This window comes from Sorex fumeus, unplaced genomic scaffold, assembly GCF_029834395.1.
Source record: "Sorex fumeus unplaced genomic scaffold, SorFum_2.1 ptg000052l, whole genome shotgun sequence".
NCBI lineage: Eukaryota > Metazoa > Chordata > Mammalia > Eulipotyphla > Soricidae > Sorex > Sorex fumeus.
The window spans coordinates 148,294-288,272 of NW_026606109.1; the positions used below are offsets into that span (position 1 = coordinate 148,294).

Consider the following 139,979-nt stretch of genomic DNA (forward strand, 5'->3'; position numbering starts at 1 on the left):
GGCAAAAAATATGACTGCAAGGGCTGGAGTGATAGCACAGCGGGTAGGGCGCTTGCCTTGCACGCGGCCGACTTGGGTTCTATTCCCAGCATCCCATATGGTCCCCCAAGCACTGCCAGGAGTAATTCCTGAGTGCAGAGCCAGAAGTAACCCCTGAGCATCACTGGGTGTGACCCAAAAACCAAAAAAAAAAAAATGACTGCAGCAGACAAAAGCACACCAAGCATGCCCAAAATGTAAACATCAAAATAATGATTCAGAAAACTCTGACAGACACAAATAAAACAGACAACTGAATTCAGAGAGCCTAACAGACACTTGTACACCCATCTTTCTATCATCATAACTTAGATTATAAGAAACTCAAGGGTCATAAAGTAGATCAAAGGATGAAAGAATATGACTTTACAAAGGAAAGTCAGGGATTCCTCAACTTGTATGACCCTTGTAGCTGTCTTGTGAACAGATAGGAGAAAAAGAGTAAAACATAATCACTGAGTCATGACCAGCAGACTAATCTAGAGTCAGGAAGCAACACAGGAAAATAAAATCACAGGTTATGAGTCAATAAATACTATCTGAATGCAACAGTAACAGTGAAATGGCAAACAACGTGAAAGCACTTCTACTTTGTCTTGGTGTGAACAAATATACCCACCAAAGCTCAGGAAAAGCACCCAAATATGTGCATTAAGTGTTGTGGATGAATACTGTGCCTTCTAAACTGAAAGCATGTACTATGGGCCATTTAGCTATCTCTCTGGACCTTAATTTAATTGATCACTTGACATCCCATTACTCATTTGTTTGCTTGAGCGGGCACCAAGTAATGTCTCCACTCATCCCTGTTGCATCTAGTGTAGCCCAATGGAGTCTGCTCACTCCAGGAACATGAAGAGCCTCAAACCGTTTCTTCAAGGTCTTGACGATGTCTGACCATCTCATAGGTGGGCAGCCATGCGATCTTTTGATGTCCCATGGAATCCAGTCAGTAACGGCTCTAGTCCAGCAGTTGTCTCCAATTCGCATTACGTGTCCAGCCCATCTGATTTTCGATGCCTTGGCAAACGAGACAGTGTCCCTGATTCTCCATCATCAATGGAGGTTGGAACTCCGGATTCCTTCTCTCACTTGAGTGAAGCATGATACTCCAAGCATAGCTCTTTCGATTCCTCTTTGGGAGACCCAAATACAGTTCTCATCCTGTTTTTGTAGGGCCCAGGTCTCTGAGGCGTATGTTAATTCAAGAAGAACAGTGGAATTGAAGAGATGTGCGCGGAGCTGGAAGTTCTTCATCCTCTTAGCTATTTCTTCGATGCTCTTGAAGGCATTCCAAGCTGCTCTCTTCCTCTTGCACAACTCAGGTGCCAGGTCATTCGTCATGTTGACTTCTCGACCTAGGTACACATAACTGTTGCATTCAGAGATATTTGTTCCATTGAGAGTGAATGGAACATCAGGAACGAGGCTGTTTCTCATAAACATTGTCTTCGTGAGATTCAGTGTAGTCCGACCTTTCCACACTCATGGTCCAAGTCAGCCAGCATTTGTGCCGCTTGGCTAATGTTTGGTGTTACCAGAACAATGTCATCAGCGAAGCGGAGGTGGTGTAATTGCCGACCATCTGTCTTCACTCCCATTCCTTCCCATTCCAGTCATTGCATGATGTTCTCCAGGGTGGCATTGAAGAGTTTCGGTGAAATGGTATCACCCTGCCAAACCCCTCTCCTGACATGGATGATCACTTCCTTGTAGAATGGTGAGATCCTGGCAGTGAATCCATAATACAGCTCAAGGAGGAGCCTGATGTATTGAGTATGAACGCCCTGTTTGGCTAGGGTTTCAATGACCGCTTCAGTCTCAACAGAATTAAAGGCCTTCTTTAAATCAATGAACGTTAGACAGAGCAACATCTTGAACTCCCGAGAAACCTCAATGAGCTTGGTTACTGTGTGGATTTGGTTGATCGTGCCGAATCCTTTTCGGAACCTGGCTTGCTCACATGGTTGTCCTTCATCTAGTGTTCTTCCAATCCTATTCAGGATGACTCGAGTGAACAGCTTGTAGATGACAGACAACAGGCAGATCCGGCGATAGTTGCCAATGTCGTGGATGTCTTCTTCTTGTACAGTAGAACAGTCCTGCTGGTTTTCCACTGGGACGGAATCTTGCATTCAAACAGGTAGCATGTAAAGAGCCGAGCCAGTGTATTGATGAGTACTGATGGCAGGTTCTTCGGGTGTTTGGGTCTGACCTTGTATGGGCCGGGTACTGTTCACTTCTTTACCAACAAAATGGTGTGTTGGATTTTGGAAGGGAGAATGTTGGGAACAACATATCCATTCTGCAGAATTTGGTATGTGGGCAGGTGGACGTGGCTATCAAAGAGATCCAAGTAGAAGTCATGGATAACCTTCTCCATTGCCCTTCTGGAAGATGTAATAGATCCATCAGGACAAAAGAGGGCAATCATCTTGGTCTTATAGTTGGTGAAGGACAGGCAGGCATTGCAAATACTTTCACAATCTCAATCCAGGCATTTATTTCATTCTCCATGTGCCTTTTCAAGTCTCACTGCACTGCCCATTCCAGTTTTCCCCTGCCCCTCATTCCCATCTCCTACTGTTCTTCATGTTAGTCTCCCCATGCCCAGTCTCACTGCCTTAATCATTGATCCCATCCCCCGGAGTTCGGGGTATCAAATACACACCAGTGAGATACCACAATCAACATATGTAAAGCCCTTCCTTCTGAGGGAAGCTTCTTCTAAGACAAAGATCTCATCCTGCTAGGAGATCTGCTCAAGGGCAGAACTTCATCTAAGGGGCTCAAGGACAAATTTTCATCTAAGGGCATATTTCTCCTTTCTTTAGTTAATATTCATATAATCATCACAATTCTACTTTATAATATTTGTCATTTTTATGGACACAGTAAGAGATATATTGAGAATAAAGGATAGCTCTCCTGGAGACACCTCACCATAGATCCCAGACTACAGTCCTCAGGCCAGATTAGTCCTTCCTAACCCCAGCAGGGTCCTTGTCCAGTTGTTTTCTCTTTGGGTCACGACAGAATTTGTCCATGACTGTGCTCTTAACTTATTATAAGTTTTATGGCACTTGGTATGTCACATTTGGATGCCAGGATAGCTTACAGCTTACCCTGGGTCCATCCAAGTTCCTTCGTCGGGACCCTGCTATGGGGGTGCTAGGAACTAAGGGCAACTGAGCTTAAGTCAAGTAAATATGACAGATTCCCGGGAGTAAATATTATTTGGAGTCAATTAACTCCCAATTTATAAAAGCACAGCATTAACTGTCTTCCTGTGTCCATACAAAAAGGAAATTGCCCTAAAGTAAATTATGCAAAGAATATAAGGGAAGGAGAAAAGCAATATTTCACTGAGTCGCCCAAGGCACCCAAAGTCATCATCCAGTAAAAATTTAACTTCAGCTGTATCACCCCGTTAAAAATCTTTGAATTCCTGGAGCAGACTATAAACCAAACATAAACCAGGAGTAGCACACCATATTGGACTGGATGTAAAGTAGAAGGCAAGCAATACAAACACAATAAAATACAAACACACAAGGCTTAACCTGTAACAGCATGTTAGTAATCTCTTCTACAAGGGATTAATGGCTCCATGGTGAGATACAATAATATTCACACACTTTATTTTGAGGAAATATTTTTGATAATTTTTAGTGAATTATAACAAGCAATATAAAATAAATTATTCAGGACCTGCTATAGTGGCAGGCTTGAGGGTGGTTGGGAAAATTGGAAATAATGGTGGTGGGAAAGTACAATGACAGTGGAATTGCTGTTGGAATACTGAATGTAATAAATCATGAACAACTTTATAATAATAAATATTTTAAAAGAAAACTAGAAGTTTTTTAAAAAAGAAAACTTTAGTGATATCATAACTGAAAATATGGTGAGAAAAGATGAGCAGGAACTACTTCAAAGGAGAACACATATGGCCAAAAAGCATTTGAAAAAAATGCACTGTATCAATAATTATCAGAGAAATGCAAATCAAAACAACAATCAGATATCATCTCACACCTCAGAGACAAGCACTCATCAAAAAGAACAACATCATCCAGTGTTGGAGAGGATGTGGGAGGAAGGGACATTCATTCACTGCTGAAGGTAATGTCAAATAGTCCAGATTATTTTTTCTTTTGGAGTCCAGATTTTTTGGAAGACAGTGTAAACATTCCTCAAAAAAAAAAAACAGGAATTGAGTTTCCATGTGACCCAGGAATTCTACTGCTGGTAATATATCCCAAGGGCCCCAAAGTGCAATGCAGAAAAGACATCTATAGTCCTATGTTCATTGAAGCACTATACATAATAGCAAAATATAAAAACAACCCAAAATCACACTTATGACCAGATAAAAAAAACTATGGTGCATATACACAATTGAAGACTCCTCAGGCATAAGAATAGATAAAATCATGCAATTTGCTGCAACATGGATGAATCTGGAGAGTATCATGTTGAGTACAATCAGTCAAAAGGCAGGAGTAGACACAGATGATCTCTCTCATATGTGGGATATAAAAAAAAACTTTCTGAAGAAATATCAATTACCAGTGGTAATAGAACTGGTCCTCCGTAGGAAGCCTGACACTGGGGCAGGGGTGTGGAGGATAATTTAGAGAAGGGAACACTCAGACAATGGGAGAGGGAAATGACCCTATATTTAACACTCACCCAATACTTTGCTTCTCTTTTTATCTTGGAGCACAGCAATACTTGTTACCTAAACCCTACATATTCCTAACCCTAGCCCAAATTCTAAGCCTAATCTATATGAAGCCTAATATCTACTGATATTAAAATCTAGCAAATTTCCTAAGTTTAATGTCTCTCTACTCTTAACTTCCATTTTTAAGAAGTTATACAGAAAAAAACTACCATGTACAACCTCCAAAACCCTAAACCTAATCCTTGCCGTAGCCTAATCATGTCAGTATGATATGCCTGACCCTGGCATACTCCTATCAATTACGCCAAATTTATCAATTGTCTGATACTTTGCTTTCCTCTTTATATCTTGTAACACAACAATACTTTCCACCTAAACCTTACACAACCTTAACTCTAGCCCGAAATCTAACCCTAACCCTAACCCATAGAAAGCATGATCTCTACTGATACCCAAAACTATCAAATTGCATAAATGATCTTTCTACATTTAACTTCAACTTTGAAGAATTTTCACTGAAAAACTAACATGTACAACCTCCAGAAACCTAACCCTAACACTTGCCCAACACTAATCTATCACTCTAGTAAGCCTAATCCCATCACTATAATTAGCATAGGTATAAACCTACCAATTAGCCCATATTTAACAATTGCCCATTACTTCACTTCCATTTTTATCTCGCCCACACAGCAGAGCCTGGCAAGCCACCCGTGATGTATTCGATATGCCAAACACAGTAACAACAAAATCTCCAATGGAGACGTTACTGGGCCCGCTCTAGCAAATCGATGAACAACAGGAGGGCCTTTACTTTACTTATTTTATTATTTGCCTTTCCATACTCTATTTAAATTGGTTTTTATTTTATATTTTACCTTCAACATTTCATTTCTCTATGTTATTTTCTATTTATTTTATTTCATTTGGAAAGGCCAGGGCTGTTTGGGCTACACGGGTGGTTCTTCATGGCTACTTTTCTGTATCTGTGCTCAGGGGTGCCTCCAGGGGTTGCTGAGAAGCCCAATGTAGTACCAGTGATCGAACCACAGTCCTGCACAAGTAAGACAAGTGCCTTAACCTCTGCACTAGTTCACTAGGCCCATCTTTTTTTTTTTAACAGTTTCTTAGTTTATTTCATTTTTTTTGGTATTTGATTTTTCAAATGTAGCTCTAATTGTTATTTTATATTACTACATTTGTTTCTTTGATTTATTATTTAATAAGAGTGGACACAGAGTGTACCAGAGACTCAGAAGCTTGAGGACCCTGTGTCATGTCTATGACACAGAGGCAGGAGGCTCAGAGTGAGGAGCACCTGAGGGTAGCAGGAGTGGGCGCCTTCCCACAGGAGGAGGAGGCACAGCTAACAAGGAAAGGAGGGTACTGATACCCACTGAGCTCCAGTCTATACACAGCTGACCCAACACTGGGCAGGTGTGAGTGCCTGGACATCCCAAAATTTTCTCCTGAGGGTCTCAGAGTCACACCTACAAGCAGGCAGTGGGTCCTTTGCCCTATCACAGTCCACCCAGATGGGCTTTAGGCTTTGCCGGTACATAATGGGTGGGTGCCCACTCTTGCACATGTGTCCCAATTTGGAGAGTTCAGAGCTGAATCCCTCCCACCTGATGTCTTGCACCTTCTGTGGCTATCCTGTAGGAGCTTTGTTCAAATGCCAGCCGGGGGTTAGTAACACAGGGCAGCCACCAGGTTGTTGGTTGGGCTGTTCACTTGAGCTCCAGGACTAAAACCCTCCTTACCACCCCAGACTCCCCACCTGCCTCTATGGCAAGCGCCTTCTTTCTTTCTTTCTTTCTCCCCTCATTTTTTCCTTTTCTTCCTTCCTTCCTTCCTTCCTTCCTTCCTTCCTTTCTTTCTTTCCTTTCTTTTTCTTTCTTTCTTTTTTTTCTTTCTCTCTTGTTCTTTCTCTCTCCTTTTGTGCATTATGGTTCACAAGGTACTAAGAGATCATTGTGTTTGTACAGGGCATTCAGTATTTTTATCTGGAAGGCACAGCTGGAGTAGCTTTTTTAACTCGGTGGCAGCTTTGGGGTGCAGACATGACTGCTGAGGCTTCTGGAGGTACAGGGAGGCAGGGGTAGGTAGCCCATCCCAACCCTAAGAAAGCCTAGAGATTTCAGTCACAAAACCCATGTACCCTTAATTAAAAATAATGGTGGTGGGAAGGTGTAATGGTGGTTGGATTGGGGTTGGAATACTAAATGTAATAAATTATCATGAAAACTTTATGGACAAACTGGCAGGCTACCGAATGTAGCCTGCCCACATGGCAGAGTCTGGCAAACTCCCCGTGGCGTACCCAATATGCCAAATACCAGTAACAATGATGGGTCTCATTCTCCTAAAGAGCCTTGAATATAATCTCAGGGCTAGAATGAAGGAGACGTTACTGGGGCCTGCTCAAGGCAATCGATGATTATAAAAATAATTTTTTTAAAAAACACACATACCCAAAATTTCCGCAGATGAATATCTCGGTGAGGTCTGTCTGTCAGGAACTTCAGGGAATCTGAAGTCTGAACTTCATCAAGCTGCTGATGCACTCGCCCCACAGGCCCAGGTTGACCTGCTGATGGTGACGCGCTCTCTAGGCCCCAGTAGCAATGGCTGCAACGGTCCTGGCAGGGACCAGGACCAGGGTCAGAGCTGCGATCATTTGCAGTCTGGGCACTCTGGGTGGGCTGCAGTCATTAGTCCAGCAAAGCCTGACCAGGAGGGGCACACACTCCCATATCCTGGGCCTCTAGACAGTTGGGGCTCAGGAAGGTTTTCCTCTATAATATACTGTGTGTGGTGCAGGCTGGTCCAAGGAAGAAATGACAGCGGGGTCAGCAGCTGAGCCATGGTTACAGCATTGGTTTTTAGTCTTGGCATGGCTCCTGGACCCAGAGGGGTGCCTGGCTGTGACTTCCTGAGGCCACTCAGCCTCCCAAGCCAGTTGCTCAAGGCAAAATCCTGGGGCATCACAATAGTTCCAGGCACCAGGCTGGTCTTAAAAATTACTCTTTTTTAGGAACTGACACATACATTTCTGAAAAATTATGGGGAGTTTCTGTGCTATTGTGCCCTGCAGTTCAGAGTTCTGAGCCACCACAGTTTTACCCATCCCAGCAACTGTATACATCTCACAGATAATTGTTTTTACACCAGGATTTGAACATTTAGTTGTGGTGTGCTGAGAGTTGCCTGGTAATGTGGAACACTGCCAGAAATCACACTCCTGGCCTAACCCATGCAAGGCAGGTGCTCAAGCTCAAGTATGGAGCCACATCTCCAGGCCTCTGTTAGCCAGTGCTTTCATTTTTCATTTCATTTCATCATCCTGTTATTCGTCGATTGCCTCGAGCAGGCCCCAGTAACGTCTCTTTCATCCTAGCCCTGAGATTATATTCAAGGCTCTTTAGGAGGAGACCCATCATTGTTACTGGTATTTGGCATATTTGGTATGCCACGGGGAGTTTGCCAGACTCTGCCCTGTGGGCAGGCTACATTCGATAGCCTGCAAGTTTGTCCTACTTTGGACAAACTTAGCCAGTGCGCTACACATTATTCCACACAGAGGGTGAATGGAAATTGTGCACAAGGAATTTGGTCTCCCTGGATGCCTCTGGAGCTTATCTGATGCTGAAAAAAAACAGAGTTACCCTGTCCTTACTGGACAAGGTCAAGTGCCAAACTTCCTGTGATATTTAGCCAGAAACACATGTGAGCTCTGGTGAAAGCAACAAGATCCCCACCTTACTGAGCCAACCCAGATTGTTCACTCTCAGGATTATTAGCAAATTGAAGTACTACTTGAGTGAGAATGAGGGAGGAACTTGGCAATGAATGTCAAAAAATCTTAAAGTCCAGGTAAATATGAAGAAGAGTAGCTACCCATATCCCACAGCCACCATCAAGTAAACAGCCCAGCTTCATAACTTGGCAACTGATCTCAGAAGAGATTCTTATCACTTATCACTTAACTTCCCGTTAGTTGCTCGAGCGGGCGCCAGTAACGTCTCCATTTGTCCCTGTCGCGTGCTAGTGTAGCCCAATGGCATCTGTTCGCTCCGGGAACATGAAGAGCCTCAAACCGATCATTCATGATCTTGACGAAGAAGTCTGACCATCTGGTAGGTGGGCGGCCACGCGGTCTTTTGACATCCCGTGGAATCCAGTCGGTAACAGCTCTAGTCCAGCGGTTGTCTTTAAATCTCATTACGTGACCAGCCCATCTGATTTTCGACACCTTGGCAAATGAGACAGCATGCCTGATTCTTGATCGTCGACGGATGTCAGAACTCCGGATTCTTTCTCTTATTTGAGTGAAACGTGATATTCCAAGCATAGCTCTTTCTATTCTTCTTTGGGAGACCTGAATAGCGTTCTCATCTTGTTTGCGTAGGGCCCAGGTCTCTGAGGCATATGTTAATGCAGGAAGAACAGTGGAATCAAAGAGATGTGCCCGGAGCCGGAGGTTCTTCGTCCTCTTAGCTATTTCTTCGACGTTCTTGAAGGTGTTCCAAGCCGCTCTCTTCCTCCTGCGCAGCTCGGGTGCCAGGTCATTTGTCATGTTGACTTCTCAACCTAGGTACACATAGCTGTTGCATTCGGAGATGGTCATTCCGTTGAGAGCGAATGGGGCGTCAGGAACGAGGCTGTTTCTCATAAACATTGTCTTCGTAAGTGTGTAAACTCACACAAAATGGGGGGCATGGCACCCACAGCAGCGGTGGCTCTATCTCTCCCGCCACCCGCGTTCGGTAGTCTCACCCTTCTCCCACCCCGGAGAGGTCAATGCCAATGGTCAGGCAGAGGATGGAACGAGGGCCAGGCTGGTAGGTTTTAGTCGTAGTTTATTCTGATTCTCTCTTCATCTGTCTCTGCCCCCATGCTACTTCATACTCTTCTCCATCCTTCATCCTCCTCTTCCTTCTGATCCTCTCTGAACCTCTGCTTCTTCCTTCTGCCCCCAGCCCACTCCTACAGTACAGTTAAATCCTCTCTCCATGAGGAATTGAGGGAACAATTACACATAGGTGCGGTCACAATCAATAGGGGTAGAAATCAATAGGGGTAGAAATCTTAGCCTCAGGGAAGACCGCTCCTAGGACAGATCCTTCCTCAGCAGGAGGACCCACCCTAGAGCATAATCCCATGGGCGTGCCTCTCCTCCCCTTGTCCGACAAGCATACAAGAATATAATATAAATCATTTTGTATGGCTACAGTAAGAAATATCTTAAATTTATAGAATTGCTCTCCTAGGGCTATCTCGATCTCAGACTACGGTGCTCAGGCCAGATAGTCTTTCCCACCCCTAGCAGGATCCTAGTCTTTTCGTTACCTTTGGATCATGACAGCATTTGTCTATGATCAAACTCTTAACTTATAGTTAAGAATCGTGGCACTAAAGGAGAGAGAGAACACAGGGGATTGCCCTGCCACAGAGACAGGGGGGATGGGGGGATGGGGGTGGGAGGGATATTATCCATGGTGGTGGAAAATGGGCACTGGTGGAGGGATGGGTATCTGATCATTGTATAATTGAAACCAAAGCCCAAAAAATTGTAAATCTACAACTTTAAAAAAAAATAATAAAATAAAATAAAGGGAAAAAAGAAAAAAAAAAAAGAATCGTGGCACTTTGGCCTGGCCCATTTCGCTGCCAGGGTAGCTCACCGCTTGCCCTGGGTCCATTCAGTCCCTCATCGGGACCCTGCTTTTGGGGTGTTAGGAACTAAGGGCAACTGAGGCTAAGTCGAGAAAGCAGATGCCCGGGAGTGAATAATATTCAAGGCCAATCAAATCCTAAGTTACAAAGCATAATGTTAACGGTCTTTCTGTATCTATACAAAAAGGATATTACTTTAAAGTAAACTGTTCATAAGGCATAAGGAGAGGAAAAAGGCAATATTTCACTTATACGTATAAAATCATAGATTTCTGGGAAACTGATCTTACAAAGTAACAAAGTCTGATTAAGGAGGAAGCTGATTAACTGGGTGGGAAGGAGAGCATAGGGAAGACTGTTTACATGTTTACATGTAAACACAATGGAAGTGGAAGTGCCTCTGGAGCACTGTGATGGGTGTAACCAGATTAATGGGTGTAACCAGATAAACCTAAGCTTCTTTTTTTTTTTTTTTTAGGTGGCAATTTTTATTTTTATTTATTTTTTTTTAAATTTATTTATTGAATCACTGTGGGAAAGGTTACAAAGCTTTCAGGTTTATGTCTCAGTCATGCAAATATCAAACACATTTCCCTTTACCAATACTTATTTTTTACCATGAAGAACCCCAATAAAACCCCACCCCCCACCCCTCCCCGTCCCTGTGAGGCAGATGAATTCTAGTTAACACTCTATCTGCTTTGATTAGATTCATTGTTTCAATAAAAGATTCACCACTATTATTTATAGTTTACCCCCCCCCAAATCAGACATGCTGAAAAAGCATTGTGAAGTGATTTGCTTTCTACAGCTGGGTTCAAGAATTAAATGTTGGTTTTGGATTTCTGCTCTTTTACCTATTGACCATGGAAGTATTTCTACTGAAAGTCAGATAGTTAAGAAATTGGTTTCTGTGTTCTGGAGTCCTGGCCGTGCTGGAGAGCCGCTCGCGGGGGGCAACCGGTGGCCTCGGTAGGGCGTGAAGGGCGGAGCGAAACGCCCCCCTTCCCATGAGGTTTTAGTCGCCCCCACACTCCCGGCTCATACCTGCTGTCCACAAGGCTCCCATGTGGCCGCCATCTTTCTTTCCAGAGAGGAGAGGGCGAATGGGGCAACACCCTTTCCCCTCCGGCAGACTTGATGGGCTGGATCAACGCATAGTCCGTTCACTTTTCTGCTCCAAGCTGCTGGGTTCTGCATTAAGTCCTTGTGCCCCTGGGGCCGTGGCCGTGCAGGAGAGCCGCTCGTGGGGGGCAACTGGTGACCTCGGTAGGGCGTGAAGGACGGACCAGAACGCCCCCCTTCCCATGAGGTTTTAGTCGCCCCCACACCCCCGGCTCATACCTGCTGTCCACAAGGCTCCCATGCGGCCGCCATCCTTCTTTCCAGAGATGAGAGGGCGAATGGGGCAACACCCTTTCCCCTCTGGGCAGAAATGATTGCCTGGATTAACGGATAGTCCTTTCACTTTTCTGCTCCAAGCTGCTGGGTTCTGCATTAAGCCCTTGTGCTTCTGGGGCTGTGGCCGTGCTGGAGAGCCGCTCGTGGGGGGCAACTGGTGACCTCGGTAGGGCGTGAAGGACGGACCAGAACGCCCCCCTTCCCATGAGGTTTTAGTCGCCCCCACACCCCCGGCTCATACCTGCTGTCCACAAGGCTCCCATGTGGCCGCCATCTTTCTTTCCAGAGGGAGGAGGGCGGAAGGGAGCAACACCCTTTCCTCTCTGGGCAGAAATGATTGCCTGGATTAACGCATAGTCCTTTCACTTTTCTGCTCCAAGCTGCTGGGTTCTGCATTAGGTCATTGTGCTTCTGGGGCTGTGGCCGTGCTGGAGAGCCGCTCGTGGGGGCAACTGGTGGCCTCGGTAGGGCGTGAAGGGCGGACCGAAACGCCCCCCTTCCCATGAAAACCTAAGCTTCTTGTGGAAGGACAAAGCAATGTTACCCTACATCTCCCCCTTTTCTGTTTACAAAACACAAAATTTGAAATAGAAAGAGTAACAATTACAAACACAAAGTCTCATTTGTTGTGGTAAAACTTCAGTCCACCCCTGAACCCAGAGCGGTGCTTGTTGCAAAGTGTAGAGAGTCCTGCACTGTTCAAGGGTGATCAGAGTCATTTAGTAACATGTTGAAGAAATGAAGTGTCTAGATCACAATTTGAAGAGTTGTTTCTGCAACAGCAACAGTAGTGGTCACAGCAATGAGTCCCAGGGTAACAGCTATAGGAGTCTGATGAACTTCAGGGAGCACTGGATCAGGCAGGAAGCACTGGAACAAGGGCATCACAATTTCTGTCAGGAGCTCTTCAGCAGGGGAATGCAGTCATTCTCTGGTCAGGTTCACTGGCAGTCATAGATGTGTAACCTAGCTTATATTTGGAAAAAACACTTTTTTAAAGTTATCAGAGGTTTCAACCATCGAGGTTTGGTACATCTCCACGCCTGTGGGTAGAGAAAGAGGCAGGGGGGAACTCTGACACAGTTATCCTAGAGAGAAATTAAAAGGTGTTCCTATTAAAAGTCATTCTTTTCTCCTTTGAGAGCTGAGACACCTGTGAATTCTAAGGAGAGGGTAAAAGTAAAGAATTGTTAATCCAAAATATGGGGTTCTGGAGTTGCCCAATTCACAACCTGTAAGAGAAGGGAATAAGGAATGATCTTAATTTGATCTCATGATATGTTGAAGGAGCTGGAAGCCTTTGCTGCAGGCCTTCTGATGCTGGCTTCTCTGATTTACCTGTGAATTCCAGCTGAAATCAGCTTTAAATCAGCTTGTCGATGGCTTGGAGCTGGAATTTAGAGAGTTGTAAGACTGCAAAGGTCTGAAAGTTAAAGCAGGCAGATGAATTCGGCTCCTGATGAAATGCAATGGGACCCAAAGTTTCTTGGGGGGTTATCTGTTGAAAGAAAAATATAGCTTCTTCCTCAAATGAGGTGTCTCCCTCATTCTGCCCAGTCTCTGTCAATTTTAATCAAAATAGCAGAATTAGTAGTTTTCTGAGCTTGTGCATCTTCCTGAAAATGCTTTTCAGCTGCTGTATATGATTCCCCTTGAAATAAATTCAAAAATTTTTAAAGAAAACATGTCAAGGACAAGGAGGCAAACGGGGCATACCTCCTTTTTTTTAAAAAAAAAAAACTATGCCCGATTCATAGGTCCAGAAAGACCAGAATAAGATCTGATATCAGTAATAAAAACAGGTTCAGAGCACTTTTGTAAAAAGAGACTGTTGCTGCTGAAGCAATTGTTGAGCTATATTGCAATTTATGTACTTAGAAACTTAGTCACTATACCAGGGAAGAGACCAACAACATAAACTGATTCTGAGATGATATTAGCAGGCCCTGGCACATGGGCGAGTGAAAAACCAATGTGGCAAGTTATAGCCTTCATTGGAAGTTCTTTCCTGATATCAGAAATAATCCACTTCATAACCATAAACACACACACAAGCAGAAATATCCTAGTGACAATGCCTTTTGTCCCTCACCAGACTCAGCGTCTGTAATGGCTGAGTGGGTGAGCACCCAGGAATGAGGGGTCTCTGTGCCTCCTGGGTCAATAAGCAATGACCGAGTGGGAGAATAACCACGTACCCACTGGCCCTGAAGCCGTTTTCCCAGAGGCGGCATCTCATTAACTAGAAGTAGAAGTTCACTTTTCCAAAAATTAAACTGTACCAGCCTGAGTCTTTGAATAACCTTCTTTGGAACTAGCAGTTCACCAGTGGTTCTGATAAAAGACCTGACAGTCAGTTGTCCAGACTGAGTTCCTGGCAGATGTTCTTGGGAACCAAGACTAGAAACTAGAGAAGGCTTTCTCCACCTCTGACCTGACAGAGGGATCTCAGGGTAGCTGAGCCCTTTTACACAAAGTTCTGCTTGGTTTGCCAGTGCAAATTCACCAATAGACACGCTTTGATCCCAAAGTTTCTCAGTTTTGTCCTGGCTCAAAACCTGATGCACGTTAGGTGCAGAACTCAGCTCCGCATGTCCCATACACGGGATAGCTTCTTCCCTGAACTCAACCACTTGTTGGTGAGCCTCTAAATGCTCTGCATGAGGAATGGAGTCAGGGATCGGAGATGCCTTTCCTTGCACTGTCAGGAAGTCTTCCAGACAACCATGAAAACCTGATGTGCTGCTTGTACCGTTTGCTTGAGCAAACTCCCTTTCTACCTGGGGGTTCAAACCTTGTCCCTTTGCACCAGAATTTAATCTGCAGGGACTCTGGGTGAGAGAAATACTAACTGTATCAGAGCAGGGAATATCCAAGGTGGCGCTCCCTGCTGTGGCTGCTTGCAGTGAATCTACTGACTGGAGCTCTGAAGCTCCACACTGGGGAGAAGAGCTGCAGCTGGGAGTGTCCCCTGATTTTACGGGGCCTGGGGCTGGCCCCACTGCAAGTTTCCCGAATTAGGGTCACCAGCTACACCAAGATTGAAGGGGCAATCTCTGGCCCAGTGGTTTCCATTATGGCATCGTGGACAAGGTCCAGGTGGTGGCCTCACAGTTGCACGTTTGGGAGGTGCCCTGCAATCCTTACGGAAGTGGCCTGATTTCCCACAATTAAAACATTTGCCCTGATTTTGTCTCTGTATGGCATAGGCCTCAGCAGCATTAATGCGAGACTGATGTTTGATAGAACCAACATTCCGACATGCCTTCAAGTACCCCATTATGTCCTCCTTCTCCTTAATGGGATGCAGGATGGCCTGACAATCCTCGTTAGCATTTTCAAAGGCCAATTGTTTAGTCAAATGTTCCTGGGTTTCCTTACCCTTAACCTGTCTTTCAATGACTTCCATCAACCTCCCTATGAAATCTGCATATGGTTCTGTGGCACCCTGAACAATCTTTGTATAGCTTCCCTTAAATTCAGCATCTGCATCGATCCTCTCCCAGGCCCACAGGGCGGCATCACGGACATGAGCAAAAACAGCACGAGGCAAGGTGACTTGCTTCTTAGGGTCGTGCCATTTCCCTTCACCTATTAACATCTCGTAAGTCAATTTAATCCCTGAAAATTTTCGTCCAGCATGGCCTAGGCTCTGAAGTTTTGCCTTGGCCTCATCACTGAACCACATCCTCCACTGGATGTACTGAGAAGGGCTTAAGCACGTCTTAGCAACCACATGAAAATCTTGAGGTACCCCGGCGGGAGCGGCGGGGACCTCATGGGAAGGGGGGCTTTGTGGGCCATCCCCCACGCCCCACCGAGGTCGCCAGCTGCCCCCCACGAGCGGCTCTCCGGCACGGCCACGGCCCCGGAGGCACAAGGACTTAGCACAGAGAACCAGCCGCTTGGAGCAGAAAAGCAAATGGACTTGTGTTAAACAGCGCCACCAAGCCTGCCCGGAGGGGAAAAGGCGTTGACCGGCCGCCCGCTCCTCTCTGGAAAGAAAGATGGCGGCCGCACGGGAGCCTTGTGGAAAGCAGGTTTGAGCCGGGCTCGGCGGGAGCGGCGGGGACCTCATGGGAAGGGGGGCTTTGTGGGCCGTCCCCCACGCCCCACCGAGGTCGCCAGCTGCCCCCCACGAGCGGCTCTCCGGCACGGCCACGACTCCAGGGCACAGAAACCAATCTCTTAACTATCTAACTTTTAATAGAAATTCTTCCAGGGTCAATAAGTAAAATTAGCAGAAATTGAGAACCGCACGGCCGCTATTGCGGCCGCGCGACATCATTTTATTCTTAAACCAAGTTGTAGAAAGCAAATCATTTCACAACGCTGTTTCAGCATATCTGATTGTGGGGGGTGAGTCGTAAACTCTAAACAATAATTGTGCATCTTCTATCGAAACAATCTATCTAGTCAAAGTAGATAGAGTATTAACTAGTACTCATCTGCCTCACAAGAATTGGGAGGGGTGGGGGGAGGTGGGGGTCTATTGGGGTTCGGGGTTAAAAATAAGTATTGGTAAAGGGAAATGTGTTTGATATTTACATGACTGAGACCTAAACCCGAAAGCTCTGTAACTTTTCCCACGGTGATTCAATAAATAAATAAATTATAAAAAAAAAAAAAAAAAGAAAATCTTGAGGTACCCAATGAGCCTTATTACTCCAGCCTGTAAGATACTCCTTGCAGTACGGAGATGTAGGTCCGTACAAGGCACAGGCCTTTTTGAAATTACTGAGTGAATCCATTCTTAACCCTTCATAAGATGGAGACTGATTCTCCTCCAGCTGGATGGGAAAAAAGAGACGGAGCTCATGGGGTCTGGGTGGGATTGACCACTTACGGTCGAGAGGTTTCAGCTGTAAGCTTCTATCGGGAGCGTGTCCGGAGCGGCCTGTAGGCCTCTTGGCTGAGCAGCGGCTCCTGTGAGAAGCCTCCTGTACCAAGTCGCTCTCAGACTCAAAATCTGAGGAAGTGGTAGCTGGCTCATCATATGCATCACTTTCCTCTGAAGTACTAGAAGTAGAGTCATACAGAGGAGGTGGAGGTAGAGGTTTCTCTGGCGCGATATCAATAGGGAAAGTTAATTCATTAGTGGCAGAGAGATTTTGGCTCTGAGAACGTGTTTGTACTGGAAACGCCTTGAGCTGATTTCAGGGCTTGGGTATAGGAGCAGTCAAGCATTGAGCATCAGGCTTCTTTCCAGGCTTGGGCATGGGAGGAGCCGAAGGTATGGCTCTCTTGGTAGTAGGAACTTTCTTAATTTCATCCTTGATCTTAAAATCCTCTCTGTTTAACTCCGGAGGAAAGCCTCCCATAGTATATCTAACACCCTCCTCCTCCGAGGTATCTTCCAAAGCCTTAAGAATGGAGTTAACAATTTCCCAAGTTACCCAGAACTGTTTGGGGATCTGAGCCCCTTCTTTAAATTCCTTGAAGACATTATTCTTAATCTTTTCCCAAACCTTAGGCTCCAAAGTACCTTTATCTGGAAACCAAGGATGATATTTATAAACAGTTTTTAGGCAGGACCAGAGTTGGTCCCGAGAGACACGATGTCCAGTTCTCTTTGCAAAATGCTTAATCAATTCAATAAAAAACTGGCCACGTTCACTTTGGCGCGAAACATTTTGAAAGGACTTCACTCGGCACTGTTTTTGTCCCATGTTAGTGGGGAGTACGGCTAGCAGTTTAATTCACCACACCACAAAATCTTAGTTCTTTCACTAAACTTTTAGAGTCGGGGTGTACCGAACGCTATTCTTACCTTTAGTTGCATACCAGTTGGAGGCTCATGCCGGCCCAGGGACGCCAGAGGTGTAAACTCACACAAAATAGGGGGCTCGGCACCCACAGCGGCGGTGGCTCTATCTCTCCCGCCACCCGCGTTCGGTAGTCTCACCCTTCTCCCACCCCGGAGAGGTCAATGCCAATGGTCAGGCAGAGGAAGGAACGAGGGCCAGGCTGGTAGGTATTCGTCGTAGTTTATTCTGATTCTCTCCTCATCTCTCTCTGCTCCCTCTCTCCTTCTCTCTCTGTGCCCCATTCTTCCTCCCCCAGCTACGTTACCCTACAGTAAGATTCAGCTGTAGTCCTACCTTTCCACACTCACGGTCAAAGTCGGCCAGCATTTGTGCCGCTTGGCTGATGTTTGGAGTTATTAAAACAATGTCATCAGCAAAGCGGAGGTGGTGTAGTTGCCGACCATCTATCTTCACTCCCATTCCTTCCCATTCCAGTCGTCGCATGATGTTCTCGAGGGTGGCACTGAAGAGTTTCGGTGAAATGGTATCACCCTGCCAAACCCCTCTCTTGACATCAACGATCACTTCTTTGTAGAATGGTGAGATCCTGGTAGTGAATCCGCAATACAGCTCACGGAGGATCCTGATGTATTGGGCTTGAATGCCCTGATTGGCTAGGGCTTCAATGACCGCTTCAGTCTCAACAGAATCAAAGGCCTTCTTTAAATCAATGAACGTTAAACAGAGCAGCATCTTGAACTCCCGAGAAACCTCAATGAGCTTGGTTATCGTGTGGATATGGTCGATGGTGCTGAATCCTTTGCAGAACTGGCTTGATCGCATGGTTGTCCTTCATCTAGTGTTCTGCCAATCCTATTTAGGATGACTCGAGTGAACAACTTGTAGATGACAGACAATAGGCAGATCGGGCGATAGTTGCCAATGTCATGGATGTCTCCCTTCTTGAACAGTAGTACGGTCCTGCTGGTTTTCCATTGGGATGGAACCTTGCATTCAGGCAGGTAGCGAGTGAAGAGCCGAGCCAGTGTATTGATGAGTACTGACGGCAGGTTCTTCAGGTGTTCAGGTCTGACCTTGTCTGGGCCGGGTGCTGTTTGTTTCTTTACCGATGAAATGGCATGTCGGATTTTGGAAGGGAGAACATTGGGAACGACATATCCATCCTGTGGAATTTGGTATGTCAGCAAGTGGACATGGCTATCGAAGAGATTTGAGTAGAAGTCATGGATAATCTTCTCCATTGCCGTTCTGGAGGATGTGATGGATCCATCAGGACGTCGGAGGGCAGTCATCTTGGTCTTGTAGTTGGCGAAGGACAGGCGGGCGTTACAAATACTTTTCCCGGCTTCTGCTGCATCTACCAGTACTTCTGCTCTTCTCTCTTTGAGGTCTTCCTTGATCGCATCTCTGCACTGCTTTGTGAGCTCGGACGTTAGCTTGCGGTTGCCTGAGGCATGCGCCAAACCACGCTGGCGAATTAGCTCAAGAGTTTTCGAAGATAGGCGACTTTTTGTGGCTATCTCTCTCTTGGCGTTCCTTGCACATTCATGGAGGTGCTGAACCAATCGATCGTAAATGTTGTCAACAATGGCATCTTCCCATGTTGCCGCAATAGTACCAAAAAGTTCCCAGTTGGTGGTCATTCTGGGAGTTCTCTTTTTGAACTTTGCAGCCCTTTCTCCCCGCTCTGTGAAGTAGAATTTTGCACGAAGGAGACGGTGGTCCGATCCCGTTCGAAATTTTGGGACAACAGCGACATCCGTCAGGCAAAACCGTGGATTGAATATGATGTGGTCTATTTCGTTGTGGAATCGTCCACCAGGAGACTCCCATGTCCATTGTTTAAATTCTGCCTTCTGGAACTGTGAGTTACCATGAATGGTCTTGGTCGACATGATGAACTCAGACAGTCTCTCACTCTGTTTGTTTCATTCTAGGCCATGGGTCCCGATGTAAAGTTCTTCAGCTGATCTTCTCGGTCCTATCTTGGCATTAAAATCACCCACAATGATCTTGTAGAAGGTGTAGTCTTCTTTATAGAACTTCTCTAGCTCCATGTAAAACTTCTCGATTTTTCTTTCATCTTAATGAGATATTGGTGCGTAGACAACGAAGATAGAAACTGCAGGCGGTGAGCCACATCTATTCAAATGTAAATGTCCGATTCGGGTTGTTAGGCATTCGAATGAATCAATTCTCTTGGCCAAGTTTGTGTTGACAAGGACACCAACGCCTCCAACACCTCTTATCGCATGTTCCGAGGAACAATTCTTCTCCAGTGTCGAAAACGGCATGGTGAGATTCGTGCCTTCTTGTCTCGGTCAGACCAATGATGTCGTACTTGATCATTCGCGCTTGTACCATCAGGTCCTTGATAGATGTATCTGTTGCTAGCATACGTGCATTGAAAGTACAGACGAACATTTTTGTCTTCCTTCATTGTGGCAGCCTAGGTCGGCCTTGAGATTTTGTCGGCCTCTCCTTTCTCATCCTTCTCAGTGCTGCCATGTTGGTGAAGCCTTCAGGGTCAGGTGAATGAGATTCTAAGAGAAGAGATTCTAAGCCAGTGAAACTTATGAACACACTGATCTTTAGACTGAAAACTCTGGGGCCCCCTCAGGAGGGGGTCAAGTACCCACCCCAAAAAAGCCACAGTAGCCATACCCACACCCCAAAACCACCATGTAAATGGCCAAACTTCACTGTTTCAGGACTCATCTCTGAAGAGGCTCCACGCCAACAAACTTCCAAGAACACAGGTCTTCAGGCTGAAAGCTCGGAGGTCTTTTCAGTGTAGGAGAGGGCAGCCTCTCCCTGCCCCCACCCTCACAAGCCCTAGAAATCACACCCACATCCCACAACCTCTGCCATGTAAATGACCAAGTTCACAGATACAGAACTAATTTTGGAAGGGGTGCCAAACCAAGCCAATGGTACTCACAAGTACACCAGTCTTTGGACTGAAAAGTCTGGGGCCCTCTCAGGAGGGGTGCAAGCTGAAAATCATCTCAATTCTACTATCCTGGAGCATATGGCCACATCTGTGTGCTCTGGGTCACAAAACCTCTAAATTCAACAATATTGACAGTCCAGTAGGAGCACAACAAATTAGATGAGAAAGTTGCATAGAAGACCACTAAGCGGCACTGGAAAGAGAGCACAGCAGGTAGGGTGTTTGCCTTGCACATGGCCAACCCGGGTTTGATTTGCAGCATCCTATATGGTCCCCTGAGCACCGCCAGGAGTAATTCCTGAGTGCAGAGCCAGGAGTAATTCCTGTGAATCACTGGGTGTGACCCAAAAATAAAAAATAAAAAATAAATTTAAAAAAGAAGACCATTAAGCTCAATAAGTGAAAACAATAAGATAGAAGGCTAAATTAGCAACAAAAAACTCAGTAAGTCCTCAGTTGACTTTTTAATGACACCACTGTGAGAGATAACAATTTTCAAAAATTTTTACTGAACTCTTTTTTATAATGCCATTTTCTATTTTGTTATAACAAGCAATATAAAATAGGTTATTTTGTATCTGCCAAGAGAGCAGGCTTCAAAGGTGGGTGGAAAACTGAGAACAATTGTAGAATAACACTGTTTTGTCCTTCTTGCATAGCCTCAGGTAGTTTAGGTTTATTGGGTTGCTCCCATCACAGTGCTCCCATTCCTCTGTGTTTATTTGTAACTTCTTTCTTTGTGCTCTGTTGACTTGTAAACATTGTCTTTTTCTTCTCCTTAAATTCTTTGCATAGTTTATTCAGAGCAATGTCCTTTCTGTATGGACAGAAGAAGATAGTATATGCTATGCTTTTGTAATGTGACTCTCAGTGCTATTTTCCTCCTGGGAATCTGTTCTCTCGACCTAAGCCTCAGCTGTCCTTACTTCCTAGCGTCCCCAAAATCAGGGTCCCAACGAGGGACTCAATTGAACTAGGGCAAGCGGTAAGCTATGTGCTACCCTAGCATCAAGATAGGCCTGGCCAAAGTTCCACAATTCTTTTTTTTTTTTTTAATTTTTATTAGTGAGACACCATGAGGTACAGTTGTAGACTTAAAACTTTTTGTGCTTTTGGAAAACAGTATGGACGATTCTCAAAAAATTAGAAATTGAGCTCCCATTTGACCCAGCAATACCACTCCTGGGAATATATCCCAGAGAGGCAAAAAAGTATAGTCGAAGTGACATCTGCACTTGTTTGTTCATTGCAGCACTCTTTACAATAGCCAGAATCTGGAAAAAACCTGAGTGCCCGAGAACAGATGACTGGTTAAAGAAACTTTGGTACATTTACACAATGGAGTACTATGTAGCTGTTAGAAAAGACAAAGTCATGAAATTTACATACAAGTGGTACTACATGGAAAGTATCATGTTAAGCGAAATGACTCAGAAAGAAAGGGATAGGCATAGAAAGATTGCATTCATCTGGAGAACATAAAATAACAAAATAGGAAACTAACACCCAAGAATGGTGGAGATTAGTACCAGGAATTTTACTCCATGACTTGGAGGCCAACCACACATACTAGGGGAAAAGGGAGCTCAGATAAAGAGGGGAACACCAAATAAAGGTGTTGGGAGGATCTTCCCAGGATGGGAGAAGCATGCTGAAAGTAGACTATAGACCAAACATGATTGCCAATCAATGTTTCTTTTGCAAACCATAACACCCAAAAGGAGAGAGAGAACAGAGGGGAATGCCCTGCCACAGAGGCAGGGTGGGATGGGGGGGATGGGGGGTGGGAGGGATACTGGGATCCGTGGTGGTGGGAAATGGGCACCGGTGAAGGGATGGGTATTTGATCATTGTATAATTGAAATCCAAGCACAAAAATGTGTAAGTCTGCAACTGTACCTCATGATGTCTCACTATTAAAATTTTTTTTAATAAAAAAACAAAAAAAAACAACAACAAAAATTTTTGTGCTTGGGTTTCAGTTAAATCTGGAGCTTATTTGACTCTGGAAATTTTGAGCAGTTTCTGCAGAGGAAGGATAAAGTCAATGGGAAAACTAGAAATCTTAGGAATATTGTTCACAGTGAGACTTCAAGAACAGAATTCCAATTGTTTCTGAACAACAGTTCTTTTAAAAGCATTTTCAATATCTTACCAATACCTTGGGAAGAACAAGTTTTGTGATTGTCTTCATGTACTTGCATCTGACAAGAAAACTCAGGATATTTGCTCCTTCCAGGTACTACAGGATAAGGATGGGTCTTAGTCTAAGGATGAAGAAATACCTAGACATGGACTTGTAGCTTATCTGGTGAATAAAACGTAATACTCAAGGGGGGGAAAATCCTAATATAAGGAAAGATAGTCTGCTGCCAACTCAGGATGAAAATTATATCTTGTCTGAGATGGCAAAAAATGATACCCTGTTCTGAAAGAACACAAATCCCCAAGGACAAAAGCCTTGGCAACTCTCTAGCAAACCCCAGCTAAAGCTAAGACAGCTTGGGAAGAGAGAATCTAAACTCAGTTCTCAAAGCAGCTCTGCAGTCTACATTCTGGAGTCTCCACATTCCAGCTCTGGGCACGTCTTATTTCACTTTATTTTATGGCACTGTAAAATCTTATCACGCCGAAGGTTGTATGTTCACGGGCTCACTGGACGGCACTGTTTCACCGCCTGCGTTCGGTGCTCTTGAGCCACTGTGTGTGGCCTGGATCGGAACGGCTGTTGGCCAAGGGCAGACTGAAGAAAAAACGGGGGCCAGGCCAGTCTATATCAATAGTAGTTTATTCCAATCCTCTTCACTCCTGTCTTTCTCTGCCTCCTTCTCTCCTGGGCCCCAGTCTTGGAAGCTCTCTCCTTCTGGCTCTGACTCTGGATCTCTGGAGCCCGAGCTCTCTCGCTTCTGACTCCCTTTCCGAGCTTACGTCTTAGTTTACATAGCAGTCACATAAGACGGTGACATAAAGGTGGGTTGAATACTGACAAATCAACAAAGAGAGGTAAGACCACTCCTCCAGGAGATTAACTCAAGGATAAAATCTCATCTACAGAGATTACTTCAGATTACTAGGAGATCCACCCAAGGGTGGGATCCCAACAAGGGTGTGTTCTTCCTTCAGTTAGTAATCTACTTAAATAGTTGTAATAAATCTACTTCTAATATTTCTAGCAATGTCATTCTGTATGAGCACAGTAAGAGATATAAATTTAGTTTGGTTCTTCCTGAGAACATCTCACTATACATTTCGCAGTCCTCAGGCCAGGTTAATCTTCCTAGCTCCAGCAGGGTCCTAGTCTCATCGTTACTTACTTTTGGATCATGACAGCATTTGTCCATGATCATGCCCTCAACTTATAGTTGAGTATCGTGGCTCTTTGGCCTGTCCCATTTCGATGCCAGGATAGCTCATTGCTTGCCCTGGGTCCATTCAGTCCCTTGTCGGGACCCTGCTTTTGGGGTGCTAGGAACTAAGGGCAACTGAGTCAAGAAATCAGATGCCCAGGAGTAAATATTATTCGGAGTCAATCAACTCCCAAGTTACAAAGCATAATATTAACTGTCTTCCTGTGTCCACACAGAAAGGACATTGCTTACAGTACAAGTTCAGTGTTCTTAGATGGGTGTGACCTGACAAACCTAAGCTACCTGAGGAAGGACAAAAGAGTGTTATCCTACATGGCACTCCCCTCTGGAAGCACCTGTGCTCTCCTTTATAAACCATTTCCTCTGCTCTGGGCTCAAGCTAAGGAGACCGTTCTGAAGGCAGCCCTACTCCCCATACCAAGACCTACCCTGGTAAGTCACCCAGGGTGATCCCACAGTGGGAGGAGGCACCTAAGTGGGCTCTCAGTAAGCACCATCTACACCCTTGGTTTCTGGACCAGGACCAAGGGCTTACCCAGAGAAACCAAACCCTGGGGGAAGGAAGAGAGAACTCCTGTAGTCAGTTCTTAAGGGAACCACCCTCCTGCCACAACTCCCTGAGGTCTTTTTCTCTCAACTGACGACTCCACTGCCTCTCTCATCAAACTACACTTCCAGTCATCCACTCATCGCTCGGCCTACCCACCCACCTGTCCCTTCCCTGCAGCCGCCGGTGCGCCCGTGGGGTCTGTCTCCGTCAGAGGGCCCCTCGAATGGCCCGCACGCTGCCCTTCCCGGGAGAAGCCCCGATTCGGAAGCCTCCCACGGCAACGGCCTTCCCCCACACTCGCCCACATCCAGGGGGCAAGTCTGGGGACTGAGCCTCGCCCGGACGTGCGCGGCTCCCTTTCCTGGAACTGGCGCCCCTCACCACCTTTCCCTGGTGCTGAGCCCCGCCCAGTCTCTCCTGCCCCGAAGGGGCGCTGGCCCGCGGGAGCTCCCGGGCCCTACTCCCATCTCCAGCGCAGCGGAAGGCGCCACGGTCCTTCTCCAGCCGCGCGAGCAGCGCACCGCCGCGGGCCCCGTGGGAGAAGGTCCGCAAAGGCGGGCGGCCGGCCGGCAGGGGACCCGGTCCCGACCTCGGGCCAGCGCGACGGGCCACTCCCGCACGCAGCAGGTGGCGGCGCCCCCGGGCGCGGAGAGCCGCGAACACCAGCGCCCGCGCGCCCCCGGGAAGCGCGGGGCCCTCCCCGGACAGACGCGGGGGCGGGCGGGGCACCCGGAAACCCCTCCTCGTCCCGCCCCTTCTCCCAAGCCCTCCAACCGCTCGCGGCCGCCGTCCCGCCCCTTCCGGCGCCGACTTCCGCCCGGCCCCGAGCCGCCATGGCCGCGCGTCCCGCCGCGCCGGCCGAGCTGGGCTTCGCGGAGCCGGCCCCGGCGTGGCGGCTGCGCAGCGAGCAGTTTCCCAGCAAGGTGGGGGGGCGGCCGGCGTGGCTGGGCGAGGCCGGGCTGCCGGGGCCCGCGGCGCTGTCGTGCCCGCTGTGCGGCCGCGCGCTCGCCTTCCTGCTGCAGCTCTACGCGCCGCTGCCGGGCCGCGCCGACGCCTTCCACCGCGGGCTCTTCCTCTTCTGCTGCCGCGCGCCGCCCTGCTGCGCCGGCCTGCGAGGTGCGTCGGGGCGCGCCGGCCTCTCCTTTCGCTCTGCCCCCGGGGGTGCCGTCCCCGAAGGCAAAGGCGGACTCGGGCAGGCCTTGCTCTGCTGCCCGTTGAGGCCAGCGTTTGAATCAGCGCGTCGCTCCGCTTAAGGTTTTTACGTGCTTCCAACTTCTCTCAGTTTTCAGGAACCAGCTACCCAGAAAAAACGACTTTTTCTCCTTCGACCCACCTGCCGAGGATCCACCACCGGAGACTGGAGACTCCGTGCGCCTCCAGCTCAAGTCAGGGGCGCACCTCTGCAGGGTCTGTGGGTGTTTAGGCCCCAAAACGTGCTCCAGGTGTCACAGGGCCCATTACTGCAGTAAAGAACATCAGACTCTAGACTGGAAGTTGGGACATAAGCAGCTTTGTGCACAACCAGGTGAGTTGTTTCCAGGGGTGCTGGGTCTCTGGCGCTGGGAAAGCCAGTGCGTGCGCTTGGCTGTCTCGTTGGGGCGCTCTTCTTTCTTTATAAATGTAAGCTCAGTTGTAGGACTTCTGTCCACTTAAGTCTTCACTTTTTTTTTTTGGATAAAAGTGAAATTTGGAAAGGAGAGGTGAGAGGCCTGGTGCTGAAGGTAAGGTAAGCTGTTGGCCTTGCATACAGGATCCCTGTTTGATTCTAGCATCGTAGAAGGTTCCCCAGGCACAGCCAGGATTAGCCACTGAGCATCTCTGGTGTAACCCCTCCGAAAAAGGAGTGGTGAACCCTGGCACTCAGTTATGCCCCAGAGTTGCTTAATATGACACTTTCATTTATGGAGGATAGCTCAAAATGCTGGAAGGACATATATTGAACTACCTGAGAAAACTTACTGTGTGAAAAATGCTTTCTTAAAAATAGGAAGTCATCAGACCATCTCTAAAAGTAAATGATTAGCAGTGATACTAGTTATCTTTTGTGTTTCAGATAATTTCAGCGATACAGTTCCAGACCACAACTTCCTTTTCCCAGAATTTGAAATTTTAATAGAAACAGAAGATGAGATTACTCCTGATATTGTGGAAAAAGAGGACTTGGAGATTATAGGGAGTATGGGTAAGAATTTGGTTTCAGAACTTTGTGAACTGAATAATGCCTAAAAGGACAAGAAGAGGGGTTTCTGATTGGAAGATTCTCTTGAGAGCTACAACCTATCATTCTCAAATGTTGCCTCAGGTAACAATATTCATCCTCTTGCTGCCCTTCCCCACCTCTCTCAGGTATGTCCTGACCTAGAAATGTCAAAGGAACTATGAAATGATCCCTAGGGTAGGCTGTGCAGGGTGCTTGGTAAGTTCATCTGTGCCAACAATTTTTTTTTTCAGGGGGTGAAAGTGTTGACACTCATTTAGAAAGATATGAGGGGAGAGACAGGAAGAAGTGTATGTTCAAGAGAGAACATAGGCTTCTCCAGAGTGGAAACATGCAGTGAAGCATGCAGATAAGCAACCCAGATACATTCAAGGGAGAAATCTGCTTGAAGAGCAAGTGAACATTTTTCCTTTGGGAGGGTAGAGTGGGGCCATACCTGGCGGTACTCAGGGCTTACTCCTTGCTCTGTGCTCAGGGGTCACTCTTGTTGGTGTGGCGGGTGAAAACACGCAGTGCTGGGACCAAGAATCAAACTCAGGTTGGCTGCATATGAGGCAAGCTCCTTACCCGCTTACTATCATCTCCCCACCCTGTGCCAAGATCTTTCTCGGTACGTGAGTGCTGTTTGAAGTATTTTGTAGGAAGCAGAGATCTTTTAGAATTGGTCGTTTATCTAGGCATGATCAGAGGTGAGTACCTCTAATAACTAAATAGCTAAGAGACCCAGGGCTGCTGTTCATAATCATGTAAAATGCTGACAGCACAAACAGCTGAAGCTTTCCCACTTCCAGGGTAGGAGGGATTTTACGATTAGACAGTTGTTTAGTCAAACAGACCCAAGTTTTTTTCTTGGGGTGGGGGGGCGCCCAGTGGTGCTCAAGGCTGTTCTCTTGGTTCTGTACCAAGTGACTTCTGGCAGTGCTCAGGGACCATATGTAGGGTAAGAGATCTGAACCAGGTTCTTAGTGTCCTGTACAATCTGGCTGGCCCCAGGCCAAAGTTTTACATTTTAGAACTAAAGTTTGAATTCATATCTCACTGACTATACAATTTTAGCTCTTTTTTTTTTTCAGGGGTGGGGGGGCATGTGATCATTGGGCCTTATTCCTGGTTGTGCATTAAGATTACTCTTGGTGGGCTTAGGGATGGGCATATGGGATGCCAGAGAATGAACTTGGGTCAGCCACTTGCAATGCAAATACCCTACCTACTGTATTATCAGTCCTGCCCTAGAACATAAGCTTTTACCACAAATTTACATATATTGAATTTAGGCCAGATGTGAGCTTGGAATGTCAGTGTACTGGTTTATAGTTCATACTCAGGATATCAAAATTGTACTTTGATACATTTTATAAAGACCAAAATCCTGTTGGACTGCAGAGCTTCAGGGTAGTTCTATCTAGGAGACGAGTGTGGAGAAGGAAACTGTTGAGGTCCATAGTGCATATAGGACTCAATAAGTGTATCAGATGAGGAAAGAAATGGGTGAGACACAAAGAGATTTGAATTAGAGAACAGTTGGCCTAAAGTCAGCCATCAAAAAAGGGGCATGTGTTGGCTGGGTATCCTAGCATGTACTGACTAAAACAATCCAGAGCACAAATGTTGGGTTTGATTCCATTAATGTTTAACTTTGAAGAGAGGCATATATTGGGAGGCTGGATAGTATAACAATGCTTCAATAAATTACCCAGAAATTCAAAAGGTTATATATATATTTTTTTAATATAGGAGTACTGCTATTCAGCCATTGATAAAGCTGACTGAAAAATTTAAAAGGTTTTAAAGGCTAAGTTTCTACTTCCCTTGTGAATTTTCAAGTCATGGAGATTACTGCTCTTGCCATACTTACTATGTTGATTTTTTAGGTGAGGCGACTGAAGAAGAATTAGAATCCATGGCAAAACATGAATCCAGGGAGGATAAGATTTTCCAGAAGTTTAAAACTAAAATAGCCCTTGAACCGGAACAGGTGAAAAAGAACTTATATATTCTTGTGTTACTTTTCAGGTGATGTTTTAGGGGCATAATTTCTGGGAAGAAACTTTTCATAATAAAGCTAGTTTTCTATCATGAGTTCTTTTACTCAGTCCATTTGGAAAGGTATTTTTAGTAAATAGGAGTGAGTAAATAGCCCTTTTACTATTTCAAACCCTAAAAAGCATGCTGTTGATCAGAGCATTAATTTAATAAAAGATCAAGACATGTGGATTTTTGGTGCTTTTTTGGGTTTGAGAGCCATACCCAAATGCTTGGGAATTATGCAGTGCTCAGGGATAAAACCCAGGTCAGTTACATGCAAGGCAAACACCCTACCTGCTATAGCATCGCTCCCAGGCCCTGAATTAAATGTTTTTTATGATAACGGAATTAAAAACAAAGTACCAATGGCAAAAAAGATTTTTGCCTGTTTTTCCAACAGAGGCCTTTGATTTGTAAAATTGACATAGCATATTAACACAGAGATACTGGCTGTGAACTTTGTTCAAAGACCCAGGTTTAAACCTAGGAGTTCCACCCTTCTGATGTAGTCACATCTTCAGTGTGAAAAGAATAAAGGGTGACTATGAAGATATCAAGGGAGACTGTAGACACTGAGGTGTCCCACAAATATCTGTTCTTTCATTGTTTCCCTTGTCTTTCCTTACCACAAGTTCTTACTCAGAGGAACTGTCACTGAATCAAGTAGAGATCCAGATCCTATTTAGCAAGAAGAAATCTAGGTCCCTATATCTAGGTCTCTAACAGCCTAAAATATGGCTGTTAGAAGTACATATAATTTCAACAAATCTAAGAAAGCTCCTCCATGATAACAGTCTGATAGTAAAGTGTATTAGAACACTTGTGTTTGGTAATTAAAAAAAATAATCTCAGTGCTCAGGGATCACTCCTGCAGTCACTGGGAAAATCAAATGCAGTGCTCAGGACTGAACCACAGTGCCTGCATGTTTTGCATATGCTCTAGCCCACCGAGCATTTTCTCAGGTCCCTAACATTTTTCTCAACTGAGGTTCTCTACATATGTATGAAGGTAAACAGTCTGGGCTGCATTTTTAGATTCAGAACCTACTCATGAGGAGACAGGATCATTGTTAGACCTTTCACATCATATTTAGAAAACTAATTTAAGATGGCACTTGGTATGAAGGGGGTCATAAACACCCTTTCAGATCACTGTTTCAGCACATGCACATGATGTCTCTGAATGACCATCAGGTGACATACCACCACTGGATGTTTACCACCGGGGTGAAACGTTGATGACTTACTTTTATTTTTCTTTTTTGGGTGGGAAGTGTTGGGCCACACCTGACATGGTTGGGGAACCATATGCAGCACTAGGGATTGAAATGGGCCTTAACCACTGTACTCTCTGGTCCTCTGAATTGATTTTAGATTCTTAGATATGGCAGAGGGATCGCCCCCATCTGGATTTCTGGTGAAAATATCCCTCAAGAAAAGGATATCCCTGATTGCCCCTGTGGTGCAAAAAGAATATTTGAATTTCAGGTATGACCCTAAGACCTATTTTAGTCTATGATCACATGGTTTTTTGTTTGTAAACACAAAAAAATCAAAGTAACAGCCCTCTATAGAGACAAATTCTGCATCTACAGATCTAACAGAAAAGACCCCTCTCACCCTTTCTTCTCGCAGGTCATGCCTCAGCTACTCAACTACCTAAAGGCTGACAGGCTGGGTAGAAGTGTTGACTGGGGAGTTCTGGCGGTCTTCACCTGTGCTGAGAGCTGCAGGCTGGGAACTGGCTACATGGAAGAGTTTGTCTGGAAGCAGGACATCACAGATACACCCTAGAGATATCTAATGCTCATCATTCTCAGACCATGCAATTTGATTTCTATGATTTTGTCTAAGTGATAATATCAGAATTACAGGTACAATGATGTTTTAAGTGTCATAATGCCTCAGTTGGACAAAACCATGCTGGAAATAAATATATTTGGCTCATTTAGACCGCAGAGGATGTGTACTCTATGTTAATGTTATAAACCAGGGGAGGAAACCTTTTATCTGTTGGGGGCCATATTGGTATCTTTATAACATTATTCTGGAACCATGAAGTACAGATGGAACATGGGCAGCTGATGGGAGTCCTGTCCATAAGATTTTGTGGGCCTCAAACAGCCCATCAGACTGGACTATCCCCACCCCTATTAGTAACTGGTAAGCACACCAAGAAAGACAAATATCTAAGCTGATGAACTTACCATTACCCATGGTGTTTATAGCATAGTATTTTGTACGGTCAGTGTGCATACACAAATGAATCTGAAAAATACAAAGTGATAATCTGTTAAGGTAGGAGAGACTCAGTGGAATGATCTTGATCTCTGTATACAGCTATAGGAGACCACATGCAGTGCTGGGGGTTGAACCAGAGTTGGCTGTGTGCCTTAACGGCTGCACTCTCTACCAGGCCTCCAAAGCAGAAACTTGAGGCTGACAGGAGGCTGACATTTGAAAGATTGTGCTTTCTGGGAAAAAGAGTATGTAATACTGGAATCTTTCCCGTAAATCTGTTATGATAGAAAATACAAGAAAAGGGCACCTCGGAGATGTCTTTCAAACCGATCTGGCATCGACCTACCAATATTTAGAATTATAATTTCTAATAAAGTAATTCCTCTTCTAGGCATACTTCACTTGATCACTTGACTTCCAGTTAATCATCGATTTGCTCGAGCGGGCACCAGTAACATCTCCATTTGCCCCTGTCATGTGCTAGTGTAGTCCAATGGCATCTGTCTGTTCTAGGAACACTGTCACTGTCACTGTCGTCCCGTTGTTCATCGATTTGCTCGAGCAGGCCCAGTAACGTCTCCATTGGAGATTTTGCTGTTACTGTGTTTGGCATATCGAATACATCACGGGTAGTTTGCCAGGTTCTGCCGTGCGGGCGAGATACTCTCAGTAGCTTGCCGGGCTCTCCGAGAGGGGCAGAAGAATCAAACTCAGGTCGGCCATGTTGGCTGTGTGCAAGGCAAACGCCCTACTGCTACACGAAGAGCCTCAAACCAATCATTCAGGGCCTTGACAAAGAAGTCTGACAGTCTCATAGGTGGGCGGCCATGCAAGTCATACTTACTACAGAAATACCTGCATTTAGATCCACAAATATATGAAGATGTAAATGTATAAAGGTATATAAGATAAATAGGTGACATTGGGTTTCATATCATGGAAATGTTTATGATATACCAACTGGGGAAAAGAAGCTATAAAACTGACCATGTGCTTCAGCATTTTGTCCACAGGAACAAGAGAATTTGTACTTTAAAAGTTCTGGTTACATCCTTGAATCTAACTTAACCTGAGGAAACAGGGAAGGAAGAAAGAACCTTTCCTGTCGGATAAAATTCCTCTGAATTGTTTGAAAGCAAGGTTAAAATAAAAAACATACCCAAACACCAAAGCCTAATCATGTACAAATATTTGCCACATTTTTGTGAGAAAAATCTGTCTCTGTTACAGACACAGTATTTATGGGAAAGGAGGTGCTCAACACATGGAATGCAGCAAATATTTCAGGCGCAAACTTAAATTTTCTAGCAGTTCAATTTCATTGCAACATACAATAAAACAGCAAAACAACCACTGAAACTGTTTCAGGCCTTATATCCAAAATGCAATTTTGATGAACAGATACCTCTAAAGGGCTGAGTCCATGCTTCACATGCAGGCCTGGGTCTGATCCCTGGCAATGGCATGGTTGTGAGTACCACCAGGTATGGCTCAAAAAATAAAAAGCTTAAAATGAACCTTACAAGGTTTCATTTATAACATCAATCTAACATTTTTTATAAACAGCCTTTATTATACAGAGTGCTGTGAAGAAAGAAAAAGTATGTACATTCATTTTCATTAATACATCTATTCTTTCCTGCAATACTGAAAAGGCGGAATGTGTCTGGCACAAAAATAACCCCTAGGAGTTACAAATCAGAAAACAACACTTTTAAAAAAGATTTTTACTTTTCCGGTAGAAATATAAAAACTGGTATATGAGGAAGAAATTAAACAAAATAAGTACAATCAATTGTAGAGGTGTCTTGAACACTTCAAGGTCTGTTCCTTAAACCAACTTGTCAACAGCAGTGTTTAAAACCTAATATAAATAAACGGGCAGTGCTGCCCCAATAGCAGCACAGTCTGAACAACTCAGTGACACTGTGGTGTCCTCACCCTTTCCCAGCATCCCTCGGGGACAAGTGAGGACAGCCCACCTGGTGCTGCACCCCACAACCGAGCTGGGCACCCACAACATCATTTAAATGTACCACAACTGATTAAAACAGGTGGGTGGGAACTGCAGGTGTGTAACAGCCATTACGTTGTCTTCCTGAATCCCTTTAGAATAGGGTAGATGTTTTCAAATGCTTCATAAATTTCTGCTCTAACTTTAGCACCTGTGAAGAAAAGTTGAAATAGAAATGAATAGCATGTAACAGAGAAGTTGAAACTGTTACTCAAAAACAAGCATAATTCTTTCCATACCCAGTTTAGCTAAAACAAAGGTATTGATGATTTGAACTACATTATCACAACTCTAGTTCTCTGCCTGGTTTTTGGGCCACACCTGCTTGGCGGACCATATTAAGTGTCCATATTAAGTATTAAGAGACTGGATCCAGGTCGGCCAAGTGCAAGGCAAGCACCCTACCAGCTCTACTATCACTCTGGCCCCCTAGTTACCTTTTTATAGCAACCTTTATTTAAACTTTCTGGGTCACACCCAGCAGTGATCAGGTACACCTGGGCTCAAACCCAGGTCTTCTGCATTGCTAAAGCATGCATTTCAATCTTTAAAATGTCTTTTACAAAACAACTGCTCTAGGCTCATTCATTTAATGGTTAGTCCCTACAAAGTGTGTGTGTGTGTGTGTGTGTGTGTGTGTGTGTGTGTGTGTGTGTGTTGGGGGGGGGGAGAATGGGGAGGGAGCGAGGCACCTCTTGGAAATTACTTTTCAGAACCAGGAAAAGCCATTCCTTGATACTTTAAAGCCTTTTAACACTACTCTCTCTGAGGGAGAGGAGAGGACAGACAGAATGATTGTGCTCATTTGCAAGATATAAAAAATAGGCTAATACCTAAGGATAGTATAAATGAGGGCCAGGAGGACTGGTTCATGGTTGAAAACTTGCCACAAGTGGGAGGTTGGGGCGTGGCAGTTAGAAGGGACCACTATGACAATTACAGATGGAAATGATCACTCTTGACAAGAACTGACTGCTCAAAGGAGGTAAAGGGTTATATACATGATAACATTTTAATACCTGTGTTGCAAAGGGCTGGAGCAATAGCACAGCATGTAGGGCGTTTGCTTTGCATGCAGCCAACATGGCCGACCCGAGTTCGATTCCTCCGCCCCTCTCAGAGAGCCTGGCAAGCTACAGAGAGTATCTTGTCTGCCCGGCAAAGCCTGGCAAGCTACCCATGATGTATTCTATATGCCAAACACAGTAGCAACAAAGTCTCACGATGGAAACGTTACTGGGCCCACTCAAGCAAATCGATGAACAACTAGAGGACAGTGACAGTGACAGTTGCAAACCACAATGCTTAAAATGAGAGAGAGAGAGAGAGAGAGAGAGAGAGAGAGAGGAAGGGAGGGAGGGAGGAAGGGAGCAGGGGAGAGAGACAAAGAGAGGGAGGGAGAGAGAGAGGAGAGAGAGAGGAGGGAGGAGGGAGGGAGGAAGGAGGGAGGAGAGAGAAAAAAGAAGAGTGCCATAAAGGGGGGGAGGTGGTGAGGAGAGGGAAACTGGGGACATTGGTAGTGGGAAATGTGTACTGGTGGAGGACATAGTATGACAGAAACCCAATCATGAACAACTTCGTAACTGTATATCTTTGGATGATTCAATTTTAAAAAAGGCTGCTTTCTGTTACAACTTACCTATTTTGTTAGTTTTACAACTTACCTGTTAATACAACTTTTCCAGAAACAAAAATAAGGAGAACAATTCTGGGTTTGATCATTCTGTAGATTAAACCTGGAAATAGCTCTGGTTCATAACTAGAAAGAAAATGGCAAAAAATCAGAAATGAAAGGCTGCCCATGATTCTGGATAAAAAGAGGATACAGATAAGGAGAATCACTGAACAGGCAGGAAAACTAATCAGTAAGTTAAACCCAGTTCTTCTTCAAGTAGAAGAGAACTTAAAACCAGTGATGATACTCAATGGTAACGGGACTCAAAAACCTAATCAGCTCTATTTCTGTTGAACCTAAATTTTCTGACATAGAACACGAATTTTATATAGAATCATGTTACAGATTAGCTGTTTACTCGCGTCATCCTGAATAGGATTGGGAGAACACTAGATGAAGGGCAACCATGTGAGCAAGCCAGGTTCCGCAAAGGATTCAGCACCATCGGCCATATCCACACGGTAACCAAGCTCATTGAGGTTTCTCGGGAGTTCAAGATGTTGCTCTGTCTAACGTTCACTGATTTAAAGAAGGCCTTTAATTCTGTTGAGATTAAAGCGGTCATTGAAGCCCTAGCCAAACAGGGCGTTCAAACTCAATACATCAGGCTCCTCCTTGAGCTGATTCACTGCCAGGATCTCACCATTCTACAGGGAAGTGATCATCCATGTCAAGAAAGGGGTTTGGCAGGGTGATACCATTTCACGAAAACTCTTCTGTGCCACCCTCGAGAACATCATGGGACGACTAGAATGGGAAGGAAGACGGTCGGCAACTACACCAAGTCCGCTTCGCTGATGACATTGTTCTAATAACACCAAACATTAGCCAAGCGGCACAAATGCTGGCTGACTTGAACCCTGAGTGTGGAAAGGTTGGACTATAGCTGAATCTCACGAAGACAATGTTTATGAGAAATGGACTCATTCCTGACGTTCCATTCACTCTCAATGGAACGAACATGTCCAAATGCAACAGTTATGTGTACCTAGGTCGAGAACTCAACATGACGAACGACCTGGCACCTGAGTTGCACAGGAGGAAGAGAGTGGCTTAGAACGCCTTCAAGAGCATCGAAGAAATAGCTAAGAGGACAAAGAACCTCCGACTCTGGACACATCTTTTTGATTCCACTGTTCTTCCTGCATTACCATCCGTCTCAGAGACCTGGGCCCAACGAAAATAGGATGAGAATGCTATTCGGGTCTCCCAAAGAGGAATCAAAAGAACTAAGCTTGGAGTATTACGCTTCACTCAAGTGAGAGAAGGAATCTGGAGTTCCCACCTCCGTCGACGATAGAGAATCAGGGACGCTGTCTCATTTGCCAAGGCATCGAAAATCAGATGGACTGGATATCTAAAGCAATTTGGAGACTGCTGGACTAGAGCTGTTACCAACTGGATTTCAAGAGATGTCAAAAGATCACGTGTCTGCCCATCTAGGAGATGGTCAGACTTCTTTGTCAAGACCATGAACGAAAGGTTTGAGGCTCTTCGTGTTCCTGGAGTGAGTAGACGCCATTGGGCTACACTAGCATGCAACAGGGACAAATGGAGACTTTACTGGCACCCACTCGAGCAAATCAATGGGTAAAGGGATGTCAAGTGATCAGGTTACAGAATTTCTGAACCTTAAGTTACCTTTTTAACAAGTTTAGGTATATTAACTTCTAAGAACCTAATAATTCCTGAGCTCTTAAAGTAACAGTTTGCCTTTTAAATGTTCCTATCTCTAAACTGGAATATTCTGTTAATTTTGATCAGCTAACTTCTCAAATGATAGAAAATAGCTTAATGAAGAACCTATTATTGTGCTATGTTTACTATTTGCCTTATTACAGTCTAAGTAATTCTTTTTCTTTTTTTCTTTCTTTTTTTAAAGTTTGGTCTCCCAAAGAAGAATAGAAAGAGCTATGCTTGGAATATCACGTTTCACTCAAATGAGAGAAAGAATCCGGAGTTCTGACATCCGTCGACGATCAAGAATCAGGCACGCTGTCTCATTTGCCAAGGTGTCGAAAATCAGATGGGCTGGTCACGTAATGAGATTTAAAGACAACCGCTGGACTAGAGCTGTTACCAACTGGATTCCACAGGATGTCAAAAGACCGCGTGGCCGCCCACCTACCAGATGGTCAGACTTCTTCGTCAAGATCATGAACGATCGGTTTGAGGCCCTTCATGTTCCCGGAGCGAACAGATGCCATTGGGCTACACTAGCACGCGACAGGGACAATTGGAGACGTTACTGGCGCCCGCTCGAGCAAATCGACGACTAACGGGAAGTTAAGTGATTAAGTGATTTTTAAAGTTTGACAGATTAAAAACAGGTTATGTGCATTTACTCGAGTGGATAATTCAAGACCCATTCCTCTGAGGCAGAATGGATACCTGCCTTCAGAAGATACCTGAAACTCAGTTTCACAGAATGAGAGTGAAAGGAAAGTCCAAAGCTCTAAAGTTTGATGGGAAGAGCAAGCAGAATTGTCACTGTCACTGTCCTCCCATTGTTCACTGATTTACTCGAGCGGGCCCAGTAACGTCTCCATTTTGAGACTTGTTACTGAGTTTGGCATATCGACTACATCACAGGTAGCTTGCCAGGCTTTGCCGTGCAGGCGAGATACTCTCAGTAGCTTGCCGGGCTCTCCGAGAGGGGCGAAGGAATTGAACCCGGGTCAGTTGGGTCGGCCGCTTGCAAGGCAATCGCCCTATCACAGTGCTATTGCTCCAGCCCACACTTTAATGGTAAATCTAGTATTTAACTAAGAGGAAAAGATTCCACCTGCAGGAAAATCATTCACTCAAGCAGCTGATAATTTAATTCATGCACTTAAAATACATTGAACAAGAAAATGATGAATGAAACCTGCAAGACAATTCATTTTATTCCAGTAAAGGGAAAAAAGGGGAATCTTGGTATTTTATTTTGTTTCATTTGGGTGGGAGGAGAGGGGCACACCCTGCAGTGTTCAGGGCTTACTGGCTCTATGCTCACTCCTCAAGGAGCTCAGGACTACATGTACTGCCAGGGATTGAACCTGAGACAAGATCAAGAAAGGCAATGGTGTACTGTTTCTCAGTCTAAATGGGAATTTTGGGTATCGCTATGTTAGATAGAAGGTTAATAAGAAAACATTACGTATTATCGAAGATGTTAGGAAGAAGCTTCAATAATAAACTCATCGATAAACACTGGTTCTTTTTTGTTTGGGGGGGTCATACCCAGCAGTGCTCAAGGTTTACTCCTGGCTCTGTGCTCAGGAGACCATATGTGATGCTGGGGATTGAACCCTGAATGACCACATGCAAGGCAAGTGCCTTACCTGCTATAACGTCTGGCCCTATATCATTGATCCTTACATATAGGTGATGTTTCACATATTTTATAATAAACAAATTGGTTGTAAATTAATGAATACAAAAGACAATCAGCACATTTCAGACTCACCTACTAAACTGCTGGTGGGTTAGGACAAGGCCTTCTAACCTGATCGGGAACTTCACATCACAGCTCCCCACCATGTTCTGAATCTTGAAGTCCAAGAACTTAGCTGGAAAACCCAACTTCTGTACAACTCTGGCATATTTTCTTGCCGCTAGTCTAGACTGTTCCTCACTAGAGAAAGGAAAGATTTATAGTCAAAGTCAGCTACAATAATTATTTAGATAATCAACAAAAATAGGAAAGTTCTTAATATTAACTGCTCAACCCTCTTCCAATAGGAGAAAAGGTCTATAATTATTCATTTCATTATAAAGTATCCTGTGTCTGATAGAAAACTTAAGGTCTGCTAAAATCTACTTTTCCATTCACCATATTATGATAGTTCTAGAGACTTTATAAATCATCATCACAATTACCGTATTTTAGGCAGCTCTCACTGAGGTGAAAACAAACTTTATTTTGAAAGAAAAATACTGACGAAGGCCACCCTTGAAGTATGCACCACTAATGATTTTTTTGTTGTTGTGTCAAGAGCGGGGGAGGGCCATACCCAGTGCTGGTGTGGGGAAATGGATGCCAGGGATGGGATCCAGGACCTACACAGGCAAGTGCTGTGCTGACACTTGGGCCGCATCCTTATTCTTTACACATTAGTTCTATTTCCTTATCTTTTATGAGGCTGTTCGGCAAGCTCTATGCTCAGGAGTTACCCCTGGCCATGCCCAGGGACTTTAAGTGGTGCAGGAGGATCAGAGTTGGTCATATGCAAGGTAAGGGTCTTAGTCCTGTACTACGTCTCTAACCCTCTAAACCTTCCTTACAACCCATTTCGTTGTATAAAATGAACAAAATAGAACAAAAAATAGAGAAAAAAGTTTCTGGAATTCACTGACAAACCAAAGTGTTTGATGTTCCATCTATGGGAAACTAATAAAAAAGATTCCTCAGTAGAGAGTTACGAGTGCATATTGGGAACAAGAAGTAGAAGCCAGGGATAAACCACATCTTGGCTTCTGGAAAAACGCAGTTTAACACAGAGCAGAAACCCCACATCAATGGCTTCCCACCATTAAAAGCAACTTCAGAGTTCACAATAAAACAAAAGCATCCATAGTCCCTCTTATCTATGTGCTAATGTAGTCCAGTGCATCTTAAACCCATTTTTCTTCTAAAAGTTGAATTCAGTTCATTTACTCAAGTTTTCTGCAGCTAGTGTCTCCACCCCCCACCCCACCCCTGCTGTTCTACCTCCCAGCAAGCTTTTGGCCAAATGTTGCCTTTGGCCAAATACACAAGTTGGCCAAATAACAAGGGTTAGGAGCTCCTTCATGAGTGAGCATAGAGCCAATAAGCCCTGAACACTGCAGGGTGTGCCCCCTCCTCCCACCCAAATGAAACAAAATCAAATACCAAGATTCCCCTTTTTTCCTTTACTGGAATAAAATAAATTGTCTTGCAGGTTTCATTCATCATTTTCTTATTCAATGTATTTTAAGTGCATGAATTAAATCATCATCCACTTGAGTGAATGATTTTCCTGCAGGTGGAATCTTTTCCTCCTAGTTAAAGACCAGATTTACCATTAAAGGTCCTGAAGCACAGGCCTTTACAAATTCATTACATTTCTCTATAGAGAAGTGGAGTTCAGGCTGGGGCATATTGCAAAAGTAATGCATTCATAAGACCCTAATGAAGATCGTATCTAACTGGAGGGTGAGGGGCAGGCATCTGTGACCAACTCACAGGGCCTAGGCGGGCTGCCAGCCCATCATAAACACCACCATCTCAAAGGATTCTGAATTCCCAACCAGCCTTTTTTTCCTCTTTGAAGTTGGGACCCCAAGTAGTCCTTAGGGGTCCCCAGGGGCACCCTTGGCTCTACTTGTATAACCCAGTTAGGAATTTGCCAAAGGCAATGTCGCTGCTCAGACTCTGTGGTGCTGGACACCAATCCCTTGTGATGCTTAGGAAACTTCAGGACTATGTGGCAATGCCTGAGAGATGTTGAATACCAGGGACGAACCCAGGTTAAGTGTGCACTAGGTACACATCCCAAGTGCTGTATTATCTCCAAGGACCCCCGACGTTTTTTGCTCAGGGTTGAACTTGTATTATGCACGTAACTTTAATAAATAGGAATCCTTATTATTAAGCTTTTTCTTCCTCCCTCCCTCCTTCCTTCCTTTTTTTTTTTTTTTTTTTTTTGGTGTCTGGGCTATACCTGGTGGGTATCCAAAGGCTACTGCGGGCTCAGTGCTCAGGGTAGCATGCACTACTCTACAGAACCAAGTTGCTTTCCAGTCTTATTAGTAATTTTGATGTTACCTTTTCTCAAATACACAATGCTATGGAACTGGATGAAAATGTTTAAAATTCACAGCTGTATCACTGTACCACTGTCATCGTCAATTTACTCGAGCAGGCGCCAGTAACTTCTCAATTCCTCCCAGCTCTGAGATTTTAGCAGCCTCTCCTTACTCATCTTTCCCAACGACTGGAGGATCTTTCAGGGTCAAGGGAATGAGACCTGTTATCGTTACAGTTTTTGGCATACATATCGAATACGCCACGGGGAGCTTGTCAGGGGTGTGTGAGTGTGTGTGTGTGTGTGTGTGTGTGTGTGTGTGTGTGTGTGATTCTCTGATCTGTCGGTAACAAAATAAGAAAATTCACATCTAATTTAAAAAAAAAATCCAGTCAATGCTTGTCTAAAGTGGTTACAATGTAACTAATTAATTATGAAAGCAAAAAGAGGGCAAGAAAAACAATACAGGTTAAGGAGCTTGCCTTGCATGTAGCCAACCCCAATTCAATCCCCAGCACCACATACAGTCCTCTGAGCACTGCCAGGAGTGTTCCCTGAGCATAGAGCCAGCGGTCAACCCTGAGCATTGTGACGTGTGGCCCAAACTTCCACCCAACAACAATAACAACAACAAAAAAGCCAAGACATTAAGTGAAACTAATATCTGGAACGATGAGATACAATCTTTTCTTTCACACCATGCAAGAATGAACTCCTTAAACCCACCTTTTTGCTCCAGTGCAAACCATTTTTCCGGAACTGAATATAAGTGCTGTGGTTCGGGGTTCTCTTATCCTCATGATTACAGCAGCAAACCGCTGAAACAGTCAGAGATGAGGTCATGTCAGATGCTGATCCAGTTAGGAGAATGATTAGACAATGACTAAAACATCACAGCTATTATCATCATCGAAACACCTGTCCTGTATTCCTCTGAAGGACACCCTGGTCCCATGTTCTTGCACAGGGAGAACAGAGATAATGTCCACTGAGTACACTGACCAAAATCTGTGTATTCTCTGACATACACTTCTATAAGAAATACTAACTCATTGTATGTAAAATGCATTTTTAATAGTCCTTAATAAATGCCTCCCTTTCTTATTTTTGATGCTTATCATTAGCTTCTATAATTACAAATTTTTAAATGATCTCTTTAGCAAATAAACTGATAAACCTTTCTCACCTCTACATGGATAATTAAGATTATAAGCATATTAATATACACAAAGAGAGCTACAGATTCCAATTTTAAAAACTTTTAAAAACAGAATTTACACATTTTTGCAAACACACAAAGGAAAATGATTGGCTTCAATTAATGTCCTTAGTTACTACATTACTTGACAAAAAGCAAAATATTTTACATAAAAAAATTACATAAAAAATTAATACAATACAAAAAATTAATCAACTTAACTGACAAGTTGCTCCATCTTAATTTGGGGCCAGAAAAATCGTACAGTGGAGGGAGCATTCACCTTTCATGAGTAATTTGGTCATATTATTTTTATGTTATTAATTATAGATCACATATGGTCCCCTGAGCCACTAGGAGTGATTCCTGACTGAAGAATCTGGAGTAACCCCTGAGCACTGCTGGCTGTGACCCAAAAGTAAAACACAAACAAACAAAAATCTTAAAACATGATCTATGCCTTGCCTTGATTTTACACCATGTAAAATTTAATTTGCTAAATTCCTCCTATTGGTTTTTTAGGTCATATCATTAGTATTTCATCATCAAAGACTATAACACTTTATTGTTACCTATTTAGTCACATAATATAAAAGTTCTAATATTACATGTAATATGATCTTTTCTACAGTGGTTACATGACCACTTGAAATGTTACCTTAGACAAGAGAAATACTTTATTTTACGAAAGCTTTAGAATGTTTGAATATTTCAATAATTTCTTAAAATAAAAATACATGGAGCAGGGAAACGCCACAATAGCAAGAGCAGGGCTAGAGAGACTGTATAGCAGGTAAGCTGTTTGCCTTGCACAGGTTTTATCTGGGTGTGGTCCAGACACCAAAACTATGACACCACCAAAAGTAACCAAAGCGAAAACGCTCCAAATAATGAAAAAAACTTCAGCACTTCAGAAACAGCATTATTCCGTTTAAAGTTTAGCATTTTTCCCATGCTAAACTCAAAAGAATAGAACTATTCTACATGTGAATTTCTGGTTTTCAAAAGAGTAACCATAAGGATATAGGGTTCTCTAATCTTATAAGTGATTTTATTTCAATTAACCTAGCCAGACTGATCAAAAAATCTCAAAAGCTAAGAGTTTTTTCTTTATCAGCTAGTTATAACAACTCTAACTTTGGGCATTTCTATGCACTCTAAATTTTCCTCACTTGTATATAAAAACACAGCTATATCTGAGAGTTTATAAACTCAGGCAAAGATCATAATTTATCATTCCTCTGAACCCAGAGTCAATATTATTCAATTTACCTTTCGCTACAGCTGGCAAGCACACCCCTATTAAAAATTTTGTCTGCTTTCAAGATTTAATACTGCTACAATAGAAACCCAACTAAGTCACAAAAGCTCTCAACAATCAAAATAGATCTAAATTTGGGCCAGAGCAATAGCAAAGCCGGTAGGGCATTTGCCTTGCAAATTGCCAACCTGGGTTCAATTCGGGACTCTGGGACTCCAAATGGTGCCCTAAGTACTGCCAACAGTGATTCCTAAACACAGAGCCAGAAGTAACCCCTGAGCATCACCGGGTGTGGCCCACAAACCAAATAAATTAAATGGCCTCTTTCTGACTGATGTTTTACTAATGATACATTTTAAATACTTGAAGTATATTTAATACTGATATAGTGAAACTTCTAAATGTTATTATACTACTAAGAATTGTTTTGAGAGAGCCATGAATAAGCATCCTTAACAGTAGACAAACTTTGGAGATTGGTGTCATTATATAAGTAAAAAAATTTAATCTCTGAAAATTACCTCCAAATAAAACATTAGAAACAAGTTAGTAACTTATTAGAGGACCTCACACTTTTGAAGTTATAGCACATTTGAGGCTGGAGACATAGTATAGGGGGCAGGGCACTTGCTTTGCATACAGTCAACCCAAATTCAATCCCTCACACCCCATATGGTTCCTTGGGCCTCATGCCACAAGTGACTCTTGAGTGCCAAGTCAGGATCTGCCCTGAACACTGCCAGTGTGGCCCTCAAAAAAAAAAAAAAAACCCCAAAATCATAACATGTTCTAACAAAAGTGGCTTCCCTAACCTGTGCAAATAGTAGCTCTTAACCGGCTTTGCCACTATTGACCACAAAAATATCTAATCTTTCTTCTTTTTAGTTGAGGATGCCAGCAAAAATGTAACCATCATCTTTTATCTTTATTCAGAAATCTCAAAATTATTTGGAATCATTCAAAATTACCTATAAATTTTAATACTTATGAAAGAGTACACTGTGTGTTCACATAGACACATTAAAAAAAAAAAAACCACTTCCCATCACCTGTCAAAGGAAAATATGTGCAATCATCTAGACTACAAAAATACTGGTGGGAAAATTTCTCTGAGAAGCTCAAAGGGTTGTTGAGAAATGCAATTCAAATATTTGATTACTAGGGCTAGGGAGCTGGGGGCTGGAGCACATGTCTGACATCTACTAGACCCTGGGTTTTGATCATGGTCCTATAAGGCCTCCAGGGCACTGCCTGGTATAGCTCTGGTGGCTCCCAGCCCCACTAAGGAGGGCACCTCCTAAAACAGAAACAAAATTACTTTAAAAATTATAAGCCAGGGAAAAGTAATGGAGAGCAAAACTCTAGAACCCCACTCAGATTAGAGTTCAAAGAATTTAGGTATGTGTAATAATGGTTTGTAAATATGTCTCTTTTCCTTTGTTAAAGTCAATGTGTGGGGCCAGAGCAATAACACAATGGGAGCGCTTTCCTTGCACGTGGTCGACCTGGGTTCGGTCCCCGGCACCTCATATGGTCCCCTAAGCCTGCCAGGAAAAACTCCTCCCTGAGCATCACCAGGAGTGGCCATGCCCCACAAAAAAAAAAAAAAAAGAGAATGCTTCAACACCAGAAGCAATCCCGAAGCTGGGAGTGCCCCCAAAACAAACCCAAGGTGGTTCTTGGGACTGAAGTTGGGTTCAAACCCTGAACAACAGTGTGTGCCCCAAAAAGAAAAAGCCAAAGCTAAACAGGAGTTCCCACCCCCCCCACCCCCCCACGCCCCCCCCGCCAAGGAATTCTTTTTCCCTTGGTCTAAATTTCCTTGGCTTAAATTCTTAGTTCTTCATACCTTAAAATCCCCACAAATACTCACCCTATGCCTGAGAACTTACAATATCCCCCTGCAAATAAAACCTGGGTATTGACTGACCATGTAAAGTACTGGCCAACTAACACCCTATACGGTCACATGATCACACAAACCACTTAATCAAAAAAAACCCCTGAGAGCTAGGGATGTAGCTCAATGGCAAAGTACATATGGATTTTACTGCATGATTATTTCTACCCTGGCTAGCTATTTCCCAAACTATCATTTGTGACTCCAGCATGGCTTAAAAGACAAAAGAAATAACTCACCCAACAAACTGTTAAGTATGTATTGGCTGTAACAGTGTCAAACAATCAAACTATCCTCAAATACTTTCTGGAGAACTAAATACTATCTGTACAACCACCAATATTTTTGCTCCCTCGGTTTTGGGGTGACACCAATGGTACGCAGGAAAACATACAGCAGTGCCAGGAAATAAACTGGGTTTGGTTACATGCAAGGCAAGTTGCCTTAACCCCTATATATCTCTCTGGCCCCTTACACATCTCACACATTTCAAATATAGTTAAAAACTAGGGGAACAGGGGAGGAAAGGGTACCCTCCATCTGTTCCCCCTAGGTGGCTCGGTGGCTGCTATCCTCCAGAGGCCATTGGACAGTCAGGTTTGGGCCCTCAGTGATGAGACAAGTGGGGCCTCACAGGATGGGGGTGGAGCCGGCCCTTTCCTCCCCACCCCAACGAGACCCAGAGTCATCGCCCAGGCCTTTCTGGCTCCTGATCAAGCTGCGTAACGGCCATGATCCCAGAGACTCAGAAACAAATCTCGGAACCCAGTGGGCGAAATGCATCTGGACCCCACAGTAGGTTACTGTCACTGGGCCACCCCAGGGAGGAAAGGGTGTTGTCCCTCCATCTGTTCCCCCTAGTTGGCTCAGTGGCTGCCATCATCCAGAGGCCATTGGGCAGTCAAGTTTGGGCCCTCAGAGACGAGACACACGGGGCCTCACGGGATGGGGGTGTAGCTGGCCCGCTCCTCCCTGTCCCAATGAGATCCCGAGTCGCCACCCAGGAACGGCCTATCTGGCTCCTGATCAAACTGCTTAATGGCCATGATCCCAGAGACTGAGGAACAAATCTCGGAACCCAGCATGTTTTGGCAGAAACCCCTCCAGATTTAAGTGTTAAAATTTCGGAATGTCAAAATCGCACTAACACTACTGCAGCCACATGACATCATATGTTATTCATAACCAGCAATAGAAAACAAATTGTCTCTTGTTGCTTTTTCGGCAGATCTGAGTGTTGGGGTAAAATCCCAAATAATAATGGTGGGTCTGGTGTCAAAATAATGAATGTGATCAAAGTAGAGAGAGAGTAAAGTGGAAATCATCTGCCCCATAGGTAGGGGAGGGTGTGGGATGGGGGTATACTAGGGTTTTGGAGGGTGGAGAATTGGCACTGGTGAAGGTACAGGTTCATTGTATGACCGAGACTTAGACCTGAAAGCTTTGTAACTGCTCAATAAATAAAATTATAAAAAATGAAAAAAAAAAAGTAAGGTGGAGTTCATGCCCAATTCAATCAGCTGATTGAATCAGTGGCTGAATAAATAGCAGTACTCCTACATAAACAACAACAACAACAAAAAAAAAAAACCTTGGGAGGAAAAAGAGTTGGTTCCTAAAATTGACAAAGCTTAGGACTTAATTCCCCTGGGCAAGTATAAGAATAAATTTAAAAAACTGGATAAAAAGACTGGATGTGAATTTCTCTGCACTTTATTAGGACACCTAAGTCCATTCTCCTTTTTTCCTCTCCACCACCTAACAGTTGCTTAGATGCTGGTATTGAGCTGCTTCTTCAAGATGACTTAAAGGTATGTGAGCAAAGGCAAGATCCGTATGGGTAGCAGACATGGCACTTCATCCAAGGGAGCTGTGAGAAGCAGCATAAGAGAAATAGCTAGCCTGACAGGACTCAGATACAGGTGCTAATACTGAACAAAAAAAAGAAAACATACAGAATTTTGATGGCTGGGAATTTGGCTCAACAATAAAATACCTGGCTAGCAAATGAGGCCCCAGACTCAATCTCTGGCACCACCACCCAAAACAAAACAAAACAAAAAAATAATCACATCCAGAAACCTTGTAGACATTGCTCCAACTAGGCTTTTTTATTACCAAAAAAAGAGAAATTTTATTTTTTCTGGGGTGAGAGTGGGAAAGAACAGTGGCAGTGCACACTCAGGTGCTCATGGCTTACTCCTGACTCTATTCAGAATTCACACCTGGCAGGGCTTAGAGAACCACATACAATGCTGGGGTCAGAAACAGGGTCAGACACATGCAAGGCAAGCACCTTAATCCCTATTCTATCTCCCTGTTCTCTACAAAAAAAAAATTAAGTAAACTTTTAATTTTCCAACAGTAACAACTAGCTGGAGCAGCGATAGCACAACGGGTAGGGCGTTTGTCTTGCATACGGCCGACCCAGCCAACCCGGGTTCGATTCCTCTGCCCCTCCCGGAGAGCCCGGCAAGCTACCGAAAGTATCTCGCCCGCACGGCAAAGCCTGGCAAGCTACCCGTGATGTATTCAATTTGCCAAACACAGTAACAAGAAGTTTCACAATGGAAACGTTACTGGGCCCACTTGAGCAAATCGATGAACAACGGGAGGACAGTGACAATGACAATGAACAACTAGCTAATGTGTTTTTATTTTTGTGCACTTGGTACTTTTACAATTGTCTAACTGATAATTTTGAAGTAAATTCTAGAGAGCATGTCAATCTTCTACACTTTTCAAAATAGAAATGGGTCTCTACTATATATTCTTCTCCCTAGTTTCACAGGATCTCCACTCACCAAAGGCTAAATTTAGTTTACTTACTAGAGTCATATCTTTAAGGCCTCTCTAAGACAGATACTCAAAAATGATACACATTCTCACTTAAATCCTCATCTCGTTGATGTCAACAAACAGGCATGAATGAACTTTTGAAATGGGACCTTTCAAAGTAAATTCCTGTTTTATCATACAGGTTGAAACACATTAAAATTGCTCTGACCTTGGGATTATATTCAGCATTTCGGGCACGAAGTGCAATGGTCTTTAGGTCAAGCTTACAACCAAGATTCACTGTGGATACAATATTTCTGCAAAAAATTTGAAAAGAAAACACAATTATTTAACTTTTACAGGACGATGGATTGTGACTCACTAGGACTAGTTAATTTCATTAAATTAACAAATTAGTTCAATTAGAATTTTTAAAAATTTGCTGACAGTCATGTAACAAGTACAACACACGATGGTGAGAATTTTTACATAGATTATTTTAATATAAAACACTATGAACTTAATCCCTGTTACTGAATTCAGTTGATAACAACCCCAACTAAGATGTCCATTTTCAGATGACCAGACTGAGGCTTCAGTGGGGGATAGGGGGAGGCACTTGACCCCTAAGGGGGAGGGATGGACAGGCATGGAATTGGGGACTATCTTGACCCTCATCCTTCTTAGCCTTTCCTCACATCCAGGAGCTCTAAAATAGCACACAACCACAACGACCCTAAGAAAACCCTATGAAGAAAATAAGCAAGCATGTTTTGCTCAGCTCTCTCAGAAGTATATTTAGAAGACTGAATATTAAGTTTCTGTGACAAAAGAAAAAAATTTGTTTTTCCTTCTAAGACTCAGTAAATCAAAAGAAACAGATGCTACACCATTTTATCTGGGTCCAGCACCCCTTTTCATTAATATTTAGTAACAATTGATAAAGGAAAACAACTTTTAAGTTTTTCTGGTTTTGAAGGTGCATACTTAAAACAGGCAATAAATTAGCCCACTTGTACATCATTGTATATGGAACTGAAACTGAGTCGTCCTATGAATACTGATTCCAGACTCAAATTGGTTCTGGTTCACTGGTACTTCTTTTTCTTTTTTCTTTGGGGGATGGGGGGAGAAGAGAGAGTAAATTAGAATTTTAGGTTTTGGTTTTAGGGCCAACCTGGCTATACTCAGGCCTTACTCCGGTATGTGTGACAGGAGTGAATCCAAGTCTGCCGCAAGCAAGGCAAGTGCCTCCTTGCCCAAGGCACCCTATTTCTCCGACCCTACTTTTTCTTTTTCTTTATTTTGTTGCTTTTTTGCTTTTTGGGTCACACCCGGCAATGCACAGGGGTTACTCCTGGCCCTGCACTCAGGAATTACTCTTGGAGGTGCTCAGGTAACCATATGGGATGCTGGAAATCGAACCCAGGTCCGCCGCGTGCAAGGCAAACACCCTACTCGCTGTGCTATCGCTCCAGCCCCGACCCTTCTTTTTCTTATGCTGCCGACTAAAAATCTCACAATTTCAAAAGTACTTTTAAAAACTTGATGGTTGGGGCTGGAGCGATAGCACAGCAGGTAGGGCGTTTGCCTTGCATGCGCAGACCTGGGTTTGATTCCCAGCACTCCATATGGTCCCTGAGCACCACCAATCGGGTGTGACCCAAAATGAAAAAAAGGGAAAAAAAAAAAAACCTTGATGGCTCATAATCTGGTTGAAAGAGGATGGCGTTCTCTCTCTCTTAATAAACAATTTTAAAGCTAGTCAGGATAATCAACGGAATAAATGCATTCACTTTCATATGCACACCTGTCTTCAACATTTGCTCACCTACAAAATGAATCTAATTTTGGTGCACATATCACAAATACATCTATTATTTTTAGAAATTAGATTAAAATATACAACAAAATACACATTAGCACAATTTATCATCTTAACCTTTTTTTGGTTTTGAGCTACACCTGGGAATGCACTGGGCTTACTCAGTTTTGGAGGGTTTGAAGTAGCATACAGAGTGGTAAGGGATCAAACCTAAATCAGACAAGTGCAAGCAAATGCCCTACTAACAGTACTATCTCTGGCCTTCATCTTAACCTTTTTGGGGGGAGAAATGGGTGCTTGGGGCCACAACCAGCAGTGCTCAGGGTTGAAAACTGGCTCTGCACTCAGGGATCACTCCTGAAGGGCCTGAGGGACCATATGTTGTGCTGAAGATAGAATCCAGGTCAGCCATAAGCAAAGCAAGCACCCTACTCGCTTGTGTTATCTCACTCTGACCCCCACCTTAACCATTTAAGTGTACAGTTCAATGGTATTAAATAATGTTGTGTAGTCATCATAGCAACTGTCTTTTCATGTTGCAAAACTCAAAATTGACATTAAAATAGTAATTCCTTTTTTCCTGCTCCTCCCAATCCCTGGAAACCACCATTACACTTCCTGTCTATAAGATTTTGGCTACTCCTAAGTATCCCAAGTAAGTAGAATCAAAGTTTTTATTTTTTTAATGATCTCAGAGTTCTCAGGTTATAGCAGACTGTAGTTTCCTCATTTTTTAGGCTGAATTATTTCACTATATGGTCATACTTTTTTTTGTTTACCCTAGCATCTATTGTTGGACACTTGGGTTGCTTCCACACTTGAATCATTTTAATTAAGACAGCTGTAACCGTGGGAGTGCCAATGATTTGGAATTCTGCTTTCAATTCTTTGGGAATACACCCAGAAGAAAAATTACAGGACATATAATGATCTTTTTTTTTGGGGGGGGGGAATCACACCCAGCAGTGCTCAGGGCTTACCCCTGGCAGGTTGGATTCAGGGGACCATATGGGGAGCCAGAGACCAACCACAGATCAACTGTGTGCAAAGTACGTGCCCTGCCTGCTGTATTATCACTCTAGGCCCCTGATGATCCTACTTTTAACTTTCGAGAATTTTCTATACTGTTTTTTCCACTTAGAAATGTATCATTGTAAATGCACACAAAATTTGTGCCATTTTGCATTTTTATCAAAAGAGCATAACAGTTTCTACTTATCTACGTCCTTCCCAACACTTCCTCCTTTTTTTTTCGTAATACACTAGTGATCCAAATGGGTTTAGGTGAACCTTCATTATGGTTCTATCATTTGACAATAAGTAGTGATGTTGAGCAACTTCTCTTGTGTTCTCACGGAGTTTCTTTGAAGAAATGTCAGATTATAGCCATTACCTGTTTTGGAGTTTTATATTTTAGGAGATCTCGACGTATCCCAAATAATTGATCCTTTTTTTTTTTTTTTGTGCCACATCTGGCAATACACAGGGTTTACTCCTGGTTCTTCACTCAGGAATTACTCCTGGCGGTGCTCGGGGGACCATATGGGATGCTAGGAATCGAACCCGGGTCAGCCACGTGCAAGGCAAATTCCCTACCCGTTGTGCTATGGCTCCAGCCCCATAATTGATCCTCTATCACATGTAATGTCCAAATATTTTCTTCCTACTTGTGGATTGGTTGCCTTTTAACTCTGTGGATAGTGTATTCTGATACAGTGTTTTCACAGTTTTTAATAAGGCCTATTTGCCTATCTTTCCTTTTGTGACCTCTGTGAGTGGTATTTTATCCAGGCGAACTTTGCAATATTATGAAACTGTGCCTGTTTTCCTCTCAGTTTTTGGAGTTAATTCTTATCTGTGATTTTAAATATCTATTTAATATCTAGTTTTCCCAGCATCATGTTATAAGAGCCCTACCCTCCCACCCACCCACAGGATGATGTTGACACTTGTCAAAAATCATGGCCCATTTTTGAGGGTTGGTTATGGGTCTTCTTAATACATTTCTATTGGTCTGTGTCTATTCTTTTTTTTTTTTTTTTTTGCTTTTTGGGTCACACCTGGCGATGCACAGGGGCCACTCCTGGCTCTGCACTCAGGAGTCACTCCTGGCGGTGCTCAGGGGACCATATGATATGCTGGGAATCAAACCCGGGTCGGCCACGTGCAAGGCAAACGCCCTACCCACTGTGCTATCTCTCCAGCCCCTGTGTCTATTCTCTTTTGCAGTTGTTGTTTTTGGTTCACAACTGGTGCTCTAGGGGACCATGTAGTACTATGACTGAACCCAGGAGTCCCACATGTAATCCTTACCAGTTTTCTATGTCTGTTCTTACCCCATTACTACATTCTGATTCAGATATTCTATGAAAATTCTTCTATTTCTGCATGATCTATCGTTGAGATTTTAGTAGGAACTTCAATGACTATGTAGGTTATTTAAGTAATACTGTCTTCCAAACCATGAACACTGGAGTGCTTCCACTTATTGTATCTTCCTAAGTCTCTTCCCACAAATTTTGTAGTTATTACAGAAGACTTTGAACCCCTTGGTTGATTCCGAAGGATTTTATTCACCCTTGATTTTACTGTGAAGGGATGTGTCTTCATAACTTCCTTTCAAGCTGTTTGTGTACAAAAATGTAGCTGATTGTTTCTGGCACCAGTGAGACCTGTGGCATTCCAGTCTGGTGGCGTCAAGAATCAGGCGGTACTGAGGAGAGCCTCTGCGCTCACACTGCTCATCTCTCTCTCTAGTCCCTGATTTCTGAGTTCACTTGCATACTGTTACTTTTCTAATTCCGTATTTTAGAAAAGCTTTCTGGGAGGAGTATTTAGAACCCAGGGTTTCTGCGTGTGAAGCACACACTCCACCCCACCGACCTATCTCCCTGGTTCTTGCTATATCAGTTGCCACCCACCTCCCAACCCTACACCATGGTGCTTGGAACTGAACCCAGGGCCTCACACATCAGATCAAGCAATCTTCTGCTAATTCTATATTGTGTTTTTAGATCTTCCAATTAGTCTTTTATTTGGAGTTTTACTTTTATTGGGGAGTGGACAGGAAGCCACACCTGTCAGTGCTCCCCAACTATTCCTGGCTTGAGGACCAATGTGGTGCTGTGAATTCAAACCAGGTTCACAGCAGCTGCAGCCACATACAAGGCAACTGCCTTCCTTCTGGCCCTTATTTGGAATTTACTCAATGCACATTTAAAATAGTCATAATAAACAAGAACATCTATCATTGTGTTATTTGCTTTCTACATTCTCCATAGTCTCCTTAATTCTTTTTATCTACACTACCATCTTTTTGGTGTTTAATTTAGTTTTTCATAGTGAAATATTTAATTTTGTTTTTAATTTACTCATTAAGCTACCCATGACATATTCAATATGCCAAACACAGTAACAACAAGTCTCATGATGGAGACGTTACTGGGCCCGTTCGAGCAAATCGATGAACAACGGGAGGACAGTGCAGCGCAATTTATTCATTGTTATTTTCCTTCTAATTACCAAGGGAGGGTAACAAAAAATATCCTAAAGTTCAAATACTCTATAACTGAGTTTTTAGCAGTATTAAATTCAATATACAAAAAAAAAATGTTCCTTTGCAATCTTTTGGTTCCTGAAGTCATAAAGTTTTATCTTTATATACGGTGTGTCCCGTATCACAAACCTAACTCATTTCTTTTTAGGCTTTCTAATCTTTACTGATACTCACATCTGTTTAGACATTGGTTCCGTAACATTCTCCACACCTTTAGTCCTTTGAGCTTCTTTAGTTAGGACAGTGCTTTTAAAGTCTTTCTTAAATGCTTCTGTTGTTCAGTCTTGTTCAGGGACAAAGTGCTGAGCTTCTCTGTGCAGTCATTTTCAATATCCTCCAAATATGCAATTAATTTGTAATGTCCTAGTCTTTGGTTCCCACATTGGCAAAAATTGATACGGGGATAAATAAAATGCCTTTTTTTGGGATTTTTTTTTCTTCAGCAAAAGGAGAGTAAGTGGGAAGGTTGAGCAACAACTGGTGCTGCCTCCTGGTCTGCACCTTGTGTAACCAGAGAGTAGCTACCTGATCCTTTGTTGGACAGAGCTTCTCCCACCCTGGTTTCCCAACCTGTATGATGTCCCAGGCCCATTTGCAAAGCTGACTGCCAAGGGTCTGGGTGTCAGTGATAGGTAGCTAATACTGGGCCAAAGGCTGACACTGCCCAAAAGGAGCAACTAACCATCGGCACTTCTACCCCAAAGGCTGTGAATCTCTCCCACACTCCAGACTGCCAGCCCAGTACACACAGTGGTGCTACTGTCTGGGTGTGGGGGATGAGGGTGGGGGGCGGAGGTAGGCAGCAGAGTCCTACTCGGCCATCTCCCCAGAGTTCTCCTTCAATGTGATTTTACAAATTTTGATTGAGTAAATACATACTCTCGTTTTTAAAAAGCCACTGACTCCCACTAGTTATAACCCCTTAATAGACAGTGGAAATAGAATACTACATCTGGCTGGCATTTTTCTGTGGGAACAAAAAAGATTAAGGAGCTAGTGAGATACAAACATACCACCCAGACCAGTTATTATTTTTACTTTAAATGGAAGATGTAAACTTGAACGCCCACATAAGCCAGACAAGGGTGTAAGACAAGAGGGACAAAGTATTCATAAAGGTGAACTAACAAGTGCTTCTCTGAAATCATTAAATTTTCTTTTTCAACTGAAACAAATCCAAACAGACCCAAAGCAAGACACAGGTCTTCAGAAAAGACAGGCTCCGTGACTAAATGCTTCGTTGTATACATAATCAATGATAACGTGTAAGAAAACTGAGACAACGCAGTTACTGCAAGCAGTCTTTCAATTTGACTACTAGTGTACTAGGCTGGAGCGATAGCACAGCAGGTAGAGCGTTTGCCTTGCACACAGCCACCCCTCTCGGAGAACCTGGCAAGCTACTGAGAGTATCCCACCGGCACGGCAGAGCCTGGCAAGCTAACTTTATGTGATATGCCAAAAACAGTAACAACGAGTCTCACAATTTGTTGTGAGATGTTATCCACACTCAAGCAAATCGATGGACAATAGGAGGACAGTGTTACTAGTGTACTAAAAGCAAAAACTATACTCTCATTGATAATACTTGTCTTTTTTTCAGGGAATTATTTTTCCCAGCCTCTCCTCCTCATTTTGTCATAGAATCCACTTTGATTAAGCTGAAAAATCTTGTTTAAGGTAATAACAACTGCCTTAAGTCTATGTTCTAAAAAGCAACCCTTATACCAACTAGTGAAGAAAAACAAGACCCACTATGAACTGCATTGATTCTGTGATGCAGAAATGAATCTTCCTGGAAACCTGAAGTGCCCCAGGGTTGAGGCTTGATTCAGTAAGTTGTAAATGTCTTAAGATGTCTGAAGATGTTAGTCTTTCACAGAAGGCACCAACTCACTAAGATAGCCTGAAGCAGGTGCTGACACAGAGCTATCATAGGTGCTGCCCTCCTCGACCCACACTGCATCAGGAAGGATGGCAGAGGAAAGCAACAAAGCTGCAGGAGAGCCCTCCAGGGGGAGGGAGAGGAGGGTACTCTAGAGTACTTACTGCAGCTGCGGCACGATCCCAGAGCTCTCGGAGGCTGGCGTGGCAGGGGTGATGGGGGTCATAGGTGTCATGGGAGACGGGTACAAGGGGGTGGTGCCCGGCAAGGGGGCGGTTGTAAGAGTCTGTGAGTGGAAGAGCTGTGGTGTCTGGCCCGATGGACCCTGCGCTGCCTGCTGGGATGTGGACTGAGCCGCTGCCACTGCAGCCTGCTGCTGCTGCTGCTGCTGTTGCTGCTGCTGCTGCTGCTGCCGTTGCTGTTCCTCTAACAAGGAAAGGCTATTGGTGCTCTGAATAGGCTGTGGGGTCAGCCCCGTGCCATATGGCATCATTGGACTAAAGATGGGGAGTCCCGGAGTCATGGCACCCTGTGGAAAGCCAAGAGAACAATGGGTTAGGATTGCTGGTGCTGAAGATTTGTGAGAGGAACGGGTGTCATGTACAGAGAGAGACAGAACCCAAGGATGACAGGAACCATTCAGCATTCATTAGGAGGCACCTGAAGTTCTTGTACATACCACATTCTTCTTCACTGTAACCTAGTAGATAAGTCCTTAGAGTTAAGATGTAGATATGAGGGGCCAGAGCAATAGTACAGCAGGTAGGGCATTTGCCTTGCACATGGCCGACCTAGGTTCAATCCCTGGTATCCCATACGGTCCCACAAGCACCACCAGCAGTAATTTCTGAGTGCAGAGTCAGGAGTAAACCCTGAGCATTGCTGGGTATGACCCAAAAAGGAAAAAAAAAAATGCATGTATGAAATTCAGCTCTGTACTTATTACATGTGGAAACTTGAGGAAGACCCTCCATCTACTATACATTCCTTTATACATACACTCTAAGACTGTCAGAAAGAATATAAGCAATAACTATACTGACTATATATTCCCATCTATCTACTATCAAATATTAATGTTTAAATCATTACATTAACATTGTAATCTACATAAGTACCCAAATAATTCTCGAACTAGTTGTCCTGGTTTGGATGAAATTAGATGGTTACCAGAGGGTCACTTAGTAGCATTCAACACAATGAAAATTTAAGCACATAGAAAATTTAAGTATGAGCTAGAATTAAAGGCAACTATTAGAATACTATTAAAAAGATTAATTGGGGCCAGAGTGGCAGTATAGCAAGTAGACAACTTGCCTTGTACATGGCCAACCCAGATTTCATCCCCGGGATCTCACTTGGTCCCTCGAGCCCTGCCCAGAGTGATCCCTGAGCAAAGAGCCAGGAATGCTAAGCACTGCCAGATGTGGACCAAAAAACAAAACAAAAAAATATTTTAAATAATAAAAGAAAAATTGTTGAATTTCAAGAACATTTAAATTAACAAAATCTAGAATTAGGAGAGTGGTTCCATGGTAGAGCTCATCCCTGGCATGTGTGAAGTCCTGGATTTGGTCACTAGCACCACAAAGTAAATTAATAGATAAAAAGAAATAAACAAATGCAATGTATCAGAATAATTTCAACATACTTTTCCATACATTTTCTAAACTTCTGACACTGTTCCGCTTAATCCGATTTGATACTATAGTACCACTTGATAAAGAAAATAAAAATTGCTTTACCCACATAAAAGGTAAGAAAACTAAAACTGAACAATTAAATGACCTGTCCAAAACAATAGATTCATTAGTATTTCAACTAAGATGACAAATTTTCCTGAGACCCATTCAATCATATTCCTGATTGAAATAAAAATTCAAAGTTGGAATTTTTAATAGTATGCCCAATGTTTTAATGTGGAAAGATCCATACTTTTAATTAATTCTCAGGTAAGCAGAGGGCACAAAAAAGTCACTATTCATATGAGGCTGGAGCTATACTACAGTGGGGAGGGTGCCTGCCTTGCAACTTGCATACAGCCGACCTGGGTTCAATCCCCGACACCATATATGGTCCCCCAAGTCTGAGAGGAGTGATCCCTGAGTGCAGAGTCAGGAGTAAGCCCTAAGCAGTGTGGCCTAAAAACAATCTAAAACAAAGTCACTTGGCTTGTTCTGCATTTGGAGAAGCCCACATTCTCTCTTGAATGCGTTACTCTCTATCACTTTCTCACCCTCCTTCTCCTATTCCCCGACTTTGTCTCCTAACACCCCCATTGCACTGCATTGCACTGCACTGCCCTCCTGTTGTTCATCGATTTGCTCGAGCAGACCCAGTAACATCTCCATTTTGAGACTTGTCGTTACTGTGTTTGGCATATCGAATACGTCACGGGGAGCTTGCCAGGCTCTGCCGTGGGGCGAGATACTCTTGGTAGCTTGCCGGGCTCTCTGAGAGGGGCGGAGGAATCGAACCCGGGTCGGCCATGTCAGCCGCACGCAAGGCAGACGCCTTACCCACTGTGCTGTCGCTCCAGCCCAACATGCACTAAAAAGAGAATTATTTTACCGATAGTGCTGATCACAGAGACAGTCATTGCCAATAAAATGACTGCATTAATACCCCCATTAAAACGGAGTGTTACATTTTTTCCCCAACTTGGTGGCAGAAAGAGTCTGTGAGATGGGGAGCCAAATAGACACCATAGCCCTAACAGCTCAGGCATTATTGTGTCCCATAATTTGTTCCAACAAAAATACTGGCTAGGAAAAAAACTTTCAGATTCCTGTACCAGAGAATGATGAAACAGTGAAATAGACACTGGCAACGAAGCCTGCCAGAATCAGGGACAATCTTTCACCTGCTCACAGTCTGGCCAGCCTGGGACCCTGAAGATACCTCAACACAGAGCAACCAGAACAGGACAAGCAAGTAAATTAGCGAGGAGCTTCCCTGGTGGGACAGTGCACATCAGTTACCACAGACAAAACTGAATCCTGGGATTCGGGCTGGGATAACCGCTCAGACAAGAGGCCGCTCCCTGACCATGTATACCCCCCAAGATCAAATGATTATGTTTTCAATCTCCTTGTGGCCACAGAAACAAACAATTCTGACAGAACTGCCACAGTGCCCCTGCAGCACAACAGAAGCTAACCCAAATGCATACACTGGAAAATCCTGGGACAACCACTGCAAAAAAAATACCAAATTCTGCAAAGCAAAGCAAGAGCTGACAAAGGGCTTCACCAAGGAGAAACTAAAATGTTCCAAACAGATGCTGAGAATGATAAGCACACTGAATATAACTGTTAAGACTCAATCTCACAAAGTGTGGCCAAATATCTCACATATTATGGAAGGTAAGGCACTGGCCTCACATGTAGTCAAACCCAGGTTAAATCCCCAACTCTAGGGGTCACAGCAATAGTACAGCAGGTAGGGCACTTGCCTTGCAAATGGCAGGCCTAGGTTCTATCCCCAGTGCACATAAGGTCCCCAGAGCCCACCTGGAATGATTCCTGAGTACAGAAGAAGTAACACCCAAGCATGGCCCTCAAAAACAAACAATAAATCACAAAATCTTCAGTTAAGAGAAACAAAAAGGAATATAGAAAGGAAAGAGCTAGTACAGTCAAATAAGAATTGGATACCGGCACACAAAAAAAAACTTCTTTAGATAAAGAAAGTATGGCAAACTTTTTATGGTAACTGCAAAACAAAAATCTGTAGCACAGACATTAAGAAGGGGAAAAAATGAAGATAATCACCAAGAAAAGCATCCACATAACAGAATTTTCAGAAGGATAGGTCATATAGTATAAGAGAAAAAGAGGTCTTCACTTAATCACTTAATAGATATGAAAAGAGTTCACAGAGAAAGTATGAAGATTAAGGCATCTACCCTGCATGTGAACCAGTGTTTGAATCTTGGCACCATATACGGTCCCCCAGCACTTCAAGGCATGGCTTCAGAGAATAGACCCAGACCCAGGAATAGTTCCTGAGTACTGCTGAGTATGCTGACACTCCAAAATAAATCAATAATTGTAAAGACGAAAGTCTCAGCAAGCATTATTTTTGATCACAATGGTATGAGACTAGAAATTTTTTTTAATTTGAATATCGAAAAACAAAACAAAACATGTAATGCCTAAACAACATTCTTCTGAGTACCTTTTGGGTCAGGTATCAAGCAAGAAATGAAAAATGATATGATGCACAACAAAAAGAACTATAAGACTTTATGTTACTAAGAGGGAAGCTCAACACTATACAGACCACATCAGGGAATCAGATTTAAGTCTCAAATAATTATTCTAACCTTACCCTGAAAGAAAATAGAATATTTAGAAAATAGAAAAGGAAGATTAGAAAGGCAGAAATTAGAAAATAAGAAAAAATAAAGAGAAAGATGTGAGATCCTGGGTATATTCTCTAACACACACACACACACACACACACACACACACACACACACCCCACACCACACCCATGGAGAAATAAATGAAACAGAAACTAAAGACACAAAAAATCAGTTAAACCAAGTTTAAGCTGGTTCTGTGAAAGGATCAATAGAATTGACTTTAATACCTTGCTAGGCTCACCAAAAATGACAGTTTTTAAAACATTGCTTAAAAAACATCAGAATGAAAGATAGTTATAACTTATGTTACAGAAATGCAAGGGGAAAGAAACTACCTATGATTCTTTTTATTACTATAGTATACACTGTTTGCAAGAATAACTATAACTATATGCAAAACAAACTGAACAACCTAAAAGAGTGAGCAGACCTTGAAAATCAGAAACTTAAAAAACTCAACCAAGAAGAAATAAAAACCTTGAATAGACAACAAAAACAATAATCAAAAGTTTCCCGCAGAACAAAAGCCCAGAACCAGATGGCTTTGCCCATAAATTTTACAAGACTGTCAAAGAAGGAGTTGGAAATTAAGACCACAAGCCAAAATAAATTTTTTAAAAAACCTCTCAAAAAAAGAGTATCTGTCCTTGTCACTGTCCCGGGAAAAATCAAAGGAGAACACTCCCAAATACATTTTGAGGCCAGTAGTACTGTAGCACTGTGCTCCCGTTGTTCATCAATTTGCTTGAGCAGGCTCCAGTAACATCTCCATTGTGAGACTTGTCATACCTGTATTTGGCATATTGAACACGCTATGGGTAGCTTGCCAGGCTCTGCCGTGTGGGCGAGATACTCTTGGTAGCTTGCCAGGCTCTCTGAGAAGGGCGGAGGAATCGAGCCCGGGTCGGCTGCGTGCGAGGCAAACGCCCTACCTGCTGTGCTATCCCTCCAACCCTATAGCCCTAAATCTCAAGAGAGAAAAAAACAGCAACTAAAGAAAGTAAAATTTATACAGCAATGACCTCTGATGCAAAAAATTCTCAAGAAATTCTTGGCAAACTGGACGTAGTAACATCAAGGCATTTTTTGTCATGATAAAGTAGGATTCAACCTAGAGACACAAGGTTGGTTCAACATAAACAAATCAATGTACTAACTCTCATCAACCTGATTTACTTTGGGGGGTCATACCTAGCAGTGCTCAGGAGTTACTCCTTGTTCTGCACTCAGCGATCATTCCTGGTGGGGAATGATCAGAGGACCATATGGGATGCTGGGGATCAAATCCAGGTGACATGCATGTAAGACAGGCTCTATACTGCTGTGCTATGGCTCAGGCCAAAGATAAAAATCACCAGATCACAGGCTTGCAGGTAGCTCTGTGACAAAAGTGGATGCTCTCCAAATAGAAGGCCATGAGATTAACACCCAATGCTGTGTGAATGCTTTGAGCATGGTCCTGGCCTCAGGGCTCTGCTGTTTGGAATCCAGACACTAAATGGCTAAGTGAGCACTGCAGACAGTGTCTGACTCCCTGGCAAGCGCATGCATGAGTGCCCAAGGCCACCCCAGAGAGCACTGCCACCACAGTGTGTGAGTGCAACTAAAATGTACCATCCAAGCAGAGAGGGGTATGTGATTCAGCCAGCACCACAGCAAGCAATGCAACCAGTGTGCAAGCACAACTGAAGGGCACCACCCTAGGTCGACTGGGGTACATGACTCAGTGAGTACCATAGAGAGGCATTCAAGTGATCCCTAGTCATCATAACAGTAACAGCAATGAAGGGCAGAAGGTAAGTGAAGCACAGAATCGTTTCAACAGACCAGAAAATAATGGAAAGTTTTCCCTAAGATTTGGAACTAGACCACTTCTCTTCAAGTTTTGGAAAGGGGAGCTAGAGGAATTGACAAGAATACATGGAAGGAAGTCAAAGTGGAAAATAAGAAGTCAACTCTCACCATCTGGGTCCAGAGAGAAAGAGAGCTCAGAAGGCAAGAGCTGGCCTCTTCTGTGTAAGGGTCTGAGTTCCATCCCCAGTATCATATGCTGACTGAGAAGTGCTGGACAGGGCCCTGCTGGCCCCAGCATGAGTACCATCCCCAGCACCACATGCCGACTGAGAACTGCTGGCCTTGCAACACCACTTCTCTGGGTCCAAACACCAAACTGTCAAACTGGCACTGCTGAACTGATGGACAGTCACCAGCAGTGGCTGTTGAGCCTTCAGATAATGTCACAGAGCCTCTCCAAACCCATCACAGCTATTTGTAGGTTCCATGGTAATATGCACATAGACTCCTAGACTCCATAATAAAACTGCTCAAGAAAACTAACAAGTGTAAGAAAGCCCTCTGAGAGAAGTACTAAATAATTTTTAAATAAAGAAAAAAAGGGGACTGGAGCGACAGCACAGCAGGTAGGGCGTTTGCTTTGCATGCAGCTGACCCGGATTCGATTCCCAGCATCCCATATGGTCCCCTGAGCACCGCCAGGAGTAATTCCTGAGTGCAAAGCCAGGAGTAATCCCTGTGCATCACCGGTGTGACCCAAAAAGCAAAACAAATAAAAAAATAAAACCAACAAGTTCAGTAAGGTAGAATCTGAAAGTGACACACATTAACTTTGCTATACTGCTATGAGAAAAGAAAGAAAAATAAAAATAAATAAATAAATAAATAAAACACTAAAAACTGGAGTAGAGGGGGCCAGAGGGATAGTACAGCAGGTAGGTTTTTGCCTTGCACGAGGCCGACCCAGGTTCAATCCCCAGCATCCCATATGGTCCCCCAAGCACTTCCAAGAGTAATTTCTGAGTGCAGAGCCAGGAGTAACCCCTGAGCATCGCTGGGTGTGACCTAAAAAGCAACACAACAACAACTGGAGTAGACCTAACAATGGAAGTGAACCTACACACTGAAACTGTAAGGCATCGCTAAAATAAATCGAAGACATACATTCAGTATTCACAAAAGGAAATGCGTTATTAAAATGACGTTCTTAAGGCGATCCATAGACTCAACATAATGCCCATGAAAAGTACTGATGGCTTTTTCAACAGCTGTGAAATGTCTATGGAACCACAAAATGTCCAATATAGGAACAAGCCTCCCTGTCTCAAAAACTACATTACCAGGCTGGAGCTATAGCATAGCAGGTAGGGCAGTTGCCTTGCGCCCAGCCGACCCGGGTTCAATTCCCAGCATCCCATATGGTTCCCCAAGCACTGCCAGGAGTAATTCCTGAGTGCATGAGCCAGGAGTAAGCCCTGTGCATCGCCGGATGTGACCCAAAAAGCATTAAAAAAAAAATAATAATACCTACATTACCAGCAACAGTAATGAAAACAGCACCACAGCAATTACAGCACTACAGGAGAGACCCTGAGCAGAGCCCTGAGCACTTTAAGTGTGACCCAAAAACCAAAACCAAAATAAATTACACCAACTATGAGAGGTACAAATTTACAGCAAAAACTAAGGGCTACACAGAGGGTAATATGCCATGGGTTCAACGGACAGTACCTGTGGGTCCCTGAATACTGCCAGGATTGACTTCCAAGCATTGAGGCAGAAGTAGCCCCTGAGCAATGCTAAGTGTATACCAAACCAAAAGAGCTCTTAAAAAATATAAATGAACACAAACTAAAATTACAAAATAGAATTCCTTAAGACTTTGGACTGAAAAAGATTAGGTAACACACAAAAGCATTAACCATTAAAGAAAAACTGACAAATGGATTTCAGAAAAAATGAAAAACTTTAGTGAAAGCATTTTAAAAATGAAGCTACACGGGGGCTGGAGCAATAGCACAGCGGGTAGGGCATTTGCCTTGCACGCGGCAGACCTGGGTTCGATTCCCAGCATCCCATATAGTCCCAAGCACCGCCAGGAGTAATTCCTGAGTGCAGAGTCAGGAGTAACCCCTGAGCACTGCTGGGTGTGACCCAAAAAGCAAAAAAAAAAAAAGAGGCTACATATAGCCGATAAACATTTACCAAGACTAAAGCCACAAAGATGAGTATCCATTAAGTGGCTAATAGATGGGGTTAAAAGTGAAAAGATCAACAATCCCCAGGCTCGCTAGTGAGAATGTACAGTAAATTTTCACATGTTTCTGTTGGAACTTAGTTTTTTTTTTAAGTTAAACATAGAAAACATGGGAATGTGGCTCACTGAGAGAGGGGCCACCCAAACTTCTGAGTGCAGTCCCCAGCATAAAAGCAACCCCAGCACAGCACCATCAGGTATGCAATTTCCAGTACTGCAACACTATAATCCGTGTGATGCTAACATCCAACACTAAAGTATAAAAGCCAAATGAGGGGCTGGAGAGATAGCACAGCGGGTAGGGTGTTTGCCTTGCATGCAGCCAACCCGGGTTCGATTCCCAGCATCCCATATGGTCCCCTGAGCACCGCCAGGAGTAACTCCTGAGTGCAGAGCCAGGAGTAACCCCTGTGTATCACCAGGTGTGACCCAAAAAGCAAAACAAAACAAAAATTCAGGGTGGAGAGACAGTACAATGACGAAGGTACTTGCTTCACATGAGGCTGATCCCAATCTCCTGGTCCCCAACACACTACCTGGAGTAACCAGGGCACCTCTGAATATGGCCCATAGCCTCCTTGCCCCCCCCCCCACACACACACACAATCCAGGGATCTAGAGATAGTTTAGATCTGAGAGCAGTTTCTCAACCTTCCCCAACTGTGGCTCCTTCTGATCTTGCTTCTTTCCTGATACCCCTTCTTAACAGCTTACCCCCAAGTCCTGTGTGATGGCTCCCATTCATGTGACTTTTCATTTGTGGTTCCCTTGGAAGATCCTGATTTGGCCCCTGGTTTAGAAACACCATCTTAAAGCATATACCTTGGAAGGGTAAGATCCTAAGTTAAGCCCCAGTGCTGCTGCACGCTCAGAGCATAGTTCCCATTCTGTCCCAGGCAAAGATCAGCTCTGTGCTCACTGGTTCCACACATGATCTCTGGTAGAACCATGATCAACTGTGTGAGCAACCAAACCAAAAGGGTGCCTGCCAGGAGTAACTCATGAGCACAGAACTAGGAGAAGCCCTGCAGAACCAGCAGAAGCCCTGAGTACCACTGGGTACGGCCCAAAAACCAAAACAATAAAAAATTAGAAATAAGATAGGGGCACTCCTATATTTATTGCAGCACTATTCACAATAGCCAAAATCTGGAAACAACCCAAGTGCCCAAGAACACATAAGCAGATAGAGAGAATGTGGCACATCTACACAATGGAATACTAACTATGCCACTGTAAGAAAAGATGAAATCATGGCATTTGCTGCCACATGATGGAGCCCGAAAGTGTACAGAGTGGAGGAAGAGGAAGACACAGAATGATCTCTCCATATTTGGGATATGAAGAAACAGAGTAGGGGAATAACCAATATCTAATGATAACAAAAACTGAGAACTAATCTTCAGTAGGAAGCTTACTATGGGAGAAGGGGGGAAGTGGATGACACTGGGTCAATAGTAGAGGAAGGCAGACACCTGGGTGGAGGGTGTAATGCTGGAATATTTCATGTATTAAATTCTACTAATAATAGTTTGTAAATCATAGTGCTGGAAATAAACAAATTAAATAAGATAACAATAAAGAAGAGAGAGAGCTCAAGAGGTGGAACACATGCTTTGCCTATAGGGGATCCAGGGTTTATCCCTGGTACCATGCAACTTTTTCACACCTCAGAGAGAATACCCCTCCCCCACGCACAGAGTAAGGAATATCCCCCAAATTAAAAACAACAAAGAGAAAGGGGGAAATAATATGTGGATTAGTTCATTTTCAGAGTGCTTACTTCCTTTCCTTCTTTTTATAGTCTCTGACAGAATAGATTCTGTCCTACCTGAGGGGAAGACAGGCCTTGAGCATAAGGTGGTAGACTGTTGTTCTGATCCATGATATTCACTTTCTTCTTGGCAAACCAAACCCTCTGGAATTCACCTCAGCATTCACTCTTCCTAAAGCATCCCAGCACAATCTTCTTAGCAACTTCCTCAGTTCTCTGGGTTATCTCCACGTTCACCAAGAAACAGTAGTGCTGCTTGAAACAAGATTGAAGTAAAATGTAAAAATACAGATGAGTGGCACAGCCTTATAAACAAGTTTCATGGTCATACTCTCTCTCACACACACATACAAAAGACCCCCAAAATAATGACATTTGGAATAAATTTCTTTTAAACTTTTAATATTATTCCTTTCACAACCTGTTTTTGCACAAAAAATTGTCATAGGAAAAAATTCTTTTGTTAAATGTTTGATCTCAATGTGTTTAAATTATTATTAAAGTGGCCAGGAAGATAGTACAACAGGTAAGATATTTGCCTTACATGTGGCCAATCCAGGTTCAATCCCCAGCATACCATTTGGTCCCAGCCCTCCGGGAGTGATCCCTGAGCAAAGAGCCAGGAGTAATCCCTGAGCACCACTGAGTATGGCAAAATAAAATAAAATAAAACAATTAATTCACCATTAAAACTTTAGAGAAGGGCCAGGAAGACAGAGGTCAATGACTGGTCATGATTATTATGATGTGCAAGGCCCTGAGTTCAACCCCAAGCCTCATTATACACACATCCCCCCACCCCCAAAGCAAGGTGGTTCCCTAACACCTGAGCACAGAGCCAGGAGTAAGCCCAGAGAACTGCCAGTAAACCCAGAGTACTGCCAGGCAGAGCATGTAGGAGCCATAGACTTAATCCCAAGCACAGCAACATCCTGAGCACCACCGTGTGGCCCAAAAGACAAAAAAGTAAAAGTGAATAAATGAGCACGAGTATTTATAATCCTGGCAGAAATATTTATCAAAACTTTCATACACCCAGGCCATATTCAGGAATACTGGCGGGGGGTGGGGGGGGGAGAGGGGGGCCCGCGGGGAGTGCACACCTGATGGTGCTTAGAGGACTGTGAAGGGTAAGGGCTGGGGCTGGGACCTGGGACTCCAGCACAGGCATTGCTCCAGACATTTGAGTCATCTCCCCACCGCCAGGTCCAGGTTTTTCAATATTCCAATCAGTTTTGTATTCTTCATAATCAATGTCTTCTGTGCAATAAACTGAACTGAAGCCAATCACAAATTTATTGAGCTACTATTTAAGTGAAATATTGTAATAAAAGCTTTATAGACACAATAATTATTTTATTAGTTAATAGTTACCTCTTTAGAACACAAATACAAATTATGCTCATACTGGGCTCTGTTTATGTGACCTCCCTCTACTGGCTACACACTTAAAATTACTTTTAGACTAATGAACCAAATGCCTTTTGTTCAGTTTAGTTCAGATAGACCTCTAACTTCTTGGGTCTGCTATGATCAACAACATAGGGTTGGCAAACTAAAACATCAAGAACAGCATCTAGCAATACGAGTCATAAATAAAACTATGTATTCTAGGGTTGGAGCGATAGCACAGTGGGCAGTGTGTTTGCCTTGCATGTGGCCAACCTGGGTTCGATGCCCAGCATCCCATATGGTCCCCTGAGCACCACCAGGAGTAATTGCTGAGTGCAGAGCCAGGAGTAAACCTTGTGTACTGCCGGGTGTGACCCAAAAAGGAAAAAAAGAAAAAAAGTATTCTATGAATAAAAAGCATTTATTCTATGCTAACTGTATGCTATTACATTTAAACATATTACATTTAAACATCATTATGTAAGAAGATGTTCCTGTGCAGAACCTACCTGTCTCCAAGTTACAGGCTGCCTATTAAAGACAGACATGTACTTTAAGTGCTGGCTAAAGTATGCACTCAGGGGCTGGAGCGATAGCACAGTAGGTAGGGCATAGGGCGTTTGCTTTGCACGTGGCTGACACAGGTTCGATTTCCAGCATCCCATATGGTCCCCTGAGCACCACCAGGAGTAATTCCTGAGTGCATGAGCCAGGAGTAACCTCTGTGCATCGCCAGGTGTGATGCAAATAAATAAATAAAGTATGCACTCAGACACATGCTGGATAAACAAACAAACAAACAAACAAAAAAGCTCACAATCACACTGAGTGGACAAAAAGCCCCAAAGAAAGGAGAAGAAAAAGACCCTGTCTCAGAAAAATGTCAGAACTGCTAACGGAAAATTATACCTTTTCAAACAATTATTATCCTATAACATCAACAACAGTTCTGCAAATCAAAGATAGCGTCTGGCATCAAAAATTCAACTTGACGGGCATGCAATTAACAGCAAAATGTTAGCACTAAAATAGCAAGCATGTACCAGGTAAAGCTTTTTTTAAGTTCAGATTAAGCTTTTTGAGTCTAGAAAGCTGCAAATGTGTCTTGCAATCTCTGCCTTTAGCTCTGTGCCTGGAAATGAGTATGTAATCATAACTGGCCAAGTGTCTTGAAAATGAGTGTTGTCACAAAGCATGAACATTCTCACTCGGGACTAGTAACGTGAGCAGGAATCTACAGATCAACACTCCAGGCAAAAGATGAATCGCAAAAAGACCCACGGACATAACAAGAAAGCATGTGGTGTGGTGCAGAGTGGAGTGATCAGTTTAGCTGGCAGTAAGAAAAGTTCCTCCAAGGAGGGGAGGGGGAGAGAGCAAATCTACGTTGTGTTATCGTGATTTAATCGTTATTACAGTCATACCAAAGAGAAGGGTTTGTAGTGCAGCAGTAGGTATCTGGGAGGACCAACTGCGTGGCCAGCCTTTCACCTTCAGCACCAACCCAAGCCGAGGGGCCCGGACCGATTCCCAGCACCGCCAGGTGTGCCCCCCCCCGCCCAACACCGCCGGACGCAGCGTGTGACTTCAGACTGCTGGGGTCCCACGGGGCGGCGAGCTCCGCCTGCTCCGCTGCCGGGGTCCGGCGGTGCGTGACAAGGCGCAGCCGCCCCGCTGCAAGGAGACTAGGCGCACGCGCCAGCAGGGCAGACCCCTACCCTTTCCGCTGGGCCCCCCTGCTTCTCTCCCTGAAGTCCTGAGGCGACTTGACCCGCCCCCCCGAAACCGTAACAGAAAAGACACGAGTGGCAGCCCCTCGCGACAGGCCGAGCGTGTGCGCCTGGGCGCGTGGCCCCCGCCCCGAGCCCGGCACGGGACGGAGCCCTGACAGCGCCGCGGCCGCGCTCAGGCGAGAGGCGGGCGGGAAGGGCCGAGGGGCGACGGACGGGCCTTCGGGCCCCAGGAGTCCGCAGACGGCCGTTCCGGGCTGCCGAGGCGCCCGCTCGCCCCGGCCCGGAGACGCGACCGGGCCGCCCCGCCGCGAGCACGGCGGGGGAGAGACGCTCGCGGGCGCGTCTGCGGACCCGCCCCCAGGAGGCCGCGGCTCCCCGAGCCCCACCGCCTCTGCTCCGAGCCCACCGGCGGCCGCGGCTTCGGAACCGTCTCCCGGCCCGGGGCGCTCCCGCTCCTCGCCTGCTGGCTAGCCCGAAAAGGCGCACGCTCGCCCGCTCCGCAGGCGGCTCCGCACGCTCGCCCCGGGCCGCCGCCTCTGGGCCGGCCGCGGACGGCACCGGGCGGGACTCGCGGCCGCTACCGGCCGGGCCCGGCGGCACGAGCGGGAAGGTCCCGCGCGGCCTGCGCGCCCTCCGCGCCGTGTCCCGCCGCCGCCAGGCCTCGCTGGCGCGGTCGCCTCCGCACGCCGCCTCAGAAAGGAGCAGAAACGGAAAGGCCGCTCACCTGGCGCCTCGACGTCCTCCGCCAGCGGGCGAAGGCCAAGGCAAGGTGCAACGGGCCCGGCGCCCGCCACCGCGACCCTTCCCGACCCGACTTAACTTCTGGCGCGGGTTGAAACGTCACTTCCGCCAGCCCCACCAGCGGCTTCGGAGGCTTCCCCCGGCCCGAGGGGCGGTCGCGGTAGTGTGGGCGCGCGTCACTTCCGTTGTGTCGCGATCACTTCCGGCTTGCCCGCGGGAGCTCGGCGTCAGGCACGGCGGCCCGGGCCGGCGCTCTAGACTTCCGGGGCGAGGCCTCGGCGACAGCGCGCGTTCTGATTGGTCGTCGCTGGATCTAAGCAGGAGGCCGCCTCTCAGATGCGGCCGGCCGGCGGGGGGCCCTGGCTTTTTCGTGGCCTTGCCGGCTGTCTGGGCAACGTCGGCGCCTCTCGGAGGGCATGGTCCACGAAACACTTGCGCGGTGTGGGCTCTCCGTGTGTTCTTCGGGTATTGGCTCCTGGACACGTAGGATGGTGAGAAACACAGAAACCGCCCCGTTTGCAGATGCAGCCGTAGTTCTACCGGTTTTGTGCCCTTTCACCTGGCACAGAGCACCGCAACGTTCAGGCTTGCTCAGACTCTGCTACTAAATGGTGGTTCAGTAGGACACTGTCGTATTATTATGCTTGTTAGTTTACTTATTCTGCATTTTGTGTAGTGGACTTGAGAACTCAAGCATAGGAAACGTATGATCTTTTTTGTATCCAGGATACATACTATCTGAATCACACAAGGGATGGCCTCCTTACCCATCAAAGACAAATGCCTTACCTTTTGTTTGCAATAATGCATAGGAGAAGGGGATACGGTGTCACCCCTCTGGTGAACCTGTGAGGCGAGTGGAGCAGTATCTTGATGGTGTCTTGAGGCTTCCTGACCCCAAAATTGCCTCTGTGCCTCTGGCCAGATCCCAACAACTTGGGACCAAGTTTCCCAAGAAATTAAATGGCAAAAGCTAGGTATGTGGGAGTCACACCCACAAACCACCTTCAACTCAGTTATAAAAGCTCATTTATCGGCCTTACTTCAGAGACCCATCAATCTCGAAAGAGATCAAAATCAGGTCATTTAAGCACATTAACAGTCATGATTCAGAGACTCACAAATGAATCTCGGAAGAGAGCAGCATGCTGCAGAGATGTCCCCACACCCCATGCCAGGCTGATTGCACTATGCACCTCGGAGAGGGGGCAAGTATATACCTTTGCTTGTCCCAAGTGAATTCCAGCAGCCACAAACCTAAAGAACTCAATCTACACCATGCTCAGGGTCAACCTCCACAGGCTTGTACTGAGCCCTTCCCCCTCCACACCCAATGAGAATGAATCCACTGAAAAACCCAGGTATGTGTCTGTGACTGAAAACTCCAGGCTTCACGGAGTTAGGGATGGGCAACCTCCCCCTATCTCCCTGCCCTACCAGTTCCCTGGCAGTCAGACCCAAGGACTGCCTCTGGGCACCATTTAAGCGTATTAATGACCATGATTTGGAGACTTGCAAATGAATGTTCCCAGGAGAGAGCAGCACATCACAGAGATGCCTCCATACCCCAAATATTTTTAAAAATTCTAGGGGCTGGAGTGATAGTACAGCGGGTAGGGTGTTTGCCTTGCACACACGGCCGACCTGGGTTTGATTCCCAGCATCCCATATGGTCCCCTGAGCACCACCAGGAGTAATTCCTGAGTGCAAAGCCAGGAGTAACCCTTGTGCATCGCCAGGTGTCACCCAAAAAGCAAAAAAAAAAAAAAAAAAAAAAAAATTCTAGAATTTCAGGAGTGCGCAGCCACTTTGCACTGTAGCACTATGGCACTGTCCTCCTGTTGTTCATCGATTTGCCCGAGTGGGCCCAGTAACATCTCACAAAAAATTGTGAGACTTGTTACTGTGTTTGGCATATTGAATACATCACGGGTAGCTTGCCAGTCTTTGCCATGCGGGCGAGATACTCTCGGTAGCTTGCTGGGCTCTCCAAGAGAGGCAGAGGAATTGAACCTGGGTCGGCTGCGTGCAAGACAAATGCCCTATCCGCTTGCTATCACTCCAGCAAGTAACTGAAATTCTAAAATTGTCCAGTAATCACTTCCAGATTGCCTTAAAACTCACAAGTTAAAGTGCATAATTCTTAATATTGTTCTCTCAATTAATTAGCCTAGGTATACAGGTTCCTATTACAATAATATTACTATTATACTAATCTTGATTTTACAGATCTCTCTGGATTCAAATAAACCAATGAAACATAAAATAGTATAAAATAGAGGGAGTAAAGAAAGACAGGGTGTCACCGTATTCTGTGGTAGATGAAAATTCATATGTTCTTATATAATCTCTGCCTGGGAGCTAAGACAGAACATTCTGAGGTTTTCTGGACAGAAAAAAAGACCCAGCCCTTGCCCTTAGAAACTTGCTTTTTTATTTCTATGACCTTGAGAGGATGACTTCATCTGAGTCTTTTTTTTACCTCCAAAAAAATTGAGTTTCTGCTCTATGTGAGTACATAGTAGCCGCTGGGTTTATCTCTACAAATTACCCTTAAGTGGATTTTCCCCCTGAATCCATATCAACTGCTTTTCTGACCAGCCACTTTTGCAGCTACGTGAAATCTCATACTATGCATACTAAGCAATACAAAAATTATTTAGCATCTGCCTATGGAGCAGGCTTGGGTGGTGGTGGGAAAATTAGAAATAATGGTGGAGGGAATTGGTATTGAAATGCTGAATATAAATATTGTGAACAAATTTATGAAAATAAAATTTAAAACATTTTTTTAAAGTAAGGTGTAATTCTTGCCTGCTTCAGTCAGCTTGATGTAGGCAGGCAGGCAGATAGGGGAGGCCCCCTCCCAAGGCAATGGCAGTAAATCTCCTGGGAAGTAATAGCCCTGACCTCATGGAGAAGTAACTGGCATCAGTCCACCAGTCTGTGACAGACCCTGCAGAGGCTGAACCCCTACAGGGATGACAGCAGAAGAAATAGGGATCAATTAAGAACCTGAAAAAGATTGGCCAGAAACTCCAAAGCTGTTCCTTTGACACCTGACCAACCCCTACCTGCCCAGAAAAACTCCAGACTAAGGCTTCTTAAGAATATGCATATATAACCACAGCACCCAAAAGGAGAGTGAGAACAAAAGGGAATGCCCTGCCACAGAGGCAGGGTGGGACGGGGGGTGGGATGGGGGGTGGGAGGGATACTGGGATCCGTGGTGGTGGAAAATGGGCACTGGTGGAGGGATGGGTACTTGATCATTGTATAATTGAAACCCAAGCACAAAAATTTCTAAGTCTACAACTGTACCTCATGGTGTTTCACTAATAAAAATTAAAAATTTTTTTAAAAAGAATATGCATATATAAACCAGCCGTGAGGTATTCGATATGCCAAACACAGTAACAAGAAGTCTCACGATGGAGACGTTACTGGGCCTGCTCAAGCAAATCAATGAACAACGGGAGGACCGTGACCTTGACCTTAGCCAAAAGGAGAGAGAGAACAAGAGGGAATGCCCTGCCACAGAGGCAGGGGGGATGGGGGATGGGGTGGGAGGGATACTGGGATCCATGGTGGTGGAGTGTGTAAACTCACACAAAGGGGGCACGGCACACAGTGGCGGTGACTCTATCTCTCCCGCTGCCCGCGTTCGGTAGTGTCACCCTTCTTCCCCCACCCCGGGGAGGTCGATGGCGATGGTCAGGCGGAGGAAGGAAACGAGGGCCAGGCTGGTTGGTATTAGTCGTAATTTATTCTGATTCTCTCTCCATCTACACCAGTCTTCCTTCTCTGCCTCTGCTCCCTGCTTCTTCCTCCCCCATGCTACTTCATTCTCCTTCTCCATCCCCCTTCATCCTCCTTCTATGGAGTCTGGATTCTGATCCCTCTTTCTCTTTCCTTCTGACCTCTGCTTCTTCCTTCTGATCCCCTTCTGATTCCTTCTCCTTCCTCCTGACCTCTGCTTCTTCCTTCTGACCCCTTCTGATCCCTGCTCCAACCCCAGCCCACTCCTACAGTCTAGTAAATCCTCTCTCCATGAGGAATTGGGGGAACAATTACACATAGGTGGGTCACAATCAATAGGGGTAGAAATCTTAGCCTCAGGGAAAGCCGCTCCTAGGACAGATCCTTTCTCAGCAGGAGGACCCACCCTAGAGCAGAATCTCATGGGTGTGTTTCCCCTCTCCTTGTCCACAAGCATATAAGAATATATAATATAAATCATTTTGTATGGATACAGTAAGAAATATCTTAAACTTATAGAATTGCTCTCCTAGGGCCATCTCGATCTCAGACTACAGTGCTCAGGCCAGATAGTCTTTCTCACCTCTAGCAGGATCCTAGTCTCGTCGTTACCTTTGGATCATGACAGCATTTGTCTATGATCAAACTTATAGTTAAGAATCATGGCACTCGCCGAATACACATCTGACAAGGGGTTGATATCCAGGATATACAAAATACTGGTTAAACTCCATAAGAAGAAAACATCCAACCCCATCCAAAAATGGGGCAATGAAATGAACAGAAACTTTCTCAAAGAAGAAATCCGAATGGCAAAAAAGCACATGAGAAAATGCTCTACATCATTAATCATCAGGGAGATGAAGATCAAAACCACAATGAGATACCATCTCACACCTCAGAGACTGGCCCACATTCAAAAGAACAAAAGCAACCGATGCTGGCGCGGATGTGGCGAGAAAGGGACACTCCTTCACTGTTGGTGGGAATGTCGACTGGTTCAGCCCTTCTGGAAAACAGTATGGACGATTCTCAAAAAATTAGAAATTGAGCTCCCATTTGACCCAGCAATACCACTCCTTGGAATATATTCCAGAGAGGCAAAAATGTATAGTCGAAGTGACATCTGCACTTGTTTGTTCATTGCAGCACTCTTTACAATAGCCAGAATCTGGAAAAAACCTGAGTGCCCAAGAACAGATGACTGGTTAAAGAAACTTTGGTACATCTACACAATGGAGTACTATGTAGCTGTTAGAAAAGATGAAGTCATGAAATTTACATACAAGTGGTACATCATGGAAAGTATCATGCTAAGCGAAATGAGTCAGAAAGAGAGGGATAGACATAGAAAGATTGCATTCATCTGGGGGATATAAAGTAACAAAATATGAGATTAATACCCAAGAATAGCTGAGATCAGCACCAGGAGGATTACTCCATAGCTTAGTGGCCAGTCGGGCATTCTAGAGGAAAGGGCAGCTCAGATAGAGAAGGAAACACCAAATAAAGGGTGTTTGGAGGATCCTCCCAGGAGGGGAGATGCATGTCGAAAGTGGACTATGGGCTGAACATGTTTGCCACTCAATGCCTCTTTTGCAGACCACAACACCCAAAAGGAGAGAGAGAACACAAGGGATTGCCCTGCCACAGAGGCAAAGGGGGATGGGGGGATGGGGGTGGGGGGGATATTATCCATGGTGGTGGAAAATGGGCACTGGTGGAGGGATGGGTATCTGATCATCGTATAATCAAACCCAAGCACAAAAAATTGTAAATCTACAACTGTCCCTCATGGTGTTTCACTAATAAAAACACACACACACACACACACACACACACACACACACAAAGAATCATGGCACTTTGGCCTGGCCCATTTCAATGCCTGGAGCGATAGCACAGCGGTAGGGCGTTTGCCTTGCACGCAGTCAACATGGCCGACCTGAGTTCGATTCCTCCACCCCTCTCGGAGAGCCCAGCAAGCTACCAAGAGTATCTCGCCCACACGGCAGAGCCTGGTAAGCCACCCGTGATGTATTCGATATGCCAAACACAGTAACAAAATCTCCAATGGAGACGTTACTGGGCCCGCTCGAGCAAATCGATGAACAACGGGAGGGCCTTTACCTTTACCTTTACCATTTCAATGCCAGGGTAGCTCACCGCTTGCCCTGGGTCCATTCAGTCCCTCGTCGGGACCCTGCTTTTGGGGTGTTAGGAACTAAGGGCAACTGAGGCTTAAATCGAGAAAGCAGATGCCTGGGAGTGAACAATATTCAAGGCCAATCAAATCCTAAGTTACAAAGCATAATGTTAACGGTCTTCCTGTATCTATACAAAAAGGATGTTGCTTTAAAGTAAACTGTTCATAAGGCATAAGGAGAGGAGAAAGGCAATATTTCACTCATACATATAAAATCATAGATTTCTGGGAAGCTTATCTTACAAATTAACAGTCTGATTAAGGGGAAAGCTGATTAACTGGGTGGGAAGGAGAGCATAGAGAAGACTGTTTACAGATAAACACAATAGAATGGAAGTGCCTCAGGAGCACTGTGATTGGTGTAACCAGATAAACCTAAGCTCCTTGTACTCCAACAGTGGAGGATGGGCATTGGTGGAGGGATGGGTATTTGATCATTGTATAATCGAAACCTAAGCACAAAAATTTGTAAGTCTACAACTGTACCTCATGGTGTTTCACTAATAAAAATTAAAAAAAAAAAAAGAACAAACAGTGCTGGCTTGGATGCAAAGAGAAAGGAACTCTCATTCACTGCTGGTGGGAATGCCTTTATGGAAAATATTTTTAAAAAATAGATTCTTAAAAATAAAGTAGACTTGAGCTTCCAAAAAAAAAACCAGCCTTAAAAGCCATTTCAATACTTCTCCATCTTTGGAGAAACCCACACTCTTCCTTGAGTGTTTCTCTCTCTCTTTCTCCTCTCTCTCTCTCTCCCCCTTCTCTCTCTCTCTCTCTCTCTCTCTGTCTCTCTATCCCCCACCCCTCCTTTCAAAACCTCCAAATAAAATGTTTTACTTCACTGCTTGCTTGTCTACTCCTGAATTTTTTTTCTTCGCGGTGAAACAAGAACCCCAAAAACCCTGGGTGAGGTCTGGGACTGGCCTCTCTTTCCTGCAAAGAGCAAATCCTTGCTCCAGCCTGAGTCCGTGGATCCCTGAGAAATTGGGTGGTGAGGATCAACTCCCATGCCTGGCCGACCAAGTGAACTTCAGGTGTGGCTTGATGGCCACCTGGTGGGGCCAGCAGGGCTCAGGCCCATACGGAGCAGGGGCTCATCGCAGACTTTACCAGTCCTAGTCTTCCCAGTGGGTCCCAGGTGCTGGGGGCGGATGGGGAGAAAGCGACCGACTTTCTCCTTCCTGCTTCACACAAGTCACCTAGAGGAGCCCACCAACATCAAGCTTAATAGTGGCTGAACACATAATAGTACAGCTACATTTAAAAAATGCAGAGGAGAGTTTATTTATATATTTTGTTTAATTGGCAATGCAGGTGGGGGGCGGGCAATCACTTTAATCTGTGTACTCTCTAGTCCCTGAGCGAGTACTTCTCAAATAGATAATTCCTCAGTAGTTTCTCCTGGAACTTGGTTCCAGGGCTGGAGAGATAGTACAGGGGTTAAGGTGCTTGCATTGCAGACAGCAAACCTGGATTCCTAATGTCAGTAGTGCTAAGTTCACTGTTGTGGAGAGATTACCCAAAAAGTCTCAAACACGCTTGCTTGCTGAACTTAAGAGCTTTTATTTACTTGTAGGGGCTGCCAAGCCTAACGAGGGTCTCAGTGCAACAAATAGCCTGGAACCAAAGTCCAGGCAAAGCTTTTTATACATTCTTATATCCTGCTTGGTAACATCAATTAGATTTCTTCTAACCAAGCAAGAAGCAGAGTATAGAAGCCAGACATTTGCGGTTAGCTTTGAATGGTTAAAAACTTTCCTAGGGGCTGGAGCGATAGTACAGCGGGTAGGGCATTTGCCTTGCATGTGGCCGACCCAGGTTCAATTACTAGCATTCCATATGGTCCCCCAACACCGCCAGGAGTAATTCCTGAGTGCAGAGCCAGGAGTAACCCTTGAGCATCGCTGGGTGTGACCCAAAAAGCAAAAGTAAATAAATAAATAAATAAAAACTTTTCTATTTGGCAGCTGAAAATAGCAATGTGTGATAACTACTCCGTCCAATCTCAGATTATTCTTAGGGCATCCTGTCCGTGTCCTTGGGGTGTCCCATCCCGCTTCCCAGCTGTCTTTTAGCCGCTGCCTGCTTTTCTTCGGGTTACCTCATTACACTGCCAACCCCTGCCATGAATCATCTCTGAGCACAGTCAGGTGTGGTCCCAAAATCAAAATGTACATTTGGGGTCAGGGGTTGTTCCGGAATTGTTAGTAGAACCCTGCTTACCTAAGTGTAGTCCTGATTTACAACAGAAAAAAATGGGGAGAAAGGCGGTGTGTGTGTGTGTGTGTGTGTGTGTGTGTGTGTGTTTGTGTCTGTGTATAAGATATTCCAAGTCAACTAGTTTTGTTTTCTGAACACACCACTGTGTGCTCAGGGGCTTGGGAGTAACTTCAGTGGTTGAGGAATTGATCTTGTGCCTCCCACATGTACAGGAGCACTGACGCTTTTAGTTATCTCCTTGGGCCTATTTTTGAGGATGGAAGTTGGGGCTACATTAGTGGTACTCCTGGCTCTGTGCTCAGAGGTTGGATTTCTGATCAACCTGTGTCTCTTGTATTACTACCTTAACCTGTGTACTAGCTCTCTGTCCATAAAACTTTTTTCTAACTGTAAACTGTAACTCCTACTTAAACACGTGCGTCAACATATGTACAAATTAATAGTGGTTTTAAATCAAGAAACTTGCCCTCGTTGGAATACCCTCCCAGATTCAGGCGCCCATCTCATTCTCGGCCAACTCCTATCGCACTCCCAAGATACGCAACATGGCACTCTACAAAACGAGTCATTCAGGCACATGTCTTTTTACGAGGTCACAAATCACAAGTCATCCTCTTATTCGTAGATCGCCTCCAGCAGGCCCCAGTAACATCTCTTTCATCCTAGCCCTGAGATTATATTCAAGGCTCTTTAGGAGAATGAGACCCATCATTGTTACTGGTATTTGGCATATTGGGTACACCACGGGGAGTTTGCCAGACTCTTTTCCGAGGTGGTCCAGGTTAATTTTGTTTATATTGGACAACTGTGACATGTCCCCTCATTGGAATCCCGTTTGCGTGCCTTAACCATTCTGCTGCTATGGTCGTGTGGCTCATTTCCCACTGAAGACTACCAAGAGCGAGGCTCTTGGGACTTTCCTGCGCAGGGCTTCTGCAGGTCCGTAGGCGGTGCGTGTCTCCATCTCTTCCGGGACGCCAATGATGCCCTTTCAATGGGGAGCTTCCGGTTTTCAGTCCACTTGGATTCTAGTGTCCTCTTCTTCCGTGGTTTTGCCAAGTTTTGGACGGCCAGACCCTGAAACTTGAGCCCATCCGAAGAGAATCGGATGTTTTCGTAGCATCCTGCAAGAAGGACGCCGGCCAGGCGGCGGCGCTGACCCCGGGACCAGAGACGCGTGCCAGAGCGGCGGAAGGAGCTTCCGGCGGAAGTGGCGCTACTTCCGGCCGGCCGCCATCTCGGCGTGAGACAGCAGGAGCCGAGCCTACCGGAGCGCCTCGGAGCGCCCCGGAGCGGAGCCGAGCCGAGCCAAGCGAACCGAGCCAAGGGAGCCGAGCCGAGCCATGCTGTCGTCTGCGGCCGTGTTCCCGGGCCCCGGCGGGGACCTGGCGCTGCAGCCTCGCTGCGACGCGGGCCCCCTGCAGCAGCGCTTCTCGCCCTACGCCTTCAACGGAGGGTAAGGGCGCCTGCGAGCGCGGCGGGCGCCTTCCCGGCCGGCGGGGTGGCGGGCGGGCGCGCTCGCGCGGGGCGCTGCCCTTGGCGGTGAGCCGCGGCCGCGCGGTCCAGTGTTGTGCCTTTGGCTGGGCCGAGCGGCACGGATCGTTGCTTGTCCGGGTTAGCCGCCACTTCCGAAGGGAACCTCGCGTCTGGGCTCCGTCCTCCGTGGACTCGGAAGTGCCCTGCCCTGCTCCGCGCAGGAAACGGCCCCCGGGGCGCCGAGCCGGGCGAGCTCCCCGCGGGCCTCCCCAGAAGCGGGCCCTGCCCCGCCGGCGGGCGGGCGCGCGCCCCGCTCGCCGGCGCCTGCTTGGCTCGGACGGGCACGGTCCTCCCGCTCGGCCGGGCGCGGGGTGGGCGTGGCTGCAGGGGCCCTGGCCGAGGGTCCCCGCTCACTCGAGCCCGCCGGGAACTGGAAGCCGAATTGGTGGGTTTCGTGCTCCGGGCCTGTGCTTGCTGTTTGGTGCACTCCCAGGTGCCATCCTTGCTCGGCGCGTTTGTTCGGTGAGGCACTGTGTGTCTTTCCAGCCTAAAGGCACCCTAAGCTACGGTCCCGGCGTCAGCTGGAGGCCATACATGCAGAGCGGACACCTCAGCCTGCTGAGCTCCCCGGCCAGCCCCCTCCAGGCCACGGAGAGCTGGGCCAGCCTGGCACGGTTGGTGTGTGTGAGACGGGCCTCCCGGAGCGGCATCAGCGCTCACACCACAGCCGCAGACAGGAGCATCGCAAACAGCATTGCTGGATGCCCGTTGGGGTTTGAGCACTGGTATCGGGACTTTGCAGTGACTCATTCGATCCTTGCAACATCTGAGCTTATTAGCCACTATCACGATTTTCTTTTCTTTGTTCTTGTGCGAAGGCTCCAACCCAGGTCCTCGTGTTTATGACTTTTATGTGACTTTTCTGTTACTTTCTGCTGAAAACCCGTTAGTGGTGTTCTCTGTTTTCTTAGGGAATGCTGAATAGTTTTCCCCAGGTTACTGTAGACAGGGATCTTTTTTCCTTGGTCTTTTGCAACTGACTCCTGTGTGTGCTTTTTTTTTTTTTTTGGTTTTGATGGGGTGGGGGTACTCGTTGGACCACACCTGGCAGTGTTAAGGGGTTACTCCTGGCCCTGCACTCAGGAATTACTCCTGGCAGTGCTTGAAGGACTTTATGGAATGGTCGTTGCCCTACCGGCTGTATGGCCCGTATCCACTGTTTGTCCTTCTAATAGATTTTATCCCAGGTGCTGTTGATCCTTGAGCAACACGGTTTTAAACTGTGTAGACTCACTTTGCTTTCCCTCCCTTTCCTTGGTTGGTACTTATTGCTGCAGGGTACCAGGGCTCACGGACACTTGGTCATGATGCTTACACACTTGGTTGCAGTGCACAGGGGAGGGGGAGGGGGTGACGTGCACACTTGATTATGGTGCTCTGGGGCACCCACACATAGAATCACACCGGCAGTGCCAAAGATTAAACTAGGAGGTACTTACCTGCATGCCACTGAGCCACATCTCCAGGGCACCTAGTCAACAGGTGACAAAAACTTGTGGTCGCAAATACTCTTTCCTATTTTCTGTTTTGTTTCGGGCCATACCCACTGTGCTTGGGGCTTATGCCTGGCTCTGTACTCAGCGATCACTACTGTCAGTGTTAGAAGGATCCTGTATGGTGCTGAGGATTCAAACTGGGGTCCACCACATGCAAAGCTGTCAAGTGCTTTTACCTCTTGCATTATGTCTCTCCCATGACTTTCTTAACCTTATCTCTAGTCTACTCTGTAGGAACACTTGGATAAACAGGGATCCAAAGAGATAACTAAGTTGCATGCAAAGCATGCCTTAGGCATTTAGGGAGCTGGATTTGATCCTCAGCACTGCATGGTTCCTTGAACACTGCCAGGTGTAGCCCAGAGAATAACAAAAAGAATACTGAATGTATCTATATCTAGATATAGTTATAGATATATAGAGATGGCACTGTTTACAGTAGTTACTAGGTTGTTATGTATATTCCTTTACTTACCTTTAGCACTCAGATCTTGTCCAGAGTGATCGTGTGTGTGAGTGTGTGTGTGTGTGTGTGTGTGTGAGAGAGAGAGAGAGAGAGAGAGAGAGAGAGAGAATCAACTGTGTTACTTTGGGGGTTGTGTCATATGCAGTTTTTCAACTGAAAGAGAGCAGAAAGGGAGGTTCGTTGGCCACCCCCCGTACCCCATACCTGAGTTGTTTACTGGTCAAGTGTATAGGTTCTGGATTATACCCTTATTGGAAAGACATCATTACCGTGCAGAATTCATTAATTTTTCTTTCTTTTTCTTTTTCTTATTTAGCACTGTATTGGCAATTGCTGGAGAAGATTTTTCGATTGTTGCCTCTGATACACGGTTGAGTGAAGGATTTTCGATTCATACACGGGACAGCCCCAAATGTTATAAATTGTAAGTAAATATTTGTATGGACACGCCAGAATTTAATGAGACCCATCTCCTCATACACCCCCTCATAGACATTTATATTGGTTTTTGTTTTGACAGGATACATTTTTAATAGTGGAATTACTGAATGAGTAATACAGATAAATTTGGCCAGATAGTGTCAAGTGGCCTACTGAGAAAGTTAGATCCTTGTGCATTCTTTCCCAGTAACCAAAAGAACATGTTTTCCACAATCTCACCAGTGTTCAGCATTATAGCCAGACTAGTAAATCATAGCTTTTTTTTATTTAATTTTTTATTAAATAACCGCAGTTACAAAGTTGTTCATGATTGGTTTTCAGTCATACAGTGTTCCAACACCCATACCTTCACCGGTGTATATTTCTTACCACCAGTGTCTTCAGTTTTTCTCTAGGCAATACCCCTTCCCCCACCCCCCGCCTGCCTCTGTCCACAGTAGGCACCTCTAGGTAGATAGCTATAGATATCTGTGTCTCTCTGTCTCTCTCTCTCTGCTTCTGGGCATTATGGTTTATAATACAGGTACTGGAACATTATCATGTATATTCCTTTACTTTCAGCACTCAGGTCTTGTCCAGAGTGATCATTACCAACTATCATTGTCATAATTGTCATGATGGTCCCTTCTCTATCCTAATTGCCCTCCCCCCAGCCCCAGCCCCATACACACACATAACACCAACTTGTGGCAAGCTTCCAACAGTGGACTATTCCTTCCGGCCCTTGTTCTATGCTCCTTAGGTATTAAGTCTCATACTATGGTTTTTTATATTCCACAAATGAAAGTAAATCACATCTTGATTAGATTCTGATTTCTGAGTGATGGAAGGCACTTTGTTTATAATACTGTAGGCTTTACTCTGTGACTTCTACACAATTTACCCCTCTTTATTATGTTGATGCTTTTCCCTTCATAGACTAATGAAGTTAGAATTGAACTTCAGGAGTTGTAGAGATTTAGGGATTTAGTTTAGGGATTAAGGCACTTAGTTTGAATATGGCTAACCCTAGTTGAATCTCTGGTACCACATATGATCCCAAGCACTGCCAGTTGTGACCCCTGAGCACAGTGCCAGAAATAATCCCAGAACCTTCACTAGATATGCACAAACCTCACCCCCACTCCCAATTAGACTTTAGTTTCAGTGCGGGTGGTTTGGTTTTTCTTTTGTGGGGGGGTTCCCACCCTGTGGTGCTCAGGGCTTACTTTTCACTCTGCACTCAGGTATCATACCTGGCAGGTTCAGGGACTATATGGGGTGCCAGGGATCGAATCCAGTTCCACTGAATGCAAGGCAAGCGCCCTACCCGCTGTACTGTCATTCTAAGCCTAGTTCCAATGTGTTACTGTTTCCTTTTCCTAACCATTAATATTTTTCTGTGAGAATATTTGCATGTTTTTATGTTGTTTCCCAGAGTGGGTGGTACTACCCTCCCCCCATTCCCACCCCCGCAGGAGATGGGGATGGTGCTGGGGTGTAGGGCAGTCATTAGTCTCGGGTACAGTGGGATAGGAGACACTTTCTGTCCCCTTGGAGAAGGTAGATTTCAAGGGGGGTATTAAGTGATGATTCTGGTCCCACCCTGAGAAAGGAACAGTAGGCCAAGTAAGTTTAGGAATCTCTGCGATTCATTTAGTTAATGAGTAAGATGTCACTGTTTCCATTCCCCAAAATAGACGTAGAAGTTTTAATGTAAGATTTTCCCAGGACATGTTTGCTCTCCTGTGTAACCAGCTCAGTTCCTTGAAATGTGCTTTTTACAGAACAGACAAAACAGTCATTGGATGCAGTGGTTTTCATGGAGACTGTCTTACCCTGACAAAGATTATTGAAGCAAGATTAAAGGTAGTTGGTTTATTTTTGTATATATCTACACTATTGAAAAATCGAGTCTCTTAAGCAGAAATTAGAAGGACTAAGCCAGAAGCTTGAGGTAGAGGAATATTTTAGCCATTATTAGTTAACACTTGGATAGATCTTGTTGCTGGCTAGCTGAGGGAGAAGAGCATAGGAAACAGATGGGCTAGAAGAGAGAAAAAGGGAAGAATTAGGGAGGAGTTAGAGAACAAGACTAATTCAGTATTGCTTACCTGCTTGACTTGATATGGGGTTGGGAGGCATTTGGGAATGAGAAACAGGAACAAACTTGATAAAAATAAATGCATATCCAAATTTTTATTATGGCTTCTTTAGGTGTTATATAGTATTAGTTTCAAATGGTTTCCAAGAAAACAATACAGTTGACACTTGAATTTACATCTGAGAGGGTACACTTGCCAGAATATTGTAAATGGATGGCGTGGGATACTTAATTTTCTTGTGATTTCCTTAACATTTTCTTTTGTGTAACCTATTTAATTGTAAGAATACAGTGTATAGTATGTGCAGTATGTGTGGATTGACAATTTTATCATTGAGGCTTCCAGTCAGCAACAGTTTTTTGGATAAAGACACTGGTTTCAGCTGCACAGTGTTTTAGTGTTCAAAGATCAGCTTTGGTTTGGGCTGCACTGGTGTCGGCTTAACTACAGTGATGGAACAGCATGCAGTCCTTAGTTGGCAGCAATACAGAGTTGTAGTCGGGTACTGCTTCACATAACTACAGTGTCCAGTTTTTCAGAGCAGTCAGTATTTATATCATTATTATCTTTTAGTTTTCTGCTGCAGTTTTGTGATGCTTTTTTTTTAAATTTTTCTTACTTACATAATAAGTCCATAAGTGTCACATGAGAAAAATTAGCTGGAGCAATTCACTCTGTTCTGCCTATTTGTAACAAATGAATATATTATACATGAATGATGTCAGAACCATTGGAATATGTGATGAATTTATTTAACTGACCTTTTTTTGAGTTCAGAATTGACCCAGTGTTTGTTGATTGTTGACCCCTAATCAGGATCTTTACTTGGATACAAAGCTTCATTGACTTGAGTTTATTGCCATACGGTTTCTAATATTTTCTTTTTTTTTTTCTTTTTTCTTTTTGGGTCACACCCGGCAATGCACAGGTGTTACTCCTGGCTCTGCACTCAGGAATTACTCCTGGCGGTGCTCAGGGGGATTCTGGGAATCGAACCTGGGTCGGTTGTATGCAAGGCAAACACCCTGCCTGCTGTGCTATTGCTCCAGCCCCATGAATATTTTCTTTTATATTGTTTTGGGGAAGCACATAGCAGTGCTTGGGTGCTCAGCTCTATAGAGATTATGGGTCAGTCCTTCTGGTTGTTGGGAATTGTATGCAATGCTGGCTGTGGTGCTGAATTTGACTGCATGCAAGGCGGTCACCTAACCCCTATACCATTTATGCAGGAACCAGCTCAGATTCTAATGGATATGTTATCAGTGGACGATGTAGGATAAAAATTAACAAAACAAGGAACAGGGACTTGAACTTAATGCAGTTTGTTTTGAACTTTTTCTTTTGTACATTATTATATAAATGTATTTGAATAGAATCTTGGCTATGAAATGAAAATAAAATTCTTGTCTGTCTTTTGGGTCACGTCTGGTGATGCTCAGGAATTACTCCTGGCTCTGCACTCAATTTCTTCTGGCGGTACTTGGGAGACTATATGGGTAGCAGAGGATCCAATCTGGGTCTGCCACATGCAAGGCAAATGCCCTACCAGCTGTGCTACTGCTCTGGCCCCTGAAAAAAATTCTTTATATACCAATTTATCTGTAGATAAATTTGATGCTTGCTGTGATACTAACAAAAATTGGTGAATTTAGCTTCATCTTGTATTTGCATTTTTGTAGACTTTGTAGATTTTTTTTTCCAGAATTCTCAGTCCGTTGGATGATCCAGTATTCTCAAGAATATTGTATGAAATCTAGGATTGAAAATCACTGTATTACCTTCCTAAGATTTTGTTCTGTTCTCAAGGCCAGGGAATAGTACAGGAGTTAATGCTCTTGCTTTGCTTACAGCTGACTACAGCTTGATAACTGGTGCCATATATCCCCCCTAAATCCCCTCACCTCTGCCCCCTACCCCAGCACCACCAGGAGTCAACCCAGAGCACTTTAGGTATGGCACCCCAAAAATCACAAACACAAAATGTTTTGTTGTCTTACCCAGTATATATTGATGCCATAAAGCATAAGATAGCTGTCCAGAACAAGAATCATTGAGAGTGTGGGTTCTGACCTCATTTCTTCTGTAAAGAAAGGGATTACATAGAAGTCTGGTGAGTGTCAGCATACTTTATATATACAGGCCTGTGCAATCAGCATTTTGGGTTTATGAGCTATTTGGTCTTTGGCAGCTTCAGTTTTGTTTGACGCAGAAGCAAATGTAGATGGTAGGTAAAGAGTAAAGCTTGACATATAGAGATAGGGAGTAGTCTATAGCTGGCATCGAACTCCAGTCTGGAGTTCTTGAGGAGGAGAACTGACTCTTAAACCTCCCAAGGTTTGATCATATTTCTGGTTCTTACTAGCAGTCCCTGAGAAGAAAATAGCATGAAAAATGATCTTCCAATGAGAGTGCTGAAAGCAAGCTTAAAAATATTATAGCTTCCCCTAAGTAATAGGTCTTAACAGATTTTTTTTTGTTTTTTGTTTAATAAGAAACCACACCTTCAATTTTCCAGGGGTGGGGCATGGGACTTCATGTATCAAACTCCAACTATGCAAGTCACGCATCTGCCAATGTGCCACACCCCGGGCCCTGACAGTTATCTAGAGATGTAGCAAGTGGTATAGGAAAGCTCCTGTAGTGAATATTAGGTAGTCAGTAATAACTTTTTTCCTCAAGATGTTATATGAGTCAGTTGACCATTTCTGGTTTAATCTTACCATACAGTGTTATCGTAAGAGATAACCTTTCTTTCCCTGTCATAAGATATGTTTGTTCATACTTTTCATTGTCAGTATGTTTGCCTCTGATTCCTGTTGTTAATTATTGCAGATGTATAAACATTCCAATAATAAGGCCATGACTACAGGGGCAATCGCTGCAATGCTGTCTACAATTCTTTATTCAAGACGCTTCTTTCCATACTACGTTTACAATATCATCGGAGGTCTAGATGAAGAAGGTACAATTCTTTCTTGAAAATGAGGGGATAGAAGGGCACCTGGGTTGGTGGAGGGCACTGACATTGATAGTGGTTTCAAAGGGGAAACATGCTGTATATGAAATTTGTCGTTTTGTTTTTGAGACACGGGGCTGCTGTGCCTAAGCCTTGCTCTGCCTCTGTGCTCAGAGGTCAGTCACTTCTGGCAGGATTTGGACCATCAGACCATAAGCAGTGCTGGGGATTGACCCCTGGTCAGCTGAGTGCAAGGAAAGCACCATACCCACCGTGCCCTGTCAAGTACCAGAAACTCACAATTAACAACATTGTAATGTAAATCACGCGCCAAAATCAAAGTTCTTAAAATGAAGATGGTAATATTTCTCAGGTGTGTCTGTTTTAGTCTAGATGTGAAATAACAGTAACACCTTTCTTTCCCAGCATTTTCGTTTAACAATAAAGAAGAAACTAAAGATAAATGGGAAAGAAACAATTATTTGGAGATTGTAGCAAGGGGTATAGCAAAGCTCCTGTAGTGAATATTGGGCAGTCAGTAATAACTTTTTCTCAAGATGTGTGAGTTCAATAGACCGTTTGTAGCTTAATCTTATAGAAAGAGCTCTGATCTGGGACCAAGAGAACTAGTATAGAAGTTAAGGCTTTCCTTCGCATAGCTGACCATGGTTCCATGGTTTGATCCCTTGTATGGTCCCGTGATCACCAATAGGAATGATATCTGAGCACAGCAGACAAACTGCAACCCCCCCTCTCCCCCAACCCACACCTCCAGAAACAGTCCTAATATAAAATAACAGCTCTGGCAGGGCTGGAGGGTTGGAACTCCAGGGACCATACACGGTGCCAGGGATTAAACCCAAGTCCACCTACAAGCAAGGCAGGTGCCCTGCCCTCTGTTAAAAGTGTCTCTTTAACGCTTAGATCACACTTCTCTTTTTTTTGTTTTTTCCTTTTTGGTTCACACCTGGTGGTGCTCGAAGAACAATATGGGATGCTGGGGATCAACCCGGCTCAGTCATGTGCATGGCAAACACCCTACCAACCATACTATTGCTCTCGCCCTTATATCACATTTTAACCAAAAGTAATTCCACTGTGATTTGTGATTATGATCAGAATGCACTGCAGCTCATGGAATCTCTTTTCTTCTCTCAGGGAAGGGAGCTGTCTACAGCTTTGATCCTGTGGGGTCCTACCAGAGAGATTCCTTCAAGGCGGGGGGCTCAGCAAGTGCCATGCTGCAGCCTCTGCTGGACAACCAGGTAAGATGTTTGACCCGTCTCACCCAGATGTCTCTCAGTGTTATACCAATTCTCCTGTGGCCACCCACCATAGCCAGGCATTAAACACATTTGGGCATGTGCACGGCAAGCACATTAACTCTTAGACTGTCTGTCTTGTCAGCCCCAAGCCATTGTTTCTTTTTTCCAAACCTGATTGGGTCAGTACTTTTGATTACCATTACCTAAAGAAAATACCTTTTTTTTTTTTTCATTTCACCCTAACTCACTGTTTCTGTGTCACCAAATTTTCTTTGCGTTTTTGGGGATCCCACTCTAGAGTCTGTTCCCAATTCAGTACTCAGGAGTCATTCCCAGCCGTGTTTGGGGGGCTCATGTGCCAGGGATAGAAAGAGCCTCAGCTATAGGCAAGACAGGTGCCTTGCCCCCATATTATCTCTCCAGTGTCTCTTATTTGGTTTTCTAACTTTCCAAATATATTTTAAATATGATGCCTTTTCCATTGGTTAAATACATGACCACATCTGAATTGGTAGGGTGTTTTTTGTTTTGTTTTGTTTTGTTTTTTGTTTTTGGGTTCCACTGATAAGCAATAAGGTTACACAATAAGCCAGTGCTCGTGGCTTATTCCTACTTCTTTGCTCAGGGATCATTCCTGGTAGGGCTCGAGGACCATAAAGGGTATATATAGGATTAGAACTGTGTTGGCCGTATGCAAGGCAAGTGCCCTCCTCACTGTACTATAGCTCCAGCCCCACTGTATTATTTCCTAGTGGCCTTTTTGCCGCCAAACTTAACTCCTACTCCTTACTTCTCTGAAATTTATTTCCTGTACTTACATGTCTGTTGCTCCTCTGCCTAGTCTTCTTTCACTCTGCATCCCATGCAGGCCTGCCTTGTCTCCAGTCTTTGCACACACCTCCTGTGTCTACAGTGGTATTCAGTTCCAGCACACCCTTTGCACATGCCACCCACCTCCATGAGTGTATCTTCTGCCCACTTCTTTCCATTTCCATAGGGCTTCTTGTGGTTCTCCTGGCCCTCCCATTCTTTTCATCCTAGGTAATACAGTGTACATTGTGAGGAAACACTGCCTATATGTGTCCATGTCTAAGTATGCTTCTAAAGAGCAGGAGAAACCTTATCTCAGTGAACATTGGATGGCTTTCGTGTAGATGTGATTGATCCAGGTTTGGAAGCATTTCAGCTGAGGGACCTCTAGAAACTGAGGTGTCTTCATTTGGGTTCCTCGCAACACGTGGAGGACCTGGGGAACGTTGTCACCTGCTGTAGTGCAGCAGCCCTGGTGCTTCATCTCTAGTTTCTTGTTCCATCAGGTTGGTTTTAAGAACATGCAAAACGTGGAGCATGTCCCACTCTCCTTGGACAGAGCCATGAGGCTGGTGAAAGACGTCTTCATTTCTGCCGCTGAGAGGGACGTGTACACTGGGGATGCTCTGCGGATCTGCGTCGTGACCAAAGAAGGCATCCGGGAAGAGACCGTCCCCCTCAGGAAAGATTGAACTTTGTTGTGTTCCCACTCACTGGAGTAGGTTGGTTTTGTACCTTGGGACTATCTGGCTAATTTGTCTCATTAAAAAATAAAATCCAAAGCACTCGTTTCACTAAAACCTAAGTTTTTCCATTTTATTTTCGTAAAGTTGTTCACACAGTAATTGATTACATTCAATATTTCAGCACCAATCCCACCACCGTTACACCTTCCCTCCACCATTATTCCAAATTTTCTCACCACCACTGAAGCCTGCCCTACAGGCAGATGCTAAATATATTTTGCATTACTTTTTATGAATAGCATAGTCTGTCACGCAGCCGCAAAAGCAGCTGCATACTTCTGAATGTCTAGCACTGTAGCACTGTCCTCCCGTTGTTCATCGATTTGCTCGAGCAGACCCAGTAACATCCGCCGTGTGAGACTTGTCACTGTGTTTGGTGTATGGAATGTGAAATGGGGAGCTTGCCAAGCTCTGCCGTGTGGGCAAGATACTCTCGGTAGCTTGCTGGGCTCTCCGAGAGGGGCGGAGGAATCGAAACTGCCTCGGCCAGGACGGCTGCGCGCAAATTTTAAATAATTGGGTTGGGAGACATCTCTGTGGTGAGCTGCTGACCTCTGAGATTCGTTTGTGATCTCTGGATCGTGGTGTTAAAGTGCTTAAATTATACCAGAGGCAGTTCGTGGGTGTGATAGCCAGAACACTGAATGGGCGGGGAGATGGGGAGGGATGGTCCATACCTGCCTGCGGCCTAGAGTTTTAAGTCACTCTCCCACCTTCCTGGGTTTTTCTTCTGGAGGTTTGTTTGGAGATAGGTTCATTTGGAGGAGAACACCTGCTCCATCTGAGGTACCCTGGTGAAATCAGCACAGCACAGGGTGGAGACATCTCTTGCGAGCTGCTGTCTTCTGAGATGCATTTCTAAAACCTCTTCTAAGTGAGACGGATTTTAATAGTAGAGTTTCTTCTTCCTTTCATTTTCTTCATTTTTCTACTTTTCTATCTTCCAGACTTATTATTTTACTATTTCTTTGTGCTTCAAGAGATGCTGTCAGAAAGTTTTATTGGGCTTGGGACAAGTACACAGACATTGTCGTTTGTGTATTGTGAGTTTCAAAAGAAAAGCGCATGGGGGCCACACGTGGGACTCTAACATTCCAGTGGCCGAGAACAGTTTACCTGGCCGGCCCACGGCGAAGGACTGGAGGAACAGAGAAATAGGAACTGGACTCCATGTTGATTGATATACAGTTTATTTTCTCTCTCCTCCCCAGCGTAGTTCAATCTCTCCCTTACAGCACAATTATAGTCATAGTTTTGGTCATAGTCTCAGTCATAGTTCCATTATCCTAGTCTCCTCATAGACCTCAAAGTCTTCTCTTGTCTCCTTTTTCATCTTTGTCTTCTAAGTCCCCAAAGCTTCTCTCTTTCCCCTTATAGCATAGTTACATAGAAATCGTGAAGGGTGGGGGTTCACATAGGTGGGGTTGAACATTATCATAAGAACAAACAGAGGGGGAAGTTCCACACCTTCGGGGGGAAGTTCTAGGAGATTAACTCTAAGGACAAAATCTCATCTGAAGGTTCAGCACTACAGATTTTTTTTAATTGAATCACGTGAGAACAGTTACAAAGATCAAACAACCATCCCTTCACCATTGCACATTTTCCACACCCAAGAACCCCAGTATAACCCCCTCCTCACCCCTCCTCCTGCCTGTGTGGCAGATGATTTCCACTTTACTCTCTCTCTACTTTGAATACATTCAATATTTCGACAAAAGACCCACCATTATTGGGGCTGGAGAGTGGGTAAGGCGTTTGCCTTGCACGCGGCCAACCTGGGTTCGATTCCCAGCATCCCATATGGTCCCCTGAGCACCGCCAGGATTAACTGCTGAGTGCAGAGCCAGGAGTAACCCCTGTGCATCGCCAGGTGTGACCCAAAAAGCGAAAGAAAAAAAAAAGACCCAACATTATTTGGAATTTTCCATGACAATCAGACCTGCTGAACAGGCATCATTAGATAATTTGTTTTCTATTGCTGATTATGAGGAGCATATGTTGCGAGGCCGCATGATTTTAGAATTCTGATATTTTAATAAGTCAGGAGGGATTTCTGCCAAAAGCTGCTGGGTTCTGAGATTCATTTGTGTGCCTCGGGTCACGGCCGTTAAGCAGCTCAGTAAGTAGACAAAGGAACTGTTCATGAGTGGTAACTCGGGGTCTTGTCCTTCATCCTGTGAGGCCCTGCGTCTTGTCACTGCTGGCTCAGACGTGACTGTCCAATAGACTCTGAAAGATGGCAGCCTCTGTGCCACCAGGGGCAATAGGCGGAAGGGACAATACCTTTTCCTACCCAGGGTGGCCAGGTGCTGGTTGCTTAATGCAATGTCTGGATGCATTTCTGCCAAAAGCCTCTGGGTTCCGAGATTTGGTTGTGACACCACTCCAGATTACTAGGAGATCTGGGCAGGATTCTATCTAGGGCATGTTGCTTTCTTCTTTCCTCAGCTAGTAGTCCATTTCATCAATCATAGTGAATTTACTTCTTATAATATTTCTAGTCATTTTGTATGAACACAATAATATTTCTAGCCATTTTGTATGAACACAGTAAGAGATATATTAAGCTGAAAGGTTGGCTCTTCCTGGAGACATTTCGCTATATATTCCAGACTACAGTCCTCAGGCCAGTTTCGTCTTTCCTAACCCAGCAGGGTCCTTATTCAGCTACTTGTTTTTGGGTCATGACAGAGTTTGTCTCATGACCGTGCTCTTAAATTATTATACTTATGGTGTTAGTCTTGCCCCCTTTCAATGCCAGAGTTGCTTATAGCTTGCCCTGGGTCCATCCAGTCCCTTTGTCAGGACTCTCCTTTCGGGGGTGTTAGGTAGTAAGGGCAACTGAGGCTTAAGTCAGGTAAATATGATGGATGCTCAGGAGTAAATACTATTTGGACTCAATTAACTCCCATGTTATAAAGCATAGCATCAACAGTCTCCCTGTGTCTATACAAAAAGGACATTGCTAAACCAGGCAAATAACATAAAGGAAAGAGAAAAGTAATATAGTATTATTAGTGCTTGATGGAATTGGGTGTGCCTTCGGGGCCCTGCTGGGGGAATAACTTCTAAACCTGAGCTCCCTGTAGGAGGAGCAAGGACAACCCAATGTTATCCAACAGTATGTAACTTACATGTTTTGAAAACAAAAAGTCACATAGTTGTGATTCTTTTCTAAACATTATCCTAGGACTTTCCAGCTTAAAATTTGGAGGCAAGCTATCATGTACTGTGTAAACTTGACTGATAGATTTTCTACATCAGAATCAAAAACCTGAATTTGTGAACCTACTCCAGAATACTATCCCAGTCTTTGGGCTGGGCCATGATTAAGTTTCATTACTCCCTTAACTATTTGTCAAACACATTCAGCCCCTAGGAGGCATGAAATACGGGATTCATGACAGAATTTGACTCAATGCAATCAGAGGGGACTATTCAGTCGACGTGAGGCTATTTGTATTGCTTTATCCTGAAATCTGCAAACCGATCTGATGGAAATACACAGATGTGGAGAATAGCTTATGTGGGTTCGTGAGGGCGCTTGGTCCTGCCAGCCCCACCACCACTCACCCCCTATGTGGTTGGGAAGGCTGGGTTGGGCTAAGTGACCACGTTAGCAGTAGAGAAGGGGACAGGATAGAGGGCCTGAGCCCAGGAGCTGCCACATGGCCGAGTGGGTAGAGCAGATCGTCAGTGCCTTTGCTCCTCATCTACTGGGGCTTGCAGCGGCAGATAGCGCCTGGGAAGGGACTTGAGGCTTCTGCTTTCCAGAGCACAGCTTTCAAGGGCAGGCAAGGTGGCAGCTGTGTTCCTGGGATATTTTGGGTTTCAGGGGGAGCCTGAGGTCAGGGGTGTGAGGGCACAAGGAATCTGGTCCTTGAGTTCTGTACTGTAGCTCATTTCCCACTGGGATAGAGGCACAAGAGCACTGTCTGAAAGGCAGTTCCACGCCATGGGTTTGCTTCCTCTGCTAGAGAGGGTGTGTTTAGGATGTGGTGGTCCTCCCACCCACCCTGCCATTCTCCTATGAGCGTGTGCTCAGAACCTGGCCCCTCTGTCCTCATTTCAGCTGCCCGTGAGTGGTATACTGATTTGAGTGGAACTTGGCAATCAATCTTTAAGATATTTTTTTCTGTAATGAGAAAATCATTTCTTTCAGTGGTGTCTGGTTTATTGTCTGCCAGACTGACTCCTTAGAAAGTGTAGGTGATCTATGTGTGGTCTCATACCACATTTTTTTTTTCAGTAAGGTAAGCAATTTTATTTAGAAAATAGAGAAGAGAGAATAGAGAACCCCATCAAAGGAATTACACCCAGTTGTGCTGTGGCCATTTCAGGGAGGAATGCTTCACCTCCTCAGCCTGCGGCACTAACACAGGAAGCAAGTGCTGGAACCCCAGGTCTTCAGGGAAGACTCACAGCGGGCCACGCTCCTAGAGACCACCAGATGGCAGTGTCGCTCGCTCAACTTGCCATCCGCCGTCCAGTTAGTAAGCTGCTAACTGTCCCCATTCTCCCAGGACAGCACTTGAGTCAGTCCTCAGGAGAGAGCCCTAAGCACAGTTGTGAACCCTGTTTTGTAGCATGAATGAAGGGTACTGATAGGCCCTCTAAATCTCACGGCCTGTAACAAAGTGGGAAGAAGGCAAACCCAGCAAAATGGGTTAGCAATTCTATCCCAGAAGAAAGAAACCTTGAGAAGTTGGTGGATAGAAACTATCTTGGAGGTCCTAAGGGAAGGAAGGAAAGAGAAATGAGGGAAGGGGAGGGGCAGGGATACGGTGTAAAGGGCTGAGCACAGGGTTTGAACTAAGCGGGAGGCCTGGGCAACCACTTGGTCCCTGATCACCTTGGGGCACTTGAACAGAGGGAAGTAGTCCTGTGCACAACAGTGATTGGCACAAACACCGAAAGAAAAAGAAAAGGAGATGGAATAGGAACTTTCTGTAATTTGGTGAGGGGGGGAAAAAACTAAGAAATCAGGGGCCTGTGACTCAGTGATATAGTACTTACCTTGCATATGTGAGATTCTGGGTTTGGTCCCCTGAGCACCACAGGGAGTGCTACCTGAGCACTGAGCCTTGAGTAGACCCTGAGCACCCCCAGGTGTGGTCCAAAGACATAAATCGAAACATACGATGTTTTTGAGGTAGCACACTTTGTTAACGGGACACTTGGTAGGATATACATAAGCTACTTACCAGGCGCAGAATTCAGATGGACTCTGCATTTCTTTTGTTTTATTTTTGTTTGGGGGGCATGCCAGGCAGTGCTTAGAGCTTCTACCTGGCTCTGTGCTCAGGGATCACTTCTGGCAGTGCTCAGGGGACATATAGAGTGTCAGGGATGAGACCCAGGTCAGCTGCATGCAAGGCAAACACCTTACCTACTGTACCTGCCCAAGCCCCTCTCTTTGTATTTTTCTTTCCCCCCACTTTGTTTTTGTTAGCAGCTGTCTTTTGTCTTTGTTTCTTGTCCTTCAATAAATTCCTTTCAAAGGAATTTTGACTTTATAATGATCTCAGGGTGCAGCCCCAGAAATGTCACCGAGAGCTCAGTGACTGCGGTGCTCTGCCTCAGGACCTCGGGGCGAGCTGGAGTCCTGAGACCGTTCTATGGAAGTGTAGGTGGCTCTCTGAGGAAATAATTGGGCTCACTCGAGCCTGACAACAGCAATCTGCAAACAAAAATCTCATCTTAAGAGATGTCTAGCTTAAATTTCTTTTATGTCTTACCACTTGGTTTCAGCCAAGCTGGCTATAAAATACAGTTATGCTTTGCTTAACAACAGGGACTTGATCCAAGAAAAACGTTGTTGAGGAGAGTTCATCACTGTGCAATATCAAACTGTAAGCAAGCAAGCATAGTTGATACAGCCGACTACACACTAGGCTGTATGGGACCCCACTCGTGGTTTTCAACCTTTCTACACCCACAGCCACCACTGGTCTGCAGATTGGCACTTGCTTGTATGTTCCACTCTTGGCTGGCATGCCATCAGATGATCCTTCTAATGAACTCTTACGCAGTCAGTCAAGAGGCTCCTGTGAAACCCTTGGAAAAGGACAGAATATCTGTCCTGAGCACTACATGAAATTCAATATAAAATTAATTGAGAATAATGATTTAAGTATGTAAAACATGAATATGATAATGCAGAAGAGAAAACATCCAAACTAATAAAGTGGGGAGCCCCAAATGAGTGGTTTTCTATGTAAGAAATTTTGACTTTTTGTTGGGGGGGTCACACCCGGTGATGCTCAGGGGTTACTCCTGGCTTTGCACTCAGGAATCACTCCTGGCAGTGCTCGGGGGACCATATGAGATGCTGGGAATCGACCCTGGGTTGGCCACGTGCAAGGCAAACGCCCTGCCCGCTGTGCTATTGCTCCAGCCCCAGGAACCAATCAATCTTAAGATGTATTTCCCCCCCCCACCCTTTTTTGAGAATCAAGATGTTTTTTATCGAACTAAATTTACTTAGACTTAAAGGGGATGATAGAACAATAGTGGGTAGGGTGTTTGCCTTGCATGTGGCCAACCTGGGTTCTATCCCTGGCATCCCATATTATCCCCGGAGACACACGAGGAATAATTCCTGAGTGCACAGCCAGGCGTAACCCCTGAGCATCACTGGATGTGACCCAAAAAGCCAGAAAAAAAATAGGAAAGAAAAGAAAGACATGAGGGGAGAGAAATAGGAATACATACTCAAGAGAGAACAAATCAAGAGAGAACACAGACTTCTCTAGAGTTAAAATCTGAGAGATAGAGAAAGAGAGAGGTGTTCAAGAGAGAACACAAGCTTTCATTGAAAAAGAAAGCTAGTCAAAAAGCAAAGAGACAGAAATACGTGTTCAAGGGAAAACATGGGCTTGAGAGAGCAAGTCTAAAGTATTTTAATTTTCTGAGTATAACTCTATAATCAACTTAATTTTATTTATTTTTTCAGTTTTTTTTTACTTTAGTAGCAGAAAACTTATTTGAAATTTGGAAGATAAATTTGAGTGAACAATTTACTTAACAAAATACAGAAGGATCAGAGCTCCTTAAATAGCATCTTCTCAAGTGTTTGTTTACAGATCATTAAATACTTAGTGAGAAACTAAAAGCTATAATGTTCAAACCACTATTTATTTTTTTTAAATATATATTTTTATGTATTTGTTGAATCACCGTGAGAACAGTAACAAAGCCTTTCAGTTCAAGTCTCGGTCAGTCATACAATGATCAAACACCTGTCCCTTCAGCAGTGCACATTTTCCACCACCAAGAAACCCAGTATACCTCCCCACCAACCCCCACCCCATGTGGCAGATTTCTACTTCACTCTCTCTCTCTCTACGTTGATCACATTCAATATTACGACAAAAGGTCCATTATTGTTATTTGGAATTTTCCCCAACATTCAGACCTGCCACAAAGACATCATTAGAAAATTTGTTTTCTAATGTTGATTATGAAGAGCATATGATGTGTGGCCACAATAGTGGCCACACGAATTTGGATTTCTAATATTTTAGTAATAAACCTAAAGGGATTACTGCCAGAAGCCCCTGGGTTCCGAGATTGGTATGTGTGCCTCTGGGTTTATGGTCAGTCAGAAGCCGCAGGAGGCGTTTGAGGGTGGCAACCCAGAGCATTGTCATGGCAGGGAGCAGGGCCGATTCCACCCCCATCCCATGAAACCCCACGTGCCTCGTCAATGCAGTCACATACCTGGCTGTTCATTGGGCTCTAAAAGATGCAGGCCACCATATCGCCGCTGCAGAGGGGGACAGGCGGAGGGACAGACAGACACCCTTCCCCTCCCAGGGCAGCATAGCACCATAGTTAAATACACAGTCCAGATGTATTTCTGTTGGGCATTATCTTTTGCTCAGATTTTCCCACTACCATTCAAGCCTGATTTTCAGGGAGAAATGCTGGATGATTTACTTTCCATTGATCACTTTGCATATCAAGAAATGTCACGCGGCCACGTAAGAGGCTGCGCAGTTCGGAAAAATTGTCCTGGTACCCACATGCCAGAGCCATGCTTGTAGAAACTTGTGGTCACCAGGATTCCATCTGTAGCAGGTGGGGAGACAGCACCTACCCTATCTGGGACCTCCCAGTGATATTGGCTCTGTTTGGGGCCCACAGCATTCTCGGGAACTGTGGGGCCCTCCAGCAGGTTTTCTTCTTTGCTGCTGTGTGGTGTAAGATGGTGCTGGGGGGCGAGTTGTGGGTGTGACTTCTGAAATCAGAGGTTGCCTGGGAGCCGGGGCGGCCCCATTGCAGTTTGGAAAAATTGTCCTGGTTACCCACATGCCAGAGCCATACTTGTAGAAGCTCATGGTCACCGGGATTCCATCTGGAGAAGGCGGGGAGACAGCACCTATCAACTTAATTTTAAAATCCTACTGGTAACTTGGTTTGAATTGGTGAAAAACCAGGCTGTTTTGCATCTCACTTTTAGCCAGCCATTTTGACCTAAGCAAATGTATCTGATTAGAACCTTATCTGTAAGTAATAAAGACTATTTCTTTTTCATAAGTCACAATGTTTGGTGTGTATAGATGTGACAAGGCTGGGAGAAGGAGGCCGCTGGTGTGCTGGTGTAAAGGACAAACCCACTACCCCTGAAAACCACTGGGCAAGGCTTGGGGAGATGGTTCAAAGGGCTCGAGCGCATGTTCAGCATCAGGAAATGAGGACTCCATCCTCAGCAATCCTTTGGTTCCCTGAACACTTCTGAGAATAGCCTTTGAGCACTGCCAGGTGTTATCCCAAAACAAAACAAATAAATAAGGACTATTAGAGAGTTAGCTGATGATTTGTTGGATTATGAAACTCGAAACTCAAGCTTTTAGATATAGTTATACATAGTCCTGTATTATGTGAAGAAAACCCCAAAATATTCTGACTTCCCTTGGGTTGTATGCAAGAGAATGAAGTTTGAACCTTCAGATACAAATACAAAATTTTAATAAGGCAGATCATATAGAAGTGATTAAATTTCCCTAGAAAAAATCAAACTAATTATTAGGGTCAGATTGTCCCCTGTGAAAAGAAGAAAGGAAGGCAAGGAAAATGACCAATATATTTTTCATTCAATTAGAAGCCTGGAGCAATGTTAAGATCAACACTTTCTGGGGCTGGAGTGATACCATAGTGGGGAGGGTGTTTGCCTTGTGTTTGCCTTTCATGCGGCCAACCCGGGTTCGATTTCCAGCATCCCATATGGTCCCCCGAGCACCGCCAGGAGTAATTCCTAAGTACAGAGCCACAAGTAACCCCTGGGCATCGCCAGGTGTGACCCAAAAAGCAAAAAAAAGGGGAGTCAACACTTTCTATTTGTGTGTTTTGGGGTCACACCCGATGGTGTGGTATGCAGGACCTGCTTCTGGTTCTGTGCTCAGGGAATCGTATGTGTTACTGGGAATTTGAACTGGATTTGCAAGCACATTATCCCCTGTACTATCTCTTGGGTCAAGAGTCCACATTTTAAAAAACAAGGAACGATGAGATCAGGGACATAGCACAAGGACAGGGACGCACCTCTGACATGCTTGAAGCCCTAAATTCAATCAATCCTTGTTGCCACTTGGCCTCTGAACACCGTGGGGTGTAGGCCTGGTCTCCCCTAGCACTGCTGGGCTCAAGCATGGAATTATCAGGCCCACACAGCTGGGACACATAACCCCAACCCCCTGAATACTGCTTGGGACCACCTCCCCCTCCACAACCACCTCCAGGGAAATAGCAACAACAAGAAGAAACAAATGCCTGGTTTTATCATCTTCACAAATTGGAGTAGAAAACATAACAGTAATTCTGAGGAAGTTTGGTGTGGGTTTGGAGCACATGGACTTTTCTTTGCACTTAGTAAATTTACATGATTCTATCCCCTCATAACCCTACAGGGAAATGAGTCTGAATTTCACAGTGGAGAACTGAGCAGCTTTCTGCTGCCCAAGGCTGACAGCCAGTCTGCTGCTTCCGTGCCTCTTCTCTTCCTCTGTCTCTTCTAGTTGATGCGGGCTTGAGATATGATGCATTTATTCTCAGTTCAGCAGCTTCCTAAGGGGCCAGGTCTTTACTCTGTCACCCCCTGAATTTTGGGGAGGGCTTCTGGGGACCAGTTCCAGGGCCTCGCACGTGGAATACATGTGGTATAGCCCTGACCTACATTGCTGGCCCTCTTTTGCCATCTCAAGTGTTCATGTGCTTCAGTTTATTACCATGTCTGACATCTTTTTCCCTTAGTATCACCAGGTGTGGCCCCCAAACAAAACAAAACAAAACAAAAAATTTGAATTCAGTTGCTATTTCCAGTGGCACAACAACAAAAGAAGAAAAGATTTCGATCAGGGACATAGAGGAGTTAAAGAGCTTGTCTTGCACGCACCCAATCCCAGCTTGATCCCCAGCTGGTCTAAACCCTACCAGAAGTAACCTCCTGAGCCCAGAGCCAGAAATAAGTCTTATGGCCCAAAGCACCCACCCCCTCAAAAAAGTTTTTTAAGGTTTAACATATATTGTGGATGGTTGCCTTTGGGTGTGGATGACTGTGGATGTTTGATTCCTGACAGACTAGCAAGGGAAGCTCAGGGTGCTCAGGTGATCCTGAAGCCAGACTCCTAGACACCTCTCACCCCTCAACACCTCTGGGAGCCCAAATCACACTCAGGCATATTTCCTAAGACCTCTCCGCTACAGGATGTGAGGAGCAGGTGGAGCAGGTGTGACAGCAGCAGGTGTGACCTCAGAGTGTGGCTATGATGTCTTTTTTTTTTTATGTAGGAGTACTGCTATTTATTCAGCCACTGATTAGGCTGATTGAATTGGTCATGAACTCCACCTTACTTTTTTTTTCATTTTTTATAATTTTATTTATTGAATCACTGTGAGAGCAGTTACAACACTTTCGGGTCTAAGTCTCGGTCATACAATGAAACACATACCTTCACCAGGACCCATTCTCCACCCCCAAAAACCCCAGTATACCCCATTCACACCCTCCCCCTACCTGTGGGGCAGGTGACCTCCACATTACTCTCTCTACTTTAATCACAAATCACATTCAATATTTTGACACCAGACCGACCATTATTATTTGGGATTTTACCCCAACAACTTAGATCTGCCGAAAAGACAACAGGAGACGATTTGTCTTCTATTGCTGGTTATGAATAACATATGATGTTGTGCGGCTGCAGTAGTGGCCGCGCGATTTTGAAATTACAAAACTTTAACAATTAAATCTGGAGGGATTTCTGCCAAAACGTGCTGTGGTCTGAGATTTGTTCCTGAGTCTCTGGGATCATGGCCATTAAGCAGCTTGATCAGGAGTCAGAGAGGCCGTTTGTGGGCAGTGACTCAGGGTCTTATTGGAACAGGGAGGAAAGGGGCCGGCTACACCCCCATCCTGTGAGGCCCCACATGTCTTGTCACTAAGGGCCCAAACCTGACTGCCCAAAGTCCTCTGGAGGATGGCAGCCACCTAGCCGCCAACGGGGAGCAGGTGGAGGGACAGCACCCTTCCCCCCTAGGGTGGCCTGGTGGCTATGATGTCTTACAGAGGGACCCTGTGCCACCTGGGGTCCCAGAAGCGCCATCATATGTGACTTGATGCTAGGGTGCTCTGTATAGATCACTGCAAGAACTGGAACAAGAAAAGCATTTTGTTAGACACTCAGCTAGTGAATTTAATGTGGTCCACAGCTGCCATTGAAGCTATCTCCAAATATAGTTCGTACACAGAATAGTAAAGAGTAAGGCAGAGGTACCATGAGACTTGGGCCAGAGCAATAGCATAGTGAGTAGGGCATTGCCTTGCACGCGGCCGACCCAGGTTTGATTCTTCTGCCCCTCTCGGAGAGCTCGGCAAGCTACCGAGAGTATTCCACCTGCATGGCAAAACCTGGCAAGCGCCCCGTGATGTATTTGATATGCCAAAAACAGTAACAACAAGTCTCACAATGGAGACGTTACTGGTGCCAACTCGAGCAAATCGATGAACAATGGGAGGACAGTGCTACAGTGCTAATAGGGATGCATTATTACTTACTGAATTAAGTATATAAAGGTATTAACCCAAAGTGAGCACAGGAAACAGTGTCCAATAGAGGCCACAAACTATTAAGATAAATCATAACAGAAGCAAAAAGACATCCTGTTAGCATGCTAGATAATCTGAAAAGTGTGCTGCCTGAGAAACCAAGTGTTATCTCTGTCATTATCACAGAGCAGACAATAGCAACCTGGAAAAGAAGGCATTGACCTGAGAGAAACTGAGACTCAAGGTCTGCAGGGTCTGAAGTGAGCCTCCTGCACCTCACTCCTGGCCTCACCCCCATCCCATGGAAACCAACCCTGTCTAGTCTGAGCCTGGGCCTTAAGACTGAAAGGGGCTTGGAGCTCTTTCAGTGACTCAGTTACGTTGTAGAGCTGTTAGAGACCAGGAGGGCAGCAGCAATAGGTTGTTATGCAGCTGATAAGCGTAGATCTGATTTACTCATCTGTGTAGGTTTTTTTTTAAATTTTGGGGTCACACCCAGCGATGCACAGGGGTTACTCCTGGCTCTTCACTCAGGAATCACTCCTGGCAGTGCTCAGGGGATGATATGGGATGTTGGGAATCGAACCCGGGTCGGCTGCGTGCAAGGCAAACACCCTACCCGCTGTGCTATCACTCCAGCCCCTCATCTGTGTAGTTTTAATGCCAACTTAACAGATTGCTCTGTGGTTAAAAATTTGAATAAAATCTCATGAAAACTAAAGTAACCACCAATGTTTTAAAAATTTGTTAAAGAACTGTGATTTACAAAGTTATTCATAGTTGAGACTTAGACATACAGTATTGCAGCACAAATCCATGTTTAAAATATGATCATTTAATTTTGGGAACTGGAATATTTACGGATGCAATTTATGGATTTCTGATCATTTCTCCAAAATAATCTGGTGGGGTGGAAGGAGAGAAATAAGGCTGACTGAAAGTAGTTTTTGAGGCATATGAGGGGGTATAAGAGTTCATTATACTGGTCTCTCAGCTTGTTTGCATTTGAAATATTCCGGTAATAAAATGCATGCAGGTAAGTAGGCATGAAACATTAGTGGAATTTTAGGGGTTTCTTCTGGCTCTGCACTCAGAAATTACTCCTGGCAGTGTCCAGGGGAACTTATGGGATGCTGGAGTTTGAACCCAGTGAGAGGTAAAGACCTTACCTGCTGTATTATCACTCTGGCTCCTCAAAATATTTTTCTTAAGATGTGTTGCTTTCTTTTATTTTTCTATTCTAAAAACCAAGGTATTTTACAGTTTCAAGGGATCCTCTTGCCTCTGACCTGGGCTGATGACAAGTCACATCATATGAATGGGTGTGGGAAGGACCTGCATATCCAGGTCATATGAGTGGGCCGGGGAAGGATCAGGTGTCAGGAACTGATTCTTATCATCATTGCCTGTAGGATAACATTGGTTTGTCCTTTCTCCCTTGCCACAGGGAGCTTAGTCTTATTGGGTTACACCCATCACAGTGCTCCCAACTCACTACCATTCCTCTGTTTATCTGTAAACTCCTTCTCTGTGCTCTCCTCCCCAGCCAATTAATCATCGTTTTCCCCTAATCAGATTCTGTTAGATCAGATCCTTTTAGGACATTGAATTTAAATTATAAATTAAATATTGCTATTTTTCCTCTTTTACATAGATTACCTTAAAGCAATTTCCTTTCTGTATGGACATAGGAGAACAGTTAATATTATACTTTGTAGCTTGGGAGTTGATTCACTGTATCACTGTCATCCTGTTGTTCATCGAGTTCCTCGAGAAGGCACCAGTAATGTCTCCTTTGTCCTAGCCCTGAGATTTTAGAAAGTGCCACATTCAAGGTTCTTTCAGGGTCACAAGAATGAGGTCCATCATTGTTACTGGTTTTTGGCATATTGATTATGCCATGGGGAGTTTGCTAGACTCTGCTATGTGAGCAAGATACTTTTGGTAGCCTGCCTGGTTCTCCAGAGTAAGAACTAGATAATAAGATGTGGCCGTGCGCTTCCAGGAGCTGGGTTTTATAGTGTCTGGGTCTTGGATGTTGATGGGATTACATGGGTGCCGGGGGCAGTTGGTGGGTGTAACGCCTACATACTGGAAGATGGGGGATCTGGGTGGAGGAGGCCCAGTCCCAATCCAAGCAGGCTTGGAGATCTACGCCCCGGGTCCCACATACCTGGGTTCCTCTGCCGGTTCCTTCATGTGTGAGGCTCGCACAGAGAACAGCACAGAGTCTCTGCCTCTGCGCCTGGCTGTCCTCACCGGCACCCCTTGGAGAAGGGTGGGTTGAGTTTCCCTCCCCACCCCGAGCAGAGCCCCAGCAGCTGAAGACCTCTGGTTCCAGCCACAGTCATGCTTAAGACCACTCTCCACACGTTTGGGAGTTGATTGACTGAATAATATTTACTCCTGGGCATCTGCTTTCTTGACTCAGTTGCCCTTAGTTCCTAGCACCCCAAAAGCAAGGTCCCAACAAGGGACTGAATGGACCCAGGGCAAGTTATGAGCTACCCTGGCATCGAAATGGGCCAGGCCAAAGTGCCATGGTACTCATCTATAAGCAGGATCATGGACAAATGCTGTCATGAAACAAAAGTAACAATGAGACTAGGACCCTGCTGGGGTTAGGAAGACTAACCTGGCCTGAGGTCTGTGGTCTGGAATATATAGTGAGATATCCTCAGGAAGAATCAAACTGTAAGTTTATATCTCTTACTGTGCTCATACAGAATGACATTGCTAGAAATATTAGAAGTAAATTTACTACAACTATTTAAGTGGATTACTAGCTGAGGAAAAAACACACCCTCGTTGGGATCCCACCCTTGAGCAGGTCTCCTAATAATCTGGAGTAATCTCTTTAGATGAGGTTTTATCCTTGAGTTAATCTCCTGGAGGAGTGGTCTTACCTCTCTTTGTTGATTTGTTAATGTTCAACCCACCTTTGTGTCACCACCCTACATGATTGCTATATAAACTAAGACTCTAAGATCGGAGAGGGCTTGGGCTCAAGAGAGAAGCAGAAGGGGAGTGGAGATTGGAATAAGCTACAATTGATACCCACCAGCCTGATCCTCGTTCCTTCTTTAGCCTACCTATCGCCGTCGGCCTCCCCGGGGTGGGGGAAGCGTCCCGAGACCACCGAACACAGGCAGCAAGAGAGATGGAGCGCTGCAGGCCTTTTGAAAACACACAATTGCCTTTTCTGCTGTGGCCCAAGTGGTATTAGCTTCTAGGACTAATCTGGATGCTTTCTCAAGAAGTGTCAAGAAAGGAAAAGCTTCAACTTTCCTCCATGACTGCATTGCAAAGTAATCTTTAAATGGAAAAAGCATTTATAAAAATGTGGCAAATGGCTGGGTTAGCTAACAGCTATCTTCCTTCCTTTATAGCTGTTGCAGATATTAAATAACCAAATTAAAGAAGACTAAGAAAAATCACAAACTGACAATGAAGCGTGTAAATTTCCATTTGTAATTAGTTCCATGCAGACTCGTGGGGCACACGAGTGCTAAGGGGGAATGTGTGTCCAGTGAGCTCTGGGATATTGTAAAGATTCAATATCAGCTTAGGGTAGAGATTCAGGGACACCATGTTAGAGCATTCAGCATGAAATGGATGTGAAGTAAGGCCCAGGGATTAAGGGACTGTTGAGATTAAGGGGCTCTGCTCCATTGACACCTGAGGTCTGCCTGGTAAGGGATGAAAATTGTGAGCTTACAGCATGGTGCAGCACTTCCTAACACTGTTCTGGTAAAACCAATGAGCTGATGGTATACCAAAGGTATTTGCAGAGTTGCTGGTGGTGGGCTCTCTTCAATTCTGTCCCTTCTCAACTGTGTGGCATCAGCTCAAGTAATGGATGAACTGGCACTGGTGCTCCCTCGCCTGTGAAAAGGCTAATGCTGCTGCCTCCCTCCTAGGGGTCCGTGTGCACAGTCCTGGCCAGACCAGACACAGACTGGGGTCAATACCTATGGATGGGTCTCACTCCGGTGGGCCCACAACTCCTCCAATCCCTATCTGCCTAGAAACTCTCATACAACCATCGTCCTGATTTTGGCTCAGGTGTGCCTCTACAATATCAATTTTTGTGTGTGTGTGTGTGGACTCCACTCCCCTTTCTTCTGCAGTACACAAAACTCTCAAGTCTCTCCTCTTCTCTTCTCTTAGCCAGGACTTTACATGCTCTGCACCCCTGGCTCTAGCTCTACATCTACCTCTATCGCTTCTTAAGTATTTGTGAAAATAGTTGATGAACTCAATCCAGAGGGGTTTGGGGCAATAACAGTTCAGATGACTGCTATTGAATATCTCTGATTCTCAAAGAATCTATTGTTACTAAATGCGGTTTTATGGGGAAAACTTCTAAAGATAGGGTTGGGAACCAGAGTGACAGTACAGCAGGGCGGGCACTTTCCTTGTGTATGGCTGATTTGGGTTAAATCCTCAGCACCCCATATGGTCCCCTGAACACCACCAGGAGTAACTCCCGAGTGCAGAGACAGAAGTAACCCAGGAGTATCACCAGGTATTTTGGAACAAAACAAAACAAAAGAAGTGATTAGCATTAGTAGTGAAATTAGTATTATGTTCTTCTTTTTGGAAAATTTTCCTTGGTTTTCTTTTTTGTTTTTGTTTGGGGGCTGGCAGGGATCAGGAGCCATATGAGATTCTGAAGATTGAACCCAGGCTGGCTGCATGAAAGGCATTACCACTGTAATATTGTTCTGGCCCTTGGTTGGTTGGGTTTTTTTGTTTGTTTGTTTGTTTTGTTTTGGTTTTGGGGTCAGACTTGGCTGTGCTCAGGGATTACTTCTGGTGATACTTGGGGGACTCTATGTGGTGCCAGTGATTGAACCCAGGTTGACTACAAGCAAGTCAGGTGCCCCCAACCATTGTACTCTCTCCAGCCCTGTTTACTTGTTTTTGAGTTTTAGATTGTTAGGACATCTCAGGAAAATGGCTGACTGGGGCCTAGCTGTGGATGCTGCAGGACCCATGTTCAGGTTGTGAAGCCCACATTCCGTCCACTCTTGTGTCATCTCCTCCCCACTTTCTACTGCTTATGGTTCTTAGGATGTTCTGTCTCAGCCTGGAAACAGCTGGTGCTGCCCAGTGCTCCAGTTTCCTGTATGCCCTGACAGGACACCACCTCCTGGCTGCTCCTCTGGTGGGGCATGTGTGGGATTGGCCGTCACTGGCCTCGGGCACCTAGGATTCTCTGAGCGGAGCTGATATACAAGACCCTTGCCTGTGGCAGCGTCTGGCCCACCATGTTTCTTTGGGTTCAGGAGAGCTCCTGGAAGCATCTTGGAGATACCTGGGTTTTGAGACTGTATTTGAGTCATTATGTCTTTCTCCTTTGAATCTGCCCTTTTGTTCTAAAGACACAGACCTGAAGGAGTCGCATCACTCTCATGCGGAGCCTGTCTCCCTTCCCAGCAGCAGCCAGGCCCCGGCCCTCCCCGACAGCTCTTCCTCACATTTCTCAGCCTTTCTGTCTCTCTGCTGCCTTGTCTGAGACTGATTATTTTTCAGAGCAAACTGATTATCGTGTCCACAGCAACTGGCATAATCTGCATTATTGTCACTGCACTTGAGCACAGTCAGGCTTTGCGACTAGTTGACCCTCTCGTGGCAGCTTCTTTGCACCTGTTTCTCCAGCCGGGAACACTTGGGCCCAGAGAGCAGTTCTGAAGTGGAAGGGGGCTTCAAGGGGCTTTATGTCCTTGCACACATCGCATTATCTGCAAAGTGGCTGCTGATATGGATATGTATGTGCACAGTACACTTCCTTAAGCCTTTCCATGTTTGTCACTCTGCCTACTATTAAGATTAACTTGTCACCTGCAAACCAATATTCATGGACTTACACAGTAGCATGTGAATACAAGCAGTCACTGGTGTGTGTGGGTGTGTGTGTGTAAGCATGTGTATGTATATGCACATGTGTGCACATGTGTGTGCTTTCTGTCAGTTGCTTGTTTATTTCCATTTTGATTAGATTTTTAAATTTAGAAACCATTATTTAGAATACTGTTAATATTAATGTTCCAGGAGTGTGCTATACTCTAAGGCTGCTAGAATATTCACTTCTCTAATGAACTCGTGTAACTGAAGAACACATATACTATTACACATGAATTAGTGCTCTTTGACATGTTTTTCGAATGTTTTACTCCAGTTGCCTTTTCTGCTCCTCATTTATGTGGTCTTTTCACAAAGAGAAGTCCTAAGTGCTTGGTCAGATCTACCACTGTGCCTGTGTGGTCCATTTCCTGGGGCCTTTTCTCCTATTCTTTTAGGCTAGCAATCAAAGATTCGTATTGACTGCTTGCCTCCTGAAAGAAGAGCTCCATCTTTTTTCTCTCACCCCGTCCCTCTCCAGCCACACGTCAGTCTAGAAGGTAAGCATGGGTCACTGTGTGGGAGCTGGGTGCGAGGAGAGTCCTGAGCTGCCTTCCAGCCAGTGTCCCTGGACCCTGCATCACAGGTTCCTCAGCTTGTACTTGCATGTTATCTACACTTCGATGAGTCTTTTGAAAAGGTCTGATGTCTGAGTAGACTGAAATCTGCTTTAAGTCAGACCCTGCTGCCCAGACAAGTCTTCTAACCCTCTAAAGAACAAGGAAGAGCCAAGAGGGCTGGCAGCTCCGTGTGACTCCTGGCTGTGTGCAGCCTCCGTGGTCTTGGGCCTGCCCTGACCCACAGCTTCGGGCCACCTGAGCACCTCATTGAAGAGAAGGCTACAACTGCCTTGACCACCCCTAGACACCTCTGAGAACTGTTCCGCTCTACTGTGAGTTGTGGGGAACTGAAGCTAGAACTCCCTTTAGTGCTGGGGTTGCACATGTGCCAGAAGCTGATGCACCTCATTCCCTTTAAGACACCCGACTTGGGGCTGGAGAGATAGCACAGCGGGGAGGGCGTTTGCCTTGCACACGGCCGACCTGGGTTCGATTCCCAGCATCCCATATGGTCCCCTGAGCACTGCCAGGAATAACTGCTGAGTGCAGAGCCAGGAGTAACCCCTGTGCATCGCCAGGTGTGATCAAAGAAGGAAAAACAAAAAGAAAGACACCCGACTCCACAAAGTAGAGATGGGAAGAAAGTCCTTGGAAACTAGGAAATGTTTCGCTACTTGTTCCAGTTGCAAAGATGGGAGCCACATGCTAAGAGAAATAGGATAAACTGAGCCCCAAACAGCAATGAAGCAAGCACAGCACACTCACACACCAATGACGCCTACAGCACAGCAGCCTGAGTTTGAGGATGCTTGCCACTGGGTCCAGCTTCTGAAAGTCTTTGCATCCACACAGCACAGGCCAACTGCCCCTGCTGCCAGAAGGCAGTTTAAAACAGTCCAGGGGTGAACTGGCTGGCCTCCTCAACATGAGTGGGGGGGGTGGAAGACCCCCTGCAGTGACGGGGTCCCATGCTTGCTTGGTCCCCCACCAGTGGCCACACCACAGGGCTGCCTGGAGCTTGTAGGATATGGGCATTAGGAGGGAGGACAGTATCGGAAGTAACTGGCCTTTATGTCCTGTTCATTGGGGCGGGGGATGCTGGCTCCTGACAGTGTCACAGTCGTGGAGAAAGGAACTTCAGGAAGGAATATGTATTAGAAAAGCTGGGCGCTCCCAAGTGGAAGACTGGAACAGCAGGGTCCCTGGCCCTGTGTGGGGACAGGTAGCTGTAGGAGAAGCTGGTGCTCATGTGGGCTCCTTGATATTGCCACTTTGATCACAAAGACTGCAGCCCTAAGTTGTCTTGGAGCTCTGTTCCCCTCTCTGAGAGAGAAGTTCTCCCGGTACCTCTGTGTTCCACCTTCCCCCAACTTCTGGCCTAAGGACAGAAAAAAGAAAGTGCTTAATGAGCTGGATATATAACTTCTTTGGGGATCAATGAGTCTCACCTGCAAACAAAATGGCTCTATGGAAATTCCGACCCCAGTCCATGGTTTGTCACAATTGTGTTTGCTGGAACTCTGCATCTGCACTTTGATTCTCCCCCCTGCCTTTGTGCTGTGATGGCTGGGTTCTCCGGGCTGCATGCACGCCCTCTAAGGATGTCCAGTGTCTGATGGAAGGCTGCAAGGGGCGTGGGTATCTCCTGCTGGGCCTCACTGAGAGCTTGAGTGAGGATAATCCCTCGCCTTTGTTCTTCTCTGTGGCTTTTGTGTGCCTGACAGATGTTCGGCCTGTTTGTGGCACCTCCGAACTCGGCTCCCCTTATCAAGCTTATTGATTTCTGCACGTTGTGTGGCTGTCATTGTTACTTACTAGGCCTGTGACCCTGCCCCAGGCCTTCCCTTGCAGCTCCCGCCCCCACCCCCACCCTCCCAGTGAGCCCCACATTCAGGAACTATGGCCGGGAGGATTGGTGAGCACCAGCACAGTCTGGGATAGATGTGAAGGAGTATCTCTTTCCCAGGGAGTCAAGGGATTGCATTATCTAACGGGGATAAAAGGGGTCTGGAGCAATAGCACAGTGGGTAGGGCGTTTGCCTTGCACGCAGCCGACCCGGGTTCGATGCCCAGCATCTCATATGGTCCTCTGAGTACCGCCAGGGGTAATTCCGGAGCGCAGAGCCAGGAGTAACCCCTGTTCATCGCCAGGTGTGACTCAAAAAGAAAAAAAATCGTGGCCAATGGGTAGCCTTTCATATTTCTTGGGGGTGGGGATGGGGAGGGAGGTTGTTTGGGCCACAGTGATTGTGCTCAGGCTTATTCCTGGCTCTGTGCTCAGGAATCACTCCTGGCTCAAGGGGCCATATAGGATGCAGGGATCAAACCCAGGTTAGTTGCACGCAAGGGAAGTGCCTTGCCTGCTGTACTATTTCCCCTGTTCCATGTTTCTTCTCTCCATCCCCATATTTTTCAAATATTTTTTATTTTCTACTCTACCATGAGTCAGTAATTTTTTAGGTACTGAAAATTCATTAGTGAGTGAAGACACTTCATAAAAAGTGTCTTTTGAGGAAGCCCAAAATATAAGTTATGGAGGGATCACAGATCACAGATCATCCTGTTATTCGTCGATTGCCTCGAGCAGGCCCCAGTAACATCTCCTTCATCCTAGCCCTGAGATTATATTCAAGGCTCTTTAGGAGAATGAGACCCATCATTGTTACTGGTATTTGGCATATTTGGTATGCCACGGGCAGTTTGCCAGACTCTGCCATGTGAGTCTGGAGGGATAGTACAGTGTATAGGGAAGTTGCCTAACATGCTTCTGACCTTGGTTCAATCCCCGATATCCCATATGGTTCCCCTGAGCCCACCAGGAGTGATCCCTGAGCACAGGCCAAAAGTAGGCCCTGAGCACTGCTGGGTTTGGCTCAAAAACAAACAAAAAAAGAAAAGTAAGTGGTAGTGACAGTAAACTCATGTAGGGTCTGCAAGTGGTGACCATAAAGAAGAGGGACAGCAGAAAGTGAGAGCATATATAGAAGGAATTTTTATTTCTCCCTCTTCCTGGACAGCCATTACCACCTATCTCTTGAGTACACCTGTTTTGGGGAATACTGATGTCATCTGTCATCAGCACCATGGGGCAGGAGGGATGACAGAGTTGCTCTTGATGCATCACCAACCCCAGGTGGCTGCAACGGTTAGAGTTGGCAAAGCTGCTGTCAGCAGCGCCAGATGAGGGAAGCCACAGGTCCCATCTGCTTCCTGCAGACGCGAAGACAATGGTTGCAAACTGGCATTTGATAGAGGTTGGGAAATGAGACATTTGTACGATTTTATGTGGTTTCTTCTGGTGAAACAGTATGAATGAGTCAGGACATAAAAGTGAGTCATGCTAGGTGATTCCAAGAGGGTGTGTGGACAGATTGCCACAGAGGTGTCAGAAGACTAACTGAGCTGGAAAGTGGAGAAGAAATAACATGACTTGAGAGGTAAGTGAAGCAGCACCCACCCCTTGACTGGGGAGACACACATGGGAAAGTCACAGAGCTCTGGGGCTAGAGATAGTGTAACAGGGAGGGCGCTTGCCTTGCACACAGATGAGCTGGGTCCAATTTGGGCACCCATATGATAGCCAAGTCTGCCAGTAGTGATTCCTTAGTGCAGAGCCAGGAGTAAGCCCTGAGCACTAGTGTGGCCCCCAAACCAACCAGCCAACCAACCCAAATAAAACAAAATAGCAAGTGGCAGAACTTCTGGCAGGGACTGTGGTGGCCAGCGCTCAGCTTCTGAGCTGAGCTGTGGCGAGTGGAGACAAGTGAACAGGGAGGCCACATCTCCCTGCCACCCAAACTCCCTCTCTGGTCTCCCATTGACAGGACCTAAGAAGAAACCAGTGATCCTGGGTGGCTACAGAGATAGTTTCAGCTACCTGTCTGAGGAGACACCTCGGGAAGAGTGATACCTGCAAATCACACAGGTGTCCCCTAGCTCATTTGCTCTCCCCTTATTTGAATGTCTCCTGAAGTCTGAAGACTCCAGCGAGGGCATGTGATGAGGAGTCACCTCAGAACTAACCCTGCTGCTACTAACATGATCTCTCCATGAAATGAGTTTCATTGGAATCCAAACAGCTTGGTACCCAGAAACACTTGAATCTAAAAATGAATGTTTTCAGCCATCTACTACATTTCTCTCTATCTTTCTCTCTCTCTCCCTCCTTCCCTCTCTCCCTCTCCCTTCCTTCCTTCCTTCCTTCCTTCCTTCCTTCCTTCCTTCCTTCCTTCCTTCCTTTTTTTTGGGGTCACACCCGATGATGCATAAGGGTTACTCCCTCCCTCCCTCCCTCCCTCCCTCCCTCCCTCCCTCCCTCCTTTTCTTCCTTTCCTCCCTTCCTCCCTCCGGACTTTCCTTCCTTCCTTCCTTTCTTTCTTTCTTTCTTTCTTTCTTTCTTTCTCTCTTTCTTTCATTCTTTCTGGACTACACCCAGTGATGCTATAGGTTCATTCCTGCTCTGCACTCAAGAGTCACTCCAACCCCAGGTTGTCCATGTGGAAAGCAAGCTCCCTCCCTGCCATACTATCTTCCTGGTCCCACAATACAATTCTTACATAAAATAATGGGGTACAGAGGAGAGAAAATCAGGTGCAGGGGAGATAGCTGAAGTGGTAGGGCACATACCTTGCATGAGTGAAGCTCTGAATCCAATCCCCATCATTATGTGGACTCTACCCCCACCCAAGAACCTCAACTGTGGTCTCTATAAAGTGTTTGGGGAGAGCAGTTGGGCCATACCTACAGATGCTCACGGATCACTCCTGATGGTGCTCAGGGAATTGTATGAGGTGCCAGGATTAGTCACATACAAGGCATTCTCTTTCCTTCCTTCCTTCCTTCCTTCCTTCCTTCCTTCCTTCCTTCTTTCCTTCCTTCCTTTCTTGACATGTTTTTTTTTGGCTTTTTTTTTTTGGATCACACCCGGCGATGCATAGGGGTTACTCCTGGCTCTGCACTCAGGAGTTACTCCTGGCAGTGCTCAGGGGACCATATGGGATGCTGGGAATCGAACCTGGGTCAGCCACGTGCAAGGCAAATGCCCTACCCACTATGCTATCTCTCCAGCCCCTCTTTCTTTCTTTCTTTCTTTCTTTCTTTCTTTCTTTCTTTCTTTCTTCCTTCCTTCCTTCCTTCCTTCCTTCCTTTCTTTCTTTCTTTCTTTCTTCCTTCCTTCCTTCCTTCCTTCCTTTCTTTCTTTCTTTCTTTCTTTCTTTCTTCTTTCTTTTTTGGTGGGTGGTGGGGTGTTTGCTTTTGTTTTGGGGCCACACCTGACATTGATTGCTCAGAGGTCACTCCTGGCCCTGTACTCAGGAATCACTCCTGGTGGTGTTTAGGGAATCACGTGGGATGCCAGGGACCAAACCCAGCTCAGACGCACCTACGCCAGCCATGTGCAAGGCAAACACCCTCTTCTCTCCAGCCCCACAAGGCAGGTTCCTTAGCTCCTGCACACTACTTCGAGCCCATTAGAAACAGCCTTTAATTGTAATAAAAATGGCACTGTAGCACTGTCCTCACGATTTTCTCACGCGGGCACCAGTGAGACTTGTGAGACTTGTTACTGTTTTTGTGAAACTTGTTGTTACTATTTTGTGAGACTTGTTGTCACTGTTTTTGGCATATTGAATATGCCAGGAGCTTGCCAGGAGGGATATTCTCAGTAGCTTGCCAGGCTTTCTGAGAGGGATGGAGAAATTGAACCCAGGTCGGCTGTGTGCAAGGCAAACGTCCTACCTGCTGTGCTATCACTCCAGCCCAGCTGGAACTATTTTTATTATATTAGTAAAGTAAAGGCCTTCCCATTGATCATTGATTTGCTCGAGCGGGCCCAGTAACATCTCCATTGGAGACTTTGTTGTTACTGTGTTTGGCATATCGAATACGTCACGGGGAGCTTGCCAGGCTCTGCCGTGCGGGAGAAGAATGACTGGGAAATGACCCATAGGAGTCTTTTTTTTTTTTCTTTCTGGGTCACACCCGGCTCTTCATTCACAAGTTACTCCTGATAGTGCTCAGGGGACCATATGGGATGCTGGGAATCGAACCTGGGTCGGCGGCGTGCAAGGCAAGCGCCCTACCCGCTGTGCTATCATAGGGCGTCTGCCTTGCACACAGCCAACATGGCCGACCCGAGTTCGATTCCTCCGCCCCTCTCGGAGAGCCCGGCAAGCTACCGAGAGTATTCGATATGCCAGAGACAGTAACAACAAAGTCTCCAATGGAGACGTTACTGGGCCCGCTCAAGCAAATCGATGATCAACGGGAGGGCCTTTACTTTCCTTTATTATATTATTTTCTTATATTTTATTGCAGTATTAATAAAAATAGAAAATAAAATATATTTGTGATTTCATTTCATTTCATTTCATCATCCTGTTATTCGTCGATTGCCTCAAGCAGGCCCCAGTAACGTCTCTTTCATCCTAGCCCTGAGATTATATTCAAGGCTCTTTAGGAGAATGAGACCCATCATTGTTACTGGTATTTGGCATATTTGGTACGCCACGGGGAGTTTGCCAGACTCTGCCCTGTGGGCAGGCTACATTCGATAGCCTGCAAGTTTGTCCAAAGTAGGAATGAGACAATAAGATGTCATAAAAATAATTTGTGATAAAAATAAATTTGTGATAAAAATAGAAAATGATATTTATGTATAGGTATACATACAAACAAGGATGAAAGTGCAGATTATAGTGTTTTCTTTCTATAACTTATTTCTACACCATAGAGGACCTTAATATTTCGTCTCTTTTTACCAAAGAGCTAGTTCAGGGGTTAAGAATTTGTCTTGCAAGTGGTCAACCCTTGTTTGACCCCCTGGCACCACAGGGTCTCCCAAAACCCTCCAGGAACACCTCCTGCACCAGCATAGAGCCAGGAGTAGCCCCAAGCAATAATTTTATTTTTCAAGAGGAAATGAACAACATAATACTTGCATCAGAAGTATTATATGTTCTAGGAGAATTTGACAAGAAGAAATATCCATTAGTATTACGTATAATATCCATTAGTATTACGTATAAGAGTAGCATTCAGGAAAGGAATAACATTGGTATGGATTGAACAAGCAAGGAAAATACTTGATCAAGATCAAGGGTACACAAAATTTCTACTGATGATCTTCTTCTTATTAATTCTTTCATCTGTGGTCTATATAAAGGCATCTTTATTTTTCCTGTTTTCAAAAGTTATTTTCACTCATCATGGAATTCTAGTTTAGTGAAGTTTTATTTCTTCTGTAAAATGATTGATCAACTGACTTCTGGTCATCATTATTCCTGACAGCACTTGTCATTCTTATCTTTACTGCTCAGACATGGCTCTTAGAATGCTTTCAATATTTTGTCTTTGTTTTAATTTTAAGCATTTTATGAAGTGCCATGATACAGAATATTCATATTTCTGTGACTGGCTGAGCGAGCTTCATGAATATGTGGTTTATAGTTTTCACTGTATTTAGAAGTTTTTCTATGACTGCTAATGCTCCACTAATTTTTAAGTTAATAGACCATTTTTAGGAAATGTTTAAATTTATTAAAAGACAGCATATAGAAAAGTCATGGCATTGATCTTACTACAGCATTCAATTTCTCTGTTATTACATCTTCAACTAGTATAATTGATTCATTTAAAAAATGAAGCAAGTGGGCCAGAAGTAGTGGGTAAGAGGTTTGATCCCTGGCAATCCATATGGTTTCCCATTCCTGCCAGGGAGTGATCCCTGAGTGCAGAGCCAGAAGTAAACTCTGAGCACCACTCAGTGTGGCCCCAAAACCCTCAAAATAAATAAAAATTAAAAATGAAGCAATGGACCAGAGAGATAACACAGAGGTGCTTGCCTTGCTTGAAGCTGGTCCTGGTCCTATCCCTGCTGCCACATACCATCCCCTGAGCATTGCCAAGAGTGATCCCCGAGCCAAGAGCAGCCAGGCATAGATGATTTGGCCAAATTCCCTCACCCCACAATGAAGCAGTAGTAATACCATTATTACTACCAGAAGTTTGCAACCTATACTTTGGTTCACTCTAGATTGTACATTCTTGGGTTTTGATAAAATGATCACAATGCATCATGTGTCCGCATACAGCATTTTACACAGTGGTCTGAAAGAACTAAAAACTATGTTTTTTCCCCCCATTTCTCCCTCAGGCCTTGTTTTCTTCCTGATGTTGAGAAGGTGGGAATCCTGTTCCTCTTGGTCATGAGAAGGTGCTGAGGACACAGTCTGAAGTGACCTGAATGTGGGGCAAGTGTTCAGGACCCTGATATCAGACATGGCAGTGGTGCAACTATACTGGCCATGTGCTTACGGGTGTGGAGATTATTCATCAGAGTGAGAGAAAGTCATGAATAACTGCAATGTCAAGATGTTCAGGTAGAAGACTTGGCAGATACTGATTCCAACGTGATAAATATGTTGACAGGAGAGAACGCAGACCACGAAGCCATTCAGTGCGGTCACTGATCCTTTCCTCGGGCCCGCACAGACTGACCTCTGAAAGAGAAGGGCGGTGTCCTCTTGGAGGCTAATCTGCTGTGGGAGCTTAGTGGAGCCTGATCTCCTGTGTGCTCAGGAGCTCTGTGCCCTGCTGAAGGCGTCATTCCAGGGAGAGTCTGGGCCTCAGGGGTTGTGGAAGGCAGCAGCTTGGCAGCCCTGGGCAGCCTGAACACCTGAGCATCTGCGAGGAAATTGTTCTGACCTTCTCTGCAGGCACCTACGGCTCATCCAGACTCCAAAGGGGACATCCCAGCAGATTCCCAGGGGACACCCAGGAAATGGGGAGCTGCATCCCCACATCCTGACCTTGGGACCAGAGCCCACTCAGGAGCGGCTGCTGATCTCAGAAGCAGCTGGGTCTGCTCCTGTGGTAATTGTCTCCTTGCTACCTGTTCTTCCGAATGTCTTTTGGCTTCTGTTCCTGCTGCCAGCTGCTCGGCTCCTGCTGCCTGTCTCTAGTCCAATTCCTGCAGAGAGCTGGCTGTCCGCTTAGTTCCCCATCAGCCTCCTGGGCCGGCTGCCTCTCAGGCCAGCAGTGCACTCAAAGGCAGTCTGCCCTTGGACTAGGAGTGACGTAAGGACAGAGGGGATGGCAGGAGCTCCGAAGGCCGTTTCTGACATGCAGGCCAGAATGAGAGCACGAGAGTGAGAGAGAGACACAGAGAGCAAGAGGGAGATGCAGAGATAAACACAGAAACAGATACGATGATAAAGAGAGTGAGAGAAACCGAGCAAGAGGGAGATGCAGACAACTAGAGAGACACAGGAGTGGGGAGCAGAGACGGGGAGGGAGAGGTAAGTCCGTTGCATTTTCTAAGGTGGTTACCCCACTATTTACGATTCATGGTGGGCCCACCCTCCTCACCACCCGGAAAGACACCCCCAAAACCCCATGTTGGAGGTTCAGGAGCCAGTGAGCTTGCCCAGTCCTCTGCATCCTCTTCCTGGAGAAGGGGGTAGCGGGGATTTACGAGGAAGAGAGTGAGTGAGGCAAACTCTTTACAGGTCTGCCTTGAGACTGAGATCCATTTGCCAGAGATGGAGGCAGGTGGAAAGTCTGTGCATTCTCAATCAATTAGAAGAGCAAGAACATGAGGTCCTGGGAGGGGGAGAGAGGCAGCTTGGGGGTGGGGGAGGAAGCACAGGGTGTGCTTATTAAATCGCACAGCAGGGTCTGGAGAGGGAGGCGGGGAGGGCTGGACTGCTGTGGGAGAGACCCTGCGAGCCTTTCAAAGAAGCCTGGCTGGGGATCAGCCTGGCAGCCCAGCAGCTGGGTGGTGGCAGAACTGAGCGAGAAAACAAAGTCCGTGAAGGGGGCTGGGCAGGAGGAGCAGAGGAGTGGAGCAGGATGAGATGGTGGGAGGGGCTTCAAGCTGGCTCGAGTCACAGAAGCAGCCTGCTGATGGCACCTTCTGGGAGAACACTCCCAGCCCCAAGCCCACCTACGGGTCTCTCAGGAGCACAGCCTCTGCAGTTCCGCTCCTGCGGCTTTGAGACTAATAAAGGAGAAAAAGAAAGAGCAGAGCCAGTAGACTGGGATGATGGACAGATTGAGGAATCCAAGACTGCTTTCAGCAGCAGTCCAGCGCTTCCTACCTGATAAATGAAACACCAGTGAAGTGCTTCCTATCCCTTATCTCACCTTATTCTAAAAGCAGCACTGGGAGGTATTGGACAGTTGTTGCTACGACAGCAATGTGTAGTGCTTGGTGATGTCTTTGGGTAAACATCACTGTTGTCATCGCAGCTGCGGGTCAGCTCTGCTTCAGGCTGGGGCAGATGCAGCATATTGCATCGGTCTGACTGGTGGCCTGAATGCATTCTTCTCCAGGGTGGAGGGAGCTCAAGGAGGGATGCTGCGTCCTTCTGACCTGCCCAGAGGCAGCGTGGTCCTGTGCCCCCCCTCCCCCACCCCAACACACACACACAGAGGCTAGGCAGCAGCACCCCACATTGTGGGACTGGGGACACGCCCTCCCCTGAGCGGAGGTTCAGAGGCCGCATGCTATCTTAGCTGGTGAGGAGACACAAGATCAGGGAAGCAGCCACCCTGAGCCTTCATGGTATATCACCTTAGTGAAAGCACGGGCTAAGTTCAACTTGGGGCAAATACAGGAGTTAAAGGGAAGATTTTACTTTCCGGTATTCGATCTGCGTGGGCCAGTTTAAGCAGAAGGAGGCTTTCTGTGGGGACTAGAGTCATCGAGTCTGTAGAGGAGCAGTCACTGGGCACTGCCTTCAGACCTGGCCTGACGGCCAGTGCTTACCACAGAGGTCCCAAGGCCAGCGAACTGCCCCCTGGCCATGTGTCCTCTGTTTCCCTATGCCAGGAAACAGAGGTCTATGTCTCCACACCCCCAAAGTTGTGGGCAGAGAGGGGCCTGGAGATGAATAAGTGATTGTGTCCCAGGTTCATGACTCAAATTCTATCTCTATAAAATTGCTTCGCTTTCAATTTTTTTAAAAAAATCAAACTTTTAATCTTTGTTATTCTCATAACAAAACTGAAGATCAAACAGAGTCACGAACTGGGACAGCATTAAAAATATTTTTTAAAATTTTATTCTAGGTAGCACCATGGTTTACGATACTGTTAATGATAAGGTTTCTTGCATAACCCAATCCAGCACCATGCTGTCTACCAGGGTCTACTTCTCCCCTCCATCATTCTGGCCCCCCCCACTTCCTATCCCCTCCAGCCCCCCAGGGCAAGCTTCCTACTGAAATCAGTTCTCAGTTTCTGTTGACTTTGGGCATCCATTATTCCCCTACTGTGTTTCTTCCTACCCGGAATATGAGAGAGACCGCTCTGGTCTGTCCGCTCCCTCTGACATTCACTCGGCACGATGCGCTCCAGGCCCATCCACATAGCAGCAAATGGTATGATTTCTCTTTCTTAAGACTGAGTAGTATTCCACTGGGTATATGTACCTTAGTTTCCGTGTCCACTCCTCTGTTCTAGAACACTTGACATGTTTCCAGATTTTAGCTATTGTGAATAGGGCTACAGTGCACAGAGGAGTGTAGATGTCTTTTCTGAATAGGTTTCTTTTTTTTTTTTTTTTTGCCTTTGGGATAGATGCCAAGAAGCAGAATTGCTGGATCATGATCATGTGGGAACTCAGTTCCTAGGTTTTTGTTTGTTTTTCAGACAGAGCTGCTGCTGTGCTCAGAGGTTACTCCTGGCTCTGTACTCAGGGAATACGGCTGGCAATGTTTGGGGGCCAGGCGGCATACAGGGATCAAACCCAGGTCAGCCACATACAAGGCAATTGTCCTACCCGCTGCACTTTCTTTCCAGCCTCCCAATTTTTAGCTTTTTGAGAAATGTCTATATTGTTTTCCCAAAAGGCTAGACCACTTAACATTCCCATGAGCAGTGAATGAAGGCCCCTTTTTTTCCACATCTAAATCAACACTGGCTGCGTACTTTTTTGTGATGTGTGCCAGTCTCATTGGTGTGAGGTGATGTCTCATTGGTGTTTTGATTTTCATTTCCCTGATGATAGTGAAGTAGAACTTTTTTTATATACCTCTTGGCTGTCTTTATGTCTTCTTTAAGGACATTTCTGTTCACCTCTTCTCCCCATTTTTTGATCTCTTTTTTTTTCTTTTTAAAGTTCTACCAATGCTTTACCAATGCTATCGCTCCAGCCCCAGAGGGTTCCTTTCTGTTATGTCTTCTAAGCCCTTGAATAGCCCTGGAACGCCACATTCACTGAGTCATCTTCTTTCCAAGGCTCCTGTCTGCTGGGCTGTTTGTGTTCATGACCTGTGGACAGGGGTGCTGAACATTAGACGAAAACGGCTGAAAAGAAGCACCTGCTCCACGCAAGAGGCCAGAAGAGAGGAAGTGGGAGCAGCGGTTTATCTGTCTGCATTCCAGTGACTGTGAAGAGCAGGAGGGAGGCAGCAGGAGACTTGGGGCCCTGGGGAGAGACTCCTGAGCAGGAACCTGAGAACAGCATGTAGGCATCACCCAGAAGAGGCAGAGTGTTGATAATTCCTGAAGATCTGCTTCATTCTTGGCGTCTGTCAGGTATTCTTGGTGCACTTTCTTACAGATAAGATGAAAAACTTTGTTTGCAGGGTTTAGACCACAAAATTCAGATGGTCCACAGTTATCTGAGATCTGTGATGCTGGAAAAATAACTTATATACAGATAAGTACTTTTTGTTTATTTATTTGGGAGCTATACCTGGCAGTGCTCAGGGCTTACTCCTGCCTCTGGGCTCAGGGACCACTCCTGAAGGTGTTCAGGGCACCATATACCAAGGAGCAAACCAGGATCAGCCATGTGCAAGGCAAGTTCCTTAATCCCTGGACTATCTCTCTGGCTCCTTAAAGACAGGCTAAAGTTTTTATGGAAGATCAAGTCACGGGGGAACCAATGACCCAGCTATCAGTTTTAAAATTGCAGACCACTAAATGACCCATCACTATGTAACATACACAGCAACCACTAATATGTAATTTGAAGAATGTGTGACAAGCCACAGGGATTGTTAATCAAGCATCAGATTATCTGTTCAACAAAAAGTGCGTGAGAGCAGACATGAGCACAGAGCCTGTGGCCAGGCATGCTGGACGGGACACTCTGAGCGGGGCTGGCTGGGTGCTGCCCGGGGTCCAGCCATCTCTTTGGGGCCAGTTTCCTGAGTCTGGTTGAAGGCAAGTATCAAGTGGAGAAAGTCTGGAGAATGCGGCCAACTCACAAAGGCCTCTGGCATCTCAGAGTCCTGTTAGGGGTCTGTGGCACCCTTCATCTGCTCACGTGGGCCCTGCCTTCCCTTTTGCCTTCACATGTGGCTCCTTCCACTTGGCCACACCAGTCTGCTTGGAGAGAGAACCTGGGGGAGGCTGAGGGGAGGCGAGGAGGCCACCACAGAATCTCTAACGGGGAAGCTTGGGGGAGGTCAGGCTGCAGAGAGTGGAGACTGCCATGCACATCTCAGAAACAGCATCCCTGTGCTGCTCCCGATCTTGCTCCCTCCTCTCAGTTCCAAGGGCTACGGGCGCTTCCAAAGCCTCACAGCTGCCCAGGACAGCCAGTGGAGGTGCTGCCTCTGCCCTGTGAGGGTGGACCAGGGCTGGAGTGGACCTCTGGCCGGTGCCTTTGATCTCGGAGAGCCTCTTGGGTCATTCCTGAGGGGAGGGAGAGGAGGGGGGACCAAGGGGGAGCAGCCCCCCTTTTCAACCCAGTGCTGATGAGTCGGGCTGTCAGCCTAATTCATAGGCTGGAAGGCCTCCTGAGGCCAGGAACAGGTGGGGGCAGGAAGCCAGTGTGGCTCCAGTGTGGCTCTTTCTGTTTGCCATGTTCTCGGGAGTCCTGTGTCTTCACAGCTGGGATTTTCGTCTTTCTTGGGCTCTAGGGCATAGACTGAGGGACTGGGGATAGAGGTACACTGGCCACGAGCAGGCCACACCGGGAAGTTCAGACACTGGCCCCAGGGGAGCAGACACAGGGACCTGAGAGACCTCAGCCTGTGCCAAGCAAAGCTGCAGGAGAAACGTGGGCTTTTCACAGGCCTAGCACCAACTGTCCCTACTTGAGCGGACACCCTTCCCCTGCCCTGAGGCCCTCTCTCAGGGGTGCCCTGGAGGGTCCCCAGGGCTCTACTGAGGGCCATCAGAGTCCCTGGGAGTCTGGACTCTGCCATAGGCTGGTCAGGAGTCCAGGAGGAGGCCTGGTGCGAGCCACATTCAGGACCACACGGTGGATCTCTGTCCCTCCCCCACCCAGGTCCCCCTCCTGCCGCCCTCTCAGGTGGCCCCAGCACCACTGCGGGGGCAGTTCTGCCCAGAGTGCTTCCACGAGCAGCTGCTGTGCACACTGCTCTCCAGGTGGCGCTGTTGCCCTGGGCCATGGGCCAGACCCCTCCCGGACACCTGTCCCACCCCTGACCCCTTGCACCCACCCAACCCGTCCAGGCAGAAGAACGTCACAGTCAATTGGTGATTACAATGTCTGTTGATATTGATCAAAGACTCCTTGCGTCTTTATTTATATTGTTTGACATATAAACCATGTGACAAACAGACCACTTTTGTCACATCCTGCTAGCAAAACAGTCAAGATGGGCTTGACATTTCTTTGTGAGAGTACTGTGTGAGCACTCGCCTGTTTATGCTGTGGATGTTTATGGAGTGTGAGCACAAGCCTGTGTATGCATGTGGATGTGCACTGAGTGTGAACACACATCTGTGTGTGCACTGTGAGCACGTCTGTGTATGGATATGCACTGAATGTGAGTCACACCTGTGCATGTGTGTGGGTGTGCATTGAGTGTGAGCACACATCTGTGCCTGTGGATGTTCCCTGAGTCTGAGTACGTCTGTATGTGTGTGGATGTGTATTCTGAGAGCATGAGTGTATGTGTGTGTGGATGTTCATTGTGAGTGTGAGCACAAGTCTGTGTATGTGTGGATGCGCATTTTCTCTATGCAAGTGTGTTTTCATGTTTGCATCTCCTACCCAGTGTTGAGGCTGTGTTTGTGGCGGAATTGTTGTGCCGTATCTCTCATGGGGTGATTAAGTTTTCCTTACCTCATCACCCATGTGACCCCATTTCTGTCTTCTCACAGATTCTGCTAGTGACAACAGACAGCTCAGTCTTAGAAAATTCCTTGTTTGGGGTGGTGGCTTTTTCCCACTTACACTTCCTTGTCTATTTCAAGCCTCCCGGGGTGCTGGGACGTTTCCTCTGTGCCTTAGAGCAGTGACACAGACACTCCCTGTGCACCACGGGCTTGGACACTTTCTGTATTTTCTGGAATATGGGACATGATTATTGGAGTCATCTGTAAAACAACAACAAAGTCACTTTGAAAAATGTTGGTCTTTTGTTTGAAAGGTTATGCTCATCAGTAAAGTCTGTCTTGGTGTGCCTGTGTCTAGATTTAGTTTATTTATTTTTATTTTTAAAATGTATTTATTAATTGAATCACAGTTAGATACACAGTCACAAAGTTGTACACGATTGGGTTCCAGTCACACAGTGTTCCAACACCTGTCCCTTCAGTGTACATTTCCCACCACCAGTGTTTCCAGTTTCACTCCCCCTTCCCTCCCCCCACCCTCTCCTTTTGGTTTGCAATACAGATACTGAAAGGTCATCAGGTATATCCCTTTACTACTTTCAACACTCAGTTCCTGTCCAAAGTGATCATTTTCAACCATTATTGTCATATCGGTTCCTTCTCTATCCTAACTGCCCTGGGACCCCAACTCTTTCCCCCATCCCCTGCCCACACACAGACACTTGCATCAAGTTTACAACCACTGACCAGGCCCCTGCTTTTCCTGCCATTGGATATTAGTCTCAAACTATTTTTTTTTCTATCCCATAAATGAATGCAGTCCACTGTTCTTCCTGCATTAACATATGCCTCAGAGACCTGGGCCCTACGTAAACAGGATGAGAAAGCTATTCGGGTCTCCCAAAGAGGAACTGAAAGAGCTATGCTTGGAATATCACGTTTCACTCAAATGAGAGAAAGAATCCGGAGTTCCGACATCCGTCGACGATCAAGAATCAGGGACACTGTCTCGTTTGCCAAGGTGTCAAAAATCAGATGGGCTGGTCACGTAATGAGATTTAAAGACGACCGCTGGATTACCGACTGGATCCCACAGGATGTCAAAAGACCGCGTGGCCGCCCACCTACCAGATGGTCAGACTTCTTCATCAAGATCATGAACGATCGGTTTGAGGCTCTTCATGTTCCCAGAGCAAACAGATGCCACTAGGCTACACTGGCACGCGACAGGGACGATTGGAGACGTTACTGGCGCCCGCTCGAGCAAATCGACGACTAACGGGAAGTTAAGTGATTAAGTGATTAGTGAAACACCATGAGGTACAGTTATAGACTTATAAATTTTTGTGCTTGGGTTTCAGTTATACAATGATCAAGGACCCATCCCTCCACCAGTGCCCATCCTCCACCACCACAGGTCCCAGCATCCCTCCCACCCCCCATACCCCCCGTCCCACCCTTCCTCTGTGGCAGGGCGTTCCCCCTTGTTCTCTCTCTCTTCTTTTGGGTACTGTGTTTTGCAAGAGAGGCATTGAGTGACAATCATGTTTGGTCTATAGACTACTTTTAGCATGCTTCTCCCACCCTGGGAGGGGCCTCACAACACCCTTTACTTGGTGCTCTCTTCTCTATCTGAGCTTCCTTTTCACCTAGCACGTGTAGCTGGCCTTCAAATCATGGAGCAAAATTCCTGGTACTAATCTCAGCCATTCCTGGGTGTTAGTCTCCCTTTTTGTTGCTTTATGTTCCCCAGATGAATGCAATCTTTCTGTGTCTATCCCGCTCTTTCTGACTCATTTCGCTTAACATGATACTTTCCATGTAGTACCACTTGCATGTAAATTTCATAACTTCATCTTTTCTTACAGCTACATAGTACTCCATTGTGTAAATGTACCAAAGTTTCTTTAACCAGTCATTGTTCTCGGGCACTCAGGTTTTTTCCAGATTCTGGCTATTGTGAAGAGTGCTGCAATGAACAAACAATGAATGCAGTCATTCTTGATGTAGTTTAAATCTCTGTCACTAAAGAACATGAGCCCGAAGGCCAGAGAGTACAGGGTTAGAGCACTTGCCTTGCACATGGCTGACCTGGTTTGGTCACTCAAGCACAGCAAGGAGTGACCCCTTATTACTGAGTGTCTTAAATGGCCATCCTCAAAATTCTTTGTGATATTTAAGTGTACTTTGCTTCAATTTCTTTTCTTTGCCAACAACTGAAGCCCTCCCTTTTCTCTTTCCCTGCTTTTCTTCCTGGAAGGTTCTTTCTTGACTGTCCTACTTGTAGAATTCGCAGAACAGGCTGGCCCAGAGGATCTTCGCAGCTGGCCTCAGGGCCTCTGCTGGAGCCCAGAGCACTCCTCACCAGGGTTCTCTGATGCTCAGGCCCCTATTTTGTGTTCAAGCAGTTGGGTGGCAACTCCCCCAGAGGAATTCATGCAAATGCCATCGATTACACTGTGCACAAGGCTGTCAGCTTCTCATCATTGCTGCCATTTGGTACTAGGGATTTGTATGTATTTAACAGTTTTATGGTTAATAGCTATTTGTCTAAGAAGCTTAGCATAATAAACACTGCCAGCCACATGGGCACCACTAAAAGAGAAGCTTCCACTCCCTTAAATTCCTGCCTCTAGCTGCCACCCAGTCAAGCTCAGAGGGTGTCTGGGCTGAGGAGGAGGAGGAGGGGGATCAGGAGTCTGGTGACATTTGGGACCCCTCAGTGTTCTGATCTAAATCATTCATTGTTTTCTTGCCAAAACAAGAAAAAGGGAAATTAGCATTGATAATTCTATCAATTTTGATCAAGACAAGGTGGCTTTCTGGAACCTTAAAAGCAGTGCAGAAGAGGGATTCTTCAGGTGTCCACCCAGCTTGGGAGCTCGGGGGTGAAGGCAGAGTGTGAAGAGCCACCCTTAGCTTTGCTCTTCGACCTGGTGTGCAGCAGGAAAGCACAGCCTTTGTCTTATGTCGGACCTGCCCCCAGAGACAGAGTGTAGTCGGTCCCCCTGCAACCATGCCCGAGCACACTCAGGACTTTCCACTCTCAGCCCCACTCTTGAGCCATTTCTCCCTGTTGCCTACCTTGCACACCCACAACAGTCATGGCAGAGGGCAGGGGGGTTTCACAGAGAGGCCCAGAAGAAGCCACAGGCTGCCAGTGAGGTCATGGTGCAGGGATGCTAACCCTGAGTGTGGCAAACAGCAAAGGGCCTGCTTCTGGGGTTGGGTCTGTGGGCCACTAACTGGTGGCCAGAGCTGACCTTTTCCAGCTTCCTGAGGCTGCCTGGCCCTGGGACACCAGCTGCCCTGGCTTATCCCTGCCCCCCCACCCCCGCCTTGAGTTTATGCAGCCCTGCAATTCCCGAGCAACAAATGGCCCTTTCCCTTTGAGGAGGCCGCACAGGCTGGAACAATCACCCCAAAGGTGTGATTCCCACCAGCTCTTGGGATCGAGCAACTTCAAAGGCCCCAGAGGGTCCCAGAGACAGAGGGCAGTGCCTTTCAATACCACCCGTGTTTGTGCAGCCGGACCCCCTCCAAGGTGGGAAGTCCAAGTGTGAAGTGATTCATACTGCTCACCTGCTGCTTGTCCGAGACAGAGAGAGTAGTGGGGTCCCAAGGCAGGGTCTGGTGATGGGGTCCTGTCATGGAGTCCAGTGATGGGCTCCGAGGGCAGGGTCCAGCGATGGGGTCTAGTGATGGGGTCCAGCGATGGGTCCAGTCATGGGGTCCAGTGATGGGCTCTAAAGGCAGGTCCAGCAATGGGCCCTGAGGGCAAGGCACCCAGAGCGATGGGGGCCAGTGCTGGGGTCCTGAGGGTCGGGTCCAGTGATGGGTTCAGTGATGGAATCCAGTGCTGGTGTCCTGAGGGCAGGAGTACTGCTTGCTCTGTCCCAGCTGGAATTTTTTGCTCAGAACCCAGCTCTTGGGCTGCAGAGGGCAGAGGAGACTTCTGCTGTGCCAAGACCCCAGGTCTGACCTACTTGGCCTGCGACAGGTGGGCATGGTTGGCTGGAGGCTCCTGGAGTCTCAACCATGCCGAGTTGTGCTCTGACTGGGGCAGCTATGGAACCGCTCCCATGGCTCCCAGGGGCAGGAAGACGTTGTGAGAGCACAGGGACCTGAAGGTCAGTGGGGAGATGTCCCCCAGGAAGAGTCAGCAGGGAACTTGCTGATTCTTGTCCCAGGCCACCTGCTGCCACCATGGAGCTGTTACTGCAGGGTAGGGCTGGCTGGCACTAGGCTTCATGCAGGGGAGAAGGCTGGAGACAAGGACTCCTCAGGAAGGGCACTCCTGTGGCCCCCCTACCCCCCACAGACCTGGGGTCTGACGGACATTTCAGACCAGTGCCCAGAAAACTCGCGTGACTGCGTCTGCACACTGCCTGTCCCTCTCTTACAGCTGAGAGCCGCAAGCAAGATTTTCAAGGGCCAGAGATAAAGAATAGGGAGTAGGGCGCTTGCCTTGCGTGAAGTTGACCAGAGCTCCATCCCTGGCACTGCATAAGATCAGGCCCCCAACCACCACCAGAAGTGATCACTGAGCCAGAGTAGCCCTTGAGCGCCAATGGATGTGGTCTGAAAGCAAAGCAAAAGTCAAAAAGCAAACAAAAGAAGACTTTCAGCTAGAGCTCAGGTAAGACAGGCTGGAGTCCTGAGTCTTTGATCCCAGCCAGGTCTAAGTTGGGTAGTACAAGGGGCACAGGATGGCTATGCTGCTGGGCCGGACCCTGTGGAGGCCCTGGGATGCCTGTGCCTCTGCTCTCCAGCCCCAGAGCCGCTTCTTCAGGGGCCCAGGGGACTTACAGGCACAGGTCAGGCTGCCTCTACCTTTGGGGCCTCACTATGCTCCGCCCTGCCTGTGCCTCAGTAAACCCTATGTTGAAAGCGGCACTGTTTGGGGGTTCCCACTAAGGGTCCAAGACAGCAGCTTCTGGGAGCAGCTAGCAATGCAGGTGCTCTGGAAGGAGCACAGGTTCTGTAAGTCTGAGGCACAATGGGGGCCTTGGACAGGGACTATAAAAACCATACTGCTAGCTATAAATCTATGCACTGCTCAAGAAACTTGAACCCGGTGGGTTGGATGGAGCCACCATTGACCCCTAAGCCCCATGCCTGGGTGATGCCCATTTACCCAAGGAAAGACAGTTCAGTTTGACTGGAGGAAGTGGCTGTGTAAGATCAGGGTGCACGGATCAGTCTGACTAGAGGAAGTAGCTCTCTGAGGATCAGTCTGATTGGAGGAAGCAGCTGTGAAGAAGGATCAGTCTGACTGGAGGAAGTGGCTGTGTAGGGATCAGTCTGGCTGGAGGCAGCAGCTGTGAAAGATGAGTCTGACTGGAGGAAGTGGCTGTGTAAGATCAGTCTGACTGGAGGAAGCAGCACTGTGGGGATCATCTGACTGGAAGAAGGAGCTGTGCGAGGGTGCAGGAATCAGTCTGACTAGAGGAAGGGTTGTGTGGGGATCAGTCTGACTAGAGGAGTCAATTGTGTAAGATCAAGCCTGAGTGGAGGAAGTGGCTGTGTAAGATCAGTCTGACTGGAGGAAGGTCTGTGTGGAGATCAGTCTAACTGAGGGAATGGTTGTGTAATGATCAGTCTGACTGGAGGAAGGTCTGTGTGGAGATCAGTCTGAATGGAGGAAGCAGCTATGCGGTGATCAGTCTGACGAGGAAGTGGCTTGCAGGCAGGTTCCTTCTCCCTGAGAGAGTCCCTGCCTTAGGCCTGCGGTAGTGGCTGGAACCTGTAACCCAGAGTCAGGGCAGAGCAGAGTTGGCTCCACTCTTTCAAGTTAGGCAACACTGTTTTCCAGAGCCTGCTTACGCTCATTCACAATAGAGCTGCAGCACTGTTCCTGGCTCCCTAGGATGACCAGAGATAGGAAGCCACATGGCGTCATGTGCATCCCCCAGGTAAGTCTGAGCACAGCAGAGCTGGCTGACAGCAGCCCTGGGGAGCTGGGGAGGAGAGCAGGCCTGTCCCCTGTCCTCTTCTCAGGGCCCTCTGCCACTGCCTCAGTCCACTGTGAGTCACTTCACAGAGGAGGGTGTCTCCCTTGAAGTCTCAGGGTCTCTGCAGCAGGGCTGGGTGCAGACGAGGTCCCAGCTGGCTGTCTCTGAGCTGCTGTGCCCACCATGCACTTAGGCAGTCTCAGGGTTCCAAGGAACATACCCAAACCCCAGCTAGCACACAGGACACCTGACTGCTTTTTCAGCACTGGGAAGGAATTATTCCAATTCTACTTGCTGTGTAGACAGAGGCAGATAGATCCCAGACAGGAAGCTTGTTAACAAGGGCTGGGGAGGTTAAGAGCTGGTAAACACAGCCAAGTCCTCCTTTGTCATCTCTGATCTGGGGACGCTGGCATCCTCAGTGGGAATCCACGCAGCCTCCAGGGGAGCACCTGACTAAAAGGATGACTCTCCGGGGTCTGAGAAAACGCCCCAGATCTGAGGCTCAGGCCTCAGATGGTTCATTGTCAGAGGTGGTCTCTGTCAAAGATAACCTAGTACATGGTAGTCACACAAGGGCCAAAATATGAGCAACCAAAAGGCCATGAGCATGAGAGAAAACCAAAGATGGGTCCTTGTCTGAGAAGGCACTTCTGTAGCCCACCTGGAGGGGCGGCATCACTACCCCCTCAATGAGCAAACCTCAGCATCTGCAAAGGTCCTGGTGGTGAGAATGATGGCATGTCCTTTGGACCCTCAGGGACCTCTGACAGGAGGCACGCTGGTGGAACTCTAAAGCCTGGTCAATGCCCACTCAGACTCTCAGAACCCTCAGTCCCCTCAGTATCCTCAGTGCCTTCAGACCCCTCAGGCCTCCTCAGATCCCCTCAGACCCCCCCAAACCCTCAGACTCCTCAGACCTCCTCAGTTCCCTCAGACACTTCATTCTCTTTATCCCCTCAGTTACTTCATTCCCTCAGTTCTCTCAGTCTCCCTCAGATCCCTCTACCCTTAGTCCCCTCAGCCCCTCAGGGCCCTCATTTCCTCAGATCCCTCAGGCTCCTGACCATATCTGTGCTTAATTTTTACTCTGTTTTTCTCACTCTCTGGGGTGGCATTCATGCTCTGCAAGAGGAGGCAGCTGCAGCTTAAAAATTGGTCTCTCATTTGTACCTTACTTCTCCTCCTGGCATGCATGAGGCTGGGGTTCCCATTATGAGGCATGATGAGTATAGTCACGAAGTAAGAGAATGGTTCATTGTCAGAGGTAGTTTCAGAAGGTTCTCGAGGTCTCTGGAGTGGCTGAACTTCAGAGTACCTGCAGGCAGGCATGGAGAGGACTTGAGGACAGAGATACCCAAAAGGCTCAAGTCAGCCGACAATGGGACAGGATCCTCCCTCACTGAGCTGCTCAAGTGGGCATGGTCACGCCAGGGAGCCCCTGCGGTTTGCTCAGTCAGCCCTTCACGCCTGAGACAGCTGTGCAGAGGATGGTGTGAAGTTCAGTTGTGCTGGCATGTGGGTGCTTTTCACAGGCAATCGGGAGCTCCTGGTCAGGGAACAAGGGGGAATGGCCTCAGCACACTGTCACTGTGTGAGGTCTGCAACCGCAACTCAGAGCTTCCCAAAGCATAAGGGCCAATCCTGGTGGAGACAATCCAGTACCAATCCTGGTTCTGTAGCTGACCCCCCCAGTGCTGCATGCCTTGTAGTTTGGGGAACTCTGTCCATCTGTTTCTGCAGATAAAGGAAGGGCAGCTCTGCCACAGCTACAGGCACCTGCCTTGAGCACCCCGCTCCACTTCTGGAGCGTGCGTCTGACATGTCTCGCCAGAGACTGCACGTGGCATGTCCGACAGCAGCAGGCCCACACCTGCAGATGCACACGTAAGGCCAACTGCCAGGCCCTTGCCTTGCTGTGCCTTTGCTCCTTGCTGAGTGGACTTCTCTGTTGGACTAGGGGAAATACTGTGGGTTCTGAGGAGAGCCCCAAACTGCTGCCAGCCTACATGCTTTAGTTGGTTCAGAGTGCTTTGTTCCATGGAGAACTTTTTAATTCTTATGTAGCCACATTTGGGGCTGGAGCGACAGCACAGCAGTAGGGTGGTAGGGCGTTTGCCTTGCACGCAGCCGGCCTGGCCGAGCCGGGTTCGATTCCTCCACCCCTCTAGGAGAGCCCGGCAAGCTACCGAGAGTATCTCACCCACATGGCAAAGCCTGGCAAAGCGTGACATATTCGACATGCCAAGCACAGTAACAAGTCTCATGATGGAGACGTTACTGGGCCTGCTCAAGCAAATCAATGAAGAACAGGAGGACTGTGACCGTGACCGATGTAGCCACATTTATAATATGATGATTTCTGGGTTTTGTGATACTTAACATTTAGGTCTCTTAAATTATAATGTATAAATAACCCTTCCATGGACTCATTTCACAAGCTTTGCTTCCTTTTCCTACAAATCTGGGATCCCTCACCCAAACACACACATTCCTGCCCTTTACCCAACTCCCTATCCAGGACTCATTCATACTGCTCTTGAAACTCATATTTAGTTGGTAAATGACCATAAAACATCGCTGCATGGCTTGCTAATCATTACTTTAGAATTTTTGCCTGTAATACATAAATACATAAAGTATTATGTAGTTTGGGGAACTCTGTCCATCTGTTTATACATAAAGGTAGTAATACGTAAAGGTAGTAGATCAGTTTTCTTTTTTTTCTTTTTTCTTTTTTTTTTTTTTTTTTTGCTTTTTGGGTCACACCTGGCAATGCACAGGGGTTACTCCTGGCTCAAGCACTCAGGAATTACTCCTGGTGGTGCTCAGGGGACCATATGGGATGCTGGGAATCGAACCTGGGTTGGTCGCGTGCAAGGCAAACGCCCTACCTGCTGTGCTATCTCTCCAGCCCCCAGTTTTCTTTTTTACTTCTCTTTGTATCATACTTTTGCTTCATAAAAATATGGATGGTTCTTTCCTTCCCTGTTTGGAATGACAAGACTGCTGCAATCAGGAGTTAGAAAGTGGCACTTTATAACCATGATCCAAGTAATCTGAAAGGTGATTTTTTATTTTTTAATTTTAAAATTGGGGACTACACTTGGTAGTGTTCAGGGCACCATCTGCAGTATCGGGGATCAAGCCAGTTTCAGCTGTATGCTAGGCAAGTGCCTTACTTTCTGGACTATCTCTCTGGCTCTTGGAAAGGGCTTTTATGTGAAGTATTAGAAATTAAAAATGAGATAGTGATGAAATGTCTCTCAGTTGAAATGATAAAGTCTAAAAGGATTTTTATTTTTTTATTTTTTTGCTTTTTGGGTCAGACCTGGCAATGCACAGGGGTTACTCCTGGCTCATGCACTCAGGAATTACTCCTGGCGGTGCTCAGGAGACCATATGGGATGCTGGGAATCTAACCCGGGTCGGCTGCGTGCAAGGCAAACGCCCTACCTGCTGTGCTATCGCTCCAGCCCCAGGATTTTTATTTTTGATAAAATTCTAAATCTGACTTGCTTTTCCACCCATTTGGTGCTCAGCACACTGCCAGAACGTCAGAGCCTAAATTTGTTTAGGTAACACTGCTTTATATTCATAAGTTACAATAATGAAAGACAGGAAAATGTAATTTAATAAGTCACAGTGTGCCTGCTTGGTGGAGCCTGTTTTCTACAACATTAGGTCTTGCTGCCAGGAGGGACTGGTGTTTGAAGAGAAATGAGGAGGAGGAGGAGGAGGAGGAGGAGGAGGAGGAGGAGGAGGAGGAGGAGGAGGAGGAGGAGGAGGAGGCTGAGGACGGCTCATTTGGGGTGGGGGAGGCTGGTGCTGCCAAGCAAAGAAAAGGCCAGAGAAAAGTTGTGCTGAGTGGTGGCCACTGGCCCTTTAAAGCGGAGGCAGGGTGTGTGGGCACAGCAGTGGGGCCTTTGTTCTAGAGAGGCTTCAGCTCCACTGGGCTCCGGAGCCTGGGGAAGTGAATCTCAGTTCACACAGATACCCGTGTTCGCCACGTGTGCGGGAGGCCCAGACTGGAGCGGACTGCTCAGCCCTCCTGCCTGTAGCGGGTAGCCGCCCAGAACATGCTGGCCCCCAGGAGGAGGCTGGTCGGGGCCCTTCTTCGCTGGAGGTGCTGCCTTGGCCCGACTGAAACAGGCCCTCAGCCGCAGGGATTCCAGTGGCACCAGTATCCAAGCCACTTGGGAACTCCAGGGCCTCCCCAGTCCTGATCCGAACAGAAGTGGCCTCAGAGAACAGCCCAGAAGGAAAACTGGGTCTGCTCTTAACCAAGAAGCCCAGCTCGGGTCAGACTGTTTGTGCCCTGTGGGTGTCGAGGGCTCCAGACACCACCTGTGTCCACTCTCTCAGGGACTCGGGCAGCCCTTGGCCGCCGGGCCACCAGGAGGAATGTGCAGTGGGTCTGCTGATCATTGTTGAGCCCTGTTTGTTCCATCAAGCCCACTCCCCAAAGCTGCATGGGGCTGGACAGATGTTCCTCGGCCTGGGCAGCCCAGCCGGCAGCTCTGGGCGGGGGTGGGGCTGAGACCAGCCTGAAATCCTGGACGGCCCAGCTCGGACTCAGCACCAGGCAGACAGAACCGTGGTTTGTCCACTCACCTAGACCTGCTCTACCCGGGCAAGGGGCCAGGCAGCTGTGGGGCGTGCTGAGAGGCCAGGAGGGGGAGGTGGGGAGAGGAGGCAATGGGTGCCCCACCCCCCGCCCCTCCCCCATTCCAGAGCACAGATAGACGTGAAACATGAGCAGGGAATGTTTGTGGTGCCGCCGCCAATCAAGGGCTCTGTTGCCAGGGTAACTGGGATCCTTCATCAGCTTGGGAGCAGATGGTCAGTGAGCAACAGGCAGCACATGTTCCCGTGAGCCTGACATGGGCACAGATGGAGGGTGGCAGGGCGCCGGCTGACCTGACGCCCTTCCCTGCCCTCTCACTGAGCAGGGGCCAGGAGATTAGGGGCACAGTCTCCACACGGACACCGGGTGCAGCCCAGCCCAGGAGTACAAAGCCGGCTTTGATGACAGGCTGAGGGCCCTGATTAGCACCCCTGCCACCCCCTGGCCACCGTACCTGCACCCCTGGCCCTTGTTTTGCAGCTCTGACAGGAGAAGCCAAACTTCCCTCTGGGGGTGGGAGCAGGGCCTGAAGGGGTGGAGGGTGGATGCACGTCCTCGCAGGGCTGGCAGGGCCATGTGAATGAGTCTGTGGCCATGTGAGCGAGTCGCTGCTGAGAGATGGGCCCCTCCTTGGGGAGGTGCTCTGCATCTTTCCTCAGCTGCACCTGACAGCACCATGTCCCCCTTGGCTCCTGCAGAAAGGGGCGCAGGCCTTGATCCTGGTACAGCCTCTCACTGACTTTTGCTGCTGCGAGTCCTGGAGACGAGCGATGTGGGGCTTCCTGAGGTAGGAGTGGCCATCGGGCAGTTAGGCCAACTGGGCGCTGCCACAGGTGAGGGTCACTTCCTCCAGGCACTGGAGCAGCCAAGTCTCTATTCCGATCTGTTCCCACCCTGGATCCATGTCCAACAGCAGTGCAGACCCTGTGTGGCCCTTCAGGACACTCTTCAAACCACCTCTAGGGTCGATACCCAGAAACCAGAGTTCTCAGCCAAGACTCAGAGTGTCTCCTTCAGAATAAACTGGGGATAGGGGGTGGGAGGGATACTGGGATCATTGGGGGTAGAGAAAGGGTACTGGTGGAGGGATGGGTACTCGATCATTGTATAACTGAAACCCAAGCACAAAAATTTGTAAGTCTACAACTGTACCTCATGGTGTTTCACTAATACAAATTAAAATTAATTAATTAATTAATTAATGAAAAAAAAAAACTCACAGAAAGCACAAGAGAGCCTGAGGGGAAAGTGCAGATGAGTCATGGTTAGGGCCAGGCCGGCTTGCTGAGCCACTGGGAAGGTGCCTTTGCACAGCTCTCTGCTCCAGAGGAGTAAAGACAACGGCCCCGTGGTATGTTTCTCTACATTTTCTCCGAGGCATGTTTGTGTTAAAATGCCCATCTCCCTGCCACGCCACTGGCCGAGCAAGTGAAAACAGAGATAGATAAATGGGACTATCTTAAACTAAGAAGCTTCTGCACCTCCAAAGAAACAGTGACCAAAATACAAAGACAGTCTACAGAATGGGAAAGGATATTCACCGAATACACATCTGACAAGGGGTTGATATCCAGGATATACAAAATACTGGTTAAACTCCACAAGAAGAAAACATCCAACCCCATCCAAAAATGGGGCAATGAAATGAACAGAAACTTTCTCAAAGAAGAAATCCGAATGGCAAAAAAGCACATGAGAAAATGCTCTACATCATTAATCATCAGGGAGATGCAGATCAAAACCACAATGAGATACCATCTCACACCTCAGAGACTGGCCCACATTCAAAAGAACAAAAGCAACCGATGCTGGCGTGGATGTGGCGAGAAAGGGACACTCCTTCACTGTTGGTGGGAATGTCCACTGGTTCAGCCCTTCTGGAAAACAGTATGGACGATTCTCAAAAAATTAGAAATTGAGCTCCCATTTGACCCAGCGATACCACTCCTGGGAATATATCCCAGAGAGGCAAAAATGTATAGTCGAAGTGACATCTGCACTTGTTTGTTCATTGCAGCCCTCTTTACAATAGCCAGAAACTGGAAGAAACCTGAATGCCCAAGAACAGATGACTGGTTAAAGAAACTTTGGTACATCTACACAATGGAGTACTATGTAGCTCTTAGAAAAGATGAAGTCATGAAATTTACATACAAGTGGTACAATATGGAAAGTATCATGCTAAGCGAAATGAGTCAGAAAGAGAGGGATAGACATAGAAAGATTGCATTCATCTGGGGGATATAAAGTAACAAAGTATGAGATTAATACCCAAGAATAGCTGAGATCAGCACCAGGAGGATTACTCCATAACTTAGAGGCCAGCCGGGTATCCTAGAGGAAAGGGCTATTCAGATAGAGAAGGGAGCACCAAATAAAGGATGTTTGGAGGATCCTCCCAGGAGGGGAGATGCATGTCGAAAGTAGACTATGGACTGAACATGTTTGCCACTCAATGCCTCTTTTGCAGACCACAACACCCAAAAGGAGAGAGAGAACACAGGGGATTGCCCTGCCACAGAGGCAGGGGGGATGGGGGGATGGGGGTGGGAGGGATATTATCCATGGTGGTGGAAAATGGGCACTGGTGGAGGGATGGGTATCTGATCATTGTATAATTGAAACCAAAGCACAAAAAATTGTAAATCTACAACTTTAAAAAAAATAAAATAAAATAAAGGGGGAAAAAAAAAAGCCCATCTCCCGCATACTGCCTGGGTAAGTCCAGAGCCCAACCATGTCCCTGTGGCCCCTTCAGCGGCACCAAGTTGTATGTTCCTATGTTCCTATCTATCTGCAGAGGTCATCTAGGATCCCGAGTACATGCCACAAAACTTAGGAAACACCTGACCTAGATGTCCGAGGAAGCACTTTCTGTGGAATGACAGCTCATATGTTTTCACCAGAGAACGGCTGACCCCCGTGTCCACTAAGACACAGGACAGAGAAAAGGACACAGACCAAAGCACAGAGGTGGGCAGGAGACTCTGATGAGAGACTGAGAAAACCTAAAGTAGGCTCTTCGAGAGGTCGCAGAACCAGAGTCCATGAGAAAGAGCAGAGCCCTGCGGCAGCCGGGAAGCAGGGTCGTTTGCAGAGGACAGAGGGCAGAGGGCAGAGGAACGGGAACAGCTGGGGGCACCTTGTGGCAGAAACACTGGATTTGGTGGCACTGGTTCCCAGAGGCTGTTCACTGGTTGGAATATTTGCATTGAGTAAGACGCTGGGCTTTGGAAGCAGGACACGACTGTCCCAATCATGATGGCAGGACAGGTATAAGCTCTGAGCACAGTCAGATGTGGCCCCCAAACAAAACATGAAGCCAACAACAAACAAGGACCAATAGGGGGTTTGCAGCCCTCAGGCACAGCGCTACAGGAAATGAATCTGTCCACCCACTGGCCCAGACTCCTGGCAGTCCAACACCTGCAGTGGACAGAGCTTCTCCTACTACGCCAAGAACTCACAGCCTGGGTCTCTCCTCTGCAGCATGGACAGAATGAAGGATGAATGAGGAGCAGAGCAGGCTTCAGACCCGGGAGCCCCAGGGCCAGGACGTGGATTTCATCCTCACCACAAGGCCCAGCCCTGAGCTACATCTTGACAGAGGGCCTGCTCATGAATGGACTAGCGCAGGGCCAGTTACAGAGGCATCTCTGCTTCTCCTTGACCAAATGCAAGTGGCCATGCTCAACCACCTTGAGCTGCCCTTCAGCTGTGCTACCACAACTGCAGGTGGGAGGGCCACAGGGGTGGGCTGGGGCCTGCATCTGGGGAGAGGGTCTCAGGATCCCGGGCAGGGTCTGGCAACCGCTGGGCACTTGGTGGACAAACTGAAGGATCCTGGGTGCCAGCCCAATCAATGTGCCCTCACAGCCCGCATTCTCCCAGGTGGAACCCAGCCAGACTGTGACTGCTATTCGGGCCATTGCGAGACAGGAAGGGTGCACGGCCGTCACAGGGCCTGGGTACAGCGCTCCAGACCAAGAACAAGAGGGTAACTGGTGAAGGCAAGGCCCGTCCAGGGCCCTCGGGGAGAGCCAGAGAGCAGAGATGGGGCCCGAAACTGGGTCAGGGCACCGCGACCTGGAGGCAGCTGTGTTCAGCTCTGGAAACAGGCGTGGCACAGTGGAATCTGTCTCTGCCAGCCTGCATTCAGCCACATGCACCCGGTAGCCTTGGCTTTTAAATCTTACTCTTGCTATTTTTTTTTTAAATTGGGTTAAGTGGTTATTAGATTTTGTAAACAAAACAAAGGCTGCCAGTTTATCAATATTAATTCCCAGTGAAAATGTTTTAAATAAAAACTAGCTGCCTCCCACTCCACTCTCATTCCCTTCCTTCCCCACCCCCCTTTCTTCAACCCTAGGCCTCCCCAAAGCCCCATGACCATGGCTTAGCCCAGCCTTAAATAGAAACTTAAGTAGATGCGTAACTTAAGTAGACCCTAACTGGGGGAGGGAACTTGGTCTCAAGGAAAAAGCTCCTGACTGGCCAATGGACTATTCCAGTCTTCTGAAGGACGTGGACGTCCCTCCCCAGGTCAACCCAGGTGGTTCCTAGGGCTGTGCCCTGCATCGCTTTGGTCCCAACCCTGAGCCAGCACTGCGGACTGACGTCTTCAGTGCAACAGGCTGGTGTCCTCATGCTCACGTCTGACAGTCAGTTGTACAGGCAGGCCACGGGACAGAGGACCATGCAAGGCAGCACGTCGGCTAACTCGGCCAATGGTGGAGTTGCACAGCCTTTTCACAAAGATATCTTTGCACAGATGGTGGAGGCTGGCCAGTTTTGTGGCATGGCCCTTTAAGTCACTTACACTTTGAGTCTTTAGTTTGACCCTTTCAGTCTGTCAAAGATGCCCAAGTTTGAGCTGGGTATGGTCCCACCAGGCACAAATGTGAAAGTGTGACCAAGAGAGCAGGCGCCTCACTTCGGGGTGGGAGACCCTGAGAGGAGTCCCCTCCAGGAGGACAGCGGAATGATTTTGCCCCAGTACAGCCCCAGTGAGCGGCCTCGGCTGGGTGTCCCCTTCACTGTCCCCATACATACAGTGCTCAGGCACCTCTGCTCTATCTGGGGACCCTGTTGCTCACCACAGTCTGCCGGCCCCGACCCGAGGTCCCTCCGCTCTTCCCCAGCAAACTCACTTCTCTGGTAAAACACCGGCAGCTCTCTTTGAAGGGTAAGGTACAGGCTGGCTGCCCTTGAGATAACAGAAAACCCACTTTATCGTGTATTTCTAGAACTTAGGTGTGTGGTTCCTGCCCACTGTTACTTGCCTTGACTCTGAGCACTTCTGCCCTCTCCTCCTTCCCTTGGTGCTGTGCTCTCTCTCCACACACCCTGTAGGGAGCCTGGCGACTCTGACTGGGGCCTCCAGAAAGCCTGGGGTGCAGAGCATGACTCTGCAGCCCAAACCTAAGTCGCATGTCAATGTCACAGCTCTAAACACTGTTCTATGCATGCCACACTTATTGAGGCCCGGCCCTGAGCTACACCTTGACACCTTCATCCTTCGTCATGGGTGCCATTACTTGGATTATGACTCGTGGAACCTGTATGCTGGAGCACACGGTAGGGGGTTCAGGAAGGGGAGGTCCTGCTGCCACCCCTCCTCTCTCCACTGAACTAAGCCTTCCAATACTCTTTCAGCACCAGACACAACCCACTTCTCTGAGCAAAATAACAGACGGACGCATACTCGGTCTGAGAATATGCTGCTGCTTCCAGCCTTCTCCCCGTGACCAGAGCAATTCTAAAATCCAGCTCAGTCACCTGATCATGTCCAGATCCTTCTAGAGCATCAAGAGCTGAGGGATGGGACCCACCTCCTTGCTGTCCTTGCCTGCTGTGAGCAGATGGGGGTGCTCTGCAGGGGCCTCTGTAGCTGCCAGTGAGGCCTGACTTTGTCCAGTGACTCGTGTCCTGCCTGGCTGGAACCTGCTGTCCACGCACTGCTGGCATCTTTCTGCTCCCCATACCCTGGTGCTCTGGCAGTCTGTCTTGGGCCTGACCGTGGATGCACCCTCACTGACCAGCGCTCAACCTCTGAGGCCCCAAGTGGGAGCCTTCCCTCAGAACTGGGTCAGAATTACAGACTCACAGCCTCCCTCCCACCCTCCTTCCCTTGGGAAACCTATGTGTTGGCTGTTCTTGCTGATGTGCCCTCTGGCCACCTGGTCCTTTCTGGGCCTCTATTTCCCTCTGTTTAGCATGTCATTGCTAATGTGGCAGGGAGTCAGCCATCTGCTGGTCATGATTTTGTCTGGAGCCTCCCAAGCAATGCTCAGGAACTCAGTATCCAGTAGTATTTGGCCACTTCGGCTGAACAGTTCAACGATCGGGTGTGGAAGTGCTGCTGGGGTCTCCAGGACCTCCTGGTGGTACCCAGGGTGCTATGGGTGTTGATTGTGCAGGCTCACAAGACCCCTGCCAGACATGGCCCCCGGTTTTGTTTCGGGGTTACACCTGGCAACTCTTAGGGCTTACTCCTGGCTCTGTACTCAGGGATCACTCCTGGTGGGGCTGGGGTACGATATGGGATACCCAAGACTGGGACAGGGTTAGTTGTGGGCAAGGCAAGTGCCCTATCCACTGTATTATCTCTCTGGCTCCCTTTTCCCTTCTTCTTCCCCTTCACCCCTTCAATCTTTGGGCCACACCTGGTGATGTTCAGAGATCACTCCTGGTTTGCACCCAGAAATGACTCCTGGTGGTGCTCGAGGGACTATATGTGGTCTGAGGATCAAACATGGTTCCACTGCAAGTAAGGTAAGTGCCAACTCTACCAGATTATCACACTGGCTCTGACAGTGGTTTGACACATCCGCTGTGCCCTATTGCACTGCAAACCAGTGGTCTGTCTTGTTCACTTGGTATTATTTTTTGTTTCTTTGGGCACACTTCATACTGCTGTGGTTTATTATTGGTTCTGTGCTAAGAGATCACTCCTGGCAGGGCTTGGAGAACCCTACAAGATGCTGGGGATGGAACCTGGGTTGGCAGCATGCAA

The 139,979-nt window shown here is 46.2% G+C and overlaps 3 protein-coding genes across 3 annotated transcripts; 2 read left to right on the forward strand and 1 right to left on the reverse strand.

Annotated features, from left to right (window-relative positions):
- Window positions 1-25,261: 25,261 nt before the first annotated feature.
- Window positions 25,262-30,643, forward strand: PDCD2 (programmed cell death 2). The gene is made up of 6 exons (XM_056124904.1): window positions 25,262-25,564; window positions 25,731-25,973; window positions 26,502-26,630; window positions 28,538-28,641; window positions 30,066-30,179; window positions 30,327-30,643. Exons 1-6 carry the CDS (start codon window positions 25,282-25,284, stop codon window positions 30,483-30,485), a joined length of 1,032 nt encoding a protein of 343 aa, XP_055980879.1. The 5' UTR covers window positions 25,262-25,281; the 3' UTR covers window positions 30,486-30,643.
- A 1,899-nt stretch (window positions 30,644-32,542) lies between these two features.
- On the reverse strand, window positions 32,543-68,927 carry TBP (TATA-box binding protein). Its single transcript, XM_056124885.1, has 8 exons — window positions 68,821-68,927; window positions 65,029-65,223; window positions 54,942-55,306; window positions 47,741-47,828; window positions 41,101-41,192; window positions 38,073-38,240; window positions 34,611-34,705; window positions 32,543-33,097 (listed from the first exon to the last, which is right to left on the reverse strand). The coding sequence occupies exons 2-8, from the start codon at window positions 65,080-65,082 to the stop codon at window positions 33,018-33,020; spliced, it is 942 nt and encodes a 313-aa protein (XP_055980860.1). The 5' UTR covers window positions 65,083-65,223; window positions 68,821-68,927; the 3' UTR covers window positions 32,543-33,017.
- Window positions 68,928-78,333: 9,406 nt separating this feature from the next.
- PSMB1 (proteasome 20S subunit beta 1) lies at window positions 78,334-88,876 on the forward strand. The gene is made up of 6 exons (XM_056124905.1): window positions 78,334-78,478; window positions 80,837-80,944; window positions 82,728-82,809; window positions 85,878-86,007; window positions 87,160-87,266; window positions 88,583-88,876. Exons 1-6 carry the CDS (start codon window positions 78,366-78,368, stop codon window positions 88,766-88,768), a joined length of 726 nt encoding a protein of 241 aa, XP_055980880.1. The 5' UTR covers window positions 78,334-78,365; the 3' UTR covers window positions 88,769-88,876.
- The last annotated feature ends 51,103 nt before the right edge of the window (window positions 88,877-139,979 follow it).

Coding starts and splice junctions, on each gene's coding strand:
- PDCD2 (XM_056124904.1), top strand. CDS start 25,282: ATGGCCGCGCGTCCCGCCGCGCCGGCCGAGCTGGGCTTCGCGGAGCCG. Junction 26,631..28,537: donor GGAGATTATAGGGAGTATGG/GTAAGAATTTGG, acceptor TTGATTTTTTAG/GTGAGGCGACTGAAGAAGAA. Junction 28,642..30,065: donor TAGCCCTTGAACCGGAACAG/GTGAAAAAGAAC, acceptor AATTGATTTTAG/ATTCTTAGATATGGCAGAGG.
- TBP (XM_056124885.1), bottom strand. CDS start 65,082: ATGGATCAGAACAACAGTCTACCACCTTATGCTCAAGGCCTGTCTTCC. Junction 47,829..54,941: donor GGGATCGTGCCGCAGCTGCA/GTAAGTACTCTA, acceptor AATTTTTTGCAG/AAATATTGTATCCACAGTGA. Junction 38,241..41,100: donor GTTTGCACTGGAGCAAAAAG/GTGGGTTTAAGG, acceptor TCCTTTCTCTAG/TGAGGAACAGTCTAGACTAG.
- PSMB1 (XM_056124905.1), top strand. CDS start 78,366: ATGCTGTCGTCTGCGGCCGTGTTCCCGGGCCCCGGCGGGGACCTGGCG. Junction 78,479..80,836: donor CCCTACGCCTTCAACGGAGG/GTAAGGGCGCCT, acceptor TTTCTTATTTAG/CACTGTATTGGCAATTGCTG. Junction 82,810..85,877: donor TTATTGAAGCAAGATTAAAG/GTAGTTGGTTTA, acceptor TAATTATTGCAG/ATGTATAAACATTCCAATAA.